Source organism: Bufo gargarizans, chromosome 1, assembly GCF_014858855.1.
Source record: "Bufo gargarizans isolate SCDJY-AF-19 chromosome 1, ASM1485885v1, whole genome shotgun sequence".
NCBI classification, from domain to species: Eukaryota; Metazoa; Chordata; class Amphibia; order Anura; family Bufonidae; genus Bufo; species Bufo gargarizans.
In genome coordinates this window covers 741,556,157-741,700,335 of record NC_058080.1, presented here as the reverse complement: position 1 = coordinate 741,700,335, position 144,179 = coordinate 741,556,157, and the positions used below count along the sequence as shown (strand labels likewise).

At 46.0% G+C, this 144,179-nt stretch overlaps 1 protein-coding gene and 1 pseudogene across 1 annotated transcript; one reads left to right on the top strand and one right to left on the bottom strand.

Moving 5' to 3' along the window:
* Positions 1 to 32,517: 32,517 nt before the first annotated feature.
* On the bottom strand, positions 32,518 to 43,485 carry LOC122924981 (gastrula zinc finger protein XlCGF8.2DB-like). The gene is made up of 2 exons (XM_044276528.1): positions 43,433 to 43,485; positions 32,518 to 33,624 (listed from the first exon to the last, which is right to left on the bottom strand). The coding sequence occupies exon 2, from the start codon at positions 33,590 to 33,592 to the stop codon at positions 32,543 to 32,545; it is 1,050 nt and encodes a 349-aa protein (XP_044132463.1). The 5' UTR covers positions 33,593 to 33,624; positions 43,433 to 43,485; the 3' UTR covers positions 32,518 to 32,542.
* Positions 43,486 to 62,549: 19,064 nt separating this feature from the next.
* Positions 62,550 to 130,097, top strand: LOC122924998 (annotated as a pseudogene).
* The last annotated feature ends 14,082 nt before the right edge of the window (positions 130,098 to 144,179 follow it).

Here is a 144,179-nt window from a genome sequence, read left to right as displayed (position 1 = left end):
AATGCTGCTCTACGAATGGTGAGGCCTGAACAAGTACAGGTGATAGTAGATTGGTGTCACGGAAGGTGTACAAGAAACAAGACAATGCAAAATGAATTAATGACTCACTGGATCCAAAACTAAGGAACAAAAGGGAGACCCCTGCATGAGACCTGGCTCTCTCCCTTACTGCTCAGCCTATGCGATAATCCCAATGGTGGACGATCACATATCCTCGTACCTCGACTATATAACACCTGAACACCCTACAATAGTGAAGGGACACGACCACCGGCTCCCTACACTAGACACGGAGGGAGTCAGGGTCACCTGGGATCCAGCAAACAGAAAATCACAAATTAATGTACAACACTTATCTTGTAGAAGAGTGGGAAATAGGATCAGCATGCACACACACTCCAGGAAGCTGTATAAACCGCACACTAATGCATTATGGGGAGAAATTTAAAGGGATGCAATCAGTCCAACTACATGACAGCTGAGAGAGGCTAACGAGATGAGGAGATGAGGAACTGAAAACCAAAACCAAGAAAACTCAAGGAGGAGGTTCTGAAAGGCTTCTGTCAGAGCTTCTCAGCTGTCTGGTTGTGACAATTGGGTTGCTGACAGTAGATCCAGTTCCTTCACATTGTCTCCCACCTAGTCTCCTGCTGAAAGACCACAGTTGGCACCTGCAGCCGATGTCCATCAGTCTTTCACCGCACCCCCTTGCAAATCAGCCAAGCAGTCTGAGCCCCAAGTCATGCAGCAGTCTCTTCTGCTTTTTGATGACTCTGTTAGCAGGGTTCCAGGGACATCCACCTAGCCCTGCCCCAGAAGTGGAAGAGATTGAGTGCACCGACGCCCAACCACTTATCTTTCAAGATGAGTACATGGGAGGACCATCGCAGCATGTCTCGGATGATGATGAAACACAGGTGCCAACTGCTGGGGCTTTCAAAAGTGTGCAGACCGACAAGAAAGGCAGGGGTGAAGACTGGGTGGAAGATGATGTGGAGGACGATGAGGTCCTTGACCCCACAATGAATCAAGGTCATGCGAGTGACCTATGTAGTTCGGAGGAAGAGGCGGTGGTCGCACAGAGCCACCAGCACAGCAGAAGAGTGAGCAGGGTGCAAAAGCAGAGAGGCCGTCTTCTAGACAGTACGCCTCCTACTGCCCACCGCAGCAAGGGACCGAGAACACCAAAGCCAGCTCCAAGGAGTTCCCTGGCGTGGCAGTTCTTCAGACAATGTGCTGACGACAAGACACGAGTAGTTTGCATGCTGTGCATTCAGAGCCTGATGCGAGGCATAAACCTTCTCAACCTGAGCACAACCTGCATGACCAGGCATTTAAGTGCAAAGCACATGCTGCAGTGGAGTAGACACCGCTTTAAGCGTTCTCACCCTGCTGCAGCTCGCCTGTCAGCGCTGCAGCGTAACTTCGGCCTTCCCGCTCACTGCCTCATATGCGACGTGCCCACAAGGTGGAACTCCACCTTGCACATGCTGGCCAGACTGTGCGAGCAGCAGAAGATTTCTTTTATTTATTATTATTATTGTGAAGCAAACAACAAATAGGACTAGATAACAGAAAAAGTCACTGTGCATAACTTTTCAACCCCCTAAAGCCAATACTTGTTGATGTTTGCGCTTGTGAAAAGCAATCTTTACGTCTGTCCACAGATTTTCTATTGGATTGAGATCTGGACTATGACTCGGCCATTCCAACACATTTACATGTTTCCCCTTAAACCACTTGAGTGTTGCTTTAGCCGTGTGTATAGGGTCATTGTCCTGCTGGAAGGTGAACCTCCGTCCTAGCCTCAAATCACGCACTGCGCAACGCCATCTGTGGCAAGGTGCACCTGACTACGCATATGTGGACCAGTAAGCACGGTCAGGGCCGTTATATCTCCATAACAGCACGCTGGGTAAATGCAGTGGCGGCTGGGCCTGAGGCGGATAGCAGTTTGGTGCATTTGTGCTTCTACCACCGAGGATTGCAGGGCGCTTCAGTTTGCCTCCTGTTGCTTCCTCCTCCTACTCTGCTTCCTCATCCTCTACCAGCTCCTCATCCGGTCAGCGTAACACCTTCACCACCAACTTCAGCACAGCCAGGGGTAAACGACAGCAGGCAGTTTTAAAACTTATCTGCTTGGGGGACAAACCACACACCGCGCAGGAGCTGTGGACGGGCCTTGAACAACAGACCGATGAGTGGTTTGTGCCAGCCTCAAGCCCGGCGTGGTGGTGTGCGATAATGGGCGAAATCTCGTAGCAGCTTTGGGACTAGTCGGTTTGACGCACATCCCTTGCCTGGCGCATGTGCTGAATTTGGTGGTGCAGAAATTCCTTAAAAATTACCCCGACTTGTCAGAGCTGCTGCATAAAGTGCGGGCCGTCTGTGCGCGCTTTAGGCGTTCTCACCCTGCTGCTGCTCGCCTGTCAGCGCTGCAGCGTAACTTCGGCCTTCCCGCTCACTGCCTCATATGCAACGTGCCCACAAGGTGGAACTCCACCTTGCACATGCTGGCCAGACTGTGCGAGCAGCAGAAGGCGATAGTGGAGTTTCAGCTGCAGCACGCACGGGTACACAATTGTCCAGCCAGGGCACAGTTCTGGAGGATAAGGAGGTGGAGGATGAGGAGATGGAGGAGGAGGAACCATGTTCACAGCAGGGTGGCATCCAGACCAGCTTATGGCCATCACTGGTGCGTTGATGGGGGGATACAGAGGACACAGACGATACACCTCCCACAGAGGACAACTTTTCGTTGCTTTTGGTCAGCCTGGCACACATGAGCGATTACATGCTGCAGTGTCTCCACAACGACCGCCAAGTTGCCCACATTCTAACTTGTGCTGATTACTGGGTGGCCACAATGCTGGATCCCCGTTACAAGGACAACGTACCGTCCTTAATTCCCTCACTGGAGCGTGATCGTAAGATGCGCGAGTACAAGCGCACGCTGGTAGACACGCTGCTGGTGGCATTCCCACCTGACAGCGGGGGCACAGTGGAAGCACAAGGCGCAGGCAGAGGACGAGGAAGAGGTCGCCAACGCAGTTGAGACACCGCCAGCACCTCAGAAGGCAGGGTTAGCATGGCCGACATGTGGAAAAGCTTTGTCAGCAAGCCACAACAACCAGCACCACCAGCTGATATGGAACGTCTTAGCAGGAGGCAGCATTTCAACAACATGGTGGAGCAGTATGTGTGGACACGCCTACACGTACTGAATGACAGGTCTGCCCCCTTCAACTTCTGGGTCTCCAAATTGGGCACATGGCCTGAGCTTCCCCTTTACGCCTTGGAGGTGCTGGCCTGCCCTGCAGCCGGTGTATTGTCTGAACTTGTGTGTAGCACGACTGGAGGGTTCTATTTTCTAATGTTTTGGGGTGTAACCTAATTTAAAAAAATAAATAAAAATTTAAAACCAAAAAGCAGTGTAGGCTACCTCCTCCTCCTTCACCACCACTTCCACCTACACCGCCACATCTACCGCCTCCTCAACCTCCTTCTCCATATGGACCTGGTACTCTTAGATCAAGATTTTTATTTTTACGTATTTTATGTTATTCTAAGTCATTTCCCTATCCACATTTGTTTGCAGAGCACTTGCCATGCTCTTAACGACATTTTGCAGCCATTTGCAGCCCTTTAGCCCTTTCCATTAAATTTTTACAGCCATTTTAGTGCTCAAAAGTTTGGGTCCCCATTAACTTCAATGGGGTTCAGGTTCGGGGGCAAGTTTGGGATCCCGAACTCAAACTTTTTTCCGAAGTTCGGCCGAATCCGTCAAACCCGAACATCCAGGTGTCTGCTCAACTCTAATAAAAAGTAAACAAGTTAGTGTTTTCCTTGATAAAAAAAAATATAAAGTTTCAAGTAAAAAAACTAAACGCACCTTTCCCAAAATAAAACACATTAAATTGTAATTAAAAAAAATAAATAAATAGAAAAACAGACATATTTGATATCGCCGCGTCCGTAACTACCGGCTCTATAAAAATATCACATGACCTAACCCTTCAGGTGAACACCGTAAAAAAAAAAAATGTAAAAAAACTAATTTTTTGTCACCTTACATTACAAAAAATTTAATACTAAGTGATCAAAAAGTCATACGCACCCTAAAATAGTACCAATCAAACCGTCATCTCATCCTGAAAAAAAATGAGCCCCATAAGAAAGTCGCCCAAAAAAAACCCTAAAACCATGGCTTTCAGAATAAGTAGACACTAAAAAATCTTTTTTTTTCAAAAATGCTTTATTATGTAAAACTGAAACAAACAACCAAAAAAAGTAATCATATTTGGTATTGTCGCCTCCATAACAATCTGCTCTATAAAAATACCACATGATCTAACCTGGCAGATGAACATTGTAAATAACAAAAATAAAAACCGTGCTAAAACAGCTATTTTTTGTTACCTTGCCTCACAAAAAGTGTAAAATAGAGCAACCAAAAATCATATGTACCTTAAAATAGTAATAACAAGGGTGTTAAACTCTCGGCGGAATTACCCGCCCTTTTTAAGTAAAATTTTGCCCCACTTTTGCGAAGTTTCCAGAAAGACTTGGACACTTGGCACCGTCGAGACTTTTCTTGGTTCGGCAGGGTCAGTATTTTGAAAATGAATCTACTACCTAAACTGCTCTGCCTCCTGCAAACCATACCCATTCGTCTACCGCTCACTTTTTGGCCGCAAATCAGACGCTGTTTCACGTGCTTTGTATGGGCCCTGGGCAGCCGCGGATAAAATGGGAGGTTCTGACTCGGTCTAAAGAGCTTGGGGGTGTTAGTTTGCCGGATTGTAAGTTATATTATTATTCTGCGGTATACGCCAGGCTTCTGGATATGTTGCGATCGGATTCTAGCAAATTGTGGGTCCATATAGCACGCAGCTCCTCTTCACACGCGCTCGTGGTCCTTCCTTGGCTATCCGGCAAGCCAGGCTTTAAAGCTTCCCCACTGTCCTTCACGGCCAATCATACGCTCACGACGATTGCGTCCATTAATCGCCGTACACTCCTCATTGACACTACTGGCCCTCTAACGCTGATCACCGATAACCCAGATTTCCGCCCAGGACACTCCTCGAAACCCTTCCTTACTGGAACCAAACTGCGCCCCCTTCGGTTCTGTGATGTCCTCACGACCTCAGGACTGAAGCACTTGAACCAATTGATGGAGCCTTCTCATATACACCTCAGGCATAACTTTGAATATCTACAACTCCAACATTTTTACTCCTCTATACGTTCCACCCACACCTTGCGCAGGAGCCTTACAGTGTTTGAAAAGATGTGTCTAGCCCCCTCTGCAGTCCTCCGGGACATTTCTACCATTTATAACTTGCTTACTCTCCAGACTTCTGACCAACTCCCCTACTTTTGCCACGCCTGGAATCGTGATCTAGGGAATGGCCTCACTTCTTCTCAATGGAAGCGGGCTTTCCTTCTCGCTCATAAAGCAGTAATTTCCACTAAGGCGCAGGAGATGAATTATAAAGTTCTCTCCAGGTGGTACAGAGTGCCGTCTTTGCTTCACAAATGGTTTCCATCTGTTTCAGACCGCTGCTGGAGGTGTCATACCGATGAAGCCACCTTGTTACACATTTGGTGGCACTGTACCGTCCTGCGACCTTACTGGAACTTTGTACATCGTATTGTGCGGGAAGTGACGGGAATACCCAACCCCAACACTCCTGAAGCACTTTTGTTGTTTATCTTTGATTTGACTATTCCTGCTTTTAAGGTCTCGCTCCTTAAGTATATGTTACAGGCTGCAAAAATGGTCATCCCTCGCCACTGGAAATCACCTACGCCTCCCTCCCCGGAGGAATGGTTTGAAGAAATTGCTCTACATCAGCGGATGGAGGATCTCATCTGCGTCTCCCCTCAGGACGCCTCTCGATTTGCTCATACCAGGGGGCCCTTGGGAAACTTTCCGGGGGTCAGATGAGTTTCGTAGTGCCCGTCTTTAATCCCGCACTTCCCCCTTCCCCTGGTCCTTCCTTTCCTGTCCTTGGTCTATCGTTAAGTGTTCCCCCTTCCTGTTGTGTGTATGTCTTACTAGGGTTAGACCCCTATAGCCTTCTCTGTCCCACATAATCAATATACTCCTTTTACTCATATATTGGCACATGTTTTTAGTGCCCTTCCGTATGGGAAATTACACCTTACTGCCTCCTACTTCTGGAGACTGCTCTATGCTGTACATGGCATTGTAAGACATTGTAATATGTTGTCCTTTATGTACTACATCTACTTATTTGAAAATCTCAATAAAAACCTTGAATGAACCAAAATGGGGTAACTTTTTGGGAGTTTCTACTCTAGGGGTGCATCAGGGGGTCATCAAATGTGACATGGCAACTTAAAATGATTCCAGTGAAATCTGCCCTCCAAAAACGACATGGCGTTCCTTTCCTTCTGCACCCTGCCGTGTGTCCATACAGCAGTTTACGATCACAGTTAAATTCTGAAATTTCATCTCAATTTTCCTTTAATTCTTGTAGAACACCTAAAGGGTTACCAAAGTTTGTAAAAAAAAAAAGTTTTGAATACCTTGATGGGTGTAGTTTCTAAAAAGGGGCCATTTATGGGTGGTTTCTATTATGTAAGCCTCACAAAGTGACTTCAGACCTGAACTGGTGTGGTTTCTGAAAAATTTCAAGATTTGCTTTGCTAAATTTCTAAGCCTTCTAACGTCCCCAAAAAATATAATGGCATTCACAAAATGATCCAAACATTAAGTAGACATATGGGAAATGTTAAGTATTAACTATTATATGAGGTATCACTATCTGTTTAAAAAGCAGAGAAATGGAAATTTGGAAAGTTGCAAATTCTTATTTTTTTGTAAACTAGGTATTTTATTTAAATAAAAATGAAAAATATTGAGTGAAATTTACCACTATCATGAAGTACAATGTGTCACGAGAAAACAGTATCAGAATGGCTTGGATAAGTAAATGCATTCCAGAGTTATTACCACATAAAGTGACAAAAGTCAGATTTGCAAAAAATGGCAGGGTCCTAAAGAGGTTAAGGAAGATAAGAAGAGCCTCGTTTACTCTCAGAGCAGTGAAGATGAACTGTCCCCATGAACCTTGCTTCTTATCCCTGTATTCATACCTCCACCCACACTGCGGGAGAGTCTAGAATGAGGCCTCATTCACACATATGTTTCCATTACATCAGTGACATCAGACAGTCAGTGGTTTATCTGTGAAGATGTCCATGAAGGATCAGTGCGTCCATTTTTTGCCTTCTGTGTTTCATCTGTATTCTACCAGAACTATCATCTAGCAATGATCCATGAAACAGGGATGAAATACAGATGCCATCTGTGTTGTGTCCGTGTCCTTTCATGGACCCATAGACTATAATGGGCATGATCCATCCGTAAACACTAAGAAATGGGCGTGCTTCCGTTATGTAACAATTGATCTCTGGACCATGGTAAATCACGGATGTGTGAATACACATAATAAATACAATGGCTATGGGAAGAACATGACAGCACACTTCCAGGATTCACTGATGTCTGAATAAAGCCTGACATTTGGATAACTCCATGTAATTGATTTATAACATATGTAGGTATATTAAAGGGGTTGGCCGCTTTCTGGAAACCATTGATGAATGCGTATACAAGATGACTATATGGTATATAGTTTATAGAAGAACTGCAGCACGCGCCTTGGATCAATATCTCAACGTCTATCATTGAACAAACTTCATAAAATTAAATGCAGAACCAACCTCAGCTGCAGCGGGACGGGAGGGAGGGGGACTTTCTCCCTGCAGCTCACGCTCAGACAGCACAGATCCGTGGCTAATGGTTACCATGGCAACCGCATGCCTTACACAGGCATCCAGGCTTGCCATGGTATCTAACCCTGACAGACCCTGAGAGACGGATCAGGCTTTGTGTCAGTGTAAAACTGACAGTACACAGCATTGCAATGCACTGTATAGCCATCAGACCCACTGATACAAATACAGATATGTAAATATAAAAAAATAATGAAATAAAAATGTACACTTGTGGGTAGAGTTAAAGAAAAAGCTGTTATTCGTACCCAAGTGAGTTGCCCAGTATGCACCAACATTGGGAACGTGTAGAAGAGACCTGGGAACAGGTTTCGGTCGAGACATGCTTGAATCTGATCGAGAACATGTCCAGAAGGATTCAGGCAGTGTTTAAAGCCAAAGGTGGATTTACAAAATAATAAAAATTTAGAATTTTAGGAGCAAAACAGTAACAATGCAGTTACATGACAGGAATCTGCAGAACTAATCATATGCTAAATAGCTGCAAGTCCAATGTACAGTGCCTTGCAAAAGTATTTACCCCCCTTGACTTTTTTGTATTTTGGTGCCTCACAGCCTGGAATTAACATGGATTGTTTGAGGATTTGCATCATTTTAATTTACAGAACATGCCCACAAGGTTGAAGATGTTTTTTTTATTTTTTTATTATTATTGTGAAGCAAACAACAAATAGGACAAAATAACAGAAAAAGTCAATGTGCATAACTATTCACCCCCCTAAAGCCAATACTTTGTAGAGCCACCTTTTGCGGCAATCACAGCTCCAAGTTGCTTTGGATAAGTCTCTATGAGCTTGCCATATATTACCACTGGGATTTTTGCCCATTCCTCCTTGCAGAACGGCTCCGGCTCCTTCAGTTCGGATGTTTGCTCTTGTGAACAGCAATCTTTAGGTCTGACCACAGATTTTCTATTGGATTGAGATCTGGGCTGTGACTCGGCCATTCCAACACATTTACATGTTTCCCCTTAAACCACTCGAGTTTTGCTTTAGCCGTGTGTTTGGGGTCATTGTCCTGCTGGAAGGTGAACCTCCGTCCTAGCCTCAAATCACGCACAGAGTGGTTCAGGTTTTGCTCAAGAATATCCCTTTATTTAGCACCATCTCTCTTTCCCTCAACTCTGACCAGTTTCCCAGTCCTATCCCATATAGCATGATGCCAGGGCCGGACTGGGACAAAAAATAGGCCCGGGCATTTTTGACTGAACAGCCAAATCACATGACCCCCAACAGGCCCCACCCCCTTGCAGTCTAGGGGTGGGGCCAAAACCGGAAGCACAATTGAGGGGCAGGGCCAGCCACCAGTAAGATAGGAAGGCTTCAGCCAACACACAAGCTTTGCAACAACCAACATACAGACCTTGCAACAATATAGGAAGCTACAGAAAAGTCTTATAATATCCTCAGTGGATCTCAACCTCCCCATCCTCCACACCCTAGGTCAGTGCCCCCGAAATAGCACTCACAGTTCTCCAGCAACTCTGGCAAATACCACCTATTCCTTACACCGGCGAACCACAACACCACCTCACTGACAGCTTTTTCCTGGTCTGTCAAAGACAATACTCTACAGGTCCTTCTAAAAAAATTAGCATATTGTGATAAAGTTCATTATTTTCTGTAATGTACTGATAAACATTAGACTTTCATATATTTTTGATTCATTACACACAACTGAAGTAGTTCAAGCCTTTTATTGTTTTAATATTGATGATTTTGGCATACAGCTCATGAAAACCCCAAATTCCTATCTAAAAAAATTTGCATATTTCATCCGACCAATAAAAGAAAAGTGTTTTTAATACAAAAAAAGTCAACCTTCAAATAATGATGTTCAGTTATGCACTCAATACTTGGTCGGGAATCCTTTTGCAGAAATGACTGCTTCAATGCGGCGTGGCATGGAGGCAATCAGCCTGAGGCACTGCTGAGGTGTTATGGAGGCCCAGGATGCTTCGATAGCGGCCTTAAGCTCATCCAGAGTGTCGGGTCTTGCGTCTCTCAACTTTCTCTTCCCAATATCCCACAGATTCTCTATGGGGTTCAGGTCAGGAGAGTTGGCAGGCCAATTGAGCACAGTAATACCATGGTCAGTAAACCATTTACCAGTGGTTTTGGCACTGTGAGCAGGTGCCGGGTCGTGCTGAAAAATGAAATCTTCATCTCCATAAAGCTTTTCAGCAGATGGAAGCATGAAGTGCTCCAAAATCTCCTGATAGCTAGCTGCATTGACCCTCCCCCTGATAAAACACAGTGGACTGTCACAGACGGTGTACAGGAAACAAGACAAAGCAACATGCATATATGACTCACTGGATCCAAAGCTAAGGAACCAAAAGGGAGACCCCTGCACAAGACCTGAGACTTTCCCTGGCTGCTCAGCCTATGCAAAGATCCCAGAGGTGGATGGTTGCATATCCACGTACCTCGACTATATAACCCCTGAACACCCTACAATAGTGAGGGGACACGACCACCGGCTCCCTACACCAGACACGGAGGGAGTCAGGGTCACCTGGGATCCAGCAAACAGAAAATAACAGATAAATGTTCAGCACTTAACTTTGTAGCAGACTGGAAAACAAGATCAGCATGCACACACACTCCAGGAAGTAGTATAAGCCACCCAGTAATGCATTATGGGGAGGAATTTAAAGGGAAGCAATCAGTCCAAACTACATGACAGCTGAGAGAGGCTAACGAGATGAGGAACTGAACATCACAACAAAGAAACTCAAGGAGGAGGTTCTGAAAGGCTTCTGTCAGAGCTTCTCAGCTGTTTGGTTGTGACAGTACCCCTCCCTCTACGAGTAGACTCCGGACACTCAGAGCCCACCTTCTCAGGATGGGACCTATGGAAAGCCCTGATGAGACGAGAGGCCTTAATGTCCGTCACTGGGACCCACATCCTCTCCTCAGGACCATAACCCTCCCAATGAACAAGGTACTGAAGAGAACCGCGGACAAGACGAGAATCCACAATCCTAGAGACCTGAAATTCAAGATTCCCATCAACCATAATCGGAGGAGGAGGCAAAGGCGAGGGTACAATGGGTTGAACATAAGGTTTCAATAAGGACTTATGAAAAACATTATGGATCTTCCAAGTCTGAGGAAGATCAAGACGGTAGGCAACAAGATTGATGACAGACAGGATTTTGTAAGGCCCAATAAACCTAGGACCCAACTTCCAGGAGGGAACCTTCAATTTGATATTCTTGGTAGACAACCACACCAGATCACCAACATTCAGGTCCAGACCAAGCACACGTCTCTTATCTGCCACACGCTTATATCTCTCACTCATGCTCTTTAGATTATCCTGAATCTTTTGCCAAATAGATGACAAAGACGAGGAGAATCTGTCCTTATCAGGTAAACCAGAAGACCCCTCTCCTGAGAAAGTCCCAAACTGCGGATGAAACCCATATGCACCAAAAAATTGTGACTTATCAGGGGACTCCTGACGACGGTTATTTAAAGCAAACTCAGCAAGGGACAAAAAAGAACACCAATCCTCTTGATTCTCCGCCACAAAACAGCGCAGATATGTCTCCAGATTCTGATTGACGCGCTCTGTCTGGCCATTCGACTGCGGGTGGAAAGCAGAAGAGAATGACAACCGAACCCCCAAGCGAGAACAGAAAGCCTTCCAGAATCTGGAAACAAACTGCGTGCCCCTATCAGAGACTATGTCTGAAGGAATACCGTGCAATTTGACAATGTGATCAATAAATGCCTACGCCAGAGTCTTAGCATTGGGCAAACCAGGAAAAGGGATGAAATGCACCATTTTGCTAAAACGGTCCACCACCACCAGAATCACAGTCTTCCCCGAGGAACGAGGCAGGTCCGTTATAAAGTCCATGGACAGATGTGTCCAAGGACGGGAAGGAATGGGTAAGGGAAGGAGAGGACCTGATGGCCGTGAATGAGGGACTTTGGCACGAGCGCAAGTCTCGCAGGCTGCCACAAAACCCTTAACCGACTTACGAAGCGCAGGCCACCAGAATCTCCGAGCGATGAGATCCAGTGTGGCTCTTGCCCCCGGGTGCCCAGCAAGGACCGTATCGTGGTGTTCCTTAAAGATCTTGTGTCTTAAAGCGAGAGGCACAAACAACCTCCCAGGAGGACAAAGATCAGGAGCCTCTGACTGGGCTACCTGCACCTCTGCCTCCAATTCAGAAAAAAGAGCAGAGACCACCACACCTTCAGCCAAAATGGGACCCGGGTCTTCAAAATTCCCGCCTCCCGGAAAACAACGTGACAGGGCATCTGCCTTCACATTCTTAACTCCAGTGCGGAACGTGACAACCAAATTAAACCTAGAAAAGAACAAAGACCATCTGGCCTGTCTCGGGTTCAGACGCTTGGCTGACTCTAAGTAGGCCAGATTTTTATGGTCAGTAAATACGGTAATAGGGTGTCTGGCTCCCTCTAGCCAATGGCGCCATTCCTCAAAAGCCAACTTGATGGCCAACAATTCCTTATCTCCCACATCGTAATTTCTCTCTGCGGAGGAGAGTTTTTTTTGAGAAAAAGGCACACGGTCGCCATTTGGCAGGAGAGGAACCCTGAGACAAGACCGCTCCCACACCCACCTCAGAAGCATCAACCTCAACTATGAAGGGTAAAGAAATATCAGGTTGCACCAAGATGGGAGCGGAAGCAAAACTCTCCTTGATATTAGAAAAAGCCTTACGCGCCTCTACTGACCAAGAAGAAAAATCTACCCCCTTTCTGGTCATATCAGTGAGAGGTTTAACAATAGAGAAATAATTCAAAATAAACTTCCTGTAATAATTGGCAAAGCCCAAAAAACGCATCAGCGCCTTCTGATTCTCAGGAAGCTCCCACTCAAACACAGCGCGGACCTTCTCGGGGTCCATGCGAAAACCAGAAGCGGAGAGAAGAAACCCCAGAAATTGAATTTCTGGAACCGCAAACACACATTTTTCCAGTTTTGCATATAATTTATTCTCCCGCAGGATGAGCAAGACCTGACGTAAATGTTCCTTATGAGTTTTGAAATCAGGAGAAAAAATCAAAATGTCATCCAAATACACTAATACAAATTTTCCCATCAAATGATAAAAAATGCTGTTCACGAAATGCTGAAAAACGGCTGGGGCATTCATCAAACCAAAAGGCATAACCAAATTCTCAAAATGGCCCTCAGGGGTATTGAAGGCCGTCTTGCATTCGTCTCCTTCTCTGACCCTGACCAGGTTGTATACCCCTCTTAGATCTAATTTGGAAAATACTTTAGCCCCAACAACCTGGTTAAACAGGTCCGGGATCAGAGGAAGCGGATAAGGGTCACGAATAGTGATACTGTTCAGCTCCCTGAAATCCAGACAAGGTCTTAAAGAACCATCTTTTTTCTTAACAAAGAAAAAACCAGCGGCAACAGGTGACTTCGAGGGTCGTATGTGTCCTTTTCTCAGACTCTCAGAGATATAAGCACGCATAGCGACCCTTTCAGGTTGGGAAAGATTGTATAAACGAGATTTAGGCAGTTTGGCGCCTGGGATGAGATTAATAGGGCAATCGTACTCCCTGTGCGGGGGCAAATCCTGAACTCCACTCTCAGAGAAGACATCCGAAAATTCTGAGAGAAAAGATGGTACAGTCTTAGTAGCAACCTCAGAAACAGATGTCGTGAGGCAATTTTCTCAGCAAAAGTCACTCCAACCATTTATTTGCCTTGCTTGCCAATCAATGGTGGGGTTATGTTTAGTGAGCCAGGGTAGCCCCAACACTAGAGGGGTAGGCAAACCGCTAAGGACGAAACATGACACATCCTCAATATGAGCATCACTCACAATTAAACGGATATTGTGAACTATGCCCTTTAATGATTTCTGAGAAAGTGGAGCGGAATCAATAGCAAAAACAGGAATATCCTTTCCCAAAGTGCGCACCTGGAAACCATGAGTTATTGCAAATTGATTATCAATGAGATTGACAGCTGCTCCACTATCCACAAAAATCTCACAAAAAAAAATTCTTGCTCTCTAGCGCCACCCTAGCCGGCAGGACAAAACGGGAACTGCAAGCAAACGGAAAACCTTCAATTTCCGCCTCAACCCTGCCAATAGTAACAGACGGAACATTTTTAAAAGATTTTTTCCTGTTTGTTTCTTTATTACTCCCAGAAAACTGCCTGAATCTCCTAGAGGGACAAACGTTTGCCAAATGATTTATACCTCCACAACAAAAACAAACCCTCCCATGCGAGCTGAATCTTCTATTGTCAGAAGCAATCAACCCCAGCTGCATGGGCTCCTGCTCAGCAGGGGCTGACAGCGACCGAGACCTCTGCGCACAGAATGAGACCGCTGCACTGTCCTGGGACTGAGTATGACAGGAAGGGGACATCTCTCCTCTCTCTCTAAGACGCCTGTCAATACGAACGGCCTGAGACATAACAGAGTCCAAAGAAATAGGCCTCTCATGAAAGGCAAATGCATCTTTCAACCCCTCTGAAAGACCATGGCAAAATTGACTTCGGAGTGCAGCATCATTCCAACCAGTATCAGCTGCCCATCTCCGAAATTCTGAGCAGTATATTTCTGCGGATTGTTTACCCTGGCATAATAGACGTAGTCTAGACTCAGCCAGAGCAATACGATCCGGATCATCATATATCTGACCCAGGGCTAAAAAGAATTCATCCACTGAACGGAGAGGCCGTGCCCCCTCTGGCAGCGAAAAGGCCCAAGACTGAGCGTTACCCCTGAGCAGCGATAAAATGATCCCCACCCTCCGTTCCTCATCACCAGAGGAATGGGGAAGAAGGTGAAAATGGAGTTTGCAAGCCTCTCTAAAACGCACAAAATTCTCACTACCCCCGGAGAACATATCCGGGAGCGAGATCTTAGGCTCAGAACAAACTCCATGAACGCAAGCTGAACCGGTCACTTGAAGCTGAGAAAAAGTCTTACGGAGATCAGCTACCTCCAATGAAAGACCCTGGAAGCGTTTAGCCAAAAGTGAAACCGGATCCATGCTTGAGACTGTTTTGGCGGCTTATAATGTCACGGACGGTGTACAGGAAACAAGACAAAGCAACATGCATATGTGACTCACTGGATCCAAAGCTAAGGAACCAAAAGGGAGACCCCTGCACAAGACCTGAGACTTTCCCTGGCTGCTCAGCCTATGCAAAGATCCCAGAGGTGGATGGTTGCATATCCACGTACCTCGACTATATAACCCCTGAACACCCTACAATAGTGAGGGGACACGACCACCGGCTCCCTACACCAGACACGGAGGGAGTCAGGGTCACCTGGGATCCAGCAAACAGAAAATAACAGATAAATGTTCAGCACTTAACTTTGTAGCAGACTGGAAAACAAGATCAATATGCACACACACTCCAGGAAGTAGTATAAGCCGCCCAGTAATGCATTATGGGGAGGAATTTAAAGGGAAGCAATCAGTCCAAACTACATGACAGCTGAGAGAGGCTAACGAGATGAGGAACTGAACATCACAACAAAGAAACTCAAGGAGGAGGTTCTGAAAGGCTTCTGTCAGAGCTTCTCAGCTGTCTGGTTGTGACATGGACCAACACCAGCAGCTGACATGGCACCCCAGACCATCACTGACTGTGAGTACTTGACACTGGACTTCAGGCATTTTGGCATTTCCCTCTCCCCAGTCTTCCTCCAGCCTCTGGCACCTTGATTTCCGAATGACATGCAAAATTTGCTTTCATCCGAAAAAAGTACTTTGGACCACTGAGCAACAGTCCAGTGCTGCTTCTCTGTAGCCCAGGTCAGGCGCTTCTGCCGCTGTTTCTGGTTCAAAAGTGGCTTGACCTGGGGAATGCGGCACCTGTAGCCCATTTCCTGCACACGCCTGTACACGGTGGCTCTGGATGTTTCTACTCCAGACTCAGTCCACTGCTTCCGCAGGTCCCCCAAGGTCTGGAATCGGTCCTTCTCCACAATCTTCCTCAGGGTCCGGTCACCTCTTCTCGTTGTGCAGCGTTTTCTGCCACACTTTTTCCTTCCCACAGACTTCCCACTGAGGAGCCTTGATACAGCACTCTGGGAACAGCCTATTCGTTCAGAAATGTCTTTCTGTGTCTTACCCTCTTGCTTGAGGGTGTCAATGATGGCCTTCTGGACAGCAGTCAGGTCGGCAGTCTTACCCATGATTGCGGTTTTGAGTAATGAACCAGGCTGGGAGTTTTTAAAAGCCTCAGGAATCTTTTGCAGGTGTTTAGAGTTAATTAGTTGATTCAGATGATTAGGTTAATAGCTCGTTTAGAGAACCTTTTCATGATATGCAAATTTTTTTAGATAGGAATTTGGGGTTTTCATGAGCTGTAGCCAAAATCATCAATATTAAAACAATAAAAGGCTTGAACTACTTCAGTTGTGTGTAATGAATCTAAAATATATGCAAGTCTAATGTTTATCAGCAGATTACAGAAATTAATGAACTTTATCACAATATGCTAATTTTTTTAAAAGGGCCTGTATTGGCTGGGAAGTCTGCTGTGATACGCAATTTCTGCTCCAAATTGAAAGCTTTGTTGGTAGCAGAGAATGCTGACACTCAGGTGAATGCTTGCAGAATGTGGAGCTAGCATACAGGTAATAAAATGTGGGCTGCCAGGAGAATATATATATATATATATATATACCTTTATTAGATTCTATGGGTGGCATATACAGTACAGGCTCTATAGGAGACAGGCAAATATGGGTTAATGGTGTACAAATGAGTATTTAGTAAACAGCAAACTTTGGAAAAAAAACAACAACATTATTATAATATTATAACCTATGTATATTTATATTACCCGTGTTCTAAAATGGTGTTACTGAGTATTTGTTAACATGTTGATACACAGAACAAAAAAAAAACTCCACTGGGGATTCAGCAACTTTTGTAGGAGTTCACTGGTTTCTGCAACTCTGTCAATTATATCTTCAGAATCGAGGTTCATTAGTGTATCCTTTTCTGTTGCCATCAGCATGAAAGCGTTCAAATGTTCCTTGGAAATTGAATTTCTCAGACGGTTCTTAATAAACTTCAATGTAGAGAAACTTCTTTCACAGGCAACTTGAGTGAAAGACAGTGTAAGCAAAAATGTGCAGGCTAAACCAGAGACATTGTAGGCATGGGTTAACAAATTATAGCGCTGTAGAACTTTATAGCAGCAAATAGCACAGTTCTTACATGTTGAGCAAGACTTGTTTACCAGTTCTGCCTCTGTTAATTTGCTTTCCTCATTTTCCACATCTGCTATAATCGTGTACTCTTCAAGGGGTGATGTTTTCAGCCTGTCCCAATGCAATGCAAAATTTGCCAGCTGGGAATGCAAATTTTTAGATGTTGCTTCCTCGTCAAATTTAATTAACTGTTGGCTAAGTTCTTCCATTGCTGGTGCTGTAAGTCCACATCTTCTTATGTCAGAAAAGCAGCTTGGCTCCAAGCAAGCTAAATCAGCAAAGAGAGCTCCACGGGACAGAAATCGGCGATTCATGCTCTCTGTGACCATATCGAGGATTACATTGTGAACATGTATTTTAAAGGCTGAAATAGCATCACAAACTGTTACATCTTCAACAGTCTCATCTGCCATTCGTTTTTTTTTTTCTTATTCTTTTTTGAGGTAGAGTGGTCTGTATTTCAAGGTGGAACGTTTCTTCTTCTTGAAACTTGTCATTTGCCCACTCAACAAAATTAGCAGCAGATCGCTGTACGGATTCAAAATCCCTTGCAACTGTCCGAAGTTTCTCATATGTTCCCTGTACCGTTTGAAAAGCTTTTGAGATGTCTATTTGACTTGTCTGTAGATATTTGGACAATGGTGTTGTCAATTCAAATATTCTCAGAAATATTTGAGCTGTGAGTATGGTTTCATATTTCAGCAGGGATTCTGCATACGATTTTGCTCTTACTCGGACCTCAGGTCTTGATGACACATTGTCTTCTATTCTGTTCAATGTGCAAATTAAGCTAAAAAACAAAGCAGAATCAGGATTTGAAAATTCCCAAAACACTTTTCTCAAAGCTGCATCTTTTGACCACCAGCGAGTTTCACCAATCACTGAAATTCTTCGATGGTGAGGGTCTTGACTGACTTGTTCCCAGGTATTCATACGCAGGTAAGAATCACGAATAAACACTGCAATGTCATTCAACAAACTGAATAACGATGCACTTACAACCACTGTTTTGTAAATTCAGTATGTGTGCATAGCACCAAATGTGAATTTGGCCTGGTGATTTAGTTGACAGCCAAGAAGAGAAACCATTGTATTGGCCCTGCATATTTGCTGCTCTATCCGTTGAACTGGCAATGCATTTCGTAATATCAAGTTTGCATGAATTTATGACGTTCATTACCAACTTAAAAAGATTTTGTCCTGTTGAAGATTCACATTCAACCACTGCAAGAAGCTTCTCATTGATGCAATTGGTCACATAACGAACAATTATGGAGCACTGATCCTCGGAGGTTATATCTTGAGTTGTATCAACTTGAATTGAAAACATCCCAGCTTCCTGTACTTTGTTGGATATATTTTCCTGGATGAGCAGCCGAATAGTTTCTACTACTTTGTTAACAGTTGTTTTTGAGAGCAATGTTATCAAAGATCCTCTTCCTTTTCCTCCAGAGGACTGCAAATTTTTTGCGGTGTTCAATACATTTGTTTACATGCTCTTTCAGACAAATATCATACTTGCTGAGAAGGAGAATGAGCTCTAAAAAATTTCCATGCTCTTTTGTTATGTCCTCTAGACTGTATGCAGCCTCATCTTCATTTCCCCTATAACTCAACCCTTTTCCTATGACTTTTACAACATCTACTACTCGTTGCAGTCCAAAGAAGCCTCCAACAGGTGCAGTCTGATATAGACTCTGGCATATCCCGTGATGACATCCCGGCGGAGTTTAAGTCCATTCTACTTGCCGTGGAATTTCTGTGTGACTCCAGGCCCACAGCAGTTAAAATTAGCCTCTAAAGCTATGGCCCTCTCTTCAGTGGGTAGGAGGCCACTATGGCTAAAACCTTGGGTGGCAGATAATGCCTCCAAGTATAATTTATGCAGCCTCCCTTACGAGCCAGGAAGGCTTTTTGGAGCTGAACTGGACCGCATTATGGAGGGTCTTGCCGATAAAAAAGGTAAATGCCTCCCTCAAACCCCTAGGGGTAGGGGTAGGCAGGGTAGAGGGTCCAGACCCTTTCAGGGCCAATCCAGGCCTCAGCGAGGCCGTGGGTACAGGAGGGGAGGATCATATCGTTCCGGTGGGAACAAAATCAATAAAGCCGACCAGTGACGGCCCTCCCCTTCCGTCAGATCCAGTCATAAATTTGACTTCTATTCTTTCGGACCTCCCAGTCGGAGGCCGTTTAACTTTTTTTCTAAATACCTGGACAGAGTTTGTTCCAGATCCCTGGGTCCTGAATATAATAAGGACAGGGTACATGTCACCACCAGACATCTGAGAAGCTCTGACAGATGCCTTTCAGAACCTCCTCCTTGAGCTTCCTTTGTTTTTCTTTCAGTTCCTCATCTCGTTAGCCTCTCTCAGCTGTCATGTAGTTGTACTGATTGCATCCCTTTAAATTCCTCCCCATAGTGCATCAGTTTGCAGTTTATATTACTTCCTGGAGTGTGTGTGCATGCTGATCCTACTTCCCAGTCTTCTACAAAATAAGTGTTGTGCATTCATTTGTGTTTTTCTGTTTGCTGGATCCCAGGTGACCCTGACTCCCTCCGTATCTAGTGTAGGGAGCCGGTGGTCGTGTCCCCTCACTATTATAGGGTGTTCAGGTGTTATACAGTCGAGGTACGAGGATATGCGATCATCTACCATTGGGATTTTCGCATAGGCTGAGCAGTCAGGGAGAGTGCCAGGTCTGATACAGGGGTCTCCCTTTTTGTTCCTTAGTTTTGGATCCAGTGAGTCGTATATTCATTTTGTGTTGTCTTGTTTCCTGTACACCTTCCGTGACATTATAAACCGCCAAAACCGTCTCAAGCATGGATCCGGTTTCACTTTTGACTGAACACTTGCAGGGTCTTTCATTGGAGGTAGCAGATCTCCGTAAGACTCTTTCTCAGTTTCAAGTGACCGGTTCAGCTTGCATTCATGGAGTTTGTTCTGAGCCTAAGATCTCGCTCCCGGATACGTTCTCCGGGGGTAGTGAGAATTTTGTGCGTTTTAGAGAGGCTTGCAAACTCCATTTTCGCCTTCTTCCCCATTCCTCTGGTGATGAGGAACGGAGGGTGGGGATCATTATATCGCTGCTCAGGGGTAATGCTCAGTCCTGGGCCTTTTCGCTGCCGGTGGGGGCATGGCCCCTCCGTTCAGTGGATGAATTCTTTTTAGCCCTGGGTCAGATATATGATGATCCGGATCGTATTGCTTTGGCTGAGTCTAGACTATGTCTGTTATGCCAGGGTAAACAATCTGAAGAGATATACTGCTCAGAATTTCGGAGATGGGCAGCTGATACTGGTTGGAATGATGCTGCACTCCGAAGTCAATTTTGCCATGGTCTTTCAGAGGGATTGAAAGATGCATTTGCCTTTCATGAGAGGCCTACCTCCTTGGACTCTGCCATGTCTCGGGCCGTTCGTATTGACAGGCGTCTTAGAGAGAGAGGAGAGATCACTCCTTCCTGTCATACTCAATCCCAGGACAGTGCAGCGGTCTCATTCAGTGCGCAGGGGTCTCAGTCGCTGTCAACCCCTTCTGAGCAGGAGCCCATGCAGCTGGGGTTGATTGCCTCTGACAATAGAAGATTCAGCCCGCATGGGAAGGTTTGTTTTTGTTGTGGAGGTATAAATCATTTGGCAAATGTTTGTCCCTCTAGGAGATTCAGGCAGTTTTTTGGGAGTAATAAAGAATCAAAAAGGAAAAAATCCTTTAAAAATGTTCCATCTGTTAACATTGGCAGGGTTGGGGCGGAACTTGAAGGTTTTCCGTTTGCTTGTAGTTCCCGTTTTGTCCTGCCTGCCAGGGTGGCGCTAGAGAGCAAGAACATTTTTTGTGAGATTTTTGTAGATAGTGGAGCAGCTGTCAATCTCATTGATAATCAATTTGCGATAACTCATGGTTTCCAGGTATGCACTTTGGGAAAGGATATTCCTGTTTTTGCTATTGATTCCGCTCCACTTTCTCAGAAATCATTAAAGGGCATAGTTCACAATATCCGTTTAATTGTGAGTGATGCTCATGTTGAGGATGTGTCATGTTTCGTCCTTAGCGGATTACCTACTCCTCTTGTGTTGGGGCTACCCTGGCTCACTAAACATAACCCCACCATTGATTGGCAAGCGAGGCAAATAAATGGTTGGAGTGACTTTTGCAGAGAGAATTGCCTCACTAAATCTGTTTCTGAGGTTTCTACTAAGACTGTACCATCTTTTCTCTCTGAATTTTCGGATGTCTTCTCTGAGAGTGGAGTTCAGGATTTGCCCCCGCACAGGGAGTACGATTGCCCTATTAATCTCATCCCAGGCGCCAAGCTGCCTAAATCTAGTTTATACAATCTCTCCCAACCTGAAAGGGTCGCTATGCGTGCTCATATCTCTGAGAGTCTGAGAAAAGGACACATACGACCCTCGAAGTCACCTGTTGCCGCTGGTTTTTTCTTTGTTAAGAAAAAAGATGGTTCTTTAAGACCATGTCTGGATTTCAGGGAGCTGAATAGTATCACTATTCGTGACCCTTATCCGCTTCCTCTGATCCCGGACCTGTTTAACCAGATTGTTGGGGCTAAAGTTTTTTCCAAATTAGATCTAAGAGGGGCATACAACCTGGTCAGGGTCAGAGAAGGAGACGAATGGAAGACGGCCTTCAATACCCCTGAGGGCCATTTTGAGAATTTGGTTATGCCTTTTGGTTTGATGAATGCTCCAGCCGTTTTTCAGCATTTTGTGAACAGCATTTTTTATCATCTAATGGGGAAATTTGTATTAGTGTATTTGGATAACATTTTGATTTTTTCTCCTGATTTCAAAACTCATAAGGAACACTTACGTCAGGTCTTGCTCATCCTGCGGGAGAATAAATTGTATGCGAAACTGGAAAAATGTGTGTTTGCGGTTCCAGAAATTCAATTTCTGGGGTTTCTTCTCTCCGCTTCTGGTTTTCGCATGGACCCCGAGAAGGTCCGCGCTGTGTTTGAGTGGGAGCTTCCTGAGAATCAGAAGGCGCTGATGCGTTTTTTGGGCTTTGCCAAATATTACAGGAAGTTTATTTTGAATTATTCCTCTGTTGTTAAACCACTCACTGATATGACTAGAAAGGGGGTAGATTTTTTCTCCTGGTCGGTAGAGGCGCGTAAGGCCTTTTCTAATATCAAGGAGAGTTTTGCTCCCGCTCCCATCTTGGTACAACCTGATATTTCTCTACCCTTCATAGTTGAGGTTGATGCTTCTGAGGTGGTTGTGGGTGCGGTTTTGTCTCAAGGTTCCTCTCCTGCCAAATGGCGACCGTGTGCCTTTTTCTCGAAGAAACTCTCCTCCGCAGAGAGAAATTACGATGTGGGAGATAGGGAGTTGTTGGCCATCAAGTTGGCTTTTGAGGAATGGTGCCATTGGCTAGAGGGAGCCAGACACCCTATTACCGTGTTTACCCGACCATAAAAATCTGGCCTACTTGGAGTCAGCCAAGCGTCTGAACCCGAGACAGGCCAGATGGTCTTTGTTCTTTTCAAGGTTTAATTTTGTTGTCACGTTCCGCCCTGGGGTTAAGAATGTGAAGGCAGATGCCCTGTCACGTTGTTTTTCGGGTGGGAATTTTAAATTTTAAAGATCCGGATCCCATTTTGGCTGAAGGTGTGGTGGTCTCTGCTCTTTTTCCTGAATTGGAGGCAGAGGTGCAGGTAGCCCAGTCAGAGGCTCCTGATCTTTGTCCTCCTGGGAGGTTGTTTGTGCCTCTCGCTTTAAGACAAAAGATTTTTAAGGAACACCACGATACGGTCCTTGCTGGGCACCCGGGGGCAAGAGCCACAGTGGATCTCATCGCTCGGAGATTCTGGTGGCCGGCACTTCGTAAGTCGGTTGAGGGTTGTGGCAGCCTGCGAGACCTGCGCTCGTGTCAAAGTCCCTCAATCACGGCCATCAGGTCCTCTCCTTCCCTTACCTATTCCTTCCCGTCCTTGGACTTCTGTCCATGGACTTCATTACGGACCTGCCTAGTTCCTCGGGGAAGACTGTGATTCTGGTGGTGGTGGACCGTTTTAGCAAAATGGTGCATTTCATCCCTTTTCCTGGCTTGCCCAATGCTAAGACGCTGGCGCAGGCATTTATTGATCACATTGTCAAATTGCATGGTATTCCTTCAGACATAGTCTATGATAGGGGCACGCAGTTTGTTTCCAGATTCTGGAAGGCTTTCTGTTCTCGCTTGGGGGTTCGGTTGTCATTCTCTTCTGCTTTCCACCCGCAGTCGAATGGCCAGACAGATTGCGTCAATCAGAATCTGGAGACATATCTGCACTGTTTTGTGGCGGAGAATCAGGAGGATTGGTGTTCTTTTTTGTCCCTTGCTGAGTTTGCTTTAAATAACCGTCACCAGGAGTCCTCTGATAAGTCACCATTTTTTGGTGCATATGGGTTTCATCCGCAGTTTGGGACATTCTCAGGAGAGGGGTCTTCTGGTTTACCTGATGAGGACAGATTCTCCTCGTCTTTGTCATCTATTTGGCAAAAGATTCAGGATAATCTAAAGAGCATGAGTGAGAGATATAAGCGTGTGGCTGATAAGAGACGTGTGCTTGGTCCGGACCTGAATGTTGGTGATCTGGTGTGGTTGTCTACTAAGAATATCAAATTGAAGGTTCCCTCCTGGAAGTTGGGTCCTAAGTTTATTGGGCCTTACAAAATCTTGTCTGTCATCAATCCTGTTGCCTACCGTCTTGATCTTCCTCAGACTTGGAAGATCCATAATGTTTTTCATAAGTCCTTATTAAAACCTTATGTCCAACCCATTGTACCCTCGTCTTTGCCTCCTCCTCCGATTATGGTTGATGGTAATCTTGAATTTCAGGTCTCTGGGATTGTGGATTCTCGTGTTGTCCGCGGTTCTCTCCAGTACCTCGTTCATTGGGAGGGTTATGGTCCTGAGGAGAGGATGTGGGTCCCAGTGACGGACATTAAGGCCACTCGTCTCATCAGGGCTTTCCATAGGTCCCATCCTGAGAAGGTGGGCTCTGAGTGTCCGGAGTCCACTCGTAGATCCTGAGCCCAGGGGACCTGATGGTTACACTGGATCTAAAGGATGCCTATCTTCACATCCCTGTGTGCCAGGCCCACAGGAAGTATCTACGAGTGGCAGTGAGTCTCAGGGGGACGGTGAAACATTTTCAGTTTGCTACGCTTCCCTTCGGCATCACAACTGCGCCTTACATCTTCACCAAAGTGGTAATAGCTGTAGTAGCTCCCCTCAGATTGAGAGGCCTGTAGATCATTCCATATCTCAAAGATTGGCTTCTAAAAGCTCACTCGGTAGAGACCCTTCATCTTCATCTTCTGCAGGCACAGTCCTTCCTCCAGCGCTTGGGCTGGATTATCAATTGGCAGAAGTCAGAGATTTCTCCCTCCACTACCAGGAGGTTTCTAGGGTTCATAATAGATTCTGCCAACATGACGCTCTACCTTTCTCCGGAAAGGAAGTTACGCATTTCCAAGACTGCAGATCAACTCATGGTTCCCCGCCGGGTAACTATCAGAGTATTGATGAGGATGTTAGGCCTAATGTCAGCAGCCGTGGATGCGGTTCCTTGGGCCTTGTGGCATATTCGCCCTCTTCAAGCGGAAGTTCTGAGTCGCTCGCCGCTCACTGAAGTGGTGGAAACAGGTCAAAGATGGGAGGTCCTTGATCCAACCTTGTTGGATCCTGTTGATGACAGATGCATCCCTTCTAGGATAGGGTGCCCATCTAGAGGAACTTCAAGTTCAAGGATCCTGGAGCCCTCAAGAGCGTTTGATGTCATCCAATCTGAGAGAACTCAGAGCAATCCGGATGGCTCTCTTTCATTTTTTCCCCCTTATCAGAAACAAGGCTGTAAGGGTTCGCTCTGACAATTCTACTGCGGTATCTTACATCAACAAACAGGGAGGCACCAGGTCTCAGAGTCTACTCTCAGAAGTAGGTCTAATTCTGTCTTGGGCAGAGCAGAATCTTTCCCACCTTTCAGCAGTCCACATTCAGGGGTCCCTGAATGTGGTTGCGGACCAGCTCAGCAGAGGAGTCCCAGCTCTGGGAGAAATGTCTCTGAATCAGGAGATCTTTCATCAGATCACTCTCCGGTGGGGTCGCCCAGACATAGATCTCATGGCGACAAGATTCAATGCCAAAGTGGAAACGTTCTGTTTCCTGTATCGGGAGGACAATCCCTTGGCAGTAGATGCTCTGTCAATTCCATGGGAGTTCAGGCTGGCCTACATCTTTCCTCCCATCGCCATGATACCCAGGGTATTGATGATTCGGCAGGACCAAGCCTCAGTAATAGCCATGATTCCATTCTGGCCAAGGAGGTCTTGGTTTACCCTGCTCATGCAGATGAGCCGAGGGCAATATTGGAAGCTTCCCCAATGCAGAACCTGGTGTCCCGGGGCACTCAGCTCTGCCTGGATCCATTGAGACTCAATCTGACAGCCTGGAGATTGATGAGTCCCTTCTAGAGCCTGAAGGGCTATCAGCAGCGGTCTTAAGAACGATGTCTCATTCATAGTAGTAACATAGTACATAAGGCCGAAAAAAGACATTTGTCCATCCAGTTCGGCCTGTTATCCTGCAAGTTAATCCAGAGAAAGGCAAAAAAAACCTATGAGGTAGAAGCCAATTTTCCTCACTTTAGGGGAATAAAAAATTCCTTCCCGACTCCAATCAGGCAATCAGAATAACTCCCTGGATCAACGATCTCTCTCTAGAAGCTATAGCCTGTAATATTATTACACTCCAGAAATACATCCAGGCCCCTCTTGAATTCCTTTATTGTACTCACCATCACCACCTCCTCAGGCAGAGAGTTCCATAGTCTCACTGCTCTTACCGTAAAGAATCCTCTTCTATGTTTGTGTACAAACCTTCTTTCCTCCAGATGCAGAGGATGTCCCCTCGTCATAGTCACAGTCCTGGGAATGAATAGATGATGGGATAGATCTCTGTACTGTCGCCTGATATATTTATACATGGTAATTAGATCTCCTCTCAGTCGTCTTTTTTCTAAAGTGAATAACCCTAATTTTGATAATCTTTCAGGGTACTGTAGTTGCCCCATTCCAGTTATTACTTTAGTTCCCCTCCTCTGGACCCTCTCCAGCTCTGCTATGTCTGCTTTGTTCACTGGAGCCCAGAACTGTACACAGTACTCCATGTGTGGTCTGACTAATGATTTGTAAAGTGGTAGGACTATGTTCTCATCACGGGCATTTATGCCCCTTTTGATGCAACCCATTATCTTATTGGCCTTGGCAGCAGCTGCCTGACACTGGTTTTTGCAGCTTAGTTTGCTGTTTATTAAAATTCCTAGATCCTTTTCCATGTCAGTGTTACCGAGTGTTTTACCATTTAATAAGTACGGGTGACTTGCATTATTCCTTCCCATGTGCATAACTTTACATTTGTCAGTGTTAAACCTTATCTGCCACTTATCTGCCCAAGCCTCTAATCTATCCAGATCGCTCTGTAGTAGTATACTGTCCTCTGTAGTATACAGGTCCTTGTAAAAAAATTAGCATATTGTGATAAAGTTCATTATTTTCTGTAATGTACTGATAAACATTAGACTTTAATATATTTTAGATTCATTACACACCAACTGAAGTAGTTCAAGCCTTTTATTGTTTTAATATTGATGATTTTGGCATACAGCTCATGAAAACCCAAAATTCCTATCTCAAAAAATTAGCATATCATGAAAAGGTTCTCTAAACAAACTATTAACCTAATCATCTGAATCAACTAATTAACTGCAAAAGATTCCTGAGGCTTTTAAAAACTCCCAGCCTGGTTCATTACTCAAAACCGCAATCATGGGTAAGACTGCCGACCTGACTGCTGTCCAGAAGGCCATCATTGACACCCTCAAGCAAGAGGGTAAGACACAGAAAGAAATTTCTGAACGAATAGGCTGTTCCCAGAGCGCTGTATCAAGGCACCTCAGTGGGAAGTCTGTGGGAAGGAAAAAGTGTGGCAGAAAACGCTGCACAACGAGAAGAGGTGACCGGACCCTGAGGAAGATTGTGGAGAAGGACCGATTCCAGACCTTGGGGGACCTGCGGAAGCAGTGGACTGAGTCTGGAGTAGAAACATCCAGAGCCACCGTGTACAGGCGTGTGCAGGAAATGGGCTACAGGTGCCGCATTCCCCAGGTCAAGCCACTTTTGAACCAGAAACAGCGGCAGAAGCGCCTGACCTGGGCTACAGAGAAGCAGCACTGGACTGTTGCATGTCATTCGGAAATCAAGGTGCCAGAGTCTGGAGGAAGACTGGGGAGAGGGAAATGCCAAAATGCCTGAAGTCCAGTGTCAAGTCCCCACAGTCAGTGATAGTCTGGGGTGCCATGTCAGCTGCTGGTGTTGGTCCACTGTGTTTTATCAAGGGCAGGGTCAATGCAGCTAGCTATCAGGAGATTTTGGAGCACTTCATGCTTCCATCTGCTGAAAAGCTTTATGGAGATGAAGATTTCATTTTTCAGCACGACCTGGCACCTGCTCACAGTGCCAAAACCACTGGTAAATGGTTTACTGGCCATGGTATTACTGTGCTCAATTGGCCTGCCAACTCTCCTGACCTGAACCCCATAGAGAATCTGTGGGATATTGGGAAGAGAAAGTTGAGAGACGCAAGACCCAACACTCTGGATGAGCTTAAGGCCGCTATCGAAGCATCCTGGGCCTCCATAACACCTCAGCAGTGCCACAGGCTGATTGCCTCCATGCCAACGCCGCATTGAAGCAGTGATTTCTGCAAAAGGATTCCCGACCAAGTATTGAGTGCATAACTGAACATAATTATTTGAAGGTTGACTTTTTTGTATTAAAAACACTTTTCTTTTATTGGTCGGATGAAATATGCTAATTTTTTGAGATAGGAAATTTGGGTTTTCATGAGCTGTATGCCAAAATCATCCATATTAAAACAATAAAAGGCTTGAACTACTTCAGTTGTGTGTAATGAATCTAAAATATATGAAAGTCTAATGTTTATCAGTACATTACAGAAAATAATGAACTTTATCACAATATGCTAATTTTTTTAGAAGGACCTGTATATACAGTATACTTTCCTCTGTAGTATATATACAGAATACTGTCCTCTGTAGTATATATACAGTATACTGTCCTCTGTAGTATATATACAGTATACAGTCCTCTGTAGTATATATACAGTATACTGTCCTCTTCAGTGTTAATTACTTTACACAGTTTAGTGTCATCTGCGAAAATTGATATTTTACTGTGCAAGCCTTCTACAGGATCATTAATAAATATATTGAAGAGAATAGGGCCCAATACTGACCCCTGAGGTACCCCACTAGTGACAGTGACCCAATCTGAGTGTGTACCGTTAATAACCACCCTCTGTTTTCTATCATTGAGCCAGTTACTTACCCACATACAGACGTTTTCTCCCAGTCCGAGCATTCTCATTTTATATACTAACCTTTTATGTGGTACAGTGTCAAATGCTTTGGAGAAGTCCAGATATACGACATCCATTGATTCGCCGCTGTCAAGTCTAGAACTTACCTCCTCATAGAAACCGATTAAATTAGTTTGACATGACCGATCCCTCACGAAGCCATGTTGATATGGCGTTATTTGCTTATTTCCGTTAAGATGCTCTAACATAGCATCTCTCAGAAAACCTTCAAACTGTTTACCCACAACAGATGTTAAACTTACCGGCCTATAGTTTCCAGGCTCTGTTTTTGGACCCTTTTTGAATATTGGCACCACATTTGACATGCGCCAATCCTGTGGGACAATTCCCTGTCCATATAGAATCTGCAAATATCAGAAATAAGGGTCTGGCTATGACATTACTTAATTCCCTTAGGATACGGAGGTGTATGCCATCCGGTCCTGGCGATTTGTCTATTTTAATTTTTTCAAGTCGCTGTTGTACATCTTCCTGGGTCAGACAGGACACTTTTAATGGGGAATTTATTTCAACATTCAGCATTCCATCTGACAGTTTATTTTCCTCAGTGAATACATTGGAGAAAAAAATATTTAACAGCTTTGCTTTCTCCTCTTCGCTCTCTGCGACTCCCCCCTCATTACTCTTTAAGGGCCGACACCTTCAGAAAAGGTAGGAACTAGTGTTAGGGACCACTCATTAAGACGACCTTGACGTGGTGAGTGGCTTATTACGCTTTGGCCAAAATGTACACCAATGCCTTTTTCAACATCCAGCATAAAGGCAGGGTAGAGTGCTGGTTGCAGTGTGCGATTGCATTTTGTGTTTTTGCGTTTGTATCTGTATTTCGCCATAGCAATCTGCACCTGCTAGGGGTTGTGCGGGCTGAATCCCCCATATTTTATCTTTGTAGTACGTATTGGAGGCGTGGCGATCTCCAAGCAGTCATGCACACCTGGCCAGTTAGTATGCCCTGGAGGCTGGTTTTAAAGTCAGTATAAAACTGAGTCTGCTTACATAGCACCTACCAGTAGCCATTAGGCTCCAGGAGAAGTATAAAGTGGGCTCAGCATGCATGTTGGTACTTGCATCCCTGGATCCGATGAAAGCTGTAATGGCACCGGACGGGGTTAAAAGAAGATTGTGCTTGGCGTGCATGCTGTACCTGCGCTCCCTGGACTTTGTGTCGCTGTCATGGCCCATAAAAGGTAGGAACTAGTGTTAGGGACCACTCATTAAGGCGACCTTGACGTGGTGAGTGGCTTATTACGCTTTGGCCAAAATGTACACCAATGCCTTATTCAACATCCAGCATAAAGGCAGGGCAGAGTGCTGGTTGCAGTGTGCGATTGCATTTGTGTTTTTGCGTTTGTATCTGTATTTCGCCATAGCAATCTGCACCTGCTAGGGGTTGTGCGGGCTAAATCCCCCATATTTTACCTTCAGATTTATACTTTTTAACATTTATATAATTGAAGAATATTTTAGGGTTAGTTTTACTCTCTTTGGCAATTAATCTCTCGGTCTCTAGTTTGGCCGCTTTTTTTTGTTTTTTACATGTTCTATTTTTTTTCTTATAGTTTTTCAGTGATTCCGTGCCACCTTCCTGTTCTAGTGTTTTATATGCTTTCTTTTTGTCATTTATTGCTTTCTTTACAGTTCTGTTTATCCACATTGGTTTCCTTTTGTTCCTTAACCTTTTATTCCCATACGGTATGTACCTCTCACAATGAGATTTTAAGATGCTTTTAAAGATATCCCATTTTGTGGCTGTATTTTTATTTGTGAGGACTTTATTCCATTTAGTTAGGCCTATGGCCTCTCTTAGTTGGCTAAATGTAGCTTTTTTGAAGTTTGGTATTTTTGTTCCTCCCTATAGAAACGCTCTTTTGAATGATAATTGGAAGGTTATTACTTTGTGGTCACTATTTCCCAGGTGTCCCCCAACCTGCACATCTGTTGTTCTGTCAGGCCTATTGGTTAATACTAAGTCCAGTATGGCCGTCCCTCTAGTCGGGTCCTGAACCAGTTTGGAGAGATAATTGTCTTTTGTGATTGCCAAGAACCTGTTTCAACTGTTTCAGTTTCCCAGTCTATATCTGGGTAGTTGAAGTCCCCCATAATAACCACCTCATTATGATTTGCTGCCTTGTCTATCTCGTTCAGTAGTAGATTTTCTGTGGACTCTGGTATATTAGGTGGTTTATAGTAAACTCCTATTAGTAATTTATTATTGTTTTTAGCGCCATGTATCTCTACCCACAGTGACTCCACATGTTCATGTCCCTCACTTATATCTTCACGGAGTGTGGGCTTTAGACCTGACTTTACATAAAGGCAAGAGCTCCTGCGACTGTCAAGGCCTACGCCAGGGTAAAGCGCATTGTTCTTCTATGGTGTGCATCTCCTCAAGTACCATCTCAGGATCCTCCAGTATCAGCTATTCTCCAGTTCATGCAGGATGGACTAGATAAGGGCCTCAGCCCTTCTACACTCAAGGTACAGATCTCTGCTCTGTCAGCTGCCTTTGGCAGACCTTTACATCAAGACGCTCTGATTAAGAGGATCCTTAAAGGAGCCGTACGTCTTAAGCCTAGCATTTAAAGACCTATACCGCAGTGGGATCTCTCAGTGGTGCTTAAAGGGTTGAGTGGTCCTCCCTTTGAACCCTTGGAAGAAGTGGACTTTAAGTTTTTATCCTGGAAGGTAACCTTTTTGTTGGCCATAACTTCGGTCAAACGCATTTCAGAGCTTCAGGCTTTTTCGGCGTATGAGCCACACACTTTATTTTTACCAGAGAGTCCTTTTACATTTTTTACCCACCTTTTTGCCTAAGGTGCCCTCTGTACACAACATTAAGCAAGTTGTGTCTTTGCCTGTGTTATGTTCCTCTTCTTCCTCTGCAGAAGAAACTTCCCTCCATACTCTGGATGTGGCCAGATGTTTGAGAATCTACATTGAGAGATCCCGGGAGTTCAGAAGGTCAGAGAATCTTCTTATCCTGTTCTTTGGCAGGAATAAAGGGAAGAAGGCCTCTAAGCCTACTCTAAGTAGATGGATCACAGAGGCCATCAGAGAATCTTTCGCTTCCCAGAATAGACCTCCTCCTGCCTTTGTCACTGCTCACTCCACCCGAGCAGTCTCTACTAGTTGGGCCGAAAGGTCTCTTATTCCTCTGGAACAGATCTGTTCCGCGGCCTCCTGGAGCTCACATTCTACCTTTGTGAGCCATTATAGACTCAACCTCAGGGGTTCAGAAGACACTGCCTTTGGGCGGTCTGTTTTGAATTCCATTCAGCATTGAAGTCCCTACCCTTTAGGCTAACTTCTTGCTAAGTCCCGACATGTGCTGCTGGTTAGGACGTAAGGGAAGCGTTAATTTCTTAACGATAATTTGTTTTCCCTTAGTCCTAACAGCAGCACACAAGTATCCCTCCCTTAGTTTTTTTTGAGAGTTTCTTGTTATGATACACTGATGTATGGGGGGTTTGGCCTCTTATAGTGAGGTAATGGGGGCGTGGATTTATTTGATTACTTTACTTCATTAAATATTCCGTCTGTCCTACCAGTTTCACTGGGGCGGATAAACCCCACATGTGCTGCTGTTAGGACCAAGGGAAAACAAATTATCGTTAAGAAATTAACGCTTATACTTACATGGTCCTCGTCATTGGGTTCTGGCTCCCTCTCCTGCCCAGTCGACTCCACGGGTCTCGGGTCTCCCAGACCCTGGGAACATGAACATAGCAGCCAATGAATGCCGGCAGCGGTGACATATCACCTGTGTGGCATATCACAGGGTCACATGCCACATGGGTAATACTTTGCTGCCATTCATTGGCTACAGCAGTTACATGCCCAGATATGAACACAGATTAGCCAGAACCCAGCAGCGGGGACCAGGTAAGTATGATCACTACCACGGGTCTGGCCACTATGTGGGGTCTGATATAACATGTTAAAGGTGGACAACCCCTTTAAAGACAATGAATTGCCTAATATGTAAAATATATATGAAAATGGTCCGTGTGTGATATGTATAACAAGATTTTATTTATCTGAAAAGCGCTTCTTACCTTTTGAGCATGAAAACAGCTTCTCTCCTTTGTGACTTATCTGATGTGTGAATTCTCTCATGTATAACAAGATTTGATTTCTGTGTAAAACATTTCCCACATTCTGAACATGAAAACGACTTTGCCCCGGTGTGAATTTTCTCATGTTTAAGTAGATCTGATTTTTGTCTAAAAGATTTCCCACATACTGAACATGAATATGCTTTCTCTCTCGTGTGAATTCTTTCATGTGCAACAAGATTTGATTTCTGTGTAAAACATTTCCCACATTCTAAACATGAAAACGGCTTTGCCCCGGTGTGAATTTTCTCATGTTTAAGTAGATCTGATTTCTGTGTACAAGATTTCCCACATTCTGAACATGAATATGACTTCTCTCCTGTGTGACTTTTCTCATGTCTAACAAGATCTGATTTCTGTGTAAAACATTTTCCACATTCTGAACATGGAAACGGCTTCTCTCCTGTGTGACTTTTCTCATGTCTAACAAGAGCTGATTTTTGTGTAAAACATTTCCCACATTCTGGGCATGAATATGGCTTCTCTCCTGTGTGACTTCTCTCATGTTTGACTAGTTGTGAATTATATGTAAAACATTTCCCACATTCTGAACATGAATATGGCTTCTCCCTTGTGTGAATTCTCTCATGTTTAACAAGATGCCATTTCTGTGTAAAGCATTTCCAACATTTTGAACATGAATATGGCTTCTCTTCTGTGTGGCGTCTCTCATGTATAACAAAATGTGTTTTCAGTTTAAAACATTTCCCACATTCTGAGCAGGAGTATGGCTTCTCTCCTGTGAGAATTCCTCTGTGTGTAGAAAGACCTGAGCTTTTTGTGGACTCTTTATCACAATGAAACCTTTCACCTCCTTTCTGAGCTGTACTTGTGGTTACAATCAGTGATTGATCAGAAGATGGTCCTTTATAATTAGGGGGATTATATGAAAGATTTGTACTGTGACGTCCTGGATAAACATTAGGGGTAATGAGGTTTTGTTCTGTAAAGTTCTCCATGATATCTTCATCTTCTAGAGATAACATGAAGTTTTCCTCAGAATTGCTACTGGGGATTTCTGTTAAGATAAGAATTGAAAATGTATTTTATTTTTACAAACTACAGAGAAGACAAACTTATAACATTACCATTAGGCTGAAGGTTGATCGAGCAGGAAGAAGAACTATAGGCCATTTAGTTTGAATCCACTTGGCTTTGGCTAACAAAAATAAAAATTACACTTGTTATTTCAATCTTACAAAGTTTCTATAACTTCCTGACAAAGTCCAGGATTCTGTTTTACACCAGGTCATGACTTTTATTACATACAGTAAATTATGACATGCTAAAACTCAAAAATGTGAAATGCCCGACCATGTCTGGCACCCAGTCCTGCTCTCTGCCACAGTACTTTTTGCTCCCCAACACCAACTGGGCTTTTATACAAGTTCACAAGTGTGACGATACCACACCTCGCAGCCCCGCCTGACTGTACATTGGCATCATGCGGGCGTGGGCACAGGTAGGCACGGGGAGTGAGAGAGGGTTGTCCATGCTACCTTCAGGCATAACACAACACTCGCTCAAAACCCTGACAGCAAACCCTGCCCCAGTGCAAAAGAGCTCTGCCTTCCCGGTAGACTGCCACCAGTTTCTCATAATATATATGCCCGGTCCATTAATGGGATTATATCTGGTTAGAAACCAATCCACAGGTAGCATATAATAGTCAGATGTGCAAATACAGATGGTGGTATAATCAGCTAGCAAATGAATACTATAGTTCCTTAGCTCAGGGCTCGACAAATCCCAGGCGCCAGGGTATTTGCCCCTGCTTGAAAATAAGCCCAGCACACCAGCAGCCGGGCACAGCCACTGGAGGGTTAGGACCGCGAGCAAAACAAAACTTTTTTTTTTATCACGTGCGCCCAGGCTCGGACTGCCACCCTGCCCGGACCCCTCAGCTTTCAGCTTCATCGTGGAGCCTTTACCGGAGCCCGGCCGGTACTTATGTGATAACTGTCCGGCAGACATTGGAGCCCGTGTCCCGGTGAGAGAGGCTCGGCGGGGAAGATTAGTTAGTGCAGGGGAGGCAGAGCAGGAGCACAGGTAGCGGCGCTGCACTCGCTGACAAGTGGAGGGAAGACAATCAGCCCATCATCATTCCTCCTGCTGTATACAGCAGGGGACATGATCGGGCAGCGCAACATCCCAGGGCACCAAGTGCTGCCAGGTCCATGCGCGGCCGGCTCTGCGGCGGTAAATTATGCACTCTGCACTTATCCGCCAGGCTCAAAGTTTGTAATGTCTGCCTGCTATGGCCATGAACGCAGCGGGGAGCTGCATACCTGCTGCCGTCATTAGGCCGGAGCTCCTGCTAGCCACAACTGGTGGCCATTCCTGCACCGTGCTCTATCCCTGCAGTTACCATGCATTCATTTCTTAGTTCTATCCCTTTCTAGGAAAGCTGGGTGACAGCCTGTATACCACACAGAAAGCCGGGTGGCATCTCCTAGGAGAGCTGTGTGGCATACAGGCTGTCTGTCACCCAGCTTTCCTGGTCTCCTGAAGAGAATATATCTCAGTATAGGAACATTTAGATACGTTATCATATGATTTACCCATTCAGGAGTCTTGGAAAGCCGGGTTGCAGCTCCTATGAGAACTAAGACTACTCAATGGCCAAATCATCTAATGACTTCTCTATATATTCCCATACTGAGATATGTTCTCCTCAGGAAAGCTGGGTGACAGGCTGTATACCACACAGTTCTCCTAGGAGCTGCCATAAGACTCCTGAATGGCTAAATCCTCTGATAACTTCTCTATATGTTCCCGTACTAGGAGACCAGGAAAGCTTAGTGACCATCCATAAGAGAGCTGGAAGACCCCCTCAGTCTTCCTAGGGTAATTCCAATGGAAATATTTTCCACAGAGGATTACCTGTTGTGGATTTTTAGCAAACTCTACATGTAGTGTGTGGAATTCAGCCACGATCAGTTACACATGGTGAAATCCTATATTACTACGATGCGGATTTGAATCCACTCCTGTGCCACCAGAGCCTGAAGCGAGGCATTAACGTTCTGAACCTTAGCACAACCTGCATGACCAGGCACCTGCATGCAAAGCATGAACTGCAGTGGAATAAACACCTTAAAAACAAGGAACTCACTCAGGCTCCCCCTGCTACCTCTTCTGCTGCTGCCTCGGCCTCTTCCTCCGCCTTTTCTTTCCTGGAGGAACGTTGGCACCTGCCGCCCAGCAAACAGAGGATGTACCACCAACACCACCACCTCCGTCACCAAGCATCTCCACCATGTCACACGGAAGCGTTCAGCTCTCCATCTCACAAACATTTGAGAGAAAGCGTAAATTCCCACCTAGCCACCCTCGATCCCTGGCCCTGAATGCCAGCATTTCTAAACTACTGGCCTATGAAATGCTGTCATTCAGGCTGGTGGAGACGGACAGCTTCAAACAGCTCATGTAAGCACGGCCAGGGATGCTATATCTCCCTAACTGCACACTGGGTAAATGTAGTGGCAGCTGGGCCCCAGGCGGAGAGCTGTTTGGCGCACGTCCTTCCGCCGCCAAGGATCGCAGGGCAACATTCTTTGCCTCCTGTTGCCTCCTCCTCCTACTCAGCTTCCTCCTCCTCTTCTTCCACCTGCTCATCCAGTCAGCCACACACCTTCACAACCAACTTCAGCACAGCCCGGGGTAAACGTCAGCAGGCCATTCTGAAACTCATATGCTTGGGGGACAGGCCCCACACCGCACAGGAGTTGTGGCGGGGTATAGAACAACAGACCGACGAGTGGTTGCTGCCGGTGAGCCTCAAGCCCGGCCTGGTGGTGTGCGATAATGGGCGAAATCTCGTCGCAGCTCTGGGACTAGCCGGTTTGACGCACATCCCTTGCCTGGCGCATGTGCTGAATTTAGTGGTGCAGAAGTTCATTCACAACTACCCCGACATGTCAGAGCTGCTGCATAAAGTGCGGGCCGTCTGTTCGCGCTTCCGGCGTTCACATCCTGCCGCTGCTCGCCTGTCTGCGCTACAGCGTAACTTCGGCCTTCCCGCTCACCGCCTCGTATGCGACGTGCCCACCAGGTGGAACTCCACCTTGCACATGCTGGACAGACTGTGCGAGCAGCAGCAGGCCATAGTGGAGTTTCAGCTGCAGCACGCACGCGTCAGTCGCACTGCAGAACAGCACCACTTCACCACCAATGACTGGGCCTCCATGCGAGACCTGTGTGCCCGGTTGCGCTGTTTCGAGTACTCCACCAACATGGCCAGTGGCGATGACGCCGTTATCAGCGTTACAATACCACTTCTATGTCTCCTTGAGAAAACACTTAGGGCGATGATGGAAGAGGAGGTGGCCCAGGAGGAGGAGGAGGAGGAGGAAGAGGGGTCATTTTTAGCACTTTCAGGCCAGTCTCTTAGAAGTGACTTAGAGGGAGGTTTTTTGCAACAGCAGAGGCCAGGTACAAATGTGGCCAGCCAGGGCCCACTACTGGAGGACGAGGAGGACGAGGAGGAGGTGGAGGAGGATGAGGATGAAGCATGGTCACAGCGGGGTGGCACCCAACGCAGCTCGGGCCCATCACTGGTGCGTGGCTGGGGGGAAAGGCAGGACGATGACGATACGCCTCCCACAGAGGACAGCTTGTCCTTACCCCTGGGCAGCCTGGCACACATGAGCGACTACATGCTGCAGTGCCTGCGTAACGACAGCCGAGTTGCCCACATTTTAACGTGTGCGGACTACTGGGTTGCCACCCTGCTGGATCCCCGGTACAAAGACAATGTGCCCACCTTACTTCCTGCACTGGAGCGTGATAGGAAGATGCGCGAGTACAAGCGCACGTTGGTAGACGCGCTACTGAGAGCATTCCCAAATGTCACAGGGGATGAAGGCGAAGGCAGAGGAGGAGCAAGAGGTCGCCAAGGCAGCTGTGTCACGGCCAGCTCCTCTGAGGGCAGGGTTAGCATGGCAGAGATGTGGAAAAGTTTTGTCAACACGCCACAGCTAACTGCACCACCACCTGATACGCAGCGTGTTAGCAGGAGGCAACATTTCACTAACATGGTGGAACAGTACGTGTGCACACCCCTCCACGTACTGACTGATGGTTCGGCCCCATTCAACTTCTGGGTCTCCAAATTGTCCACGTGGCCAAAGCTAGCCTTTTATGCCTTGGAGGTGCTGGCCTGCCCGGCAGCCAGCGTTTTGTCTGAACGTGTATTCAGCACGGCAGGGGGCGTCATTACAGACAAACGCAGCCGCCTGTCTACAGCCAATGTGGACAAGCTGACGTTCATAAAAATGAACCAGGCATGGATCCCACAGGACCTGTCCATCCCTTGTGCAGATTAGACATTTATAACTATCTCCCCTTAACCATATATTATTGTACTCCAGGGCACTTCCTCATTCAATCCTCTTTTTTTAATTTTACCATTATATTGCGGGGCAACCCAAAGTTGAATGAACCTCCCCTCTGTCTGGGTGCCGGGGCCTAAAAATATCTGACAATGGCCTGTTCTAGTGTTGGGTGACATGAAGCCTGATTCTCTGCTATGACATGAAGCCTGATTCTCTGCTATGGGACCTCTCTCCTCTGTCTGGGTGCCAGGGCCTAAATATCTGACAGTGGCCTGTTCCAGTGTTAGGTGACATGAAGCATGATTCTCTGCTATGGGACCTCTCTCCTCTGTCTGGGTGTCGGGGCCTAAATATCTGACAATGACCTGAAGCCTGATTCTCTGCTATGACATGAAACCTGATTCTCTGCTATGACATGAAGCCTGATTCTCTGCTATGGAACCTCTCTCCTCTGTCTGGGTGTCGAGGCCTAAAAATATCTGACAGTGGCCTGTTCCAGTGTTGGGTTACATGAAACATGATTCTCTGCTATGACATGAAGCCCGATTCTCTGCTATGGAACCTCTCTCCTCTGTCTGGGTGCCGGGGCCTAAATATCTGACAGTGGACTGTTCCAGTGGTGGGCGACATGAAGCCCAATTCTCTGCTATGGGACCTCTCTCCAATTAATATTGGTAAATTTTTATTTTTTTAATTCATTTCCCTATCCACATTTGTTTGCAGGGGATTTACCTACATTTTGCAGCCCTCTAGCCCTTTCCTGGGCTGTTTTACAGCCTTTTTAGTGCCGAAAAGTTCGGGACCCATTGACTTCAATGGGGTTCGGGGCGAAGTTCGGGTCGAGTTCGGATCCCGAACCCGAACATTTTCGTGAAGTTCGGCTGAACTTCCCGAACATCCAGGTGTTCGCTCAACTCTACTCATTTTTACATATAATGATTTTGCAGTACAATTAATCTATTGACAAATTTTTATTTTTTTGGGGTGGGGAAAGGCAAACGGTGGCAAATATGTCTTTTTTTTGCGCAATGCGTAGTTGAGTATGAATAAGTTCTATTTATTCTATGGGTTGCTAGGATTGCACTGGAACCAAATATGTAGATTTTCCTATGGTTAACAATTTTAACGAAAAACTATTTCGTCTCCATGACAGCACATCTGAGACTGCCTTCTCCTGATAGGACAGGAAAAAACTAAGGTTTAACCCCCCCCCCCCCTCCAGTGTTCTTTCCTGTCCTGTCAAAGGCAGGCAGATCAGTGAGGTGCGGGGAGCTCCTCTGGGGTTCCAAGCTGAAGACATTTTACTCTGCCTAGGCCGAGGTCAGATCCGGGCAGCGGCATTCCCTCCTCATGTTGCGGCCTGGTCCCCATCTCTGCAGGCACTGTAGCCCTAATGAAATTCCCTCCAGTGGTGGCCCAGGGGGCTTGATGCAGAGAGGCAGCATGGGACCGAAGCAAGGCCTTGGTGATCACATCAGACTCAGGGGTCAGAACGTGCCTTTTCCAGCCTTCACAGCCTTAAAGCACATGATCTTTTGTAATGGCGCCGGGACTATCACCTACAATCCAGCCTCTCAGTATCAGAGCCCTCTACAGCTCAGACTGTTGTGACTAGTCTGACATCAGTACAATTTGTGCCCACATGTGATAGGGATGATACTTCTCTCCATTGTAAAGCAAAAACCCAGAAATGTGGAATTTCCCACATTCCTTTGATTCCCTGAGACTTTCAGAAGTTCATGAAGGAGAACTGCTCTCTAATTCTCATCATGCCATACTGACCCAGGAGGAGATGGTTCGGACTAATGAACACTCAGCCTAGAAAAACAATCACACTCCCCTTATCTACAAGGTTGTTGACCCAGGGTCCAGTCCGCCACCAAACACTTACAAATTCTGCAGTTTTCAGCCTGGAGTTTGAGAAATCCATCCTGTTACAAAATGTCATATCTAAGAGTGGTGCAGAACATACTATGTAGTAGAAAGTCTACCACCTCCAAAATTACCTTAAATATGGAAAAATAATTGCTTCATGGTGTGGACAACAAACGAATGAGGATTCTCCAAATATCCCCTCGGGATTCGATTTTTTTTATTTTATAGGATGTCCATAGATCTGAGCCTCCGTAGACCCATATAGGAGACCCCCAGAAGACATCAGCCTGTCACCGCTCAGAGAGGGGGCATAAGGGGGGAAAGGTTCCCTCCATAGACCCTTATAGGAGACCCCCAGAAGACATGTTCCCGGAGAGCTGTATAGTGGGCACTAGATTATAGACATCAGCCTGTCACCGCTCAGAGAGGGGGCATAAGGGGGGAAAGGTTCCCTCCATAGACCCTTATAAGAGACCCCCAGAAGACATGTCCCCGGAGAGCTGTATAGTGGGCACTAGATTATAGACATCAGCCGGTCACCGCTCAGAGAGGGGGCATAAGGGGGGAAGGTTCCCTCATAGACCCTTATAGGAGACCCCCAGAAGACATGTTCCCGGAGAGCTGTATAGTGGGCACTAGATTATAGACATCAGCCTGTCACCGCTCAGAGAGGGGGCATAAGAGGGGGGGAAGGTTCCCTCCATAGACCCTTATAGGAGACCCCCAGAAGACATGTCCCCGGAGAGCTGTATAGTGGGCACTAGATTATAGACATCAGCCGGTCACCGCTCAGAGAGGGGGCATAAGGGGGGAAAGGTTCCCTCCATAGACCCTTATAGGAGACCCCCAGAAGACATGTTCCCGGAGAGCTGTATAGTGGGCACTAGATTATAGACATCAGCCGGTCACCGCTCAGAGAGGGGGGATAAGGGGGGAAAGGTTCCCTCCATAGACCCTTATAGGAGACCCCCAGAAGACATGTTCCCGGAGAGCTGTATAGTGGGCACTAGATTATAGACATCAGCCGGTAACCGCTCAGAGAGGGGGCATAAGGGGGGAAAGGTTCCCTCCATAGACCCTTATAAGAGACCCCCAGAAGACATGTCCCCGGAGAGCTGTATAGTGGGCACTAGATTATAGACATCAGCCGGTCACCGCTCAGAGAGGGGGCATAAGGGGGGAAAGGTTCCCTCCATAGACCCTTATAAGAGACCCCCAGAAGACATGTCCCCGGAGAGCTGTATAGTGGGCACTAGATTATAGACATCAGCCGGTCACCGCTCAGAGAGGGGGCATAAGGGGGGAAAGGTTCCCTCCATAGACCCTTATAGGAGACCCCAGAAGACATGTTCCCGGAGAGCTGTATAGTGGGCACTAGATTATAGACATCAGCCGCTCACCGCTCAGAGAGGGGGCATAAGGAGGAAAGGTTCCCTCATAGACCCTTATAGGAGACCCCCAGAAGACATGTTCCCGGAGAGCTGTATAGTGGGCACTAGATTATAGACATCAGCCGGTCACCGCTCAGAGAGGGGGCATAAGGGGGGAAAGGTTCCCTCCATAGACCCTTATAGGAGACCCCCAGAAGACATGTTCCCGGAGAGCTGTATAGTGGGCACTAGATTATAGACATCAGCCGGTCACCGCTCAGAGAGGGGGCATAAGGGGGGAAAGGTTCCCTCCATAGACCCTTATAGGAGACCCCCAGAAGACATGTTCCCGGAGAGCTGTATAGTGGGCACTAGATTACAGACATCAGCCGGTCACCGCTCAGAGAGGGGGCATAAGGGGGGGAAGGTTCCCTCCATAGACCCTTATAGGAGACCCCCAGAAGACATGTTCCCGGAGAGCTGTATAGTGGGCACTAGATTATAGACATCAGCCTGTCACCGCTCAGAGAGGGGGCATAAGGGGGGAAAGGTTCCCTCCATAGACCCTTATAGGAGACCCCCAGAAGACATGTTCCCGGAGAGCTGTATAGTGGGCACTAGATTATAGACATCAGCCGGTCACCGCTCAGAGAGGGGGCATAAGGGGGGAAAGGTTCCCTCATAGACCCTTATAGGAGACCCCCAGAAGACATGTTCCCGGAGAGCTGTATAGTGGGCACTAGATTATAGACATCAGCCGGTCACCGCTCAGAGAGGGGGCATAAGGGGGGGGGAAGGTTCCCTCCATAGACCCTTATATGAGACCCCCAGAAGACATGTTCCCGGAGAGCTGTATAGTGGACACTAGATTATAGACATCAGCCGGTCACCGCTCAGAGAGGGGGCATAAGGGGGGGAAAGGTTCCCTCATAGACCCTTATAGGAGACCCCCCAGAAGACATGTTCCCGGAGAGCTGTATAGTGGGCACTAGATTATAGACATCAGCCGGTCACCGCTCAGAGAGGGGGCATAAGGGGGGGGAAGGTTCCCTCATAGACCCTTATAGGAGACCCCCAGAAGACATGTTCCCGGAGAGCTGTATAGTGGGCACTAGATTATAGACATCAGCCGGTCACCGCTCAGAGAGGGGGCATAAGGGGGGGAAAGGTTCCCTCCATAGACCCTTATAGGAGACCCCCAGAAGACATGTTCTCGGAGAGCTGTATAGTGGGCACTAGATTATAGACATCAGCCTGTCACCGCTCAGAGAGGGGGCATAAGGGGGGAAAGGTTCCCTCTATAGACCCTTATAGGAGACCCCCAGAAGACATGTTCCCGGAGAGCTGTATAGTGGGCACTAGATTATAGACATCAGCCGGTCACCGCTCAGAGAGGGGGCATAAGGGGGGGAAAGGTTCCCTCCATAGACCCTTATAGGAGACCCCCAGAAGACATGTTCTCGGAGAGCTGTATAGTGGGCACTAGATTATAGACATCAGCCTGTCACCGCTCAGAGAGGGGGCATAAGGGGGGAAAGGTTCCCTCTATAGACCCTTATAGGAGACCCCCAGAAGACATGTTCCCGGAGAGCTGTATAGTGGGCACTAGATTATAGACATTGACTGCTGATATCACAGCCTAAGGTTGTTCTATAGGAATATCCTGAAGACAACATGTCCCCCTGTGACTTGTGTGCAGAGTTGTCAGGAGACCTTGTGTGTTGTCAGATGTCTCCTCAGTTCTTGCCCCCAGCCTCATATATGAAATATAGAAGTAAGATGAGGAGCTTTCTTCTCCGCTGTTATTATTGGGGGATTTCTTCACTAATTTATTTGATTTAAAGGAAATCAGCAAAATGTCAGGATTTATTGTAATATCTGCTGACGAGCCCAAAATGATGATTAACCCTTTTCTGCACAGAGGTACATGTAGGTCACTGATGTCATGTAATTCCTGCACAATGCCGTACATGTAGTTCATCATGGAGGTGCAGACACAAAAGCTGTGCCCTCATAGTCCCCAGTGGGTGTGTGGCTTATCACTGACCGTCATGTCCTGCAGGAACAGCCGGGATCAGAGAAGAATCTGATCAGAGATCACCGTCAGCTGGATAAGGGGAACACTCCATGATGTGATGGGGACATCTCCAATCAGAGAGCAGCAGCCGGTGATCAGATTCTCCTCCTGCCCTGAAGGCACCAAGGACAGAACCTGAAGTCACTTTCTCCATTCATGATTCCATACCTGTGGTGACATCTCCTGGAATGTCCTCCTCCACCTCACTCTTACACGGGGGATCGCCCATCATCCTCTCTTCTTCATCCTCCACTTTAATATCAGTCAGATCTTCCCCCTGATTTGTCATCTGTAACAATTCAGTACAATACAGCAGACAGGTGGGAAATCTAACAGATCCACAGAAGAGACCCCCACAATCTATGACCCCTCTATGACTGCAGGACCCCCCTATATAGATGTGTACAGGGCTCAGCTTCATCTACCTGAGGGTTCTCTGGGACCTTGTCCTCTGGACAGTCCTGGGAATACAGAGGACGGGGACATCTCTCTGGTGGATCTCTTCTCCTGGATCCATCTGTGGAGACACAAGCACACAGTGACTGAATACATGGCCTCCTGTAGATCTGTCTATAGATCAGGCAAAACAACTACTCCCAGTCTCCTCTCCACCAGGCTCCGAGGTTTCGGAGAAAGCTCTACATCTATATCCTCCTCCGAGTTTCTTTCTCCTAAGGAGCTTTCATGGTGAATGGGGAAAAAGAAAAGCATCAGATGAGAGAGACTGCCGCCCTGCTGGACAGGAACAGGGACCTCTGAGATCACTGAAACCCCCATCCTCCTCTGTAAGAGGATTCATTAGAAGGACAGTTACGCCCTTCTCGGGTTGATCCCTCTGACAGATCCAGTTTTATTGATGTATTTCATTAAATGTACACATTTGGTGGATACGAAATAAAACCCTTTAGGAGGAAATGGAGCTACAGCCCCAGAAGAAGCAGAAAACGAGGAGAAACTCGGGTTGGAAGTTTTTACGGACTCCATGCGACTTCCACACTGTAGATGTTCTGTAAAATTGCTTAACCCTTTCCTGCACAATGAGGTACATGTAGGTCACTGGCGGCATGTAATTCCTGCACATGTAGTACATCATGATAGCACATAATCCCCGGTGGGTGTGTGGATGTGACTGACCGTCATGTCCTGCAGGAACAGCCGGGATCAGAGAAGAATCTGATCAGAGATCACCGTCAGCTGGATAAGGGGAACACTCCATGATGTGATGGGGACATCTCCAATCAGAGAGCAGCGCTCTAGACCTGAAATGTGACGTCTAATTTCACTTCCAGCACAGAATGGATCACTAGGTGACAGTCTTGTAGTCACACAATCCGTCTGGGCAGAGGTTGTCCTCTCGGCACCTCTTGCTGCCATTCCAGTTCATCATTGTTCTCCCAACCACTGGGACACACAATGTTGAGCAATGCTGAGATCTCGGCCTAGGCGTTCAGTGATCTGTCAGAGTGATGAACCAAGTTCTCTCAGTTCCAGAATTTTGTCTAAGTTTGCAACAAGTGGTGATACCTTGGACGTTGATGAACAGGAGGCGTCGCACAATCATCCCACACAACTTCATCCAATTTCTAAGGCTGGATAAAAAAACTTTGCTTTTAATCTGACAGAAGCTCCGACAGGGGCGGACATTGCCCAGAAGCTCCATGTATAATCTACAATGTATACGCTGCGGAACACGGATTTCACAGGACGCCTCTGACAGAGCAGTGTAGTCTACTATACCGGCCCGACGGAGGCCAGAAGGACACGCTCCCATCATGTGACTGGAGCCCTATGGATATGACTGACATATAAAGCACACGTAGCCTCTAATGTAATGTGAGAAGAAACTGTGGAGATCCTCCATTACATGTCACTGCACACACGTGTATACACTGCACATGACGGCTCTTACCTTGTGATATAAGAGGCTGGTGCTCCTCCATTACATGTCACTGCACACACGTGTATACACTGCACATGACGGCTCTTACCTTGTGATATAAGAGGCTGGTGCTCCTCCATTACATGTCACTGCACACACGTGTATACACTGCACATGACGGCTCTTACCCTGTGATATAAGAGGCTGGTGCTCCTCCATTACATGTCACTGCACACACGTGTACACACTGCACATGACGGCTCTTACCTTGTGATATAAGAGGCTGGTGCTCCTCCATTACATGTCACTGCACACACGTGTATACACTGCACATGACGGCTCTTACCCTGTGATATAAGAGGCTGGTGCTCCTCCATTACATGTCACTGCACACACGTGTATACACTGCACATGACGGCTCTTACCCTGTGATATAAGAGGCTGGTGCTCCTCCATCATGGCCTCCTTGTACAGGTCCTTGTGTCCTTCTATATACTCCCACTCCTCCATGGAGAAATAGACAGTGACGTCCTGACACCTTATAGGAACCTGACAACACAATGACACCGTCATCACCCAGACCCCTCCAGTGCTGTTACTGGAGAATTTCCCAGCATTCCCAGCAGTGTCACCTCTCCAGTCAGCAGCTCCATCATCTTGTGGGTGAGTTCTAGGATCTTCTGCTCATGTATCAGGGGGTGAGGGGGAGGCTCTGTGATGGGGTGAGGGGTCCTGCTCCACCCTCCTGACTCCTGGAGATGGATGATGGGAGTCACACAGTCCCCCGATGTCTTCTTCACTATTGTGTACTCCTGTGGATGGAGAGAGACACTTAGGGAATAAACCCTTCAGGGGCCATGTGCTCTCCTCCGGCCCTCTCCTCCTGGTACAACGTGCCTACTTACCTTCTCATGGCTCCTACAACATGACTATCGGTAACTGGTCACATGATACATCACTCACCATACTGGGGGATGATCTCCAGGTTCTCCATCACTTGGAAGGTCTGGAGGCCGTTCTCCAGGACCCTGGACTCTTCCTATCACTTCCTATGATGGATTCTCCTTCCCGATGTCTGACTTGTTACAGAATACAATAAAGAGGAGAGAAATCTAGAAAAGTTTACCTCTCCGCTCAGCAGGGAGATGATCTCCAAGGTGAGGTCTAATATTCTTCTGCTGATCTCCTTCCTGTCCATCCTTGGTGGTCATTCAGGAGAAGAGGAGAGAACTGGAGGAGCTGGAGGCTTCTAGTACTGCAGGCGCCTTTATGAGAAGAGGAGAGGAAATCATCCAGGGAACAAGACCAGATGTCACCTCCAGAACCGCACTTCCTGAGCCTGGAGGGGCCCCGCTTCTCAGAGCCCCCACCACATGGATTCCAGGGGCCCCAACATGGAGATCTCTGGTGGCTCCACAGGAGATAAATGTCTGATAGATGCAGGTCCCACCTCTGGGCTGTGCTCAGCTGTGTCCAGAACTCCTAGAGAAGAGACTGGAGAGAGCTGAGCTCAGGCCGGGCCCTGCTCCATTCATTCTGCTCCTGGATGCAGGGGCCCCTCACCAGGACAGTTAGGGGCCAGCGAATGATGACAACCCTCACTATCCCCACTACTCCCCCCATCATACTAAGCTGAGGAGCGGAGAAGGATTCCTTGTGTGTAATGGAGGAGAATCTCCAGAGGTGACATGTCTGAGCTCTCCACCACACTGTCTCCTCACAGCTCATCTTACCTGCAGGCTGGAGGAATGGCTGATACCAGAGAGAACAAGAGCCCTGACTACCGACCAGGACCTGCCCAGTATCTGCTGCACTGCCAGAGCTGAAGGACCTGTGGTGACGTCACCGTCATGTGATCAGTGAAGGGGCGGGGCTCAGCAGTGGAATAGAAAAGGGGTGCTGAAGGACCTCGGTGACGTCACTGTCATGTGATCAGTGCTGGGGGCGGGGCTCAGCAGTCAAGAGGTATAGAGGTGGTGAAGGACCTGTGATGATGTCACTGTCATGTGATCAGCGTATGATGGGGGCGGGGCTCAGCAATGGAGAGGATGAGGTTGAAAAGAACCTTTGATGATGTCTGGTGGTGATCAGTGCAGTGAGAGGGGTTTTGAATGGATGAGAAGAAGGTGGAAAACTTACGAATTCATAATTCACTCATTCTTCTTTTTTTACAGAGCCAAAGAAATCCTGGCAGTTATAGGTTTTTTTTAAACTCTACAATAACATCCTGGACATGCTGAGAGTAGTTATTTCTGATATTGTATGATAACATTCTAGACATGATGGGAGTTGTAGTTCTCTAATATTCTATAATACTTGCTTAGAGATTATGTGAGTTGTAGTTTTCTATTTTTAAAATAGTATAATAACAGCCTGCACATGCTGGGAGCTGTAGTTCTCTCCCCTGATATCATTGAATAACGGCCTGGACATGCTAAAAGTTGTAGATTTCTCCTATAATACCCTATAATAACAGCTTGGGCATGCAGGGCGTTATAGTTCTCTCCTCTTGTATCCTATAATAACAGGCTTGGCATGCTGGGACTTGTGGTGGATTCAATAGTCCATAGGTCCAGAATCTTGGGGACAACTTGTGCCTCTAGTAGAGAACAGCTCCTTGTCTGTGTTATCAGTGTAACATCATCTATTATAGCTTTGATACCAGAGAAGGAAGAAAAGTGTCAGAGTACAAAGGCCCCATCAGGAGAAAAGACCCCAATGTGGAGGAGAGAAAACATGTCAGAATAAGGACAGCAGAAGTGTGGGAAACATGGAAGAGAGAGGAGACACAAGACATGTCAGAATAAGGACAGCAGAGGTGTGGGGAACATGGAAGAGAGGAGGCACAAGACATGTCAGAATAAGGACAGCAGAAGTGTGGGGAACATGGAAGAGAAGAGACACAAGACATGCCAGAATAAGGACACCAGAAGTGTGGGGAACATGGAAGAGAGGAGACACAAGACATGTCAGAATAAGAGCACCAGAAGTGTGGGGAACATGGAAGAGAGGAGACACAAGACATGCCAGAATAAGGACACCAGAAGTGTGGGCAACATGGAAGGGAGGAGACACAAGACATGTCAGAATAAGGACACCAGAAGTGTGGGGAACATGGAAGAGAGGAGACACAAGACATGTCAGAATAAGGACAGCAGAAGTGTGGGGAACATGGAAGAGAGGAGAGACAAGACATGTCAGAATAAGGACACCAGAAGTGTGGGGGACATGGAAGAGAGGAGACGCAAGACATGTCAGAATAAGGACACCAGAAGTGTGGGGGACATGGAAGAGAGGAGACGCAAGACATGTCAGAATAAGGACACCAGAAGTGTGGGGAACATGGAAGAGAGGAGACGCAAGACATGTCAGAATAAGGACAGCAGAAGTGTGGGGAACATGGAAGAGAGGAGACACAAGACATGTCAGAATAAGGACAGCAGAAGTGTGGGGAACATGGAAGAGAGGAGGCACAAGACATGTCAGAATAAGGACACCAGAAGTGTGGGCAACATGGAAGGGAGGAGACACAAGACATGTCAGAATAAGGACACCAGAAGTGTGGGGAACATGGAAGAGAGGAGACACAAGACATGTCAGAATAAGGACAGCAGAAGTGTGGGGAACATGGAAGAGAGGAGGCACAAGACATGTCAGAATAAGGACAGCAGAAGTGTGGGGAACATGGAAGAGAGGAGGCACAAGACATGTCAGAGTAAGGACAGCAGAAGTGTCGGGAACATGGAAGAGAGGAGACACAAGACATGTCAGAATAAGGACACCAGAAGTGTGGGGGACATGGAAGAGAGGAGACACAAGACATGTCAGAATAAGGACACCAGAAGTGTGGGGGACATGGAAGAGAGGAGACACAAGACATATCAGAATAAGGACAGCAGAAGTGTGGGCAACATGGAAGAGAGGAGACACAAGACATGTCAGAATAAGGACAGCAGAAGTGTGGGGAACATGGAAGAGAGGAGGCACAAGACATGTCAGAATAAGGAGAGCAGAAGTGTGGGGAACATGGAAGAGAGGAGGCACAAGACATGTCAGAATAAGGACAGCAGAAGTGTCGGGAACATGGAAGAGAGGAGACACAATACATGTCAGAATAAGGACACCAGAAGTGTGGGGGACATGGAAGAGAGGAGACACAAGACATGTCAGAATAAGGACAGCAGAAGTGTGGGGAACATGGAAGAGAGGAGGCACAAGACATGTCAGAATAAGGACACCAGAAGTGTGGGGAACATGGAAGAGAGGAGACACAAGACATGTCAGAATAAGGACAGCAGAAGTGTGGGCAACATGGAAGAGAGGAGACACAAGACATGTCAGAATAAGGACAGCAGAAGTGTGGGGAACATGGAAGAGAGGAGACACAAGACATGTCAGAATAAGAACTGCAGAAGTGTGGGAAACATGGAAGAGAGGAGACATACAACATGTCAGAATAAGGACAGCAGAAGTGTGGAGAACATGGAAGAGAGGAGACACAAGACATGTCAGAATAAGGACACCAGAAGTGTGGGGAACATGGAAGAGAGGAGACACAAGACATGTCAGAATAAGGACAGCAGAAGTGTGGGGAACATGGAAGAGAGGAGGCACAAGACATGTCACAATAAGGACAGCAGAAGTGTGGGGAACATGGAAGAGAGGAGGCACAAGACATGTCAGAATAAGGACAGCAGAAGTGTGGGGAACATGGAAGAGAGGAGACATACAACATGTCAGAATAAGGACAGCAGAAGTGTGGGGGACATGGAAGAGAGGAGACACAAGACATATCAGAATAAGGACAGCAGAAGTGTGGGCAACATGGAAGAGAGGAGACACAAGACATGTCAGAATAAGGACAGCAGAAGTGTGGAGAACATGGAAGAGAGGAGGCACAAGACATGTCAGAATAAGGACACCGGAAGTGTGGGGGACATGGAAGAGAGGAGACACAAGACATGTCAGAATAAGGACACCAGAAATGTGGGGAACATGGAAGAAAGGAGACACAAGACATTACGGTGTCCACTAATATGCCTACAAACAAAACAAAACTCATGCATCAGAGACAGCCAAACGAACCTCCTGACAAACGACAATCTGTGGGGAACTAGACCTGCCTTTCATGATGATGTCCACGACTGCCGCGTTGTCAGTCAGGAACAGCATCGTCCGGTTCTTCCACTGCTCGCCCCATACAACTGCTGCCCCTACAATAGGATACACCTCGAACAAAGAGGAACATGAGGAGAATCCCAGGATTGATGCAACCTCTATTGGCCATGCACTAGCAATCCAATGATCGCTGTGCAGTGCGGCGAAGCTGACTGATGACGAGGCATCAGTGTGGACTACAGGAGACTGGTCCGAGATCACCAGAACAAAGAGTGACACTCCGTTCCACTGAGGTAAAAACCTATCCCACATTAAGACATCTGCCATGGCCTCCGGACCGAGAGTCACCATGTCATCCTGCGCGCGGGCCTGGGAGAGCAATGCTAGGAGTCTCAAAATGAAGGACCTACCCTGGGGGATGATGATTTCCCAAGAATGTGATTGCGGTATCAGAGCCTTCTACCTTGTGAGAAGCTAAAGGCACGCACAGATCGGAAAACACCGTGCGCAAGCGCTGTAGGTCCTGGGGCTGCTGTGCCGGTGGTTAAATAAGAAGGAAGTCGTCCAGGTAATGTGTGACATGACTGACCCGAAAGACATCTGACAATACCCAATGCAAGGCGGTCGCTAACTGGTCAAAGAGCCACGGGCTCGATTTGGACCCGAAGGTCAGCTTATTGGCAAAGTAATACCATTCCTGCCACTTGATGCCATGCCACTGCCACAGGTCTGGCTGGATGGGGAGAAGTTTGAAGGCGTCTGTGATATCCGCCTTAGACAACCAGGCGCCTCTGCCAAACTTAAGTATTACCTCAATACCCTCATTGATGGAGGCGTACCTCATTGAAAACTTATCTGAGGGGATCAATTAATTTAAACTGAGAACGGGTAAGGAATGCGGGGCTGACAAGTCGTAAATCAACCTCTTTTTATTCAAAAATTTGCCAGTCACCACCCCGACCGGGTTAACCCTCCAACAATCGAACGGGGGCTGTGCCACTTGGCCGACCAAATATCCTTTGTCTAGCTCCAGCCGTGTCAGCTGTGTGACTGTTTCCGGATCTCTGATTGCCGACAACAAGTTCCTGCACTCATGCGGGGCTTGAGGAAGGGCAAGCAAACCTGTGTGAAAGCTATAACATAGGCCGTTGAGTACGAACTGTACCCAAACTGAGTTTGGATGACCGGCTAGAAAACAGGCGAGGAGATCCACGTTGACCATGCTTAGTCATGCATGACTACCACCCTTCTGCGTGCAAGCAGCGCGGGGGTGGGCCCTGAAACACAGCGTACATAAATGAAGCAACCTACATTGATTGTAGTGGCACACTGCGAAATTGAAATTATTACATAATGGCGATTTGCCGAGATACTTCACGGGGCGACCCAACTTGTCGCAGAACGAGAGAACCCTACTAGCCGGCTGGGCCGGGGGAGTGCCAGCTACAGAAGGCCCCGATGAGCTACCACTCTCTGAACACCAGCCGGCCGTATGGGCGTAGGATCCGCAACCTGAGCAGGTCGGAGCCTTAAGCCCCGCAAAGTGACGGCAAAACAGCTCTGTACCAACCTGTGACCAATCCAGGGCGAGAGTGGCTGCCGCCTTGGCCGAAAAGGAACGGTGGTAGTCGTAAAACGCGGTGCCACCGTATTTGTACCCTAAATCGACCACCTTAAATAAATAGAAAGAAAGTATCTGTGGATCACTCCAGCTGGACAATGTGGAACAGGTGCTGGAAGGGGCCACATCCCCGAAACGCGTATGGGCTATACCTTGCACCGGCATGCTGGCAGAGAGTCTCCCCTGGATTTGATCTAAGTTCCTGGAACGAAAAACCTGGCGACACTTGATTTCACCGAGCGCAGAATTTGATGACGATACTGGACACAGAGTCAGCTGACATCCACTTCATCACAGATCACCGAGTCGGCATTCAGACAAAGGAAACGAGCAAGAGTAAGGTAACACTGAATGAGCAATTACAAATAGGTGAGACGCCACCTTGCTTATCGCATTGTACCCTCTAGTCTCTCCCGTTATATTGCAAAGACTGGTGACTTACATGTATGCGCGAATAGAGTTAGCCAGGAGTAGAACTGTGAAAAATATAAGACATTCTGACCCGGAACATGGGAAATTTATTTTGAGGAAAGACTTTGGCAGTTTTCCATAGTTGGCTTCTAACTAGTGCCACATTCTCTGCTTTAGATAATTGATTGTATTTTATTTAATAAATATCTCGCTTGTTGGCTACATATATAGAGTGCCTGGTCTACTTTTACATTGTTTTTATCACCATAAATAAATATAAATCTAATTCCTCCCTTCTGAGAGGGTTAACGGTGCACACCACGTCCCGATAGAGGCACAAATTCAGCGACACTCAGCTTCCTATTCCGCCTGACGTCCCTTGACTTAAGCACAACAGAGACCTCTCCACATGAAATGGACTTTTTGTCCGGGGCTTCGTGTGCAGCCACGAGAAGGGACGCCAGATTGATGTCCTTGCCTTCCAAAATATCCTGTCAGATATTAGCGGGTACGAAATGGGACGGTGCTACCGTGAGAGAAATACCGGACCCACCAGGAGCACCGGACTGGCCTCGATAGTCTCCAGCCTAGCCTGCATGTCTGACATGGACGAACCCATCGTGTTGACAGCCGCATGTAGCTGATTGAGCGATGTGAGGATGGTGCTAAGGGACACTTCATCCTGGCTAGGAGCCACCGGGTGTGTTAACAGAAGGCGGTAGAGTTCTGCCTTCCTCGCAGAAGCTGGGAATGGAATTCCCCTAATAGACAACTCAGCCGTCAGTTTAGGGACAGTCCACAACCTCATTGGTAACTCCGCCATCCGCTCGGACTGCTGTTCCCCACTGTCCCGAGAGGACAAAGAACCTTTGGGAAGAAACACCTGAGACATCTCCCTACTAAAAGAAAATACAGACTCAAGTGACCATACCAACACCTACAAATCAACCACAGGCCACGTCAGCCTCAGACGTGCACCACGAAGGAGCTACTGCACCCGTGCCTAAGAGCAAGGGCGCCCACGGTCATATCCACAAGGCTGCCAGGTCTGTCGGCCTGGCCGGTTACCGACTCAGGAAGTAGACAACGTTAAGGAGGACTTAATCCCGCTGAGCCTATGGCCATGCCAGCGTGAAGCTCCGAGTCTGATGATGTGGTAGAGTTCAGACGCCGCGGCTATCAGCGTTGACGAGGGTGGCACTGAGATTTGTACCTGCTGGGAGACTGTGGGCGTGACAGGACATGCCTAATGCCATGACTGATTAAACTAAAGAACTTGTGGCCGACTAGCGTGTGTGAACGTGACAAGACTAGCCAAATCTATGGACGTGACGGACGGGTGCCTGGAGTCGTGACCGGAGGCCAATCGAGTCTGTAGACGTGACAGAGTAATGCCTGCAGTCGTGGCAGGGCTTCGTAACGGGTCTGTAGTCGTGACAGACTGATGCCTGCAGTCGTGGCAGGACTTTATAACGAGTCTGTAGTCGTGACAGACTGATGCCTGCAGTCGTGGTGGGGCTTTATAACGGGTCTGTAGTCGTGACAGACTAATGGCTGCAGTCGTGGCAGGACTTTATAACGAGTCTGTAGTCGTGACAGACTGATGCCTGCAGTCGTGGCAGGGCTTTATAACGAGTCTGTAGTCGTGACAGACTGATGCCTGCAGTCGTGGCAGGGCTTTATAACGAGTCTGTAGTCGTGACAGACTGATGCCTGCAGTCGTGGCAGGGCTTTATAACGAGTCTGTAGTCGTGACAGACTGATGCCTGCAGTCGTGGTGGGGCTTTATAACTAGTCTGTAGTCGTGACAGACTGATGCCTGCAGTCGTGGCAGGACTTTATAACGAGTTTGTAGTCGTGACAGACTAATGGCTGCAGTCGTGGTGGGGCTTTATAACTAGTCTGTAGTCGTGACAGACTAATGGCTGCAGTCGTGGTGGGGCTTTATAACTAGTCTGTAGTCGTGACAGACTAATGGCTGCAGTCGTGGCAGGGCTTCGTAACGGGTCTGTAGTCGTGACAGACTGATGCCTGCAGTCGTGGCAGGACTTTATAACGAGTTTGTAGTCGTGACAGACTAATGGCTGCAGTCGTGGTGGGGCTTTATAACGAGTCTGTAGTCGTGACAGACTGATGCCTGCAGTCGTGGCAGGGCTTTATAACGAGTCTGTAGTCGTGACAGACTGATGCCTGCAGTCGTGGCAGGGCTTTATAACGAGTCTGTAGTCGTGACAGACTGATGCCTGCAGTCGTGGCAGGACTTTATAACGAGTTTGTAGTCGTGACAGACTAATGGCTGCAGTCGTGGTGGGGCTTTATAACTAGTCTGTAGTCGTGACAGACTAATGGCTGCAGTCGTAGCAGGACTTTATAACGAGTCTGTAGTCGTGACAGACTAAGGCCTCTTTCAGACGGGCGTTCATTGTGGGGGTTCATTGCGGGAACACGCGTGATTTTTCCGCGGGAGTGCAAAACCTTGAAATGCGTTTTGCACTCGCGTGAGAAAAATCGTGCATGTTTGGTGTTGGGATCGGTGTTCTGTAGATTGTATTATTTTCCCTTATAGCATGGTTATAAGGGAAAATAATAGCATTCTGAATACAGAATTCATAGTAAAGTAGTGCTGGAGGGGTTAAAAAAATAATAATAATAATTTAACTCACCTTAATCCAATTGATCGCGCAGCCCGGCTTCTCCTTCTGTCTTCATCTTAGCTGTGGAGGAACAGGACCTGTGGTGACGTCACTCCGGTCATCACATGATCTTTTGCCATGGTGATGGATCATGTGATGGACCATGTGATTACCGGAGTGACGTCACCACAGGTCCTGTTACTGCACGCAGCTAAGATGAAGACAGAAGAGATGCAGACTGCGCGAGCAAGTAGACTAAGGTGAGTTAATTATTATTATTTTTTTTTAACCCCTCCAGCACTATTATACTATGCATTCTGTATTCAGAATGCTATTATTTTCCCTTATAACCATGTTATAAGGGGAAATAATAATGATCGGGTCTCCATCCCGATCGTCTCCTAGCAACCGTGCGTGAAAATCGCACCGCATCCGCACTTGCTTGCGGATGCTTGCGATTTTCACGCAACCCCATTCATTTCTATGGGGCCTGCGTTGCGTGAAAAAAGCACAAAATAGAGCATGCTGTGATTTACACGCAACGCACAAGTGATGTGTGAAAATCACCGCTCGTGTGAACAGTCCCATAGAAATGAATGGGTCCGGATTCCGTGCGGGTGCAATGCGTTCACCTCACGCATCGCAGAATAGTCACCCGTGTGAAAGGGGCCTAATGCCTGCAGTCGTGGCAGGGCTTTATAACGAGTCTGTAGTCGTGACAGACCTGGCAGTACCTGCCTAGAAATATTTTTTTCTTTTTTTCTTTTTTTAAATAAAAAAAATAATGTATTTATTTATTTATTACATTTTTTTTTTTTCAGTAGGCGCCACCACAGGGAACTAGCAAAAGTGGGGCTGCATGCCCGTATGCCCAGGACGGTGGCCTCAACCACCCCTGCCAACCCCAAGAAGCACAAAAGGGAGCCCATACGTGAGAATTGCGCCTAACTCTCCTGGTGGCCATGTCAGCAACCTACCCCGGCAGTGTCACAGCAGAGTAGCTGGCCGAACTGAAAACCTAAACAAGTAATAACAAATAGGTGACCAAACGATCCCCTACCCTAACCTAATAGCGCTCCTCACAACCCCTGCCGACGCTGCATGACGAAAGTAACCCACTGAACCACGCGTGTGTAAGCACAGACTGACGCCAACGCTAAGTGGCTCGTCTCAACCCCCGATACTACTTAAGTACACGGAGGCTGCACTCACCAACAGAAGCCTGCTACCCAAGTATAAGTATGGCTTTTTTTTTTTTTTTAACATATGTCAGTTCATTTATTTTTCCTGCTGGACAACTATCTCCCCCAAACACCCTACCACCCCAGCAACCCTAAACTGGATTATCAGATCCTACTGAATCAACATGAGGCACCACTAGACAGATGCAATACCAACAGTGGCTGGTAGGTGGCGATCATCATATGTGTGCCACCAACCAGCGCTAAGTGAGAGTAGACAAGACGTTCAAGGAGTTTAGAGATGAAGGGAGGTTAGAAACAGGTCAGTAGCAGCACAGGTCAGGTCAAGAGATGGTTTCTTTAGTAGTGGGGTTATAACAGAGTGATTGAAAGAGGAGGGAAAGATACCAGAGGAGAGAGAGAGGTTAAAAATTGTAGTTAGGTGAGTGATGACAGCCGGGGAGAGGGACTGGAGGAGGTGTGATGGAATAGGATCACTGCTACAGGTTGTGGGTCGAGAAGAAGAGAGAAGCCTGGAGACTTCTTACTCTGTTATAGGGTCAAAAGAGGAGAGAGAGCATGTGGAGGAATGGGAGGGAGGAGGATTGAAATTATTTGGGGACTGGGAGATTATTTCCTGCCGGATACTGCCGATCTTGTCTCTGAAGTAGGTGGCCATGCCATCAGTGCAGAGGTCAGTGACAGGTTCTGGAACTTTAGGGCTTAGAAGGGAATGAAAAGTGTCAAAGAGTCGTTTTGGGTTATTTGAGAGTGAGGAGATGAGAGAGGTGAAGTACTTTTGTTCGGCAATGTTGGGAGCTGAATTGTATGTTTTGAGCATAAATTTATAATGGAGGAAGTCTGCTGATATTCGCTGATATTCGCGATTTTCTCCTCAAGCGTTCTGCACATCTGGAGCAGCGCTGGAGAAAACGTGTTTCAGGTGTGTGCCAGGGTTGTCGTCTTCTGTGTCGGGAGGGTCGGATCGATATTGGAGCAACTTCATCTAGGGTGGATTTGAGGGCCTGGTTGTAATGATTGGCAGCCAAGTCTGGACAAGAGAGGGAAGTGATTGGGGTAAAAGCTAATTGTAGGGTATAAGTTGCTGGGGGTTAATGGTGTGTAGGTTTCTGTAAGCGAGAAAAGTAGGATTGTCATGAGAAGAGTGAGAGGTCGGAGGAAATGAAAGAAGATTGTGGTCAGAAAGTGGGAAGGATAAGTTACTAAAGTCTGAGACTAAGCAGTGACGGAAGAAGACTAGATCGAGTGTATTGTCCTGTTCATGCGTGGCAGAGGAAGTCAGTGATAGTCCAAGAGAGGAGGTTACAGAAAGAAAGTGATCGGCTGATGGGGGGATGGGATCATCAATGGGGATATTAAAATCACCCATAATAAGAGTTGGTGATTCAGAAGATAGGAAGCCAAGCTGCAAAGTGATAGAGCAGTGTAGTCTCCTATACCGGGCCGATGTAATGTGAGAAGAAACTGTGGAGCTCCTCCATTACATGTCACTGCACACACGTGTATACACTGCACATGACGGCTCTTACCTTGTGATATAAGAGGCCGGTGCTCCTCCATTACATGTCACTGCACACACGTGTACACACTGCACATGACGGCTCTTACCTTGTGATATAAGAGGCTGGTGCTCCTCCATTACATGTCACTGCACACAACGTGTATACACTGCACATGACGGCTCTTACCTTGTGATATAAGAGGCTGGTACTCCTCCATTACATGTCACTGCACACAACGTGTATACACTGCACATGACGGCTCTTACCCTGTGATATAAGAGGCTGGTGCTCCTCCATTACATGTCACTGCACACAACGTGTATACACTGCACATGACGGCTCTTACCTTGTGATATAAGAGGCTGGTGCTCCTCCATTACATGTCACTGCACACAACGTGTATACACTGCACATGACGGCTCTTACCTTGTGATATAAGAGGCTGGTGCTCCTCCATTACATGTCACTGCACACACGTGTATACACTGCACATGACGGCTCTTACCTTGTGATATAAGAGGCTGGTGCTCCTCCATTACATGTCACTGCACACAACGTGTATACACTGCACATGACGGCTCTTACCTTGTGATATAAGAGGCTGGTGCTCCTCCATTACATGTCACTGCACACACGTGTATACACTGCACATGACGGCTCTTACCTTGTGATATAAGAGGCTGGTGCTCCTCCATTACATGTCACTGCACATACGTGTATACACTGCACATGACGGCTCTTACCTTGTGATATAAGAGGCTGGTGCTCCTCCATTACATGTCACTGCACACACGTGTATACACTGCACATGACGGCTCTTACCCTGTGATATAAGAGGCTGGTGCTCCTCCATTACATGTCACTGCACACACGTGTATACACTGCACATGACGGCTCTTACCTTGTGATATAAGAGGCTGGTGCTCCTCCATTACATGTCACTGCACACACGTGTATACACTGTACATGACGGCTCTTACCCTGTGATATAAGAGGCTGGTGCTCCTCCATTACAGGTCACTGCACACACGTGTATACACTGCACATGACGGCTCTTACCCTGTGATATAAGAGGCTGGTGCTCCTCCCTTACATGTCACTGCACACACGTGTATACACGGCACATGACGGCTCTTACCTTGTGATATAAGAGGCTGGTGCTCCTCCATTACATGTCACTGCACACACGTGTATACACTGCACATGACGGCTCTTACCCTGTGATATAAGAGGCTGGTGCTCCTCCATTACATGTCACTGCACACACGTGTATACACTGCACATGACGGCTCTTACCTTGTGATATAAGAGGCTGGTGCTCCTCCATTACATGTCACTGCACACACACGTGTAGACACTGCACATGACGGCTCTTACCTTGTGATATAAGAGGCTGGTGCTCCTCCATTACATGTCACTGCACACATGTGTATACACTGCACATGACGGCTCTTACACTGTGATATAAGAGGCTGGTGCTCCTCCATTACATGTCACTGCACACAGGTGTATACACTGCACATGACGGCTCTTACCTTGTGATATAAGAGGCTGGTGCTCCTCCATTACATGTCACTGCACACACGTGTATACACGGCACATGACGGCTCTTACCTTGTGATATAAGAGGCTGGTGCTCCTCCATTACATGTCACTGCACACACGTGTATACACTGCACATGACGGCTCTTACCCTGTGATATAAGAGGCTGGTGCTCCTCCATTACATGTCACTGCACACACGTGTATACACTGCACATGACGGGTCTTACCTTGTGATATAAGAGGCTGGTGCTCCTCCATTACATGTCACTGCACACACGTGTATACACTGCACATGACGGCTCTTACCTTGTGATATAAGAGGCTGGTGCTCCTCCATTACATGTCACTGCACACACGTGTATACACTGCACATGACGGGTCTTACCCTGTGATATAAGAGGCTGGTGCTCCTCCATTACATGTCACTGCACACATGTGTATACACTGCACATGACGGCTCTTACACTGTGATATAAGAGGCTGGTGCTCCTCCATTACATGTCACTGCACACACACGTGTATACACTGCACATGACAGCTCTTACCTTGTGATATAAGAGGCTGGTGCTCCTCCATCATGGCCTCCTTGTACAGGTCCTTGTGTCCTTCTATATACTCCCACTCCTCCATGGAGAAATAGACAGTGACGTCCTGACACCTTATAGGAACCTGACAACACAATGACACCGTCATCACCCAGACCCCTCCAGTGCTGTTACTGGAGAATTTCCCAGCAGTGTCACCTCTCCAGTCAGCAGCTCCATCATCTTGTGGGCGAGTTCTAGGATCTTCTGCTCATGTATCAGGGGGTGAGTGGGGGGCTCTGTGATGGGGGAAGGGTTTCTGCTCCGCCCTCCTGACTCCTGGAGATGGATGATGGGAGTCACACAGTCCCCCGATGTCTTCTTTACTATTGTGTACTCCTGTGGATGGAGAGAGACACTTAGGGAATAAACCCTTCAGGGGCCATGTGCTCTCCTCCGGCCTTCTCCTCCTGGGTACAACGTGCCTACTTACCTTCTCATGGCTCCTACAACATGACTATTGGTCACTGGTCACATGACACATCACTCACCATACTGGGGGCTGATCTTCAGGTTCTCCATTACTTGGAAGGTCTGGAGGCCGTTCTCTAGGACCCTGGACTCTTCCTATCACTTCCTATGATGGATTCTCCTTTCCGATGTCTGACTTGTTACAGATTAAAAAATACAATGCAACAGCACTCTGCAAACCACATAAAGTACAACATAGTAAAGTATTCTAATGCTATGCCTATATCGTCTGCCACACGACAAGGCGATCTCTGTAAGACAGGAACCTAACACTAAATTAAACCTGTTATGTGCCATGACGGCTACCATAAAATTCAGGGAGTGTAGGTTCCACATGCATGCTGGACCCCCTTTGATTTTTGGTGCCAAGATGGCTTCCACTGAATCCAGGGAATGCAGGTACCAACATGCATGCCGAGCCCACTCCACACCTGCCCCGGTGCCAGATGGCTACCAACAAATGCAATGAGAGTCCACCCTATACCTTTAGTGTTAGGTTCCCGTCTTACAAAGATCGCCTTGACGTGCGGCAGACGGGCTCAAAAAACTTTGTACAAAATGTATTTGCCAAGTATCTCTAATTTACAAAATAGGCATAGCATTAGAATACTTTTTTGTACTTTATGTGGTTAGCAGAGTGCTGTTGCATTGTATTTTTTACTTTGTGTTTTCAGCTATAGCAAAGTGCACCTGCACATTGGGATGTGCTGACAGACTGCCCTTTTTTTTCTTTGCTGATTTGTTCCAGAATACAAGTCAGGGAGATGATCTCCAGGGTGAGGTCTAATATTCTTCTGCTGATCTCCTTCCTGTCCATCCTTGGTGGTCATTCAGGAGAAGAGGAGAGAACTGGAGGAGCTGGAGGCTTCAGGTATTTCTAGGACCTGTGGTGATGTCATCATCATGTGATCTTTGTTAAAGTTCAGCCCCGCCCCCTGCACTGATCACATGACAGTGACGTCACCCCAGGTCCTTCAGCTCTGGTAGTGCAGCAGATACTGGGCAGGTCCTGGTCGGTAGTCAGGGCTCTTGTTCTCTCTGGTATCAGCCATTCCTCCAGCCTGCAGGTAAGATGAGCTGTGAGGAGACAGTGTGGTGGAGAGCTCAGACATGTCACCTCTGGAGATTCTCCTCCATTACACACAGGAATCCTTCTCCGCTCCTCAGCTTAGTATGATGGGGGAGGAGTAGTGGGGATAGTGGGGGTTGTCATCATTCGCTGGCCACTGACTGTCCTGGTGAGGGGCCCCTGCATCCAGGAGGAGAATGAATGGAGCGGGGGCCCGGCCTGAGCTGAGCTCTCTCCAGTCTCTTCTCTAGGAGTTCTGGACACAGCTGAGCACAGCCCAGAGGTGGGACCTGCATCTACCAGACATTTATCTCCTGTGGAGCCACCAGAGATCTCCATGTTGGAGCCCCTGGAATCCATGTGGTGGGGGCTCTGAGAAGCGGGGCCCCTCCAGGCTCAGGAAGTGCGGTTCTGGAGGTGACATCTGGTCTTGTCCCCTGGATGATTTCCTCTCCTCTTCTTATAAAGGCGCCTGCAGTACTAGAAGCCTCCAGCTCCTCCAGTTCTCTCCTCTTCTCCTGAATGACCACCAAGGATGGACAGCAAGGAGATCAGCAGAAGAATATTAGACCTCACCTTGGAGATCATCTCCCTGCTGAGCGGAGAGGTAAACTTTTCTAGATTTCTCTCCTCTTTATTGTATTCTGTAACAAGTCAGACATCGGGAAGGAGAATCCATCATAGGAAGTGATAGGAAGAGTCCAGGGTCCTGGAGAACGGCCTCCAGACCTTCCAAGTGATGGAGAACCTGAAGATCAGCCCCTAATATGGTGAGTGATGTATCATGTGACCAGTGACCAATAGTCATGTTGTAGGAGCCATGAGAAGGTAAGTAGGCATGTTGTACCAGGAGGAGAGGGCCGGAGGAGAGCACATGGCCCCTGAAGGGTTTATTCCCTAAGTGTCTCTCTCCATCCACAGGAGTACACAATAGTGAAGAAGACATCGGGGGACGGTGTGACTCCCATCATCCATCTCCAGGAGTCAGGAGGGTGGAGCAGGACCCCTCACCCCATCACAGAGCCTCCCCCTAACCCCCTGATACATGAGCAGAAGATCCTAGAGCTCACCCACAAGATGATGGAGCTGCTGACTGGAGAGGTGACACTGCTGGGAATGCTGGGAAATTCTCCAGTAACGGCACTGGAGGGGTCTGGGTGATGACGGTGTCATTGTGTTGTCAGGTTCCTATAAGGTGTCAGGATGTCACTGTCTATTTCTCCATGGAGGAGTGGGAGTATATAGAAGGACACAAGGATCTGTACAAGGAGGCCATGATGGAGGAGCACCAGCCTCTTATATTACAGGGTAAGAGCCGTCATGTGCAGTGTATACACGTGTGTGCAGTGACATGTAATGGAGGAGCACCAGCCTCTTATATCACAAGGTAAGAGCCGTCATGGGCAGTGTATACACGTGTGTGCAGTGACATGTAATGGAGGAGCACCAGCCTCTTATATCACAGGGTAAGAGCTGTCATGTGCAGTGTATACACGTGTGTGCAGTGACATGTAATGGAGGAGCACCAGCCTCTTATATCACAGGGTAAGAGCCGTCATGTGCAGTGTATACACGTGTGTGCAGTGACATGTAATGGAGGAGCACCAGCCTCTTATATCACAAGGTAAGAGCCGTCATGTGCAGTGTATACATTGTAGATTATACATGGAGCTTCTGGGCAATGTCCGCCCCTGTGTGACTGTATAGAGCCTGATGTCGCAGCTTCTGTCAGAGGGAGATATCAGGAAACCCTCCAGTGTTATCTCCTCCGATCACTAAACCTACAAGTGAAGGAGCTGAGAGAAGAGTCTGATCTATAGACAGATCTACAGGAGGCCATGTATTCAGTCACTGTGTGCTTGTGTCTCCACAGATGGATCCAGGAGGAGAAATCCACCAGAGAGATGTCCTTGTCCTCTGTATTTCCAGGACTGTCCAAAGGAGAAGGTCCCAGAGAACCCTCAGGTAGATGGAGCTGAGCCCTATACACATCTATATAGGGGGGTCCTGCAGTCATAGAGGGGTCATAGATTGTGGGGGTCTCTTCTGTGGATCTGTTAGATTTCTAACCTGTCTGCTGTATTGTACTGAATTGTTACAGATGATAAATCAGGGGGAAGATCTGACTGATATTAAAGTGGAGGATGAAGAAGAGAGGATGATGGGTGATCCCCCGTGTAGTAGTGAGGTGGAGGAGGACATTCCAGGAGATGTCACCACAGGTATGGAATCATGAATGGGGAAAGTGACTTCAGATTATGTCCTTGGTGCCTTCAGGGCAGGAGGAGAATCTGATCACCGGCTGCTGTGCTAGGGTTAAGCATCATTTTGGGCTCATCAGTAGATACAGTCCACTTGAAAAATGGCAAAAAATCCTATTTAGCATGGCTGGATCTTAACAAGGTTCCAAGTAGAGCTTCAACATGCAACAAGAAGAAATGGGAGTGAGACAAAACATTTTTTGAGCATTCAATTTAATGAAAACAACGAATAAACTGAAACAGGCCGTTTTTCAGATGATCAAAAGTTTAGGATCACACCTCCAAAAAAACCTAAACCCCCCCAAAACAGAAATCCAACTTCCAAACATGAACTCAGTAATGAGTAGCTCCGCCGTTATTGTTGATCACTTTCAAAATCCGTTTTGGCATGCTTGATGCAAGCGTTTCCATGAGGTGAGTGGGAACGTTTCTCAAAGTGGTGAAGACGGCCGCATGAAGGCCATCTACTGTCTGGAACTGTTGTCCATTTTTGTAAACTTCCCTTGCCATCCATCCCCAAAGGTTCTCAATTGGATTTAGATCAGGGGAACACGCAGGATGGGCCAAAAGAGTGATGTTGTTCTCCTGGAAGAAGTCCCTTGTCCTGCGGGCATTGTGTACTGTAGCGTTGTCCTGTTGAAAAACCCAGTCGTTACCACACAGACGAGGGCCCTCAGTCATGAGGAATGCTCTCTGCAACATCTGGACATAGACAGCGGCCGTTTGACGCCCCTGTACTTCCTGAAGCTCCATTGTTCCACTGAAGGAAAAAGCACCCCAGACCATTATGGCGCCCCCTCCACTGTGGCGCGTAGAAAACATCTCAGGTGGGATCTGCTTGTCATGCCAGTAACGTTGGAAACCATCAGGACCATCAAGGTAAAATCTTTTCTCATCAGAGAATAAAACTTTTTTCCACCTTTGAATGTCCCATGTTTGGTGCTCTCTTGCAGAGTCCAAATGAGCAGTTCTGTGGCGTTCAAGGAGACGAGGTCTTTGAAGACGTTTTTTGTTTTTGAAGCCCTTCAGTCTCAGATGCCGTCTGATGGTTATGGGGCTGCAGTCAGCACCAGTATGGGCCTTAATTTGGGTCGAGGATCGTCCAGTGTCTTGACGGACAGCCAATTGGATCCTCCGGCTCAGTGCTGATGACATTCCAAATGACTGTCTTACTGCGTCCCACCTCAGCAGCGATGATGCGCTGTGAGAGACCCTGCTTATGCAGTTCAACAACCCGACCACGTTCAAAAAGGGAAAGTTTTTTTGCCTTTGCCACCACAACATGTGACTACCTGACAGAAAATGACAATGAATCCCATCTTTGCACAGATTTTGCCTTTTAAAGGCATGTGGTCCTAAACTTTTTATCAGCTGAAAAACAGCCTGTTCCAGTTTATTTGTTATTTTCAATTAATTGAATGCTCAAAAAATGTTTTGTCTCACTCCCATTTCTTCTTGTTGCATGTTGAAGCTCTACTTGGAACCTTGTTAAGATCCAACAATGTAAAATATGATTTTTTGCCATTTTTCAAGTGGTCTTAAACTTTTGATCAGGACTGTATTACAATAAAATCCAGATATTTGGGTGATTTTCTTTAAATCAAATAAATTTGTGAAGAAATCCCCCAATAATAACAGCGGAGAAGAAATCTCCTCATCTTACTTCTATATTTCATATATGAGGCTGGGGGCAAGAACTGAGGAGACATCTGACAACACACGAGATCTCCTGACAACTCTGCACACAAGTCACAGGGGGACATGTTGTCTTCAGGATTTTCCTCTAGAACAACCTTAGGCTGTGATATCAGCAGTCAGATGTCTATAATCTAGTGCCCACTATACAGCTCTCCGGGAACATGTCTTCTGGGGGTCTCCTATAAGGGTCTATGGAGGGAACCTTCCCCCCCTTATGCCCCCTCTCTGAGCGGTGACCGGCTGATGTCTATAATCTAGTGCCCACTATACAGTTCTCCGGGAACATGTCTTCTGGGGGTCTCCTATAAGGGTCTATGAGGGAACCTTTCCCCCCTTATGCCCCCTCTCTGAGCGGTGACAGGCTGATGTCTATAATCTAGTGCCCACTATACAGCTCTCCGGGAACATGTCTTCTGGGGGTCTCCTATAAGGGTCTATGGAGGGAACCTTTCCCCGGTTATGCCCCCTCTCTGAGCGGTGACCGTCTGATGTCTATAATCTAGTGCCCACTATACAGCTCTCCGGGAACATGTCTTCTGGGGGTCTCCTATAAGGGTCTATGGAGGGAACCTTTCCCCGGTTATGCCCCCTCTCTGAGCGGTGACCGGCTGATGTCTATAATCTAGTGCCCACTATACAGCTCTCCGGGAACATGTCTTCTGGGGGTCTCCTATAAGGGTCTATGGAGGGAACCTTTCCCCCCTTATGCCCCCTCTCTGAGCGGTGACCGGCTGATGGCTCTGGTCTATCACATATGTGTGACTCTGCAGTAGTTCTGGAGAAGTCACTGATGGTGGCAGTGCAGTGTGAGTGCTAGGAGTCCGGAGATGAGGCTCTTACTGCCCACCTGCCGCTGATTGACAGCTTTCTCCCTATTACTGTCAGTCAGTAGTATGAGGGGGGGGGGGGGAGCCCATATCTGATGAATACACTGGACTCATAATGGAAATGTTCATCATATCTGTAGCAACATCTAAGTGGTTGACAAGAGGCTGGGTCTCCATCTGTCTGTCCATAGGCACCCCAATATGTAATTGTGGGGTTACAATCAGGTACAATGGCGCCCAGAGGCCTCACAAAGACCCCAGACCTGCTGTGTAATAGGAGACCCCAGCGATACAGCCTAATAGATCGCCGGTCAGTGTACTACCGCCAGTAATGCTATGGAAAACTATGAACTGCAAAGCATTATACAAGTGATAAAAGGATCACAGCTTCAAGTGCCCTAGGAAGAAAGACATGTAGGATTCTTCCCCTTTCCGTGCAAAAAAACCCCAAAAACATTTATACAATGAAAAATAACGTCCTCAAAATTGTTCTATATATTTGGTTCAGACACATTTATAACGACCCCTAGAATAAAAAGAACATATTCATATAGAACAGAACAGAGCAGTGTGTAAAAAAAAAACTAAAAGTTGGATTCACAATTTTTTCCATTTTTCACCCCACCAAAATGTAACCATTAAAAATGACAACTCAGTAAAACAATAAGAGCCTCGTACCGGCCCATCGACGGGAACAGGAAATAGTTGTGTCTTGTAAGGAAAAACCCAACAAAAAAGCACTTTTTTGGTTCATAAAATATATTTGTATTGAGTAAAACATCATAAATAATCTCCATCTCTGGTGTCGCTTCATTCGTGCCGTCCCATTGAGTAACGGTCACACGTAGTTTTTACTGCGCAATAAACGGCAAAATAAGCCACAAGGAACTTTGGAGGAATAGCGGGGCTTTATGTGTTACCTCAAATAAAATGAATAAAACCTAAACCGATTACATGTGCCCCCAAATGGTGCCATCAAGAAATACAAGTCATGAGATAAAAAACTCAAAAGATGTCTATGAAGCTGAGATCTGATGACTGTGCGACCATTAGACCAAAATTCCGTGCAGATTGAAATCTCGAAAGAAGAAGAGAAGAAAGGCGAGCTGTTTTTTTTTGTGAACGACATTCTACTAAAGACTTTGAATGTGAAGAAGGGAAGCATTCTTGCCCTCAACGATTCAAGGAAAGTTGTGTACATTCTCACATTTGATAATCTTTCGGACTGTCACAACTTGTACGAGCAGCTGAAAATCCATCACGCTGATCCTATTCTACATGGACTTAATTTTGTTTTACTCTACTCGACGGGGGAAATTCCACTAATCGTACACATGTACAATCTCTTTGTTTCCTTATGTGATATAGAATTTTTTATTTCGAGATATTGCTTAAAGGGGTTGTCCGGGACTGAGGACTTTGTTCCATTAGTACAAGACAGACATAGATATAACATACATCCATGTCCTACCTTTTCCACATGTTTCTGAAGCCCCGTTTTCTTATAGGAAATTCTTCGCCGGTAGTGAAGTTTTATTAGACTGGGTGACGTACCGGGTCCCTTGCAGGAGTGCTGAAGCCTCTTCTTCCGGCTGCTCAGAGAGCCCGGTGACTTCAACGCCACTCTAGCCAGAAAAACGGCTAGGGCAGGGCTAAAGCACGCCCATCAGAGCCGGTGACCTCACTGAACACACTGCCGGGCGGATGCGATTAAGCACAGCGCAAAGGAGAGTATAGGGGGCTGCCTGGGTGACAATAGTGGTTTGTCCGGGTTCAGCTCTGAACCCAGACAACCCCTTTAACTTTGAAATCTGTCCGGAAGCTTATGAATAAAGCAGACTTATGGACCGGAAAGTATACATTTTTTGTCACCTTCAGGGAGGACCCTGGAGGAATTAGAGGATTAAATCTCCCCCATTAAGCTTCACAATTGGAAGAGACAGAGGGTACATTTATTATCCAGGGATGCCGGAATTTTGTTGAAAGTGTCAATTTGGCCACGTACAAGCCAACTGTAAAGAGGAGGGAAGTGCCAACAAGCAGGGCATAAAAGCACCGACTGTCAGAATGTGATTATATGTAACCTATGCAGGATGGAAGGTCATGCCTTTAAAGACTGTCCAAAGCGGGGTAGAGCTCGGTCCTATGCTGATGTTGCCGTAGGCAAGGGACCTACAAAAGAACCGGAGGCCACCAAAAAGGCTGGAGCTGCACCCGCTATGAAAGAACCAGAGAAACCTGAGACTACAAGCGTACCTGGAACATCCAAAGTGCTGATGAAGGAGAAAATGGTGGATTCTGTGAAGAGTGCTCTTGGAAAATCTGCTCCTGCAAAAGTGGCAGGGGAACCTGCTACTGACGCAGGAGTGAAGGGGACGATCGCAGGAGACAAAGCCATGGACCTACAGACAAAAGAAACAAAAAGAAACATGAAGAATAGGTTCTCAGTGTCAAAAGATCATCCCGTCAAAGTGCAGATAAGAGCGACAGCGGCTTAAGACCAAGCGTGACCTTATCTGATCCTATGCACATTCTTCAGTTTGAGAGCTTAGCCTCACCAGAGCCATTAGTTCCATTTATGTCAAGTAGTTCATCTGATGAAATGACCTGATGCGCAATGCTTTCCTACAAATTCATCTCACAGAAAGTGAGAAATTTTGAGAGAGCTCAACAAAGAGAGATGCTTTTGTATGCAAAGATACTCTCTGTTATTTGAAGTTTTTTCTTAATGGACAATGTCTGATACGCTATAAATCTCCTCCCTTAACGTAAGGAGTATTAAGGGAGCCTCTAAGAGAGCTGCTGTTTTGGCTTATCTGGAGACAGTCTACTGCGACATCATCTTTTTACAAGAATGTGGAATAGAATACTCCCCAAACTACGCAGACCTAAGGGAAAGTTGGACACAGGGCCCTTCATTTTGGTCTGGAGACAACAATAACAGAGCTGATGGAGTTGGAATACTATTCAAAGGAAATAGTTGCTAAATCATTTCATACATACAATTGATGCCAGGAAGAGCTTTATTAGTAAGTATCAACTTTAATGGCAGAGAAATCACATTACTAAATGTATATGCTTCACCTGAACTTCATGAAAGAGCTGAGATGCTAGAAGACATACAACCTTTCTTAGCTGGTCAATCACCAGTGATTATGGCCGGAGACTTTAACTGTGCCCTGAAAGAGGAAGAAAGAACTGGTGAGCAAGTAAGAAGAAGGGACAAAACAGTCCATCAACTTAAAAATATGATTTTGGACTTTCATTTAATTGACATTTGGAGTAATGTAAAGGACAATGACCCAGAATACACATGGAGTAACTCTTTAGTTCACTCAAGACTGGATTATTTCTTCATTTCAAAAGCCTTGAAGCCTGTGACGATGTCCCTGGAGGGTAATATCTTCTCTGATCATAAGTTGCTTCTAGCGCAAATTCAAGTAACTGAAGGTGCAAAAGGCAAAGGCGTATGGAGGCTAAATGTGGATCTATTGAATAATAAAGATGTAAAGAAGATATTTGTTCAAAACTACAAGAAATGGACTTGGTATAAAGAAAAGTTTACTTCAATATTGCTATGGTGGGAATATGTAAAAGCCAAAACTAAATAATTTTTCCTCAAAATTGGAATTAAAAATGCGAAGAAAAAACTGTGGTTCAAAAATCTTAATACCAAACTACAGACTTACCTGAAGCTGAGAAATGGAGGCATCGATGTCTCAGACCTGATAGAGAAAACAAAAGGAGAAATTAAAAAGGCAATTTACCAGAAAGGCAAAGAAATAATATTTATTACCAAAGTGAAGCAGCTTGAAGCTGATGAAAAATGTACAAGATTCTTCTTCAAAAAAACTACTGGGCAAAAAACAGTAATATCAAATATCGGTGGTGAAAGAAAGAAGAAATGCTTAAAGTCAAACAATTTTATCAAGAGCTGTTTAAGGGTACTTTCACACTTGCATTAAAGGATTTCGGTAGGCAGTTCTATCACCGAAACTGCCTGCCGGATCCATCAATACGTATGCAAATCGATGGCGTTTGGCCGGAACACTTGGGGCAGTATCCGGCATTAATGCATTTCAATGGAAAATAATGCCGGATCCAGCATTCCTGCAAGTGTTCTGGAATTTAGGACAGAGAAAATACCGCAGCATGATGCAATATTATCTCCATCCTGAAAAGGTAAAATGACTGAACTGAAGACATCCTGATGCATACTGAACGGATTACTCTCCATTCAGAATGCATAAGGATAAAACTGATGAGTTTTTTTCCGGTATTGAGCCCCTAAGACAGAACTCAATGCCAGAAAAGAATAAAGTGTGAAAGTACCCTTAAACTCTTTAAAAAACAAGCTGGAGAAAGGGAAGCAATAAATGCTCTGCAAGGACATCTCGCTAGAAGAATTGCACGCTGTCTTTAAAGGTTTCGCAAAAAACAAAGCTCCAAGGTCTGATGGATTTGCAGTAGAATTTTACTTAACATTCTGGAATGTATTGAAAGGAGACCTGATGGCTATCTTCAAGGAAGATTTAGGTACAGAAGTGTTGCCAGAATCTTGGCGGAAAGGTATTGTGACATTACTATAGAAAAAAGGCAATAAATCGCAATTAGAAAATTGGAGACCAATCACACTCCTAAATACGGATGACAAAGGTATGGCCAAGTTGCTTGTGAACCAGATAAAAAAAGTAATTGGCAAAGTAATACATAAAGACCCAAGTATGTGCAGTCCCAGGTAGAGGAGTATGGGAAAATCTCAACATAATAGGAGACTGTATCTGGTATCAGAATGAGAGAAAACAAGATCTAGCCTTACTATCCTTGGACTTTCTCAAAGCAGAGTTTCTGTGGTTGGTGCTGAAGCAAATTAACTTTCCAGATGTTGCAATAAAACAGATATCATTACTCTACAGAGAATCCTTCAGCCAAATTCTTATTAATGGTTTTCTGTCTGGAAAAGTCACTTTGTTTTCTGGAGTAAAGCAAGGTTGCCCCTTGTCATCCATTCTGTTTATTTGTGTTTTGGAGCCACTACTCTCGCTACTCCGAAAAGGTAATCAAGGGTGTCTCTATACCGGGTGGTAATGGACTTACTGTTAAAACAGGGGCCTACATGGATGATGTCACAATCTTATGTACAACAATAGCTACATTGAGAAGAGCCGTACAAATTACAGAATTCTTTTTCCGAGCTTCTGCCTTTCATCTTAATAGAACGAAGTGTGATTGATTTGCCATAGGAGATTAGAGAGAAGCAAATATCCCGGATCTAAAAATACAAAAAGAGCAAATAAAAATAAATTTTTGATGACATTAGCAACAGTCAAAAGAGTAGGGAGGAAGTCAAAGCAAAAGTCCCAAAGAAAGTGGAGGTTTGCAAACTGCACAAATTAACAATACAAGGGAAAAATTTGATCATTAAAGCCCTAATAATCCCAATTCTACTGTACTTGAATGTAGTCTTCCCTCCAAATGATCTGAAATATCTTCAGAGAGTAATCTTTCAGTTTATTTGGAGCTCGAAAATGGAGAAAGTCTACACGGAGACAATGTATAAACAAAAAAAGTTAGGAGGCAAAGGGATACCTAATATTAAGAAACTTCTGTACCTGCATTTCTTTTCCCTGTGCTTCAGGATGATTAATAGAACCGAGAATACCTGGACTTTTTCCCTAAAGTATGCAGCAGGACATTTGTTCCAGAAACGCCAATGGATACAATTTCCTTTAACAAGACTAGTGTTGCTTGTCCCACCAAGGCAATCTGTATTAATTGAGAAGATCATTCGACAGTACTCCCTAGAGAAATGTGAGAGACTGTTTGGAAAATGCTAAAAAAAATACATCTGAAAAATAAGGAACAAGTCTGTCCAGTCTCAAATTATACAGAAGCCAAGTCTTTGGAATGTTGGAAGCTGTGTAATTGCGCTTACCTCTCGAACTGTCTAAAAGAGTTAGCCTGGATGGTAATGCAGGATTGTCTACTGACGTAATGTGGAATTGTAAGTATGCACAGAACTTATGGATGAGGATGGGTGTGTTGCTGAAGCATACTTGTGATATGGGCTTCTTAAATCACGAACTAGTAATGTATGGACTTTGTACTGTGCCGCAGACAGGTAAGAAGCAGGTATTATGGACTATGGTGAACTGCTTGAAAAATGCATTATGGAAAGTTCGTAATATTTTGTTGTTCAGGAGAGACTTGATTGATGAAAAGGAATGCATCAAACTTGCTTTACGTGAGATTTATGTTTTCTATTTGCGTGACAGAAAACATTTAGGTGTTAGAGCTGCTACATCGTGGAATATTAACATGTGAAATGTGCTTCTTGAGTAACTTTAGATAAGATTGTTTCATTGTAAGCTTTTTAGTTTTATAATAAAAATATAAAACTGGTTTTGTATGTTTCATAGTGCACAAGGCTGCCATTGTAAGGTATGCTGCCATTACCGGTCTCATGGATAGTTGGCTTGCACATACCCAGCTTTTGGCTTATAGCTTTTGTGTGACTGTTTTATGTTATAGATAATGAAATTGCGTGCGGAATACATACATATTACATTGCCGATTTTTGCAATCACGAATTTGCGAATCTACTGCGAATATTCAGCTAACAATTTGCGAAATATCGCGAATTGGAATATTGCCTATGTCTTTCATCACTACTGAGAAATGCGCTTCACCTCATGATCTTAATAAATATAGGATTGTGTGGTCAGGACCAGATTGTCCATAATATTATAGAGGATCTCCGTGGAGCAAATTACTTCAGACTAAACAGATATGAAGTATTTAAAACATTGTGGGACCTATGGAGAAAGCACACCCCAAAAACCGCTCCAACATAGCTAGACGGGATGATGAAGATAGAAGAGCAGTCTTAGTTTGGGGAAATCTCAGATACTCCCTCTGACTCTCAATCTCGGACTGTTGTCGGAATTAGGTGAGACATAAGACTCTCCCTACAGACTCGGACCAGATCTGATACTTGAAAGGTTTATTACTTTCATTTTGTTTCTTTTCTTATATGTTTCTATGATGCAGTTTACATATGTAATATAAAAATAATCAGGTGATAATGGAAGATTTTATATCTTTATTACTTATTACTGCTGTAGCAAATGTGAAGCTGCTACATATTTGTTGGATGTAAAACTTTAATTAAAAAAGTAATGTTAAAAAAATAATAATATAAAAGACTCTCTCACTAAATTTCTCAATACAGGCGACATGTAGTATTAAGGAGATTTCTTAGACATGATAAGGCTGGTGTACTTACTTACTTTGAAATTCTTTGTCAGAATGGCTGATCTTAAATTAATTTTTGTCTTAACAGAAAATCCCAGCAAAAATTCTGAGGAAAAATGTTTGTTATCACTAAAGGATAAAGATATCCCGCAGCGGTCTTCAGGAGAAAACATCATTAACCTTAATGTAAATCCAGGACTTCACAGTGCAGATATATCCTATAATCCTCCTAATTATGAGGGACCTTCTCCTGACCAATCAAAGATTGTTACCACAAGTACAGGTCAGAAAAGGGGTGAAAGGTCTCACTATGGTAAAGAGTTCACGGAAGGCTCAGGTCTTTTGACACACAGAGGAATTCATACAGATGAGAGGCCATATTCATGTTCAGAATGTGGGAAGTGTTTTCCGAATAAATCAAAACTTGTTACACATGTGAGAATTCACACAGGAGAGAAGCCGTATTCATGTTCAGAATGTAGTAAATGTTTTACAGTGAAATCAAATCTTGTTACACATCAGAAAATTCATACAGGAGATAAGCCATATTCATGTTCAGAATGTGGGGAATGTTTTAAATATAAATCATATCTTTCTACACACAAGAGAATTCATATAGGAGAGAAACCATATTCATGTTCAGAATGTGGGAAGTGTTTTCCAAATAAATCAAAACTTGTAACACATGTGAGAATTCACACAGGAGAAAAGCCATATTCATGTTCAGAATGTGATAAATGTTTTACAGGGAAATCAAATCTTGTTACACATCAGAAAATTCACACAGGAGAGAAGCCATATTCATGTTCAGAATGTGGTAAATGTTTTACAGGACAATCAAATCTTGTGACACATTACAAAATTCACACAGGAGAGAAGCCATATTCATGTTCAGAATGTGGGAAATGTTTTACACTAAAATTACATCTTGTTAGACATAAGAGAACTCACACAGGGGAGAAGCCATATTCATGTTTAGAATGTGGTAAATGTTTTGCAGGGAAATCAAATCTTGTTACACATCAGAAAATTCACACAGGGGAGAAGCCATATTCATGTTCAGAATGTGGGAAATGTTTTACACTAAAATTACATCTTGTTAAACATAAGAGAATTCACACAGGGGAGAAGCCTTATTCATGTTCAGAATGTGGGAAATGTTTTACAGAGAAATCAAATCTTGTTACACATCAGAAAATTCACACAGGAGAGAAGCCATATTCATGTTCAGAATGTGGGAAATGTTTTATACAAAAAACTGATCTTGTTAATCATGAGCGAATTCACACAGGGGAGAAGCCATTTTCATGTCCAGAATGTGGTGAATGTTTCAAATATAAATCAAAACTTGTTACACATGTGAGAATTCACACAGGAGAGTAACCGTATTCATGTTCAGAATGTGGAAAATGTTTTAAATATAACTCTTATGTTGTTATTCATGAAAGATAACACACAGGAGAGAAGCCATATTAATGTTTAGAATGTGGGAAATGTTTTACACTAAAATTAAATCTTGTTAAACATAAGAGAATTCACACAGGCAGAAGCCATATTCATGTTCAGAATGTGGGGAATGTTTTAAAGATAAATCAAATCTTGTTACACATGTAAGAATTCACATAGAAGAGAAACATTTTCATATAATTGAACATATTAGGTAATTTGTGGACCTTAAAAAGCAAATAAGAAGGTTTATTTTTTTTGGGTGGTATTATCCTGAATCTTTCACATGACCTAATGATATTTCTCTGAGGTCAGCGGACTGGAATCCATGGAGGAAAAGTATTGTGGATTTAAGGAAGAGGAGAAGAGCTTTTGCAATACCCCAGAGTGGCATTACCACTTCTGCACCCTGCTACTGTCTTTATTGGTTAACACCATGTCATCTTATGTATTTATTTCAGGTCCAAACACTGTGCATTTCCTATTTTAAACTGTTATGTTAATATGTAATGTGCCTGGTTCAACTGTAGGTGGCAGCAAGCATGGCAGAGCTACAGTTACAGAGAATGGAACCCTTCTTTCCATTCTAACTCTCCCTCTAAGGAGGGGAGGGGGGTAGTTAGTTAGGTCAGTCTAGTGCACACCCAGCTAGGTAAAGGGTGTTCAGTAGGTGCACGTCCCTGCTGGACATGTCCCAGCCAAGCAAAGCAAGCCAGCCAGAGCACCTTCAGCTCTGCTGGATCTGGAGGCCACAGCCTGAAGCCTCAGAAGCCAGGAAGTATAGTTCCCTGGTATAACCAAACCTAGAGACAATCAATAGAAGTTGCAGCATCCAGAGGAAGCAAAGTTATACAGCTACCCTGTCAGTACAGCAGAGCCAGAGAGCAACAGATGTAGTAGAGAGGAGTTTGCCTGCCACAGAGTTTTAATGCTAAAGCCTGCTGGGAACCAAGACAAAGTCTGTAAACTGGAGAAACATTTACCAAAGTAAAGCTGTTTTCAACTTCATCACAAGGTCTGGACTGGAATTTATTCTTTATCCCATACTACTTCTACCCCCTTTTGCTGCTTTGGACAATAAGCCTGGGGTTCAGTGTATCCAGGTAGGAGCACCGTGACATAACACAAACATTAAGGGACATTGTAGGCCAACCTATACCACTCGGCCATTCCTACACTTGGATACCACCAACGCCATTTCTATAAAGGGACCCCTTGCCGCTGTTGGACGTTACAACTGGCTTCACGAACAGGATTTACTTGTGTGTCTCACACTTACAAAGCCTATAAAATTGACAGAAAACCTTTTTGACTTTATTACATTTACTTCAGAGCGACAGGCGGAGGAAAGTGCAAGCCGCCGTCCAAAGGGTTAATCAGCCATCTTTAACTGTGATGGCATATCTTCTTCAACCAGCCCAAGAGTGGGAAAAACAGGGAACTGGTGCTCTTCTATTACATGTCACTGCACATGACGGCTCTTACCTTGTGATATAAGAGGCTGGTGCTCCTCCATTACATGTCACTGCACACACGTGTATACACTGCACATGACGGGTCTTACCTTGTGATATAAGAGGCTGGTGCTCCTCCATTATATGTCACTGCACACACGTGTATACACTGCACATGACGAGTCTTACCTTGTGATATAAGAGGCTGTTGCTCCTCCATCATGGCCTCCTTGTACAGATCCTTGTGTCCTTCTATATACTCCCACTCCTCCATGGAGAAATAGACAGTGACGTCCTGACACCTTATAGGAACCTGACAACACAATGACACCGTCATCACCCAGACCCCTCCAGTGCTGTTACTGGAGAATTTCCCAGCATTCCCAGCAGTGTCACCTCTCCAGTCAGCAGCTCCATCATCTTGTGGGTGAGCTCTAGGATCTTCTGCTCATGTATCAGGTGGTGAGGGGGAGGCTCTGTGATGGGGTGAGGGGTCCTGCTCCGCCCTCCGAACTCCTGGAGATGGATGATGGGAGTCACACAGTCCCCCGATGTCTTCTTCACTATTGTGTACTCCTGTGGATGAAGAGAGACACTTAGGGAATAAACCCTTCAGGGGCCATGTGCTCTCCTCCGGCCCTCTCCTCCTGGTACAACGTGCCTACTTACCTTCTCATGGCTCCTTCAACATGACTATTGGTCCCTGGTCACATTATACATCACTCACCATATTGGGGGCTGATCTTCAGGTTCTCCATCACTTGGAAGGTCTGGAGGCCGTTCTCCAGGACCCTGGACTCTTCCTATCACCTCCTTTGATGGATTGGTAATGGTTATTTACTATACTTCGTAAGGACCTCCTGACGTTACAATATCACGTGACATCCCTAGGTCACGTGGGTCGGCAGCCGGCGCGCTCTTCTATCACAAGCACTGGCCGACTGTTTGAAGAGAAGGAAGGTCAGGAATGGCGGCTCAGCAGTATCTGTAGCACTGAGAGGGGAGAGAGTCTGACATTGCTGGAGAGATGTGTGAGATTATATACTGGGGGGCTGCTGTGTGAGATTATATACTGGGGGGCTGCTGTGTGAGATTATATACTGGGGGCTGCTGTGTGAGATTATATACTGGGGGCTGCTATGTGAGATTATATACTGGGGGCTGCTGTGTGAGATTATATACTGAGGGGCTGCTGTGTGGGATTATATACTGGGGGGCTGCTGTGTGAGATTATATACTGGGGGGCTGCTGTGTGAGAATATATACTGGGGGGCTGCTGTGTGAGATTATATACTGGGGGGCTGCTGTGTGAGATTATATACTGGGGGGCTGCTGTGTGAGATTATATACTGGGGGTGCTGCTGTGTGAGAATATATACTGGGGGGGCTGCTGTGTGGGATTATATACTGGGGGGCTGCTGTGTGGGATTATATACTGGGGGTCTGCTGTGTGAGATTATATACTGGGGGGCTGCTGTGTGGGATTGTATGGAGAGGGGCTGCTGTGTGAGATTATATACTGGGGGGGCTGCTGTGTGAGATTATATACTGGAGGGGCTGCTGTGTGAGATTATATACTGAGGGGCTGCTGTGTGGTATTATATACTGGGGGGCTGCTGTGTGGGATTATATACTGGGGGGCTGCTGTGTGAGATTATATACTGGGGGGCTGCTGTGTGAGATTATATACTGGGGGGCTGCTGTGTGAGATTATATACTGGGGGGCTGCTGTGTGAGATTATATACTGGGGGGCTGCTGTGTGAGATTATATACTGGGGGGCTGCTGTGTGAGATTATATACTGGGGGGCTGCTGTGTGGGATTATATACTGGGGGGCTGCTGTGTGGGATTATATACTGGGGGCTGCTGTGTGGGATTATATACTGGGGGGGCTGCTGTGTGAGATTATATACTGGGGGTGCTGCTGTGTGAGAATATATACTGGGGGGGCTGCTGTGTGGGATTATATACTGGGGGGCTGCTGTGTGGGATTATATACTGGGGGTCTGCTGTGTGAGATTATATACTGGGGGGCTGCTGTGTGGGATTGTATGGAGAGGGGCTGCTGTGTGAGATTATATACTGGGGGGGCTGCTGTGTGAGATTATATACTGGGTGGGCTGCTGTGTGAGATTATATACTGAGGGTGGTGCTTCTGTGTGGGATTATATACTGGGGGACTGCTGTGTGGGATTATATACTGGGGGCTGCTGTGTGAGATTATATACTGGGGGGCTGCTGTGTGAGATTATATACTGGGGGGCTGCTGTGTGAGATTATATACTGGGGGGCTGCTGTGTGAGATTATATACTGGGGGGCTGCTGTGTGAGATTATATACTGGGGGGCTGCTGTGTGGGATTATATACTGGGGGGCTTCTGTGTGGGATTATATACTGGGGGGCTGCTGTGTGGGATTATATACTGGGGGGCTGCTGTGTGAGATTATATACTGGGGGGGCTGCTGTGTGAGATTACATACTGGGGGGGCTGCTGTGTGAGATTATATACTGGGGGGCTGCTGTGTGAGATTATATACTGGGGGGGCTGCTGTGTGAGATTATATACTGGGGGGGCTGCTGTGTGAGATTATATACTGGGGGGCTGCTGTGTGAGATTATATACTGGGGGGGCTGCTGTGTGAGATTATATACTGGGGGCTGCTGTGTGAGATTATATACTGGGGGGCTGCTGTGTGAGATTATATACTGGGGGCTGCTGTGTGAGATTATATACTGGGGGGGCTGCTGTGTGAGATGATATACTGTTGGCCTGCTGTGTGAGATTATATACTGGGGGGGCTGCTGTGTGAGATTATATACTGGGGGCTGCTGTGTGAGATTATATACTGGGGGGGGGGCTGCTGTGGGAGATTGTATGGAGGGGGGCTGCTGTGTGGGATTGTATGGCGGGGGGCTGCTGTGTGAGATTATATGGGTGGGGCTGCTGTGTGAGATTGTATGGGGGGGCTGCTCTGTGGGATTGTATGGAGGGGGGCTGCTGTGTGAGATTGTATGGAGGGGGGGGCTGCTGTGTGAGATTGTATGGAGGGGGGCTGTTGTGTGAGATTGTATGGAGGGGGGCTGCTGTGTGAGATTGTATGGGGGGGGGCTGCTGTGTGAGATTGTATGGAGGGGGGATGCTGCTGTGTGAGATTGTATGGAGGGGGGGCTGCTGTGTGAGATTGCATGGAGGGGGGGGCTGCTGTGTGAGATTGTATGGAGGGGGGGCTGCTGTGTGACATTATATGGAGGGGGGGCTGCTGTGTGAGATTGTATGGAGGGGGGACTGCTGTGTGAGATTGTATGGAGGGGGGCTGCTGTGTGAGATTGTATGGAGGGGGGGCTGCTGTGTGAGATTGTATGGAGGGGGGGCTGCTGTGTGAGATTGGATAGAGGGGGGCTGCTCTGTGAGATTGTATGGAGGGGGCTGCTGTGTGAGATTGTATGGAAGGGGGGCTGCTCTGTGAGATTGTATGGAGGGGGGGCTGCTGTGTGAGATTGTATGGAGGGGGGCTGCTCTGTGAGATTGTATGGAGGGGGGGCTGCTGTGTGAGATTGTATGGGGGGGCTGCTGTGTGAGATTGTATGGAGGGGGGCTGCTCTGTGAGATTGTATGGAGGGGGGACTGCTTTGTGAGATTGTATGGAGGGGGGGCTGCTGTGTGAGATTGTATGGAGGGGGCTGCTGTGTGAGATTGTATGGAGGGGGGCTGCTGTGTGAGATTGTATGGAGGGGGGGCTGCTGTGTGAGATTGTATGGAGGGGGGCTGCTGTGTGAGATTGTATAGAGGGGGGGGCTGCTGTGTGAGATTGCATGGAGGGGGGCTGCTGTGTGGGATTGTATGGAGGGGGGCTGCTGTGTAAGATTGTATGGAGGGGGCTGCTGTGTGGGATTGTATGGAGGGGGGCTGCTGTGTGAGATTGTATGGAGGGGGGACTGCTGTGTGAGATTGTATGGAGGGGGGCTGCTGTGTGAGATTGTATGGAGGGGGGGGCTGCTGTGTGAGATTGTATGGAGGGGGGGCTGCTGTGTGAGATTGTATGGAGGGGGGGCTGCTGTGTGAGATTGTATGGGGGGGCTGCTGTGTGTGATTGTATGGAGGGGGGCTGCTGTGTGAGATTGTATGGAGGGGGGGCTGCTGTGTGAGATTGTATGGAGGGGGGCTGCTGTGTGAGATTGTATGGAGGGGGGCTGCTGTGTGAGATTGTATACAATCTCCATACAATCTCACACAGCAGCCCCCCTCCATACAATCTCACAGAGCAGCCCCCCTCTATCCAATCTCACACAGCAGCCCCCCCTCCATACAATCTCACACAGCAGCCCCCCTCCATACAATCTCACACAGCAGCCCCCCTCCATACAATCTCACACAGCAGTCCCCCCTCCATACAATCTCACACAGCAGCCCCCCCTCCATATAATCTCACACAGCAGCCCCCCCTCCATACAATCTCACACAGCAGCCCCCCCTCCATACAATCTCACACAGCAGCCCCCCCTCCATACAATCTCACACAGCAGCATCCCCCCTCCATACAATCTCACACAACAGCCCCCCCTCCATACAATCCCACACAGCAGCCCCCTCCATACAATCTCACACAGCAGCCCCCCCTCCATACAATCTCACACAGCAGCCCCCCCTCCATACAATCCCACACAGCAGCCGCCCCTCCATACAATCTCACACAGCAGCCCCCCCCCCCTCCATACAATCTCACACAGCAGCCCCCCTCCATACAATCTCACACAACAGCCCCCCTCCATACAATCTCACACAGCAGCCCCCCCTCCATACAATCTCACACAGCAGCCCCCCCCTCCATACAATCCCAGTTCTCATGTCTCCCCCTACTTTCCCGTCTCTCCGCTGGCGTTCTCCTGTCTGCTCGGAGCTGTGGATAGAGGTCGGCACAGACCTCCACACTGACCCCACAGACCTCCACACTGACCCCACAGACCTCCACACTGACCCCACAGACCTCCACACTGACCTCACAGACCTCCACACTGACCCCACAGACCTCCACACTGACCCCACAGACCTCCACACTGACCCCACAGACCTCCACACTGACCCCACAGACCTCCACACTGACCCCACAGACCTCCACACTGACCCCACAGACCTCCACACTGACCCCACAGACCTCCACACTGAGCCGCCTGCTGAGCAGCATCTACTGCTACAAGGGGCCTCCCTGCAGTGTACAGTGCTTTAACCCCTTCCCAGCCGCCCAACTTAAGTATACGCTGGCAGTTTGGTATTCAGAGATGGCGCCCGCTAGTGAACACCATATCTCCGGGTGCCTAGTGCACCCAGGACTAATGTATGTAATTGGTAATAACATCGATTAAACACATTTAACCCCTCAGATTCTGTGGTTAAATGTGACCATGGCATCTAGGAGCTGAAAAACCATGAAAACGTGCTCCCTGCCATGAGCATTGTCCCCCCTAGCGAGGATCAGGGGAACGGATTGTGTGTGCAGCAGCCTCAGTCCTCCCCAATGATCCACAGCTATGTTCCTATGAAGACCCTGCCTGTGCATTGGAGTCTACGAGAGGCGCAGTCTAATGATTGGTATCGACACCTGTGAAACAGCCTGTACTAAACCATATGCGGCGAATGGCATAATGGGGAAAAAAAACTGCAAAATCGCTGATTTGTCACTATTTTGCCATTTCACAATTTTTTATAAAAAGCAATAAAAAAAATAACATGGTATCAGTAAAAACGGCTCCGTACATATAAAAATAAAAAAATTATGGGGCGTCAAAATATGGTGATGTACATTTATTTTTATTTTTTTCAGATAAAAAAATCAAGCAAAACTATATAAATCACTGTAATTGTACCGACCCCGAGAATGAAGAGAACAGGTCATTTTTCTCTCATAGGGAACGCTGTAAAAACCCATAAAACTGGTGGAATTGACTTTTTTTTTCCAATTCCACCCCATTTGGAACTTATTTTTCAGCTTCCCTCTACATCATATGCAAAATAAAATTACTAGAAAGTACAACATGGCTATGTGGAAATAAAAAATAAATAAAAAAGTTAAGGCTGGCAGTAAAAAACTAAAATGGCCCTGTCCTGAATGGGTTAAAGGGGTTGTCCAAGACAAAAACAGACGTCCTAGATCTGGCATACCCACACTGGCGATTATACTCACCTGGTCCCCGCTGCTGAATTCGGCCTGTGTGGCTCCCGGATCGGCACTTCTGCATCGGCATCAACATGTGCCATCACCAATCACAGGCTTCGGTGGTGACCTCTTCCCCTTATGTCATGTGTGACGTCATGCAGAACAAATACCGCAGCGGGGACCAGGTGAGAATCACCACCAGTGCCGGACTGTATTGTTCTCGGATAACCCCTTTAATCATGTTTGGTTGCAGCATTGAATGCGTTTCCTGGTGGGATCAGCGATACCCAGAAATGTGCCATTTTGTGGGGAAGAAAAAAGAGACTAGACAGCATCATATATGTGCTAATCTGCCAGCAAAGTATTAAAAAAAAGAATAAAAACCACACACAACTAACAAAAAGTTAGGGATATTTGGCTTTCGGGTGAAATTTATGGAAAATGTAAATGCGCCGGCTCCAGTGATATTATATCATGAAAGTCGGGCATTTAAGTAGAAGCAGCAATGGCGATTTCCTCATCTCAAACTATTTATTGAAACAAAAGCCAACACCAGTGGTGGGTATACTGCCACAATGTCAGTGTCTCCAGAACTTGTCACGTGGCCTTAAGCGTCAATTCCAGCTTGACAACGATGTCTCCTGCTGTTCACAAGTCGACTTATTGTCTGCTGAGGCATGGCATCCCACTCTTCTTGAAGTGTGCCCCGCAGGACATTGAGGTTCTGGAGTAAGAGCCTCTTCATGGTCCCCCAGTCTCCAGCAGTCGTTCCCTAATGATGGACCTTGATGAGCTGGCGCATTGTCCTCCATGAAGATGACATTAGGTCTTTGTTGTTCCTGCAGAGGCACAATGACTGGATTAATGATCTTCAAGTAGTATGGGCCAGTCACAAAGTGTAGGGAGGTTCTGTATTGACTAGACATCTGCCCACACTGTATCACCACCACCAAAGGCTCGTCTGGTGACAAAAGTGGCCGATGCATAGCGCTCTCCTTGACATCTCAAACATCGTTGGCGGCCATCATTTCTGCTCAGCGTGAATCAACTTTCATCAGTGAACAGCGCTGAGGCCCACTGGTCCCTCCTCCAGCGTAGATGCTCCCTGGCCCATGCAAGACGATGACGCCTGTGCCTGGTGGTGTGGTCAGGTACCCTTGCAGGTTGTCTAGCACGCAGACCGTGCTGATGCAAATGGTTTCCAATGGTCTGATGTGACACTTGGCTGCCTCTCACCTCCCTTGTGCCTGGAGTTGTATGACATTCATCATCTGGTTCCGCAGGGCATTGCTCACAATAAAGTGGTCATCAGTATGGGATATGGCCAAAGGATTTCCACTTCTCTGCCTTTCTGTGACTCTTCCAGTCTCTCTGTATCTCTGATACAACCTGCTGATGACACTTTGTGACACTCTAAGCTCATTGGCCACTTCCATCTGAGAACATCCTGCTTGAAGCCTCGCAATTGCGAAGTACTGCTGATGAATTGTTAGGTGTCGCCTTGGTCTCATGATGGTAAAATGTGAACAGCATGATGAGGAGGTGTCACGGCTGAGAATGGGGAAAACCCTCAGCCGTGCGATGCCAGAAGATGTTAAGCGCTGCTTGGCCAGGACGACAGAATTAGGGAGCAGGTCACCTCCTATCGCATCCCTAACCTGACCCTGACTCCTAACCATATGAGCCAACCCTGAAGGTGGGAGGGCTCATACACCGTATGCCTTGGGGTCCCTACTAGCCCTAAGGATTGCCCTGGAACAAGGAGCAGGGTAAGACGTCCTGTTCTTCCTAGGCACGGAGGAACAGGAGTCTCACTAGCCAAGCTGCAAAGGGAAAAGAACATAAACAGCCTATGGATATGGCAGGAGGATGAAAAGCACTTCCACACCTACCTGCCACAGACACACAGACTGGATCCTGTGCAATACAAGCTAGTGTCCACACCCAAACACCAATGGACACAGCACACACACAAACACACAGGAACCCAGATCCATAGGTGCATAACATAACAAGGAAAACATCAAGTGGACATCAACATAAACCAAAGAGTCACAATTTGTTTATGACCACAAGGGTGGCCCCCACTGGCAGATGGAATACCAGGAGGGTGTCTCCAGCAAAGCATGGCTGAAGAACCCCTCAGCTACTGAACTCCAAAGAGGTTTTATAGCCCAAAGTGGCCACACAGACACACACAGGAGAGGGGATTAACCCTTCTAACACAAAGCAGGGAAGTGAAACCACTTAAAGGGGAAGTGTCCAAATGCACATCACACTGCGGCTGTTACCGCAGGCAACGACATGGGTGGCAACCATGTCCAGGGAGTCAGCCAGAAGGCCGAGACACTGCCACCACATGTACATCCTACCAAACGTTGCCACGGGCAGCCACAGTGAAGGGAAGTGTCACAGTGCACACCTAACATAAAACACAGTGCACACCAGACATACATAAGTGCATAACATAACACACACACACCTAACAGAGAGGTTGCTAGGTGTAACCGCATGCCATTGCAGCAAGCTGCCTAGCACCAGCTCAGGCTGCTATACTGCAACAATACAACACTTGTTGCCCGCGGCAACCACAAGTGAGGCAGCAAACTAGCGGCCCTCACCTGTGGTTAAACAACCAAACCAAAACCGCAGGCAACCGCATGCGGATCAGGAGTCACGACTATGACCATGGCCGTGACAGGAGGACTGTTTAATACTAATTCTTATTGAACCAGGACATTTATTAGGCGATTCATGGATCTAACACCTGTTGTGTATTTTGCCATTAAGCTCCTTGTTAGAGAACAGCAAGTTGTGCAAAAAGTCCTGAAAACACTGAACAGTTGGACATGTGCATTCAAAGGTTTAGAGAAGGTCACATTAAGTTCACCAGTAAAGGTTAGAGGGCATTTTAGGTTCTTCCTGATATTTCACCCACAAGCCAAGTGAGTGGTGTCCATAGTGTGAGCAATGTAGTGTGTGAACACAAGCGAATCGTTATTTAAATAATAGCTGGATAGATTTAGGGATAGTGAGAATATAGAGAGTTCAGGGAGGGAGTCATTCACACTGTGACACAGACAACCTATCTGTGCAAGAGAAACGTGAGCATTGAGTGACGGCACATTCTGTATTTAGTGCAGTGTCAGCTAAAACTGGATTTTTCTTTTTTATTGACCAAAACCTGCATTTTGTACAGCAGACAATCACCCCACGGCATTTTGGTGCGTATTTGAGAAAACTTACATTTCAATATTGCATTTTCTAAGACAATTCAATTTCTTGCATCACTCTGTACAACCACCATTTATGTGTGTATTCAAATAAAAACGTCCACTGGAATATTGCATGTAGGACGGGAAAAGAATCTCTTGCATCACAGACGGCGGTTTGGTGAGTAGCTGAAAACAGAGTCATATTTGATGAGGATATGTTTGGCAACAGGAAATGAAGGAGGACGGATAATGGAGGAAAAACCACATCACCCACCAGTAATGTCAGTGGCGGTGGCGGCACTGTCAGACTCCGCACCAGCCTCCCAGTCAGTATTAACCAGTGACTCCACTAACTGTTGGGCGACTGTTATTATGGATAAAGATAAGAATGTGGAAAGGACGACTGAGCCATCAACTACATCATCTGACAACAGGATGATGTCACCTCTGACTGTGACGTCACCCTCATTTCTGCCTCTTCCTACTATTCAGACTTCACTGACATCTCATCTCACTGCCCCCGTCCACTAGTAACGTGTCAGCTCCGTCCAGGATCTGCCCCTCCTAAAGGGATGCATTTTGAAAGACCATTAAAAAAAAAGCCGCTTCTTCATTTCTGAACCACGATCACGATCACTGTATTTTTATAAAGTTTGTGTAACAACTTCCTTGTTAATAGATGGAAAAGGTCCTTTTGGGGGTAAGGAACATAGTCACTTCTATGTAAGAAAGCTAAATCCCTGAAAAGGACCTCAGCAGGAAAAGGACCTAGTACATAATGGATGGAATCGGTCCTTTTGGGGTATAGGGGAAATAGTCACTTCAGTGTGAGTCGGCTAAATCTATCCCTGAAAAGGACCTCAGCAGTATGAATTCTTCCTAGTACATAATATATAGAAAAGGTCCTTTTGAGGTACAGGAAATAGTCACTTTAATGTGAGTCAGCTAAATCTATCCCTGAAAAGGACCTCAGCAGTATGAATCCTTCCTAGTACATAATAGAGAGAAAAGGTCCTTTAGGGGTACGGGAAATAGTCACTTCAGTGTGAGTCGGCTAAATCCTATCCTTGAAAAGGACCTCAGCAGAATGAATCCTTCCTAGTATATAATATATAGAAAAGGTCCTTTTGAAAATATAGGAAATTTCAAAAAAAATTTTTAATGAATAATGTTAAAGAGTTTATCTGATATGGAAAGTATTCCCGCCAATGCCCGGGCCCCTTGTATGGATTACAGTTCTGTTCAAAATAATAGCAGTGTGTTTAAAAAAGTGAATAAAGATCAAAATCCTTCTAATAGCTTTTATTTCCATCCACACAGATGCATTGGGAACACTACACATTCTATTCCAAATCAAAACATGAAGAAAAATATATAAAATTTGTGATGTTCCTAAAAAAAATTGAAAAGTGAATATTAGACTGTTCAAAAAATAGCAGTGTTTGTCTTCTTCTTTACAAACTCAAACACTCACTATATAAACTGGAAAATGTTTGAAGACTTTCTTTCCTCTGGATCACTTCACTAATATTCAGTTGTATAACCGCTGTCTCTGAGAACTGCTGGACGTCTGTGCTGCTCGGAGTCACCACCTTCTGGCCCTGTGACCAGGTTCTCCAGCCCAGGAGGATTGGACTACATTCCACAGTTCTTCTCTATTTCTTGGTTTTGCCTCAGAAACTGCATTTTTGATGTCACCCACAAGTTTTCTATTGGATTAAGATCCGGGGATCGGGCCGGCCGCTCCATAACGTCAATCTTGTTGGTCTGGAACCAAGATGTTGCCCGTTTACTGGTGTGTTTGGGGTCGTTGTCTTGTTGGAACACCCATTTCAAGGGCATTTCCTCTTCAGCATAAGGCAGCAGGACCTCTTCCAGTATTCTGGTGGATTCAGACTGATCCATGATCCCTGGTCTGGGATAAATAGGCCCAACACCGTAGTATGAGACACATCCCCATATCATGATGCTTGTCCACCATGCTTCACTGTCTTCAACAACCTTACTTTCATCAGTCCACAGAATGTCTCTTTAGACCGGTCACTGTGCTCTTTGGCAGATTGTAACCTCTTCAGCACATGTCTTTTTTCCAACAGTGGGACATTGCGGGGGCTTCTTGCAGATAGTTTGGCTTCACATAGGCGTCTTCTCATTGTAACAGGACTCACAGGTAACTTCAGACCGTCTTTCATCTTCCTGGAGCTGATTGTTGCCATTTTGGCGATTCTTCTATCCATTTGAATGATAGTTTTTTGCTTTCTTCGACATCTTTCAGGTTTTGGTTGCCATTTTAAAGCATTTGCGATCGTTTTAGCTGAGCAGCCTATCATTTTCTGCACTTCTTTATATGGTTCCCTCTCCAATCAACTTTTTAATCAAGGTACGCTGTTCTTCTGAACAATGTCTGGAACGACCCAGTTTCCTCAGAATTTCAGAGAGAAATGCCCTGTAACCGGCATGTACAACATTTGCTGCCTTCCTTTCTTAAATAAGGGCAATAATTGCCACCTGTTTTTCAAAGAATGACCTCACTCATTGAACTCCACACTGCTAGTATTTTGAACATGCCCCTTTCAATTAGTGATTCAATTACACAGAATCAGCAGCATGAATGTCATGACTGTTGGGTCTGTTGGGTTTCTATTACTCTACTACACCGGCTAGTAAATCATTTGCCATGTAGAAATATAATTTCTACCAAAAACAGTGATTGATCAGGTTAGTGATGTCTGACTCCAGTGCCGCTCCAGATCTGTCATGGCCACCGCTGCATCTCCCCGTCACTCGGATCAAAATATCAGGCGACAGGGAGAGCAGGCAATAGCAGGCCGGGACTGGGACGAGCCCCCTTGGGTCTGGTCACCGTTGCGGCCTGCGATTGGCTGCTCCCTGTCACCAAATCCCCCGTCACTGGATGTTTTTCATCTGAACCACAGGGAGATGCAGCAGCGGTCATGCAGGGATCCGCAGCGATGCGGGTGCCACTGAGCAGGTAAGTATAATCCATACAAGGTGCCCGGGGATTGGAAGGGATACTTTCAATATCGGAACCCCTTTAACTTCTATGAAAGTACAGAGATCACATGACCAGATGTTTCTGCAAAGCGCTTTACCATGAATATGACAGGACCGGACAATTCTGCAGATACAAGTGCTCAGAAGTCACATGATAGTTTTTTTTTTCATTGTTTATTGTAAAGGTTTTTCAGAAATAAAAATAAACATAAAAGAGGCTTATTCTACGATAGTCACCTATAGAACGTTACTGTATACTGTAACACTGCGTCCATGTAGAAGATGTTACTATAGTTACTGAGCAGGCCCTGATAGACAGGGGGATGTAGCCGAGTCATTGAGAAGCAACTAAATCCCAACACAGGTCAGTAACGAGGCAGAAGAAGAGGTCCCTACAGATGATGGGAAACAGACAGCTCCTGTAGAGTCGGCCATCTCCTATCACTGCTGAGGAGCAGGTCCTTATGGAGGAAAGGATTTAGTCACAACCGTAATGGATTCTCCTCCCCGATGTCTGACTTGATACAGAATACAATAAAGAGGAGAGAAATCTAGAAAAGTTTACCTCTCCGCTCAGCAGGGAGATGATCTCCAAGGTGAGGTCTAATATTCTTCTGCTGATCTCCTTCCTGTCCATCCTTGGTGGTTCATTCAGGAGAAGAGAAGAGAAATGGAGGAGATGGTGGTCAGAATTGAAAAAGAGAATAGTCGGTGAAGGAGCTGTGATAATGTCAGCATCATGTGATCAGTGTATAAATGGCTGAGCCCCGCCCCCTGCACTGATCACATGACAAAGATGTCACCCCCAGGTCCTTCACCACCTCTTCTCCTCTCCACTGCTGAGCCCCGCCCCCTGCACTGATCACATGACAGTGACGTCACCCCAGGTCCTTTACCTCTGGCAGTGCAGCAGATACTGGGCAGGTCCTGGTCGGTAGTCAGGGCTCTTGTTCTCTCTGGTATCAGCCATTCCTCCAGCCTGCAGGTAAGATGAGCTGTGAGGAGACAGTGTGGTGGAGAGCTCAGACATGTCACCTCTGGAGATTCTCCTCCATTACACACAAGGAATCCTTCTCCGCTCCTCAGCTTAGTATGATGGGGGAGGAGTAGTGGGGAGAGTGGGGGTTGTCATCATTCACTGGCCCCTGACTGTCTTGGTGAGGGGCCCCTGCCTCCAGGAGGAGAATGAATGGATCAGGGCCCGGTCTGAGCTCAGCTCTCTCCAGTCTCTTCTCTAGGAGTTCTGGACACAGCTGAGCACAGCCCAGAGGTGGGACCTGCATCTATCAGACATTTATCTCCTGTGGAGCCACCAGAGATCTCCATGTTGGGGCCCCTGGAATCCATGTGGTGGGAGCTCTGAGAAGCGGGGCCCCTCCAGGCTCAGGAAGTGCGGTTCTGGAGGTGACATCTGGTCTTGTCCCCTGGATGATTTCCTCTCCTTTTCTCATAAAGGCGCCTGCAGTACTAGAAGCCTCCAGCTCCTCCAGTTCTCTCCTCTTCTCCTGAATGACCACCAAGGATGGACAGGAAGGAGACCAGCAGAAGAATATTAGACCTCACCTTGGAGATCATCTCCCTGCTGAGCGGAGAGGTAAACTTTTCTAGATTTCTCTCCTCTTTATTGTATTCTGTAACAAGTCAGACATCGGGAAGGAGAATTCATCATAGGAAGTGATAGGAAGAGTCCAGGGTCCTGGAGAACGGCCTTCAGACCTTCCAAGTGATGGAGAACCTAAAGATCAGCCCCCAGTATGGTGAGTGATGTATCATGTGACCAGTGACCGATAGTCATGTTGTAGGAGCCATGAGGAGGTAAGTAGGCACGTTGTACCAGGAGGAAAGGGCCGGAGGAGAGCACATGGTCCCTGAAGGGTTTATTCCCTGAGTGTCTCTTTCCATCTACAGGAGTACACAATAGTGAAGAAGACATCGGGGGACTGTGTGACTCCCATCATCCATCTCCAGGAGTCAGGAGGGCGGAGCAGGACCCCTCAGCCCATCACAGAGCCTCTCCCTCACCCCCTGATACATGAGCAGAAGATCCTAGAACTCACCCACAAGATGATGGAGCTGCTGACTGGAGAGGTGACACTGCTGGGAATGCTGGGAACTTCTCCAGTAACAGCACTGGAGGGGTCTGGGTGATGACGGTGTCATTGTGTTGTCAGGTTCCTATAAGGTGTCAGGATGTCACTGTCTATTTCTCCATGGAGGAGTGGGAGTATATAGAAGGACACAAGGACCTGTACAAGGAGGCCATGATGGAGGAGCACCAGCCTCTTATATCACAGGGTAAGAGCCGTCATGTGCAGTGTATACACGTGTGTGCAGTGACATGTAATGGAGGAGCACCAGCCTCTTATATCACAGGGTAAGAGCCGTCATGTGCAGTGTATACATGTGTGTGCAGTGACATGTAATGGAGGAGCACCGGCCTCTTATATCACAAGGTAAGAGCCGTCATGTGCAGTGTATACACGTGTGTGCAGTGACATGTAATGGAGGAACACCAGCCTCTTATATCACAAGGTAAGACCCATCAGGTGCAGTGTATACACGTGTGTGCAGTGACATGTAATGGAGGAGCACCAGCCTCTTATATCACAAGGTAAGAGCCGTCATGTGCAGTGTATACACGTGTGTGCAGTGACATGTAATGGATGAGCACCAGCCTCTTATATCACAGGGTAAGAGCTGTCATGTGCAGTGTGTACACGTGTGTGCAGTGACATGTAATGGAGGAGCACCAGCCTCTTATATCACAGGGTAAGAGCCGTCATGTGCAGTGTATACACGTGTGTGCAGTGACATGTAATGGAGGAGCATCAGCCTCTTATATCACAAGGTAAGAGCCGTCATGTGCAGTGTATACACGTGTGTGCAGTTACATGTAATGGAGGAGCACCAGCCTCTTATATCACAAGGTAAGAGCTGTCATGTGCAGTGTGTACACGTGTGTGCAGTGACATGTAATGGAGGAGCACCAGCCTCTTATATCACAAGGTAAGACTTGTCATGTGCAGTGTATACACGTGTGTGCAGTGACTTGTAATGGAGGAGCACCAGCCTCTAATATCACAGGGTAAGAGCCGTCATGTGCAGTGTATACACGTGTGTGCAGTGACATGTAATGGAGGAGCATCAGCCTCTTATATCACAGGGTAAGAGCCGTCATGTGCAGTGTATACACGTGTGTGCAGTGACATGTAATGGAGGAGCACCAGCCTCTTATATCACAAGGTAAGAGCCGTCATGTGCAGTGTGTACACGTGTGTGCAGTGACATGTAATGGAGGATCTCCACAGTTTCTTCTCACATTACATTAGAGGCTACATGTTCTTTATATGTCAGTCATATCCATAGGGCTCCAGTCACATGATGGGAGCGTGTCCTTCTGGCCTCCATCAGGCCGGTATAGTAGACTACACTGCTCTATCAGAGGCGTCCTGTGAGATCCGTGTTCCGCAGCGTATACAGTGTAGATTATACATGAAGCTTCTGGGCAATGTCCGCCCCTGTGTGACTGTATGGAGCTGTGCACCCCGTTATTGCGGCCCCCGTACTACTGCACAGAGACACTGCTGACCGTCTGCCTCTGCTATCAGTTTGTCTCTGTAAAAAATCTGTCCCGTATTTCCTCTGTGCCATAGTGATATTGATGACCTTTCCTCATGATAGGTCATCAATATCAGAAAGGCGGGGGTCCGGAACCCGGCACCCCACCTTTCCGCTGTATAAAGAAGTTGCGGTGTTCCTAGGAGGGACGCGAGCTCTGCCGGTTCATCTACACGCCATCTAGCTTGTAGTGGCGGTGCAGTGTATTTACAGTGTATTGCTCGTCCCATAATGATTATATGTACTTACACCGCACCGCCTCTACAAGGATAGGGGACAATGATTAGATCGTTGGGGGTCCTACTGCTGGGACCCCCACTGAGTACAAGAATGGGGGCCACATACTCAGTGGAGCCCCCCCTAAAATGGACACAGCGTCTGGTCAGAATGCATGCAGCCACTCCATTTATTTGTATGGGGGACCCAGGGATAGCACAGCTCATCAGGTGCAGTGGCAGACTGCCATATGTATTATGGTGAATGTGACAAGGGATCAAAAGCACCCCAAAAAGTAATGTAAAAAAACATAAAAATATTAAAAGTTCAAATTACCCGACTTTCCCAATTTTACATATAAAAATAACCAATTAAATAAACATGGACAGGTATCGCTGCGTCCGAAAATGGCTGAACTATTAAAATATACACCGTAATGGAAAAAATTAATAAAAGCAAGATTTGCCATTTTTGGTCACCTTATCTCCCCCCAAAAAACTGAATAATAGTGATCAAAAAACTGTATCGATGCAAACTACAGTTTTTCCTGCAAAAAACAAGCCCTCATTACAGCTCTGTAGACGGAAATATAAAAAAGTTCTGGCTGTCATAAAATGGCGATTTAAAGAAAATGTTTATTTTTTAAAAGTAATAAAACAAAAATAACTATCCAAATTTGGTATTGATGTATTCAGATCGAGCCGCAGAATTAATGATGTCACAGTGGACAATTTTGAGCAATTTAAGGGAGAATTGGACAAACCAAAGATCTTATCTTTACAGCGCAGCCTGACTGTACAGCAGACCATGTTCACCAAGATGAAATGGCTATGGAAGTTAGTTCTGAGATATCAGAATTGATTGCAAAGTCTTCTAGACCAGGCATGCTCAACCTGCGGCCCTCCAGCTGTTGTAAAACTACAACTCCCACAAGGCCCTGCTGTAGGCCGTTCGGGCATGCTGGGAGGGTAGTTTTGCAACAGCTGGAGGGCCGCATGTCTGTTCTAGACCCTTCACAGATGGTGTGTCGGGATTCGAACCCGTGACCAGCCATATCCCAGGCAGTAGCCCTGCTTACTAGGCTACCATCCTCTCTGGACATTCCTCCCTGAAACCTATTAGTTAACCTCAGTCTTGCCAAGCCTTGCTCATCACCCTTGATTCCCCACACCTGGTACTTCCCTATATAAGTCCAGCCCCTTGCACTCTAGCTTGCTGATTATTGAGCTCCTGAACCTTGATCAAGCTTCTCCTCATCTGTTGCTCTTGCTACTGCTGGAAGTCCACTGCTGACCAGGAATTGCCTACCGACTACTCTTCTGCCTTATCCCTACCTACTGAACTGCTACCACCGTTGCCATCCGGATTGTCTGACCACGCTTACTACCTGCCTGCGGTCCTTGCCATTGGGCTCCACTCCTACCTCCAGCCAGCGGTCCTCTGACACAGGTGAGCCTGTAGGACTGTTACAGAATAATCAGCCACACTATGGAGTCCGCAATGGCCACTCTGCGTAAGCAGGTCTCTGAACTTCAAGAATTTGGTACTACATATCAGGAGAAATTTGCCCAGCTCCAAGTCGTAGTCCAAAGCCAACAGAGCGAGATTATTGAACTACAGAGGCAACTCCTGGACGTCCGCGGCACGGCTGCAGACACCCGCATGCCACTCCCATCAAGATTCGGCGGTGATAGACGTCAGTATCGGGGGTTTCTAAACCAATGCCGCATCTATTTTCAGATGTACCCGGCCCCCTTCACCACCGAGAAGAAGAAGGTGCTATTCATGGTCAATCTCCTGACGGATGAAGCATTAGCATGGGCATCACCATACATGGAGACTAACAGTCAGCTCCTGAACAACCTAAACAACTTCATCACCGCAATGAGCCAAGTCTTCGACGACCCCAACCGCTGTGCGACAGCCGAGGCGCGACTACATAGTCTGCGGCAAGGGAGACGCTCCGTCGCCGAATACACCGCTGAGTTTCGCCGTTGGGTCACGGACACCACCTGGAACCCAGCGGCACAGAGGAGCCAATTCCGGCGAGGCCTGTCCGAATTAATAAAGGACGAACTCGCCAGAGTTGAGGCCCCGGACGATCTGGATGACTTCATTCAGTTATGCATCCGGATAGATCAAAGACTCTCCGAGAGGAAGAAAGAAAGACTCTGGTCCTTGGACCACAGACCCACTTATTCCTTCTCTTCCACCGCCCAGCGCGACCCCCGGTCAGCAACTGAACCTATGCAGGTCGACGCTCTACGTAGGTCTCTATCCACAGCTGAGAAGGAGAGACGGCTGGCCGAAAACCTCTGCCTCTACTGTGGGGAGCCGGGTCATTTTGCCATCAAATGTCCTCATAAGATCCGAAAGACTATTGCCGTCACGGAACTAAAGGAGCAACCACAGACTCCAACCCCACCAGCAGCCCCTGAAAATAACAACACGGCGGCTCATGGATCCCACTTCATCGTCCCCATCCTCATCGAGATTGAGGGGCGACAACTCCCCTGTTCAGCGATGTTAGACTCCGGGGCGGGAGGCAACTTCATGGACCTAACCTTCGCCCGCGAAAAGAATATTCCACTGACAATCAAGGCAGCCCCCGTTGACCTGGAAACCGTCGACGGATCCCCACTCTCCTCGGGGCCGGCCACTCACGAGACCACCGAACTACAACTCCTCATAGAACCAGATCACCGTGAAAAGATCCACTTCTCTCTGATCGCCTCCCCGAAGTTCCCAGTGATCTTGGGCATCCCATGGTTGGCCACCCACAACCCCTCGGTGGACTGGGAAACCCGCTGCATACGATTCCCGTCCGAGTTCTGCACGCTAAATTGCTCCCACAAACCCGTCCTTCCACCCGAAGACACCACCATCTCAAAACTATCTGTCAAGGATCTGCTACCCCCTCAATACAGTGAGTTCCAGGATGTCTGCGACAAGAAAAACGCAGACAAGCTGCCACCACACCGACCCTACGACTGCCCTATAGAACTGTTGCCCGGGGCCGAAATACCCTTTGGCAGTATCTACTCCCTCTCAGAGCCTGAACTCAAGGCTCTGAAAGAGTACCTGGACGAGGACCTGAGGAAGGGGTTCATCCGGCCCTCCACCTCTCCCGCGGGAGCCCCCTTTTTCTTCGTAGAGAAAAAAGACTCCTCCCTGCGTCCCTGCATAGACTACAGAAAGCTTAATGACATAACCGTAAAAAACCGGTACCCGCTCCCACTGATTTCCAAACTCCTTGAGAGACTCCGGGAAGCGAAGATCTTCACCAAACTCGACCTTCGAGGGGCCTACAACCTCGTCCGAATCCGCCCTGGGGACGAATGGAAGACCGCCTTCCGGACACGTTATGGTCATTTCGAGTACCTGGTCATGCCTTTCGGACTCTGCAATGCTCCCGCCACCTTCCAGCACTTCATTAACGACGTCCTCAGGGACATGCTGGATCTGTTTGTAGTCGTTTACCTGGACGACATCTTGATCTTCTCTGAAGACCTCGAGCAGCACCGCGAACACGTCCGCAGGGTACTGCAGAGGCTCAGACAGAACTCTCTCTATATCAAGCTAGAGAAATGCGAGTTTAAGCGAACCACCACTCAGTTCCTCGGATACATCATCTCCCCAGAGGGCCTAAGTATGGACCCGGGGAAGGTCCAAGCTGTGATGAACTGGCCCGTTCCGAAAAACGAGAAGGAGATACAAAGATTCATTGGCTTCGCCAACTTCTATCGGAAGTTTATCCAGAACTTCTCCAAGGTCATAGCACCAATCACCCAACTCACCAAGAAGGCAGTCCCCTTCTCCTGGACACCCGAGGCCCAGGAGGCCTTCACCAAGTTGAAACTCCTCTTCACTTCTGCCCCAATCCTAATCCACCCGAACCCTGAGCTCCCATTTACAGTCGAAGTGGATGCATCAGACTCTGCGGTGGGGGCAGTTTTGTCACAACGGACAGGGGAGAGGATGCTATTACACCCGTGCGCATATTTCTCCCGCCAGATGTCCCCCTCTGAGAAGAACTATGACATCGGGAACAAAGAACTACTGGCGATCAAGGATGCCTTCTCCGAGTGGAGACACCTGCTGGAGGGAGCCACCAACCCCATAATCGTACTAACTGACCACAAGAACCTCGAGTTCATCCGCAGCGCTAAGAGACTCTCAGCCAGACAGGCCAGATGGAGCCTATTCTTTTCCCGCTTCAACTATCTCATCACCTATCGCCCTGGATCAAAAAACAGCAAGGCTGACGCCCTCTCCAGAATGTTTTCCGAGCCCTCACAGAGTAACAAGGGCCAAAATAACATCTTGCCCGAGAGAAGGGTCGTAGGGGCCACCTACTCTAAAGAACTCCTGGGCACAATCAAAGAAGGATATGAAAATGACCCCTTCCTCTCCCACCCCACAGGCAATGTCAGCCTTACGTTTAAGAACGGTCACTGGTTTCATCAGGACCTACAACTATATGTACCAGAAATCGCACGGCTCGAAGTGCTCAAACTCAACCATGACTCCAAGGTGGCCGGCTTTTTGGCACAAGAAAGACCCAGGAGCTTCTCTCCCGCTCCTTCTGGTGGCCAACATACAGGGAGGACATCAAGAGGTACATCTCCTCGTGCACGGTCTGTGCCCGCAATAAGACTCCTCGTTCCTCTCCCGTGGGTCTGTTACAACCTCTCCCGATTCCCTCCCGCCCCTGGGGCTCGATCTCCATGGACTTTGTGGTAGACCTTCCTCCTTCAAAAGGGATGAACACCATCCTGGTCGTGGTCGACCGTCTCACCAAGATGGCCCATTTCATCCCCTACAAAGGCCTACCCACAGCCAAACAGACGGCCGATCTTATTCTCAGAGAGGTCTTCAGGCTGCATGGGATCCCGGACGACGTGGTCTCTGACCGAGGTGTACAATTTGCCTCAAAGTTCTGGAAGAACTTCTGCCTGGCACTCGGGGTTAAAGTGAACCTGTCCTCTGCTTTCCACCCTCAGTCAAACGGGCAGACGGAGAGAACTAATCAGACCCTAGAGCAATACCTACGCTGTTTCAGCTCCCACCTGCAGGATGACTGGCTTGATCATCTCCCCACGGCCGAGTTCGCCTACAACAATGCTGAGCACAGCTCAACCAAGCACAGCCCCTTCTTTGCTAACACAGGCTCACACCCGGTGTTCATTCCCCACCTACCCGTTGCCTCCACCCTCCCAGCAGTGGCCGAACGCCTAACAACCCTACAGGAGGCACAAGAGAACATTATAGACAACCTCCAGCTTGCCCAGAGGCACTTTAAACAGGGAGCAGACAGACGTCGCAAACCCACCCCGGGCTTCCATGTGGGAGACAAGGTATGGCTGTCCACCAGGAACCTCAGATTGAAGGTCCCCTCCAAAAAATTTGCCCAAAGATACATGGGTCCGTTCCGGATCACCGCACAAATCAACGAGGTCACGTTCCGGCTCGACCTTCCGGACTCCATTAGGGTGCACCCTGTCTTCCATTGCTCTCTCCTCAAGCCATACGTGGAGAACACCTTCACAGGCCACTGCTGACCAGGAATTGCCTACCGACTACTCTTCTGCCTTATCCCTACCTACTGAACTGCTACCACCGTTGCCATCCGGATTGTCTGACCACGCTTACTGCCGCCTGCCCTGACCCACCGCCTGCCTACCGACTACTCTTCTGCCTTATCCCTACCTACTGAACTGCTACCACCGTTGCCATCCGGATTGTCTGACCACGCTTACTACCTGCCTGCGGTCCTTGCCACTGGGCTCCTCTCCTACCTCCAGCCAGCGGTCCTCTGACACAGGTGAGCCTGTAGGACTGTTACATGGTGACTTCTTCAGAGAAACTATGCCCAGAGTCTGTCGTACGAGGATTGCTGATTGGCTGCAGACATTTCAGGACAGACAGAAGAAAAGGCAAAAAAAACACAGATTTTCACATTTTTGAGGGATTACTTGGAATGATCTAATTTCAAGGGCAAACAAAGGGAAGTGATTTATTAAGTGGTATATTGGAATTATGTGCCAAGATGGATCTAGATTTAAGTAAGCTAGTTGGAATTGTTACTGATGGAGCTCTAGCCATGATAGGTCCCAGAAGTGGCAACACCTTGGAGAGCACAAGCACCAGCTGATTCAGTTTCATTACATTATCCACCGACTGTCCCTGTTTGGAAAAGAGCTTGGATTTGAAAATGTTATGAAAGTTGTTGTCAGCATTGTCAACTTCATAAAATCGCAAGGACTTAACCATCAGCAATTTAAATCTTTTCTAGAAGAGATTAATGTTAAATATTAGGACCTGTTTTTTTTATACAGAAGTAAGGTGGATGAGCCGGGGGAAAACCTTGCAAAATTTATTTTTGAAAATAAAATTATTTCTTGTTCAGAAGGATAAAATAGTTGAAGAACTACAAGATGACAAGTGGCTGGGTGACCTTGCTTTCTTGGTAGACATCACACAACATCTGAATGCACTGAATTAAAAAATCTGCTTGTTCGTAATCTTCGTAACTATATCTTTGCTTTACAATCCAAATTAAGATTGCCATTTTCAAGCCGAGATTGAAACAATCTTGTCCATTTCCCAGCATGTAGACAAAGATTTTGCAGTGACGCAAACGTGTCGGAGTATGTAGAAAAACTTGCACATCTCCAGTCCATATTTGAGCACTGCTTCACAGATTTTAAAAATAAGAAAAAGGGTTTTGAAATGTTTGCAGACCACTTTCCAGTTGTTCCTGATGAGGCACTCCCAGAATTTCAACTGGAACTCACTGATCTTCAGTCATGTGACAGTCTACGAAACAAGTTTAAGGAAGGGGATTTACTTAACTTCTATAAAAGTGTGCCAGGAGATGAATGTCCAAAATTGTGTGAAAGAGCAGCTATTTATGCCTGCCTATTTGGGTCAACATATTCTTGCAAACAGAAATTTTCTATTATGAACATTAGCAAGTCAAAGTTTAGGAGAAGACTTACTAGTCTAGAAGCTTCAGTCAATTCTGCAACTAGGCACAACTGAGGGGAGACCTAACATCCAAAAACTTGTGAAAAATATGCAACCCCAGAAATCCTCTTTCACACGTAAGTGGATCATACACATGTGCTGTCTGTGTTCTCCATGGACAGCACACTTACCCATTGACTTTAATGTGCTTAGGTACACATGAGTAGTTTTCCCACTGGTCCATGGACCCACAGAGACACCACCCCCATTTAAGTCTATGGGTCTATGAAAACCACTGACCATGAATGGCATCCATGTTTTGTCAGTGGTCTTCACAGACCACTAGTAGGAGATGTTATGGAATCAAATTTTTGGCCTGGTGGTGCACGTTGTTAGGGCAAATACCCCAATGCCGGATGAGCAGTGGACTCCAAATAAGAAAAAGAATGGATATCCATAGAGAAAACACAACACAGGCATAGAGCTGTGTTTCAAGAGTTTCTAAACTTTATTGAAAGAAAGCAGAGTTATAAAGCTAATTTCTGGATCATTTCCAACTGAAGATGTAGTTAAACATTTGCATCATTAACTCATTAAAACCACAATCTGAAATGAGCATCTTCTTGGCTATACGTCTAGAACGTCTCCTTAATCTTAACTGTGGGTGCTAGCCACATACTAATACTCCTAGTGTTTGTTAAGATTCCTTTCTAACAAGCGGTGGGGGCAAGAAGTGACCTTGAAGTTACAGTAACTTTCCACAAGAAGCTCACAGTTCATTACACAAAAAATGGCAGTATGAAATACAAACATGGAGTTTTAACCCTCACAACGTGGAAGGGATGCATTTCCAGTCTTTTGAGAGCAGATAATCCTGGCACTCGCTTTCTTCAATACTTTTGTATCACAACATCAGTTGTTACATACGACGCATTTTGGATGATGCAGAGCCTTTGTCAACTATTTTATTATTATTATAATTTATTATTAAAGCGCCATTCATTCCATAGCGCTGTACATAAGATAAGGGGTGCGCATACATAATACAGACAATTGCACTAATCATAAACAAAATGAGTTACAAACTGGTACAGAAGGAGAGAGGGCCCTGCCCGTGAGGGCTTACAATCTACATGGTATGGGAGAAGGACACAGTAGGTGCAGGTTAAGTTGCTCATGGTGGTATAGAGGCAGCAGGGTCACTGGTTGTAGGCTTGTCTGAAGAGATGGGTTTTCAGGTTTCTTTTGAAGGATTCCACTGTAGGTGAGAGTCTGATATGTTGGGGTAGCGAGTTCCAGAGTGTAGGGGATACACGGGAGAAATCCTGGAGTCGATTGTGGGAAGAGGCAATAAGAGGAGAGGAGAGAAGGAGGTCTTGTGAGGATCGGAGAGTGCGTGTGGGGGTGTATCGGGAAAGTAGCTCAGAGATGTAGCGAGGGGACAGGTTATGGACGGCCTTGTATGTATTTGTAAGTACTTTGAAGTGAATTCGTTGGGCAATGGGGAGCCAGTGAAGGGATTGGCAAAAGGGGAGAGGCAGAGGAATAATAGGGTGAGAGGTGGATTAGTCGGGCAGCAGAGTTGAGGATAGATTGGAGGGGTGCGAGAGTGCTAGATGGAAGGCCACCGAGGAGAATGTTGCATTAGTCTAGGCGGGAGATAATGAGGGCATGTGCAAGCATTTTCGCTGATTCAAAGTTAAGGAAAGCACAGATGCGGGAGATGTTTTTGAGTTGGAGGCGGCAGGTGGTGGAAAGGGCTTGGATGTGCGGTCGGAAGGAAAGGGCAGAATCCAAGGTCACTCCAAGGCAGCGGGCTTTGTTGACTGGGGAGAGTGTGCAGCCATTGATCATGATAGATAGGTCTGTTGGGGGGGTTGAACAAGATGGGGGAAAGATTATGAATTCTGTCTTATCCATGTTAAGTTTAAGAAAGCGAGAGGCGAAGAAGGATGATATATAAGATAGATATTGTGGTATTCTTTATAGTAAGGTGGTGATGTCTGGACCAGAGAGGTAGATTTGTGTGTCGTCAGCGTAGGAGTGATACTGAAAGCCATGGGACTCTATGAGCTGTCCCAGGCCAAAAGTGTAGATAGAGACAGAGCCTTGCGGGACACCAACAGAGAGGGAATGAGACGAGGAGGTGGTGCGGGAGTGGGAGACACTAAAAGTCCGGTCTGTGAGGTATGATGTGATCCAGAAGAGGGCCAGGTCAGTGATGCCAAGAGATGAGAGAGTTTGCAACAGAAGGGAGTGGTGAACAGTGTGGAAGGCAGAGGACAGGTCAAGGAGAAGGAGGACAGAGTATTGTTTCTTGGTTTTGGCTGTCAGTAGATCATTGGTGACTTTGGTAAGGGCAGTCTCGGTCGAGTGGTGGGGTCGGAAGCCAGATTGTAGGCGGTCAAAGAGGGAGCAGGAGGAGAGGTGGGAGGACAGTTCTGAATGGACATGTTGTTCAAGTAGCTTTGAGGCATACGGAAGAAGTGATATGGGGCGATAACTGGACAAGGAAGATGGGTCAAGTGAAGACTTTTTGAGGATGGGTGTAATGGTAGCATGCTTAAAAGCGGAGGGGAAGACACCAGAGTTTAGTGATAGGTTGAAGAGATGAGTTAGGGCTGGGATAAACACTGCGGTGAGGTTAGGGATGAGGTGGGATGGGATTGGGTCAAGTGCACAGGTGGTCAGATGAGATTTGGAGAGCAGAGTGGAGAGTTTTTCTTCTGTAATGGTGGAGAAGCGGGTTTTGGGGGGAGAGGACCGAGCAGTTGTGTAGAGGGTCTGTGGGGACTGTGCAGTAAAGCTTTCTCTGATGTGGACTATCTTTTGTTTGAAATATTTGGCAAAGTCCTCAGCTGAGAAGAGAGGAGAGGGTAGGGGCGCTGGGGGATGGAGAAGGGAGTTAAAAGTGCTAAAAAGTTGTTTAGGGCTGTGTGACAGGGAAGATATGAGAGATGAGAAGTAGGCCTGTTTTGCATCAGCGAGTGAAGATTTGAATATGAGAAGGGATTGCTTGTATGCAGTGAAATGATCTTTAGAATGGGATTTTTTCCATCGCCGCTCAGCAGCCCTGGAAGCTTGTCTGAGTTTTTTGGTCAGGTTGGTGTGCCAGGGTTGTCTGTTGATTTTCTGGATTTTGTTGTGTGTGAGGGGGGCAACAGTGTTGAGAGCTGTACTTATTGTGGTGTTATATAGGGTGGTAGCAGCTTCTGGGTCTTGGAGGCAACAGATGGTAGAGAGTGGGAGAAGAGAGTCAGAAAACAAGCGAAGGTCAAGATGTTTGAGGTTCCTGCGGGGGTGTGCTAGTGTGTGGACCAGGGGAGCTGCAGAAGAGACTAATGAAGAGAAGGTGAGTAGGTTGTGGTCGGATAGGGGGAGAGGCGAATTAGAATGATTAGATAGGGAGCAGAGGCGGGAAAAGATCAGATCCAGAGTGTGACCATCTCTGTGGGTGGGAGCTGAAGACCACTGTGATAAGCTGAAGGAGGAAGAGAGTGACAGGAGTTTAGAGGCGGCTGAGTGGCATGTGTCAATAGGGATGTTGAAGTCACCCATGATGATAGTGGGGATGTCGGCAGAAAGAAAATGTAGTAGCCAGGTGTTAAAGTGGTAAAGAAAGATGGTGGCTGGGCCTGGAGGGTGGTAAATGACTGCTACTTGAAGGTTGGAGGGAGAGTAGATGCGAACAGAGTGTACTTTAAATGAGGTGAGCGTAATGGAGGGTGGCAGTTGAGTTGGGCTGTAGGAGCAGGTGTCTGATAGGAGAAGACCAACTCCTCCACCATGTTTGCAGCCGGGGCGGGGGGTGTGAGTGAATTGAAATCCACTATAAGAGAGTGCAGCAGGGGAGGAGGTGTCAGAGGATGTCAGCCATGTTTCTGTGAGACCCAGAAAGGAAAGGTTTTGAGAGATGAACAGTTCATGAATGTACGACAGTTTGTTACAGACGAAGCGCGCGTTCCATAATGCTCCTGCAAGAGGAACCAAAGGAGCAGGGGTCAGAGGAATGGTAATTAGGTTTAAGGGGTTGCAGAAATTTGTAGAAGGAGATTTGTAGTAGGACATGGAGGTGATAGTGGGGATTTGCTGAGGGGGTCCTGGATTTGGAGAGATATCGCCATCAGTAAGGAGAAACAGAGAAAGTGTTAATAGATGAGAATAAGAGAGGGCAGGAGATGTCTGTGTGTGTTTGAGAAGGAAGTGTTTTATGTTTGCAAACAGGTTCGTGCAAGAGGTCAGATGAGAAGGTAAGATGGAGGAAGAGATGAATAGTTCCTTGCTGGGTGAATGGATGTGGGGGTATTTCAGGAGGTTGTGGTCCAATTCTGGTATAATTCAGTCTGTGCACTTAAGAGTTGCACTTGAGAGATGTTGCATGTGGAAAGACCAAGTTGTCCTTGATGACAACTATAGTTGTCATCAAGGACATGGAAGTGTGAAATCCGCATCTCTCATATGTCACATTGATTTGAGGCTGGCTTCACACCGTTTTTTGTGGCATTTTTGTATTTTTTATTTTTTTTGCATTGCTGTGTTTTTGCAGAAAAAATACCAGCTGCATAAGCTGGCTGAGTCTTTTGAAATTTTTGAATAAAGGGCACACATGAATTTTATTTCAACTGGGGTATGTTTTTCAAACACAGCATTTTGTAGAAGTTCTCTGCAGGAAAAATACCTCAAAAATGTATCTCAGACATTTTTGTTTAACATTTAAATTTAATGTTCAATTAGATTTTATTCAGAGCTTCTTAAATAAAAAGTTGCTGAAATCAACACCCAGTTGCTTTTATATTTGCAGTCCTAAAGTTGATTTGACTAATTACTAACCTCTAATTAACATCTCTGTAGTCCTGTATTGTGCAGTATATGCTATTTAACTGTTACTGGTATGTAACCCTTGTTCTGTTTATTGAGCAGGGTACAGAAATAAGCTGCACAACAGCATAGGTTTGTACGCTCAATCCTGTCATGAGGAATTTTCTCCTATTTTTCATGACTGTTACTTTCTTTTTAGTAGGCCTCTGTGCCATTCAAATCATGCAGTGTTGCATGGAAATTTTAGTATGAATTAATTGGCAATCCAATGGCGGGTTTACACAGCCTGATTGTAGGTTATCCGGTACGAATGTTACTACGAATGCTTGTTCCTGATAATCGGCCTATGTAAGTGCGCTGCCGACTGGGTGAAATGATCTGTCATGCAGCACATTAAATCTGTGAACAACGCTCTGCTGTCCAGAAACAATGAATCTGTAGGAAGATGCGTGATGGTCGTAGCAATGTAAATGAAGCTCTTCTCCTCAGGAAGGAACCGTTCATAATCAGCTGCTCTATCTGTGTGCTTTTACAGAATCGGGCCTCCTGTGTGGTATTCCTATAGGAATGCATCAACGTATAAACTAAATATTAATGATGAAAAACAAGTTAAAGTTTTCCTGCAGTAAACTTTTACAGTTTAAGTAGCAAAATTTTTTGGGTGTCCCCAGGAGGCAGAACAATGTGACAATGCAGACCTCAGACCAAAATAGGTTGTGCACCCCTGGTATAGAGCTTGACGTCGGAGCTTCTGTCAGAGGGAGATATCAGGAAACCCTCCAGTGTTATTTCCTCCGATCACTAAACCTAGAAGTGAAGGAGCTGAGAGAAGAGTCTGATCTATAGACAGATCTACAGGAGGCCATGTGTTCAGTCACTGTGTGCTTGTGTCTCCACAGATGGATCCAAGAGGAGAAATCCCCAAGAGAGATGTCCCCGTCTGTATTCCCAAGACTGTCCAGAGGAGAAGGTCCCAGAGAACCCTCAGGTAGATGGAGCTGATCCCTGTACACATCTATATAGGGGGGTCCTGCAGTCATAGAGGGGTCATAGATTGTGGGGGTCTCTTCAGTGGATCGGTTAGATTTCCCACCTGTCTGCTGTATTGTACTGAATTGTTACAGATGACAAATCGGGGGGAAGATCTGACTGATATTAAAGTGGAGGATGAAGAAGAAAGGATGATGGGTGATCCCCCATGTAAGAGTGAGGTGGAGGAGGACATTCCAGGAGATGTCACCACAGGTATGGAATCATGAATGGGGAAAGTGACTTCAGATTCTGTCCTTGGTGCCTTCAGGGCAGGAGGAGAATCTGATCACCGGCTGCTGCTCTAGCGTTAAGCATCACTTTGGGCTCGTCAGCAGATATTACAATATAATCCTGATATTTTGGTGATTTCCTTTAAATCAAATAAATTAGTGAAGAAATCCCCCAATAATAACAGCGGAGAAGAAAGCTCCTTATCTTACTTCTATATTTCATATATGAGGCTGGGGGCAAGAACTGAGGAGACATCTGACAACACACAAGGTCTCCTGACAACTCTGCCCACTAGTCACAGAGGGACATGTTGGTCTCAGGATATTTCTATAGAACTATAGAACTAGACCTTAGGCTGTGATATCAGCAGTCAGATGTCTATAATCTAGTGCCCACTATACAGCTCTCCGGGAACATGTCTTCTGGGGGTCTCCTATAAGGGTCTATGGAGGGAACCTTTCCGCCCTTATGCCCCCTCTCTGAGCGGTGACCGGCAGATGTCTATAATCTAGTGCCCACTATACAGCTCTCCGGGAACATGTCTTCTGGGGGTCTCCTATAAGGGTCTATGGAGGGAACCTTTCCCCCCTTATGCCCCCTCTCTGAGCGGTGACAGGCTGATGTCTATAATCTAGTGCCCACTATACAGCTCTCCGAGAACATGTCTTTTGGGGGTCTCCTATAAGGGTCTATGAAGGAACCTTTCCCCCCTTATGCCCCCTCTCTGAGCGGTGACCGGCTGATGTCTATAATCTAGTGCCCACTATACAGCTCTCCGGGAACATGTCTTCTGGGGGTCTCCTATAAGGGTCTGTGAAGGAACCTTTCCCCCCTTATGCCCCCTCTCTGAGCGGTGACCGGCTGATGTCTATAATCTAGTGCCCACTATACAGCTCTCCGGGAACATGTCTTCTGGGGGTCTCCTATAAGGGTCTATGAAGGAACCTTTCCCCCCTTATGCCCCCTCTCTGAGCGGTGACAGGCTGATGTCTCTGGTCTATGTGTGACTCTGCAGCAGTTCTGGATAAGTCCCTGATGGTGGCAGTGCAGTGTGAGTGCTAGGAGTCCGGAGATGAGGCTCTTACTGCCCACCTGCCGCTGATTGACAGCTTTTTCCCTATTACTGTCAGTCAGTAGTATGAGGGGGGGGGGAGCCCATATCTGATGAATACACTGGACTCCTAATGGAAATGTCCATCATATGTGTAGCAACATCTAAGTGGTTGACAAGAGGGTCGGTCTCCAGCTTTATGGCCACAGGCACCCAAAAAAGTAATTGTGGGGTTTCAATCAGGTCAATGGCGCCCAGAGGCCTCACAAAGACCCCAGACCTGCTGTCAGTATCTGTGTAATAGGAGATGCCACATTTACACAATAAAAAAATAATGGGGGCCATTAATTAAGACTGGCATTTTACACCTCATTGTCATGTCCATAAATTCATCCTGAGACGTGCGCTTTGCTTCATGGCACATTATCTTGTTAAAGAAAAATAAGCCAATATCAAATGGCGCCATGCAATTATCACAGATCACCAAGTATTCAGTAAACTAACGGAAGTAATCCAATTCTATGAATTAAATATAACCTATAATATTATCATTAAAGTAATCAGCCCTTAGATAATACGTGATTATAAAGATGCACACTCAAAATACATAATCAGAAGAATGCTAAATATCACTTCCCGTCAAGCGATACACAAAGTGCAGGAAGTTCAGCAGTAGTAACAATTAGAGTGCACGGCGGCACTTAAAGATAGCCATTGTACTACCATTTCATTGGTTCAAAAGTGCGGACGTTGTCCTTGAGAAGGGAAAATTCTCGCTGATGTAGTCCAAAGAGCTGCAACAAATAGGTTTATGACGGAGTTGGGCAGAAGATGATCCCTATTGCGGCCCTATGGTATAACTGATAGGCTGGCCCTGATAGCTAGAAAATAGAGCAACCTCACCACGGGGCACTCATCCTAAAAAGAGCGACCCCGTCTGGAACCTTGTCCTCAAAAACTGGCCTTAAAAAAAACCCTATCCTATTCCCAACATGCATGTTTCGCCTTTCAAGACTCATCGGGGGAAATATCAGGACAGTAGAGCAAAGAAACTTGCTTATAGGTGAACCATAAATGCTAAACAGGAGGCACCATTAAGTTCACTAGAAGAGGTTTCAAATGTGGATCACCTGTCGCACATCAGGAGTGATTTATAAAATTACCTGTGAATGCCATAAAGAGTATATTGGAGAGACCAGGCGAGAATTTTAAACTTGTTAAATGAAAGTGTTGTCCAGTTGGTGTTGAAGGGTAAAATGTGTCGGAAGAGTGCAGGGCTGGTTGTCAGAGATGGTCGGACGTTTATATATAAGTCATGACCGGGTGTAGAGCAGAATCCTGGATTCTGTCAGGAACTTATAGAAAGCTTTATAAGGCTGGGATCACACGTGGAGTTTGGTCTGGGCAATCAATAGAAATAGAATAGAAACCAAAATGCAGACTCAGTAACTGACCTGATCGTGTCCTCGCCCTCACCGGCTCTGCTGCACTGTAAGGAGTCCCGTCATAGGGATGGGGATTTCCTCAGGGAAGGGCCCTTCAGCAGAGCTGTAAGGAGTCCTGTGGAAGGGATGGAGGTGCTGAGGGGAGTATTGCTGGGTCTCAAATCCAGGATCTGCTTTATGGGAAGCAAAACTTTATTAGTTGAGCCATTGAAAGTGGCTCAGGATGGTGGTGGTGGTAGTCCTGTAATGTCCTGCTGAAAATGCTTCATTTCTTATATAAGATACTAGCAGAAGGACCCGGCTTTGCTCGGGTATATTTCATCTACTTCATTTAATGTTTGTGTGTGACGTTAAAAGATATCGACAGTATCCCCCAGAATAGTGACCTCTACAGCACCCTACCTCTTTAACAGTGAACTCCACAGTCCCCCACCCCTTAACACTGACCCCCACACAGTGCCCCGCCACTTCAAAATGGGAACTCCACAGCAGCCCATTCCCTTAACTTTGACTTTCACAGCAGCCCGCCCCTTTAACAGTGAATTTTACAGCACCCCACTCCCTTGACAGTGACCTCCTCAGGGGCCCACCCCCTTAACAGTGACCTCCACAGTACCCTGCTGCCTTAACAGTGACCTCCACAGCAGTTGCCCCTTTAATAGTAGCCCCTGCCCCCTTAACAGTGACCTCCAGAGTGTCCACCCCTTTAACGGTGACCTTCACAGCGCCCTGCCCCTTTAATGCCAGGGCTACATGATGACATGTGTCGCGCAAGATTTTGTATCAACAATTTTTATAACGATAGGCTATGGTGTCGCACTGTGATGTGCTGCAACTGCAACACGACAGTTGCAAAAAATTCATCCAAGATGGATTTTTCTGCCACTGTTGCGTCGCAGTCACAGTGCAACACCAGAGACAGCCATTATAAAGATTATCGCGCGACACATGGCAGTTGTAATATGAAGAGAAAGACTTGCAGGCTTGTATTGGTTAATGCAGGTCATTTTTTGGGAATATCCCGGGAACGGTACGTCCTAGAGAGCTGAGACCCAGTCTAAAACCTTCCAGGACAACTGATGTACCTGTGTGCCAAATTTGGTGAAGATCAGCCCAGTCTTTTGGTTGCGCATAAAGAACAGACAGAGAAACTCATTGTGTACCGGTATGTTACCTCCACAGTATTCTTTCCCAGATAGTAAGTGATTTGTGTACCAAGTTTAGTAGAAATTGGTCGATGAGTTTTTGAGTTACAGAGCAATATGTGTGTAGCAAAAACTGTTGGAGCATACACACTCCATGCAGCTGCTGTGTAGGAGCGAATGACCCCCACAAGATTTCTTTCCAGGTAGCAAGGCATGTGTATAACAAGTTTCATTAAAATCAATGGTTGCGTTTTTGAGTGATCGTGGAACATACATGCACACATATACTGTATTCATCCTTTATATATATATATATATATATATATATATATATATAGATTGTACACAGCTGAGTGTATTGCTGTCACGGACATTCCGGTGGCAGGTACCAGGAGATCGGAGAGACTGGCAACTCGTGGGTTAAATTGACAAGGGTTGTGTAGGAGGTAACCTGTTTCTTCCCTAGTTTCCAGGACCAGTTACTGCCTTCCTTCCCTCCTGTGTTTATTGTGAAGTTTTTCCCCCACTCTGATCGTCACAATTGCCCTGCATAGAAGGGTGGTACTCCCAGATGCAATTGGAATAGCCTTGTCCTCCAAGGACAGGTTGTATCTCCTATTAAAATCAGCTCAGGATGATGATGGTGGTGGTGGTAGTAATCTAATATCCAGCTGTAAGCATTCCATCTCCTGTACAGTTCACTATACAAAGCTGAGGACATGGCCCTGTACAGAAGGTACCCCCGCCTCCTTTACACTGTGTTGTCTCCTCCAAGAACAGGTGGTAATCCCATTTAAAGGAAGCTAAAGCTGGTGGAGGTACTCCTACCACATCCAGCTGCTGTTTCCTGATGGATACAACATATATGTACCCTGCCACTGACAAATGCTACATCCACTGCTCTTTGATTGAATCATGTACAGATGGTACTCCCATTAAAAGGAGCAGTGCCAGTGATGTTTGCTATCTAGTGCACCTCCATATATCCCAGAGAAACCACTGCCTGCAGCGATGGAAACAGCAGAGAGGGGTGGCCGCAGTCTGCCCACACATTGCCAACAAAATATTGGTCCATTAATTGTAACTGTGGAAAATTTTCTGTTATTAGTTGTTTCAGTCTTATGTGGACTTTTTGGTGTTTTTTTCCCCCCACAAATCCAGGCGTAAAGAAAATGGCTTATGTTTCTCCTTCCTGTTGGATCCACTTACAGCCTAATAGGAATGTTATAAGTTTCTCTAGTTAAAAAAAAACCACACAATTTCTAAATTTTTTCTTAACAGAAAATCCCAGTAAGAATTCTGAGAGAAACTTTATATCACAAAAGGATGAAGATATCACGCAGCGTTTAGGGGAAAACCTCATAATCCTTAATGTACATCCAGGACTTCACAGTACAGATCTATCGTATAATCTTTCCAATCATGAGGAACCTTCTCCTGACCAATCACAGATTGTTACCACAAGTACAGGTCAGAAAGAGGGGGAAAGGTGTGGTAAAGAGTTTACAAAAAGCTCAGGTCTTACCACATACACAGGAATTCACACAGGAGAGAAGCCACACTCCTGCTCAGAATGTGGGAAATGTTTTACACATAAATCTAATTTTTTTACACATCAGAGAATTCACACTGGAAAGAAACCATATTCATGTTCAGAATGTGGGAAATGTTTTACACTGAAACCATATCTTGTTAAACATGAGAGAATTCACACAGGAGAGAAGCCATATTCATGTTTAGAATGTGGGAAATGTTTCATACAAAAATCAGATCTTTCCACACATGAGAGAAGTCACACAGGAGAGAAACCATATTGGTGTTCAGAATGTGGGAAATGTTTTGCTCGGAGATCATATCTCGTTACACATCAGAGAATTCACACAGGAGAGAAGCCGTATTCATGTTCAAAATGTGGGAAATGTTTTAAAGATAAATCGTGCCTTGTTACACATGAGAGAACTCACACAGGAGAAAAGCCGTATTCATGTTCAAAATGTGGGAAATGTTTCACACAAAAGTCATCTCTTGTTATACATGAGAGAATTCACACAGGAGAGAAACCATATTCATGTTCAGAATGTGGAAAATGTTTTAAAGATAAATCAAACCTTGTTACACATGAGAGAACTCACACAGGAGAGAAACCATATTCATGTTCAGAATGTGGGAAATGTTTTACAGATAAATCATATTTTGTTAAACATGAGAGAATTCACACAGGAGAGAAGCCGTATTCATGTTCAGAATGTGGAAAAGGTTTTACCCAAAAATCATATCTTGCTGTACATGAGAGAATTCATACAGAAGAGAAACCATTTTCCCATATGTAATGAATGTTATTCATGGACCTTAAACAGCCAATAAGAGAATATATTTTTTGGGTGGAATTATGTTTGATCTCCTACACGACCAAATTATATTTCTATGAGAATAACTGTGACCGAGATCCATGGAGGAAAAGTATTGTGGATGTAAGGAAAAGAAGAGCCTTGTTTACTCCCAGAGCAGTGAAGATGAATTGTCCCCTTGAACCTTGCTTGTTATGACTGTATTCACACCTCCACCCACACTTCGGGAGAGTCCAGAGTGACATGGGGAGAAGTAACGATGCTCCATATAATAATTTTATAATGTATGTGGACATATTAGGCTAGTTTCACACTAGCGGCAAGGAACTCCAGCAGGCTGTTCTGGTGGATGAACAGCCTGTCGGATCCGTGCTGCCGCTAGTGCATGCGTGCCCCCGGACTACCGCTCCGACCCTATTGACTATAAACATGCCGAGAGGCAGCCGGAATAAAACTACGACATGTCGCAGTTTTATTCCGGCCGCCTCTTGGCATGTTTGCCGTGCTGCCGCCGGAACTCCGGCCCGCCCTAATTCTAGTCAATTGGGCCGGATCGGTAGTCCAGGGGCACGCGTGCACTAGCGGCAGCACAGATCCGACAGGTTGTTCACCCGCCATAGCAACCTGCTGGAGTTCCTTGCCGCTAGTGTGAAAGTACCCTTAATATTTCATCTTCATCAAAACAGTATTTATAGATAAAATAAACTCTTCTATTTGCTCCACGACAGCGTCACCATTGTCACTGACAGACATTGTATTCTTGGCTCACATTATACTTTCTCCTAGCGCTGTGACCTTCATTGCTCCTACAGACTAACCATCCTGTGCAGAGACAGTGATATTGGTGGCATGATGACTATATCATTGATTTATCTGACCGGGTGATCTGTGATAATTAACCCCATATGTACATTCCTGCGGTTTAATGGTAAAGTAACCTAGATACTGGAACTAAGTAAAGATGAGCGAACCAGTTGGTATTGAACCGGGTTTGGCCTGAACTTTGCTATTTTTTGGATGGCAGATGAACCCAAACCTTTTCAAGTTAGTTTCATACGAATCCAGTAAAACATTGTGTAGCACCATTTTGGTGCACATGTCAGCGGGAAAAAAGTACTAAAGAGGAAGAAGAAGTGTGCTCACATGGATAAGGCAATCAGTGCTGTAGCCTGCAGGGAAGTGTCCTAGCAGAACGTCACTCTGTGCTGGGCTGTGAATGAGGAGGGTTGGGTCTTACAGTGTCTGACAGAAAAAAAAGATAGGGAGTCAGGGACTGTCAGAAATAAATCATGTTTGTATTCTACTGCCAGGAACAGTGAAGGGAAAGGATAGAATTGCAAAGAAGAAGAATTGTGTGTGTAGAATAAGGACAAGAAGAAAAAGCTGTCAGTCAGGGAGTGAAAAGTGAGCAACTGAGACTGGCTGTGCCTCTTAGCACAACTGTAGCTGCTGCAAGCCTCAAAATCAGCTTCCTGCAAAGATATCCTTTCATTTTATCCCCCATTTGGGGTGGGGTGGGGGGGGGGGGGGGGGGTTGGTGGAATAAGCGAAAACTGTATAACACATGTTTTACCATCAATCTAGCATGGCATATAGAATACTAGTGAGAACTAGTGTGTCAGGTGATGTTACATATTTAGTCTAACTTTTAGTTTTTAGGTTTAAAAACCATATAAATCAGTGATTGATAATGTAATATTAGGGCTAAATCCAGCATATAGGTGATCAGTTCACCAATACACAGGGTAGTGCACCACATTAGCTGTGAGTGATAACGTCAGGCATGGCCCTTAATCATCCATTTTCGTTATTCTATCTAGATTTCACACAGTTATGATTTAATTCAATTTATTTAAACCAACCTATAGGTGATCAGTACACTAATACACAGGGTAGTGCCACAGTTTACCTGGTAGTAATAATGGGAAATCAAGCATCAGGCCTCCAATCATCCAGGTTTTTTTTTTTTCTATCTCCACATTGTTGGAATTTAATTTTTTGGGGGACTTTTTCAATTTAATTGAACCAGCATATAGGTGACTAGTACATCAATACAATAGGGTAGTGCAACAATTTACCTGTGAGTGATAGCATGACATTAAGGGTCAGGCGCCTAGCCCTCAATCATTTGTTTTTGTTTATTATATCACCAGTTTTTTGGGGACTTCAATTTAATTACTTAATACACACCACTACACCAATACACAGGGTAGTGCACCAAATTATCTATGAGTGATGACCACTTTAGACCTAAGTCCATTTCCTTCATTTCTATATCCTCATGGTATCAATTTTCATAGATTTTTTTTGGAGGGGGGGGGGGGGGGTGTTAAATACACTGCTCAAAAAATAAAGGGAACACTAAAATACAGTTCTGTTCAAAATAACAGCAGTGTGTTTAAAAAAGTGAATAAAGCTCAAAATCCTTCTAATAGCTTTTATTTCCATATAAACCTAATGCATTGGGAACACTACGAATTCTATTCCAAATCAAAACATGAAGAAAAATATATCAAATCTGTGTTGTTTCTCAAAAAAAAATTGAAAAGTGAATATTAGACTGTTCAAAAAATAGCAGTGTTTGCATTCTTCTTTACAAACTCAAACATTCACTATATAAACTGAAAAATGTTTGAAGACTTTCTTTCCTCTGGATCACTTCACTAATATCTAGTTGTATAACCGCTGTCTCTGAGAACTGCTGGACGTCTGTGTTGCTCGGAGTCACCACCTTCTGCCCCTGTGACCAGGTTCTCCAGCCCAGGATGAGTGGACTACATTCCACAGTTCTTCTCTATTTCTTGGTTTTGCCTCAGAAACTGCATTTTTGATGTCGCCCCACAAGTTTTCTATTGGATTAAGATCCGGGGATTTGGCCGGCCGCTCCATAACGTCAGTCTTGCTGGTCTGGAACCAAGATGTTGCCCGTTTACTGGTGTGTTTGGGGTCGTTGTCTTGTTGGAACACCCATTTCAAGGGCATTTCCTCTTCAGCATAAGGCAGCATGACCTCTTCCAGTATTCTGATGGATTCAAACTGATCCATGATCCCTGGTCTGCGGTAAATAGGCCCAACACCTTAGTATGAGACACATCCCCATATCATGATGCTTGTCCACCATGCTTCAATGTCTTCACAATGTACTGTGGCTTGAATTCAGTGTTTGGGGGTCGTCTGACAAACAGTCTCCGGCCACTAGACCCAAACAGAACAATCTTACTTTCATCAGTCCACAGAATGTCTCTTTAGGCCGGGTCTTACCTTGTGATATAAGAGGCTGGTGCTCCTCCATTACATGTCACTGCACACACGTGTATACACTGCACATGACGGCTCTTACCCTGTGATATAAGAGGCTGGTGCTCCTCCATTACATGTCACTGCACACACGTGTATACACTGCACATGACGGCTCTTACCTTGTGATATAAGAGGCTGGTGCTCCTCCATTACATGTCACTGCACACACGTGTATACACTGCACATGACGGCTCTTACCTTGTGATATAAGAGGCTGGAGCTCCTCCATTACATGTCACTGCACACACGTGTATACACTGCACATGATGGGTCTTACCTTGTGATATAAGAGGCTGGTGCTCCTCCATTACATGTCACTGCACACACATGTATACACTGCACATGACGGGTCTAACCTTGTGATATAAGAGGCTGGTTCTCCTCCATTACATGTCACTGCACACACGTGTATACACTGCACATTACGGATATTATCCTGTGATATAAGAGGCTGGTGCTCCTCCATTACATGTCACTGCACACACGTGTATACACTGCACATTACGGGTCTTACCTTGTGATATAAGAGGCTGGAGCTCCTCCATTACATGTCACTGCACACACGTGTATACACTGCACATGACGGCTCTAACCTTGTGATATAAGAGGCTGGTGCTCCTCCATTACATGTCACTGCACACACGTGTATACACTGCACATGATGGGTCTTACCTTGTGATATAAGAGGCTGGTGCTCCTCCATTACATGTCACTGCACACACGTGTATACACTGCACATGACGGCTCTAACCTTGTGATATAAGAGGCTGGTGCTCCTCCATTACATGTCACTGCACACACATGTATACACTGCACATGACGGGTCTTACCTTGTGATATAAGAGGCTGGTGCTCCTTCATTACATGTCACTGCACACACATGTATACACTGCACATGATGGGTCTTACCTTGTGATATAAGAGGCTGGTGCTCCTCCATTACATGTCACTGCACACACGTGTATACACTGCACATGATGGGTCTTACCTTGTGATATAAGAGGCTGGTGCTCCTCCATTACATGTCACTGCACACACGTGTATACACTGCACATTACGGATATTTTCCTGTGATATAAGAGGCTGGTGCTCCTCCATTACATGTCACTGCACACACGTGTATACACTGCACATGACGGGTCTTACCTTGTGACATAAGAGGCTAGTGCTCCTCCATTACATGTCACTGCACACACGTGTATACACTGCACATGACGGCTCTTACCTTGTGATATAAGAGGCTGGTTCTCCTCCATCACATGTCACTGCACACACGTGTATACACTGCACATGACGGGTCTTACCTTGTGACATAAGAAGCTGGTGCTCCTCCATTACATGTCACTGCACACACGTGTATACACTGCACATGACGGCTCTTACCCTGTGATATAAGAGGCTGGTGCTCCTCCATTACATGTCACTGCACACACGTGTATACACTGCACATGACGGGTCTTACCTTGTGATATAAGAGGCTGGTGCTCCTCCATTACATGTCACTGCACACACGTGTATACACTGCACATGACGGCTCTTACCTTGTTATATAAGAGGCTGGTGCTCCTCCATTACATGTCACTGCACACACGTGTATACACTGCACATGACGGCTCTTACCTTGTGATATAAGAGGCTGGAGCTCCTCCATTACATGTCACTGCACACACGTGTATACACTGCACATGATGGGTCTTACCTTGTGATATAAGAGGCTGGTGCTCCTCCATTACATGTCACTGCACACACATGTATACACTGCACATGACGGGTCTTACCTTGTGATATAAGAGGCTGGTTCTCCTCCATTACATGTCACTGCACACACGTGTATACACTGCACATTACGGATATTATCCTGTGATATAAGAGGCTGGTGCTCCTCCATTACATGTCACTGCACACACGTTTATACACTGCACATGACGGGTCTTACCTTGTGATATAAGAGGCTGGAGCTCCTCCATTACATGTCACTGCACACACGTGTATACACTGCACATGATGGGTCTTACCTTGTGATATAAGAGGCTGGTGCTCCTCCATTACATGTCACTGCACACACGTGTATACACTGCACATGACGGCTCTAACCTTGTGATATAAGAGGCTGGTGCTCCTCCATTACATGTCACTGCACACACATGTATACACTGCACATGACGGGTCTTACCTTGTGATATAAGAGGCTGGTGCTCCTTCATTACATGTCACTGCACACACGTGTATACACTGCACATGATGGGTCTTACCTTGTGATATAAGAGGCTGGTGCTCCTCCATTACATGTCACTGCACACACGTGTATACACTGCACATGATGGGTCTTACCTTGTGATATAAGAGGCTGGTGCTCCTCCATTACATGTCACTGCACACACATGTATACACTGCACATGACGGCTCTAACCTTGTGATATAAGAGGCTCGTGCTCCTCCATTACATGTCACTGCACACACATGTATACACTGCACATGACGGGTCTTACCTTGTGATATAAGAGGCTGGTGCTCCTTCATTACATGTCACTGCACACACGTGTATACACTGCACATGATGGGTCTTACCTTGTGATATAAGAGGCTGGTGCTCCTCCATTACATGTCACTGCACACACGTGTATACACTGCACATGATGGGTCTTACCTTGTGATATAAGAGGCTGGTGCTCCTCCATTACATGTCACTGCACACACGTGTATACACTGCACATTACGGATATTATCCTGTGATATAAGAGGCTGGTGCTCCTCCATTACATGTCACTGCACACACGTGTATACACTGCACATGACGGGTCTTACCTTGTGACATAAGAGGCTAGTGCTCCTCCATTACATGTCACTGCACACACGTGTATACACTGCACATGACAGCTCTTACCTTGTGATATAAGAGGCTGGTGCTCCTCCATTACATGTCACTGCACACACGTGTATACACTGCACATGACGGGTCTTACCTTGTGACATAAGAGGCTAGTGCTCCTCCATTACATGTCACTGCACACACGTGTATACACTGCACATGACGGTTCTTACCTTGTGATATAAGAGGCTGGTGCTCCTCCATTACATGTCACTGCACACACGTGTATACACTGCACATGACGGCTCTTACCTTGTGATATAAGAGGCTGGTGCTCCTCCATCATGGCCTCCTTGTACAGATCCTTGTGTCCTTCTATATACTCCCACTCCTCCATGGAGAAATAGACAGTGACGTCCTGACACCTTACAGGAACCTGACAACACATTGACACCCTTTATAGAAAATCCAGCTCACCTCTCATCCACAGCCCTGTGCACGGAACGTGCCAAGTAAGTCAACCTTGTGGGAAATAGAAGAAAATAGTTCCAGCACTTGAAGTAAAACTCAGTTGCTGTTTATTTCTTCTTGTAGCGTATAACTGTCTAATATTCTAGTTTTACATTTCCTCCGTACATCAGACACAGTCACCACGTGGTATAACATGGACTACACCGACACCGTATTACAGTGGATGTTACCTTTAACTGAGAACTCCAAGGTGTCTGTGTTGAATCATGAAAGCTTTGGGCAGTCGCAGTTTATTTACATGGACGACGTCCACATCCTGAAAAACCTGTATATTTTAACCAAGTGTTAGTGGTGGTTTTGGTCACATAAGAAAAAAATGAAGGGGTAAGAGTATTCGCCAATGTTCGTGAACGCCTTGAAACTTCTCTACGGCCATTTTTTTTATACTTCATATAAAATGTCATCTTCGTACGAAGACAGCCATTCTAGGAAATGTGAAAGTAGAATATTAGAGCATATTACTGATATAACTAATCCTGCACATCGACTGCAGCCAAACATTTTATCTTTACATGACCTCAGTTTGAAGAGCTTCCAAACATTTGCAGAGGTGATTCTAGAGAGAGAGGCATTCTGGATTTTCAGGTTGAACACCAGATCTCCAATGGGATTAAACAGGAGAAAAAAGTTTATGATTTCATGTTTTCCTTGTACACGAAAAGCAAATCCCATTATATATTGTCAAAAAATTACTAATATTTATTATTTATTATTATCCTAATTTTGACAGTGTAAATTAAGAAAATTAATTATATATTTTTTCATTTTAATTTTGTTCACATGTCATGTGATCAGTGTAGGGGGAGGAGAGGCGGGAAGGACCTATGAAGATGTCACCATCATGTGATCAGGACAGTGGGCGGAGTTCAGCTGAAAAGAGGACTGATCATATGACAGTGACATCATCACAGGTCCTTCACCACCTCCTCTCCACTGCTGAGCCCCGCCCCCTGCACTGATCACATGACAGTGACATCACCGCAGGTCCTTCAGCTCTGGCAGTGCAGCAGATACTGGGCAGGTCCTGGTCGTAGTCAGGTCTCTTGTTCTCTTTGGTATCAGCCATTCCTCCAGCCTGCAGGTAAGATGAGCTGTGAGGAGACAGTGTGGTGGAGAGCTCAGACATGTCACCTCTGGAGATTCTCCTCCATCACACACAAGGAATCCTTCTCCGCTCCTCAGCTTAGTATGATGGGGGAGGAGTAGTGGTGATAGTGGGGGTTGTCATCATTCGCTGCTGAACAAAAGAATCTGCTCCGTGTGAATGAGGGTTTTCACTGCCAGGATCTTAGATATACACGGAGCTCAGAGTCTCCTGCCTCCACACACTGCACTGCAAGGAATCCTTCTCCGCTCCTTAGCTTAGTATGATGAGGGAGGAGTAGTGGGGATAGTGGGGGTTGTCATCATTCGCTGGTCCCTGACTGTCCTAGTGAGGGGCCCCTGCCTCCAGGAGGAGAATGAGTAGAGCGGGGGCCCGTCCTGAGCTCAGCTCGCTCCAGTCTCTTCTCTAGGAGTTGTGGACACAGCTGAGCACAGCCCAGAGGTGGGACCTGCATCTATCAGACATTTATCTCCTGTGGAGCTACCAGAGATCTCCATGTTGGGGCCCCTGGAATCCATGTGGTGGGGGCTCTGAGAAGCGAGGCCCCTCCAGGCTCAGGAAGTGGGGTTCTGGAGGTGACATCTGGTCTTGTCCCCTGGATGATTTCCTCTCCTCTTCTCATAAAGGCGCCTGCAGTACTAGAAGCCTCCAACTCCTCCAGTTCTCTCCTCTTCTCCTGAATGACCACCAAGGATGGACAGGAAGGAGATCAGCAGAAGAATATTAGACCTCACCTTGGAGATCATCTCCCTGCTGAGCGGAGAGGTAAACTTTTCTAGATTTCTCTCCTCTTTTTTGTATTCTGTAACAAGTCAGACATCGGGGAGGAGAATCCATCATAGGAAGTGATAGGAAGAGTCCAGGGTCCTGGAGAACGGCCTCCAGACCTTCCAAGTAATGGAGAACCTGAAGATCAGCTCCCAGTATGGTGAGTGATGTATAATGTGACCAGTGACCAATAGTCATGTTGTAGGAGCCATGAGGAGGTAAGTAGGCACGTTGTACCAGGAGGAGAGGGCCGGAAGAGAGCACATGGCCCCTGAAGGGTTTATTCCCTAAGTGTCTCTCTCCATCCACAGGAGTACACAATAGTGAAGAAGACATCGGGGGACTGTGTGACTCCCATCATCCATCTCCAGGAGTCAGGAGGGCGGAGCAGGACCCCTCCCCCCATCACAGAACCTCCCCCTCACCCCCTGATACATGAGCAGAAGATCCTAGAACTCACCCACAAGATGATGGAGCTGCTGACTGGAGAGGTGACACTACTGGGAATGCTGGGAAATTCTCCAGTAACAGCACTGGAGGGGTCTGGGTGATGACGGTGTCATTGTGTTGTCAGGTTCCTATAAGGTGTCAGGACGTCACTGTCTATTTCTCTATAGAGGAGTGGGAGTATATAGAAGGACACAAGGATCTGTACAAGGAGGCCATGATGGAGGAGCACCAGCCTCTTATATCACAAGGTAAGAGCCGTCATGTGCAGTGTAGACACGTGTGTGCAGTGACATGTAATGGAGGAGCACCAGCCTCTCATATCACAAGGTAAGAGCCGTCATGTGCAGTGTATACACGTGTGTGCAGTGACATGTAATGGAAAAGTCTCAAAATTTTTTCTCTTAAATGACATCCTATCCTATTTACAACAAAGCACATGAGGGCACCTGCCTATGGTGTCATGAAGGGGGGGGGGGGAAAGCAGTTTACAGCGAAAATAGATTTATGGGAATTCTTTTTGGGAGTTTGTAGACGAATCATCACACTTTTTCATGTTCCTCATTCCTGAACAGGGAAAGAAGACCTGGAGGGGGATATAGATGTAGAGCTTTCTCCGACACCTCTGAGCTTTGTGGAGAGTAGACCTGGAGTAGTTTTGCCTGATCTATAGACAGATCTACAGGAGGCCATGTATTCAGTCACTGTGTGCTTGTGTCTCCACAGATGGATCCAGGAGGAGAAATCCACCAGAGAGATGTCCCCATCCTCTGTATTCCCAGGACTGTCCAGAGGAGAAGGTCTCAGAGAACCCTCAGGTAGATGGAGCTGAGCCCTATACACATCTATATAGGGGGGTCCTGCAGTCATAGAGGTGTCATAGATTGTGGGGGTCTCTTCTGTGGATCTGTTAGATTTCCCACCTGTCTGCTGTTTTGTACTGAATTGTTACAGATGACAAATCAGGGGGAAGATCTGACTGATATTAAAGTGGAGGATGAAGAAGAGAGGATGATGGGCGATCCCCCGTGTAAGAGTGAGGTGGAGGAGGACATTCCAGGAGATGTCACCAAAGGTATGGAATCATGAATGGAGAAAGTGACTGCCATGTGTGAACGTGCTCTTAGATAACCAGTGACTAATCTGTGCTGCTTTTGTAGTCTGCCCTAAATTGGGATTGTAAGTTTCGCCATTGTGTCACAAAAGTTGAAATAGCTAGTTGAAGAAATAGCTAAAATGACAATGAAAGGAGAAGTTATCATTATGGGAGATTTCAATCTTCCAGATATAAACTGGAAAACCAAAATAGCAAGTTCTACCAGAAGTACAGATATTCTAAATTCCCTACTGGGGTTATCCCTACAACAAATGGTTGAGGAGCCAACTCGGAGGGAGGCCATTTTGGATTTGATATTCACAAATGGGGATTCGGTATATGATGTCATTGTAGGCGAAACCTTGGGATCTAGTGATCACCAGTCAGTGTGGTTTAATATAAGAACTGTGAAAGAGTCCCACCACACAAAAACAAAAGTTTTAGATTTTAGAAAAACAGACTTTTCAAAAATGAAATTAGTCATAAATTAGTCCTTATCAGACTGGAACGGATTACATGGAGTCCAGGAGAAATGGGACTACTTAAAAGGTGCATTATTGAAGGCAACAGAAAATTGCATTAGACTTGTCAGTAAAAGCAAAAAAAGGAAGAGACCGCTGTGGTACTCAGCAGAAGTGGCCCAAATCATAAAAAATAAAAAGCTAGCATTTTGTAATTATAAAAAAAACCCAGAGCAATGAAGATAAGGAAATCTACAAGATTAGGCAGAAAGAGGCCAAGCAAGTTATAAGAACTTCTAAAGCGCAGGCAGAAGAAAAACTAGCTCAGTCTATGAAAAAAGGGGATAAGACATTCTTCAGATATATAAATGAAAAAAGGAAATTAAAACAAGAAATAACTAAATTAAAAATAAAGGACGGAAGGTATGTAGAAGAGAATAAAGGGCTAGCCGACTGCCTTAATGAATACTTCTGTTCAGTTTTTACAAAAGAAAAAGAAGGAGAAGGACCTCCACTAGAAAGGATGACTATTAAATCGTTTGATGCATGTGTCTTTACAGAGGAAGATGTTCTAAGTTTGCTGTCTAAAGTGAAGACAAATAAGTCACAGGGGCCTGATGAGATACACCCAAAATTATTAAAAGAGCTTAGTGGTGAGCTGGCAAAACCGTTAACAGATTTATTTAACCAATCATTAGTAACAGGAGTCGTCCCGGAAGATTGGAAATTGGCAAATGTCGTGCCCATTCACAAGAAAGGTAGTAGGGAGGAATCGAGCAACTATAGACCAGTGAGTCTGACATCAATAGTAGGCAAATTAATGGAAACCCTATTAAAGGATAGGATTGTGGAACATCTAAAATCCCATGGATTGCAAGATGAAAAACAGCATGGGTTTACTTCAGGGAGATCATGTCAAACAAATCTTATAGATTTTTTTGACTGGGTGACTAAAATAATAGACGGTGGAGGTGCAGTAGACATCGCATATCTAGATTTTAGTAAGGCTTTTGACACTGTCCCACATAGAAGACTTATCAATAAACTGCAGTCATTGAGCATGGACTCCCATATTGTTGAGTGGATTAGGCAGTGGCTGAGTGACAGACAACAGAGGGTTGTAGTCAATGGAGAACATTCAAAACAAGGTCATGTTACCAGTGGGATTCCACAGGGATCTGTTCTGGGACCAATTTTGTTTAATATCTTCATAAGTGACATTGCAAAAGGCCTCGATGGTAAGGTTTGTCTTTTTGCTGATGACACAAAGATATGTAACAGGGTTGATGTTCCTGGAGGGAAACACCAAATGGAAAAGGACTTAGGAAAACTAGAAGAATGGTCAGAACTCTGGCAACTGAAATTTAATGTGGATAAGTGCAAGATAATGCACCTGGGGCGTAAAAACCCAAGGGCAGAATATAGAATATTCGACACAGTCCTGACCTCAGTATCTGAGGAAAGGGATTTAGGAGTAATTATTTCAGAAGACTTAAAGGTGGGAAGACAATGTAATAAAGCAGCACGAAATGCCAGCAGAATGCTTGGATGTATAGGGAGAGGTATAAGCAGTAGAAAGAGTGAAGTGCTTATGCCGCTGTACAGATCACTAGTGAGACCTCACTTGGAGTATTGTGCGCAGTACTGGAGGCCATATCTCCAGAAGCATATAGATACTCTAGAGAGAGTTCAGAGAAGAGCTACTAAACTAGTACATGGATTGCAGGATAAAACTTACCAGGAAAGGTTAAAAGACCTTAATATGTAGAGCTTGGAAGAAAGAAGAGACAGAGGGGATATGATAGAAACTTTTAAATACATAAAGGGAATCAACAAGGTAATAGAGGAGAGAATATTTAAAAGAAGAAAAACTACCACAAGAGGACACAGTTTTAAATTAGAGGGGCAAAGGTTTAAAAGTAATATAAGGAAGTATTACTTTACTGAGAGGGTAGTGGATGCATGGAATAGCCTTCCTGCAGAAGTGGTAGCTGCAAATACAGTGAAGGAGTTTAAGCATGCATGGGATAGGCATAAGGCCATCCTTCATATAAGATAGGGCCGGGGCTATTCATAGGATTCAGATATATTGGGCAGACTAGATGGGCCAAATGGTTCTTATCTGCCGACACATTCTATGTTTCTATGTTTCTAAGTCAGCCACTAGGTGATATAATATGTTTATTGCTGAGCTTTGCTTGTTCTAGAATACAAGGCGGTGGAGTAAATCCAATCTCACTCTAAGGGTCCATTCTCTAGGATATTGGCCGCGTGCGTTTTGTGTCAGATCGGAACGTCCTTTACTATGATAGAAATGTCTATTCTTGTCCATATAAATGGACAAGAATACAACATGTTCTATCTTTTTTGGGGGTCCACAGAACAAAAATGCGGATGCGGACAGCACACTGTGTGCTCTACACATCGTTCACACTCTATTTAAATAAATGGCCCCACATTAGTTCTGCAAAATTGAAAAATGGATGCGGACAGAAAAATACGGTCATGTGAATGGTCCCTTTCCCCAGAAAACTAACGACCATCTAAGGTAAAAAACATCCAAGTAGATGTTTTGAGTGTCAGTATTGGTCAGTATAGCAATGACCAGTCTGTCATGTGACTGTATGAGTGGGAGTGAAGTGTGATACGAGGGCCCAGAAGTGCACACCACCGTTACTGTCATACACTGTTAGGATTGATTATATGGTGCTGATTGACTACATCCGTGTTATACTATATGTGAACGTCTATAAAGCTGAGCTCTTGTGACTGTTCGGCCATTAGGCCATACAGACCACATTGTCGTGTCCATAAAATGGGTTACCTCATGGCACAATTTTTTGTTAAATATAGACTGTAAAAACAGAATACTACATCACTATATTCATGAATCTGAGATCAAAATCACTTGTCCTATCTAAAAGAGGTCACCTTGTCATGGTGGATAGGTCTCTTGTCACATCTAAAAGAGGTCACTTTGTCGTGGTGGATGGGTCACTTGTGTCATCTTAAAGAGGTCACCATGTCGTGGTGGATGGGTCACTTGTCTTGGTGGATGGGTCGCTTGTCGCATCTTAAAGAGGTCACCTTGTCATAGTGGATGGGTCAGTTGTCCCATCTTAAAGAGGTCACCTGGTCGTGGTGGATAGGTCACTTTTCCCATCTTAAAGAGGTCACTATGTCGTAGTGGTTGGGTCACTTTTCCCATCTTAAAGAGGTCACTATGTCGTAGTGGTTGGGTCACTTTTCCCATCTTAAAGAGGTCACCTGGTCATGTTGGGTGGGCACAAATGATTTTGTTTAAAACATATTATTTATTATTCATTTATATAGTAAATATTGCTACAGTTCAGCGATGTCCAACCTACATCCTTTAAGCTATTGCAAAACTACAGCTCCCAACATCCCCTGATAGCTGTAGGTTGTTCGTACTTGTTGGAAGTTGTAGTTTTGCAACAGCTAGAGGGCCGCAGGTCAGGCATGCCTGCTTTAGTTGATATATTTAATCTTTGCTGTTGCTATGTGTTTCAACTGTAGACCCTTGCCATAATCACTAGATTTCACAATACAAACTGCATGTCCCATTAAATAGATCTTTTAGACCTGAAGAGGCCGGTGTACTTACTGTAAAATTCAATTTCATAATGGTTGATATTAAAATGAGTATTTTATTGTGAGATAGCCCAGCAATCATGTGACCTGTACTCATGCGCTTTACCTGTTCTGTGTCTACTGATTGCTTAATTGACAAGATCCTTCCAGTGCACCTACTCCCCTGCTCACATATTCTCAGTACAAGCTGCAGTATAAAGCAGCAGGCAGAATTAGAAGCTGTAATTCTACAGTGAAACTGCTCCTGGAAGACGGGCGTTCTCTTACTAAAGAGCCAGGGAGACTGCAGCCTGTACTGAGCAGTCTGAGATTTCAGCAGCAGCAGGGGAGGAGGTGCACTAAAAAGAGCTTGTAAATGGAGGTGCACTAAAAAGAGCTTGTGAATTAAAGGGAAAGTGTCATCAGAAAATGACCTATTGTTTAAATCATGTTAGTATGTCATACATATTTTTTTTAAACTATGGGTAATATTATTTTTAATTTTCCATGTCAACATCTGCAGTTTACACACTAGACACTAAGCCTAATCATAGGGGCCACTTTACTACAGTTATCTGCTTATCATTACAGGTAGGATTGTGATGACATATCTCCCCTCTCTCTCTCTGTATATATATATATATAGGACACAGGATCTGCCATTCACAATAGGCGATTGTCAAAGCTTATCTATTCTTTCTTTGTACAATGAGCTCTGCACAGATCACAGAGCATGCCTAGAAAACACTTCCATAGAAGTCAATGTGTGAGCTCCAAGCCATTGGACCGTGGGGCTGCCATAAAGCATATATATATATATATATATATATATATATATAAATGCTGTTAAGAGTAGCTCAGACAAGACGGCTGCCCCCATAATCATGTTCAGAAAATAGAGTAAAAAATTGACAATTAGAAAATAAAAACATATTAGAAAAAAGCTGTATTTCTATTTCACCCTTCCCGCACCTGGGTGTAAATAAAGGTCCAGGTGAGCATTAACTTTGCGCCTACAGTTATGCCCGAACAGACTAACCAATCAGAGCGAACTTCAGCTGAAAATGCTGGTTTCAGGCTCTGATCTGTTCATGACAGTGGAGATCAGAACCTGCATAAAAGTAGTGCTCTGAGTCCCCCAGCAGCCTTCTGTTTGAGCCATGACTGCCCTTGAGCCATGCAAGCACACAGGTACGTTGACTGGAAAATAAAAAAAAGTTATGGCTTTGAGATATAGTGATGCAAAAAAACAAAAAAAAGTTTTTAATAAAAAGTGATTTTATGATACAAAAGTGGTAAAACATAAAAAACAATACAAATTTGGTATCTTCATAATTGTAACAACCCACAGAATAAAGTTATCATATCAAATATACCGTATGGAGAACCTCATAAAAATAAATTTAAAAAAACACTGACAGAATAGCAATTTTTGACCACCTCATCTCCTAAAAAATGTAACTACACTTTGTGCCACAAAAAATGAGCCTTCATACAGCTCAGTCAACAATAAAATAAAAAATTTATGGCCCTTACAATCAATTTCTACATATTCTATGTCATCTGCCCATACAGCAGTTTACAAGCACATATGGGCTTTTGCTGTATTCAGTAGAAAATGGGTAACAAACTGTGGGGTGCATTTTCCCTTGTTAATTAAACGTTTGGGGCTAAAGCTACATTTTCCTGTAAAAATTTATTTTTTATTTTTATGGCCAAGTGTTTCTAAATTCTGTTAAATGCCTGTGAGGTCAAAGTCCTCACTACACCCCTCAAAAAATTTCTTGGGGGGTGTTGTCTCCAAAATGGGGTCACTTTTTGTGGGTTTTATTTCTATGGGTAGCTCATGGTCCCTTCAAATCTGATATGGCTCCCGAAAACCATTCCAGCAAAATCTGCCCTCTAAAAACCATATGGCGCTCTTTCCTTCTGAGCGCTGCCATGTGCCCATATAGCAGTTTACAATTGCATATGAGGGGTTATGTTCATGGGTGGTTTCTAAGAGGAGGCCCTCAAAGTGACTACGAAACTGAAGTGGTTCTTAAAAAAGTCAGTTTGTAAAGTTTATAGAAAATTTGAAAAATTGCTTCTAAAATTCTAAGCCATATAACATCCTAAAAAATAAAATTACATTTACAAAATTATGCCGACATAAAGTAGACATGTGGTGAATGGTAATTAAAAAAAACTATTATATTGTCTTTAATTTGTAGAATTCAAATTTACAAAATTGCAATAATAATAATTTTTCAAATTGTAAATTTGGGATTTTTTACAAATTAAAGGTAAAACAAACCAGCTCAAATTTCCCATTAACCACCTAACTGTTTTGCCCCAGTCCAGCTCCAGCAGTGGGAAAAGTAGCTAACTGGAGGAGGGAGGGCTGCTTTAGATGCTACTATCTCCTGAGTGGTAGCAGCTAGAAAGATGCACTTGTCTTGTTTGAAAGCTGGCATTCTAAGCTTTCAGACAATACCAGAATGACAGCAATACGTTCAGTACAGGGGAAGATATCACTGATAGAAATCGGGATGCTGTGAATGCAGCTGAAAGTAAAGACAGGTTTTACCCGCAATTATTCCCGACTCGATTTCTAACAATGATTTCTCCTCTGTTGCTTGGACTTTAGCTGCCATTTTGGTCTCCATTCAGGAGATATCATCATCTAAAGCAGCCCTCCCTCCTTCAGTTAGCTACTTTTCCCACTGCCCGAGCTGGACTCGGGCAAAACAGGTGGTTAACCTGAAGTACAATGTGTGATGAGGAATATGGTGATGGATCCTTTTATGTGAACTTGTAATAAAGTAATTCCTAATTGATGTTGAATGACAAAATGTGTTGACGTAGTGTAGGACTGGTTGCTAGACATGGTCAAGATTTTCAATTTTTTTAAAATTTTAGTCATAATTTACTTTATGTAATATAAATCATAACCTGCACTGTCAGGAAATTATAAAAAAAAAAGCTGTATACGGCTGGAATCATATGTGCAAAGCCAGGAATGGACTCAGAATGAATGTCTGCTGAATGTCCACTTCTAGTCTAATAGGAATGTTGTGCGATTGTTTGCTGTGTAGTTTGGAAAAAAATAAATAACAAATTCCAATTTTTATCTTAACAGAAAATTCCAGTAAGAATTCTGAGGGAAACTTCAAGTTACCACTAGATTATAAAGTTAAAGATGAAGCTATCATGCATCACCCTTCAGGAGAAAACATTAATGTATGTCCTGGACTTCACAGTACAGATCTATCATATAATCCTCCAAATCGTGAGGAACCTTCTCCTGACCAATCGCAGATTGTTACCACAAGTATAAGTCAGAAAGGGGGTGAAAAGGTTCACTGTGGTAAAGAGTCCACAAAAAGATCAGGTCTCTCCACACACAGAGGAATTCACACAAGGGAAAAGCCATTCTCCTGTTCAGAATGTGGGAAGCGCTTTACAGTGAAGTCAAACCTTGTTGCACATAAGAGAGTTCACACAGGAGAGAAGCCACATTCATGTTCAGAATGTGGGAAACGTTTTACACAAAAATCGGATCTTGTTAAACATCAGAGAATTCACACAGGAGAGAATCTGTATCCATGTTCACAATGTGGGAAGTGCTTTACAGGAAAATCAAAACTTGTAATTCATGAGAGAAGTCACACAGGAGAGAAGCCATATTCATGTTCAGAATGTGGAAAATGTTTTACACAACAATCATATCTTGTTATACATGAGAGACTTCACACAGGAGAGAAGCCATATTCATGTTTAGAATGTGGGGAATGTTTTCCACGAAAATCATATCTCCTTACACATGAGAAACGTCACACAGGAGAAAAACCATATTCATGTTCAGAATGTGGGAAATGTTTTACAAGGAAATCAAATCTTGTTACACATGAGAGAAGTCACACAGTAGAGAAGCAGTATTCATGTTCAGAATGTGGGAAATGTTTTACGCAACAGTATTATCTTGGTATACATGAGAGAATTCACACAGGAGAGAAGCCGTATTCATGTTTACAATGTGGGAAATGTTTTACACAAAAATCATATCTTGCGGTACATGAGAGAATGCACACAGGAGAGAAACCTTATTCATGTTCACAATGTGGGAAAAGTTTTCAACGGAAATCAACTCTTCTTATACATGAGAGAAGTCACACAGGAGAGAAACCATATTCGTGTTCAGAATGTGGGAAATGTTTTACAGATAAATCATATCTTGTTACACATGAGAGAATTCACACAGGAGAGAAACCATATTCATGTTCAGAATGTGGGAAATGTTTTAAATGGAAATCACAACATGTTGTACATGAAAGAATTCACAAGCGAGAGAAGCCAATTCCACATATTTAAAGGGATCCTGTCAGATTGAACATGATGCTTGAGCTGCAGGCGACATGGTATAGAGCAGATTGATATATAGTTTTAAGGCAAAAAAAATCAATTTAAGGCCTCATGCACACGGATGGTGTCCGTGTGCGTTCCGCAATTTGCGGAATGGCACAGACAGCCATTGATATAACTGCCTATTGTTGTCCGCAAAACGGACAAGAATAGGACAGGTTATATTTTTTTATGGAGCAACGGATGCGGACAGCACAGTTGAAGTGAATGGGTCCGCATCCAAGCTGCAAAAACTGCGGCTCGGATGCGGACCATCCGAGGCCTAACTTTGTATATATGAGGCCTAACTTTGTATTTTCTCATTCTGAGTTTTGAAGTGTAGGAGGCGGTCCTATCAGTGATTGACAGGCTTCCCTCTATGACCGTGTATATAGAGATAGCTGATTGCACTGCATTTTCATGGTGTCGGGTTCCCTTTAACATATTATGTTATTCATGGGCCTTTAACAGCCAAAAGTTTTTGGGTGGAATCTGACAAATGACAAAATTATATTTCCCTTATGGATAGAAGGCAGAAGAGCCTTGTCTATTTCCAGAGCAGTGAAGATGAATTGTCTCCACGAATCTTGCTTCTTATCACTGTATTCACACCTCCACCCATAGGAAAAACTCAAACACTATTTAAAGAGTCACTGTACTTTCACATCATCTCATTTAATAAAGAATGGTGTAACTAGCAAATGTCTAAATCACTTCATTAAAATAATCTGCCTACATTCACCTGAAAAGCTGTGAAATTATGGCCACTAGGCCATTCTCCCTTTTAACTGGGAGCAGCAGTGCAGCGTGGGTGTGGAAAGGCTATGGATATAGTGGCACGTGGCCACAATAGCAGTGGCAGCATGTATGGAACATACATGGCAGTAGGTCAGCTGTCTATGGGTGGTAGTATTAGTGTTGGTATTGGCAGATGTTTTGCGTTAATAGCAATGGCAGCAGGGGATTAGCAGTGAGGAGCCGCAGCAGCTGAGGTGGCGTCAGAAGCAGCCATATAGTACATATTGGCAGGCAGCAGCAGCCGCCTTATTGGTAGGCTGCAGCAGTGGAATGGTGGAGGCAGGCAGCCAGCAACAGCGGCAAGATTGGGCACTGCCAGCAAGGCCGGATGTATTCTTTGTCCTCAGCCGGAGGAGTGTGAAAATCCTCCTGAATCCAAGCTTGTTCATTTTTACAAAAGGGATGTTTTAGACACTGGTCGTGGACAACTTGGTCCATTTGTTCATCACACCCACTGCGCCACTGAAAATTCTCTGAGATGACACTGAAGGCTGGACAAGAAAAAAAAATGAGAGAACATGCTGTGAGAAACCATGGGGTCGGGTAACCGAGTATGCACCAGAGACTGGACAGATTGTAGGTAGGCCTAAACCTGGGAGCTGTCGGCTTGCTGACTGGTCTCAGCCTGGCACAGCACATGGAAAAACTGCTCTATCATGTTGAGGAGACTCAAATGGCTGCTGCTATGGCTTCTTCTGCTTGTGGCAGCAGGAGGGGGTGGAGAGAGGCCTCCCTTTCATACACACTGGTGGCAGGCATCTGCTCACCATAAGCTGCAGCAAGCTGCATACACAGTGTTTCCTGGTAAAAATAGAATTTGTCCTCCTGTTCTGTGGGAGGAAAACATTCCCTCATTTTGCTTTGATAGCGAGGGTCTAAAAGCATGGCTATCCAGTAATTATCAGACTGCTTGATGTCAACGATCCGACTGTCACTGCATAAGCAAGCAAGCATTCAGGTCGCCATTCTGGCCAGCGTGCACGAGGAGCCAGATCTTTCCTGTTCTGCCTCCCACTGAAATAATTGGGTGTCCTGGCCCTTGCCATCCTCATCATCGTTCTCTTGCTCCTCTGACTCCTGCTCCTGTTGCAGTGGCAACTCCTCATTTATGGCAGGTTCCCTTTTTTGGGTCCTCAACAGCTGCAGGATGGAGAGCAAAATGCATTAGCTGTTCTTCTTCCTTCGTTGTCCACGAAGGGGATGACATTATTCATTATTCAAACTTTGTGGCCTTTTCAAAGGGCTTCAGCACCCTCTAGGCTGCCACTGATCTCAAAGCAACACATGCTCCCTGCTTCTAAGGCGAGGTGGTCTAGTGCATGACAAAATCATTCACAGATTTACGCTGGTCATACAGACGCTCGAGCATGTGCAACGTTTAATTCTATTGAGTTGGCATATCACTGATTGCTGCAAGTCCAGGAGAGCGGAATGCTTGGACAGTCTCCTGGACATTTTTGGGTTTTACAGATAAGGTTGAGCACTACCCTGTGACGTAGCGATCACCTATTTGCTAGTTTAATTTACCTGTCACTAAGCAAAACAAAAATACCCTTTAAAACGTCACTTTTCATAATTATAGATTAAAATAATCTCAAATCTAAAACAAAAAGCATTTAATGTGAATGACGTTGGGATGCGCTTCACTTATGAGATAGATGATGGTCCTATGGCATTTCTAGATCTTGACATTGCTTTACAGAATGGCACCATATAAACTCACTCTTATAGGAAACCGACAGCTACCAACAGTCTTTTAAGGTGGGAGAGCCATCAGCACCTCCTCAGTTTAGGTTGTGGTACACCAAAAGGACAGTATCTGCGTATACTCAGAAACTGTTCTAATACGGAGGACTTTCACCACCAGGCCAGGGATCTAAAGGCCAGATTCACCAGAAGGAGATATCCACAAAAGGTGCTAAAATTAAAAATTTGCCTTTAAATTTGCCTTGAATAAGGATAGGACGGAATTGTTGGACCCACAATTAACAAGAACACCACTATAGATAGAAAGCATGTCTTGCGCATCATAGGGACCTATGATGATCGAAGAAGAAAGGTGCGGAGCATGTTATCTAAATACTGGGATCTCCTCAAGATGGACCCAGATATAAGAGATGTAATATCGGATTATCCAGCTATTACCTTCAGAAGAGGGAGATCATTGAGAGATCGGTTTGTGCACAGTCACTACCAACCCCATAAAAAACAGGGCACTTGGCCTAAAAGTAGACCTTGTGGTATGTACAGATGTGGTGGATGTGTAGCGTGCCAATTTGTGCATGCCACAAAGACTTTCTCGAGCGTCACTACCCAGAAGACATATGAGATCCGTGATTTTGTCAACTGTAAAAGTATGGGGGTGGTGTACCTGTGCACAGGCTCTTGCCCTCTCCAGGACGTGGGTAAAACCATTAGAGACGAATAGGAGATCACCTAGGGTTTTTATTGGTAGCAGAGGTCATTTTAATTAGTTCACAGGTGTAATTAAGATGTTGTCTTTGTCCATTGGTCTCATTATGTCACATGGGGGGCCTATTGGGGTATTTATATTGTGGATCACCTTTTGTACCAGTATACTTAAAAAAGGCTACTGCATAGCCAAAACATCGTATTACTATGTGTGTGCACTCTTGGTTCCCAATAAAAGTCACACTGGAGATGCTGCTGTGAAATCTTCTATTATCTACTACTATACGTGGGACGGCGGTGGATTGGTGTTCCCATCACGGCTGATGCATTCCGGACAGGTCAGAAGGTCCATTTTGTGCTGCTCTACAACTATTTCTTATCACTATTATCAAGATAGGTAATCAATATCAGATTGTATGGGGTCCTAAACCCGGCACCCCCGCCGATCAGCTGTTTGAAGAGAAGGCGCGTGCCATGCCAGCACCACCTCCTCTTCACTGTTTACCTTCTTGCTGTTGCATCTGCAGCGTTGAGCAGGTGTAATTACACCTAACCGTCCCATTCATTTCAATGAGATGGATCGCTCCTATACACTTGTATAGGAGCGATCCGTAGCATTTAAATGAATGGGACGGCTTGGGTGTAATTACACCTGCTCAACGCTGCAGATGCAACGGCAAGAAGGTAAACAGTGAAGAGGAGGCTGATCGGCGGGGGTGCCAGGTGTCGGACCCCAGCCGATCTGATATTGATGACTTATCCTGATGATAGGTCATCAATAAATATAACTTGGACAACCCCTTTAAGGTCCAAAGAACCGTGAGTGACCACATGTGTGGCAATAACTTATGTACACCTCATCATACCCCTATACTGTGATAAATGTCTCTTTTTGCATTATCTGATATTTGAAATTATATTTTTTCATTTGTTTTTGATGTGAGATTATTTTAGTCTATAATTATTAAAAGTGTATGTCACACTTTGGTGTGGGAGGGAAACACCACACCGAACATAGGAGGGAAGGGGGGAACAGGGAATCGGGCCTGAGAACTAGGGAAGGAAGAGGAACACCTCCTAGTGAAAACCCTAACCAAACTCCTGACTGACAACCAGTATGAACAGACCCCAAAGGTAGGTGAGTCCATACGCAGGAATAGCTAGAGTCCTATCTAGCCCTAGGTCCCTGGTACTAATGGCAGGGACGAGACTACCTGTTCTTCCAAAAGGAAGGACGAACAAGAGTCTTCTTCGGGCTTAATACAAGCAATAGGGAAATGCAACACACAGAACCCAAACAAAATACAAAAGGGAAAGGAAAGACTTAACTTCAAAAGAGCAATGGAAACACAGGAACTCAGCCGAGATCCAACCACAATCTATCCAAAGGTCCAAACAGAAGCTATAAACCGCACAGCATTGGGAGAAGCAACTATAAATAGAGAAGTCGCAACAATGTAGAGAAAATAAATGAAGAACGTGCGGCACTCACCGAAGTAGCAATTAAATTTCTTCTTTATTATTCCTTCATAGGAAAAAGTTACATACGGGATCCTGGGGCGGACACTCTGTTGCAGGTGGTAGCGGCTACGGCCGCTTCGCACGTGCAATCGCGCTTCTTCTGGCCGCTGTAAACGTCATTGCACCTCCTTGCGCTTTATAGGGACGGCGCTCTGCAGCCGGGACCATCAGCAGCAGCTGCTCGCCGCAGGTAAATGACATTAAAACCATCGAAATCAGAAAAGGACAGACAGCATACAAATTAGTACCAAATGGGGAATTTGGGGTAAGCAGGAATAAGCCGACTAGCCATACCTCTAGGTAGGAAACCGGCTACTATGTACTTCCTCTACTAATGCACAAAGTCTAGAGGCGATCCCTGGAACGGAGTCCCCTTTCAACTTCTGATAAACTGTGCCATATTCTAATTGTCTACCTGCTTCCTCCATGTAATATTCCCTGGTCATCAGGACCACATTCCCTCCCTTGTCAGCTGGCTTAATCACGATATTATCCTGTTTTTTTAACCACAAGAGAGCCTGATACTCCTTCCCTGAAACATTAGGGGGTGCTGCTGGATAAATCAGCGCACGTATCTCCCTCAACACCCGCTTGTGGAACAGGTCTATTGCCGAGCCGGCCGGCATGGGAGGAAGGAAGGTGGACCTGACGCCCCCTACATATTTATCAACCTGGCCAGTATTACTGCCTGCCTACTCTGTCTCCATGCTGGCCAAAAACTGTATACATTCTATTTCCTCCTCATTGAAACGACCTTTCAAATGGAAGTCAGTTTCCGTAATTGTCGCTGGCACCTCTCCTTGCACGTTCGCGAACCTGTACCTGGTGGTATTTGAATACCTGGTGTATTCTCGGTGGGTAACCCCTTCCTGCGGTTTGTATATCTGTTTTTGCGCTATGTCGATGACATTTTTCTGGTCGGGCAGCGAGGAGTCCTGCCACGCATTCGTGGATTATCTTAATACGCGCAACCAGATGAACATGCGATTCACCGTAAATTTTGGGGGTGGGTCGCTTGATCTTCTGGATGTGCGCGTTATAGCGAGAGATGGTGTATTACACACCACGGGCTTTCGCAAGCCCACTGCGACTAACTCGCTCCTCCATCAGGCCAGTTTTCACCCGCCGTCGGTGAAAGGGGCCGTCCCATACGGACAATTCGTCGGTCTGCGGAGGATCAATGACACCGACGCCGGGTTCTTTAGACAAGCGAATGAACTCAGGGACCGGCTTTTGGATCGGGGTTACCCATCGAGGACTGTCTCAGCCGCCCTCCATAGGGCAGCCAAACTTGACCGTAATTCCTTGCTGATGGAAAGAGAAAGAGACAAGACACCATCTCGCTTCACCGTCAAGCGGGTTATTAATGATAACTGGGACTTATTGAGAGGAGACCCTTCGTTGAACAATTTTTCTGGTCAGCGACCTTTGGTCACATTCAGAAAATGCCCAACCCTCAAGGATAAGTTGGTTAATAGTGTATTCAGCAAACCCCAGGTGGAGACCTGGCTTAGTAGTAAAAAATACTGAGGAAATTACAAGTGTGGGCATTGTTCTTTTTGTGCACTAAATGTATGCAGTAAATGGCTGCAGATAGGAGGAGTGAAATATGTAGTATGCGATTTCATTAATTGTCGCACACCCTATGTCGTTTATGTTGTCCTCTGCCATTGCAAAAGATTCTATATTGGAAAAACAATCCGTCCCCTCTTTGAGCGAATCCGTGAACATGTCAACTCTGTACGTTCAGGGAAGGGATATCCCCGCTTGATTGAGCATATCCGTACTGCCCATGACGCCCGTCCGCGCTGTCTTTCCTTTGCAGGAGTGGAACATGTCCGACCCATCCCAAGGGGAGGGGATCGGCACCGCCTGCTCCTGCAGAGGGAAGCAAGGTGGATTTTACTTACTAAAGCCATGGTAGCAGCGGGGCTGAACGACAGAAATGACATGTCGGTTTTCCTCTAAGGGGGACAATGTGATATGTATTTGTGTCCCCATTAGGCAATCGATTATTTTTTTGATTCAGTAGAGAGTTTGCCCCCCTGGTGCCGAGTGATTTTCCATACATGCTGGATGATAGATCATTGTCATTATGTAGCATAATGTATTATGATAGCGATTTTTGTACGAATTTTCGGTACTAATTTGTATGCTGTCTGTCCTTTTCCGCATTTCGATGGTTTTAATGTCATTTACCTGCGGCGAGCAGCTGCTGCTGACGGTCCCGGCTGCAGAGCGCCGCCCCTATAAAGCGCAAGGAGGCGCGATGACGTTTACAGCGGCCAGAAGAAGCGCGATTGCATGCGCGAAACGGCCGTAGCCGCTACCACCTGCAACAGAGTGTCCGCCCCAGGATCCCGTATGTAACTTTTTCCTATGAAGGAATAATAAAGAAGAAATTGAATTGCTACTTTGGTGAGTGCCGCACGTTCTTCATTTATTTTCTCTACATTGTTGCGACTTGAATTCCTAGTGCTGAGCACCACATATGAAGTTTGATATACCGCAGTGCTGGCGATTGGCGGCAAGCAGTGGTGGGGTTGAAATTTGAATGTGAGCAGTGGCGCTATATTCATTCTTCATTCCACATTTATACATAGAAAAGGTTAAATGATTATAATAGCCACACCTGAGGAAAGAAGGTGCGGCAAGCACCAGAAACAACACAGATGTAATTTGATCCAAACAGAAAACATGTCAGATCAAACCATGTGTTGCCAGTCTCACCGATCTCCTGCCACCTATCGCGGGAACGTCCGTGACAGTGTCGTTTTAAGAGTATTTTTGTTTTGCTCAGTGACAGGTTTCTATATACCCAAGTCTTGATATATTTGTTTTTCAGTGCAATTGTGCTGATTTAATTAAATTGAACAACCCACCCAAAAAATTTGGATCCATGTGAAGATGGAAATAAATGGAAATGGGGGATTGAGGCCTGATGCTTAATATCATGTTATCACTCACAGATAATTTGGTGTGCTACCCTGTGTATTGATGTAGTGATCACCTATATGCTGGTTTAATTAAATTGAACAACCCCTCTAAAAAATACAATTCCAGCCATGTGGAGAAATAAATCGGAAATCTATGATTGAGGCCTGACGATTAATATTAGGGATGAGCGAACTCGAACTGTATAGTTCGGGTTCGTACCGAATTTTGGGGTGTCTGTGACACGGACCCGAACCCGGACATTTTCGTTAAAGTCTGGGTTCGGGTTCGGTGTTCGTCGCTTTCTTCGCGCTTTTGTGACGCTTTCTTGGCGCTTTTTGAAAGGCTGCAAAGCAGCCAATCAACAAGCGTCATACTACTTGCCCCAAGAGGCCATCACAGCCATGCCTACTATTGGCATGGCTGTGATTGGCCAGAGCACCATGTGACCCAGCCTCTATTTAAGCTGGAGTCACATAGCGCCGCCCGTCACTCTGCTCTGATTAGCGTAGGGAGAGGTTGCGGCTGCGACAGTAGGGCGAGATTAGGCAGATTAACTCCTCCAAAGGACTTGATTATTGATCGATCTGCAGCTGTGGGTCATTGAGCTGCTGATACTCAATTGCTCACTGTTTTTAGGCTGCCCAGACCGTTTGTCAGTCACATTTTTCTGGGGTGATCGGCGGCCATTTTGTGTCTTGTGGTGCGCCAGCACAAGCTGCGACCAAGTGCATTTAACCCTCAATGGTGTGGTTGTTTTTTGGCTAAAGCCTACATCAGGGTGAAGCTGTCACACCAAGTGCATTTAACCAGCAATAGTCTGTTTATTTTTTGGCCATATACTAAATCAGGGGCAAGCTGCGCCTGTCACCAAGTGCATTTAACCAGCAATAGTCTGTTCATTTTTTGGCCATATACTACATCAGGGGCAAGCTGCGCCCGTCACCAAGTGCATTTAACCAGCAATAGTGTGGTTATTTTTTGGCCATATCCCAGTCTAATTCTGTTAGTAAATCCATACCGGTCACCCAGCGCCTAAATACTAGGCCTCAAATTTATATCCCGCTGAATTTGAATACAATACATTGGGCCAAATAATATTTTTGTTGTTGTGGTGAACCATAACAATGAGGAAAACATCATAAGGGACGCGGACGTGGACATGGTCGTGGTGGTGTTAGTGGACCCTCTGGTGCTGGGAGAGGACGTGGCCGTTCTGCCACATCCACATGTCCTAGTGTACCAACTACCTCAGGTCCCAGTAGCCGCCAGAATTTACAGCGATATATGGTGGGGCCCAATGCCGTTCTAAGGATGGTAAGGCCTGAGCAGGTACAGGCATTAGTCAATTGGGTGGCCGACAGTGGATCCAGCACGTTCACATTATCTCCCACCCAGTCTTCTGCAGAAAGCGCACAGATGGCGCCTGAAAACCAACCCCATCAGTCTGTCACATCACCCCCATGCATACCAGGGAAACTGTCTCAGCCTCAAGTTATGCAGCAGTCTCTTATGCTGTTTGAAGACTCCGCTGGCAGGGTTTCCCAAGGGCATCCACCTAGCCCTTCCCCAGCGGTGAAAGACATAGAATGCACTGACGCACAACCACTTATGTTTCCTGATGATGAGGACATGGGAATACCACCTCAGCATGTCTCTGATGATGACGAAACACAGGTGCCAACTGCTGCGTCTTTCTGCAGTGTGCAGACTGAACAGGAGGTCAGGGATCAAGACTGGGTGGAAGACGATGCAGGGGACGATGAGGTCCTAGACCCCACATGGAATGAAGGTCGTGCCACTGACTTTCACAGTTCGGAGGAAGAGGCAGTGGTGAGACCGAGCCAACAGCGTAGCAAAAGAGGGAGCAGTGGGCAAAAGCAGAACACCCGCCGCCAAGAGACTCCGCCTGCTACTGACCGCCGCCATCTGGGACCGAGCACCCCAAAGGCAGCTTCAAGGAGTTCCCTGGCATGGCACTTCTTCAAACAATGTGCTGACGACAAGACCCGAGTGGTTTGCACGCTGTGCCATCAGAGCCTGAAGCGAGGCATTAACGTTCTGAACCTGAGCACAACCTGCATGACCAGGCACCTGCATGCAAAGCATGAACTGCAGTGGAGTAAACACCTTAAAACCAAGGAAGTCACTCAGGCTCCCCCTGCTACCTCTTCTGCTGCTGCCGCCTCGGCCTCTTCTGCTGCTGCCGCCTCGGCCTCTTCCTCCGCCTCTGGAGGAACGTTGGCACCTGCCGCCCAGCAAACAGGGGATGTACCACCAACACCACCACCACCACCTCCGTCACCAAGCGTCTCAACCATGTCACACGCCAGCGTTCAGCTCTCCATCTCACAAACATTTGAGAGAAAGCGTAAATTCCCACCTAGCCACCCTCGATCCCTGGCCCTGAATGCCAGCATTTCTAAACTACTGGCCTATGAAATGCTGTCATTCAGGCTGGTGGACACAGACAGCTTCAAACAGCTCATGTCGCTTGCTGTCCCACAGTATGTTGTTCCCAGCCGGCACTACTTCTCCAAGAGAGCCGTGCCTTCCCTGCACAACCAAGTATCCGATAAAATCAAGTGTGCACTGCGCAACGCCATCTGTAGCAAGGTCCACCTAACCACAGATACGTGGACCAGTAAGCACGGCCAGGGACGCTATATCTCCCTAACTGCACACTGGGTAAATGTAGTGGCAGCTGGGCCCCAGGCGGAGAGCTGTTTAGCGCACGTCCTTCCGCCGCCAAGGATCCAGGGCAACATTCTTTGCCTCCTGTTGCCACCTCCTCCTTCTCGGCTTCCTCCTCCTCTTCTTCCACCTGCTCATCTAGTCAGCCACACACCTTCACCACCAACTTCAGCACAGCCCGGGGTAAACGTCAGCAGGCCATTCTGAAACTCATATGTTTGGGGGACAGGCCCCACACCGCACAGGAGTTGTGGCGGGGTATAGAACAACAGACCGACGAGTGGTTGCTGCCGGTGAGCCTCAAGCCCGGCCTGGTGGTGTGTGATAATGGGCGAAATCTCGTTGCAGCTCTGGGACTAGCCAATTTGACGCACATCCCTTGCTTGGCGCATGTGCTGAATTTGGTGGTGCAGAAGTTCATACACAACTACCCCGACATGTCAGAGCTGCTGCATAAAGTGCGGGCCGTCTGTTCGCGCTTCCGGCGTTCACATCCTGCTGCTGCTCGCCTGTCTGCGCTACAGCGTAACTTCGGCCTTCCCGCTCACCGCCTCATATGCGACGTGCCCACCAGGTGGAACTCCACCTTGCACATGCTGGACAGACTGTGCGAGCAGCAGCAGGCCATAGTGGAGTTTCAGCTGCAGCACGCACGGGTCAGTCGCACTACAGAACAGCACCACTTCACCACCAATGACTGGGCCTCCATGCGAGACCTGTGTGCCCTGTTGCGCTGTTTCGAGTACTCCACCAACATGGCCAGTGGCGATGACACCGTTATCAGCGTTACAATACCACTTCTATGTCTCCTTGAGAAAACACTTAGGGCGATGATGCAAGAGGAGGTGGCCCAGGAGGAGGAGGAGGAGGAGGAGGAAGAGGGGTCATTTTTAGCACTGTCAGGCCAGTCTCTTCGAAGTGACTCAGAGGGAGGTTTTTGGCAACAGCAGAGGCCAGGTACAAATGTGGCCAGCCAGGGCCCACTACTGGAGGACGAGGAGGACGAGGATGAGGAGGAGGTGGAGGAGGATGAGGATGAAGCATGGTCACAGCGGGGTGGCACCCAACGCAGCTCGGGTCCATCACTGGTGCGTGGCTGGGGGGAAAGGCAGGACGATGACGATACGCCTCCCACAGAGGACAGCTTGTCCTTACCCCTGGGCAGCCTGGCACACATGAGCGACTACATGCTGCAGTGCCTGCGCAAGGACAGCAGAGTTGCCCACATTTTAACCTGTGCGGACTACTGGGTTGCCACCCTGCTGGATCCACGCTACAAAGACAATGTGCCCACCTTACTTCCTGCACTGGAGCGTGATAGGAAGATGCGCGAGTACAAGCGCACGTTGGTAGACGCGCTACTGAGAGCATTCCCAAATGTCACAGGGGAACAAGTGGAAGCCCAAGGCCAAGGCAGAGGAGGAGCAAGAGGTCGCCAAGGCAGCTGTGTCAATGCCAGCTCCTCTGAGGGCAGGGTTAGCATGGCAGAGATGTGGAAAACTTTTGTCAACACGCCACAGCTAACTGCACCACCACCTGATACGCAACGTGTTAGCAGGAGGCAACATTTCACTAACATGGTGGAACAGTACATGTGCACACCCCTCCACGTACTGACTGATGGTTCGGCCCCATTCAACTTCTGGGTCTCTAAATTGTCCACGTGGCCAGAGCTAGCCTTTTATGCCTTGGAGGTGCTGGCCTGCCCGGCGGCCAGCGTTTTGTCTGAACGTGTATTCAGCACGGCAGGGGGCGTCATTACAGACAAACGCAGCCGCCTGTCTACAGCCAATGTGGACAAGCTGACGTTCATAAAAATGAACCAGGCATGGATCCCACAGGACCTGTCCATCCCTTGTGCAGATTAGACATTAACTACCTCCCCTTAACCATATATTATTGGACTCCAGGGCACTTCCTCATTCAATCCTATTTTTATTTTCATTTTACCATTATATTGCGAGGCTACCCAAAGTTGAATGAACCTCTCCTCTGCCTGTGTGCTGGGCCTAAATATATGCCAATGGACTGTTCCAATGTTGGGTGACGTGAAGCCTGATTCTCTGCTATGACATGCAGACTGATTCTCTGCTGACATGAAGCCAGATCCTCTGTTACGGGACCTCTCTCCTCTGCCTGGGTGCTGGGCCTAAATTTATGAAAATGGACTCTTACAGTGGTGGGTGACGTGAAGCCTGATTCTCTGCTATGATATGAAGACTGATTCTCTGCTGACATGAAGCCAGATTGTCTGTTACGGGACCTCTCTCCTCTGCCTGGGTGCTGGGCCTAAATATATGCCAATGGACTGTTGCAGTGGTGGCTGACGTGAAGCCTGATTCTCTGCTATGACATGCAGACTAATTCTCTGCTGACATGAAGACAGATTCTCTGTTACGGGACCTCTCTCCTCTGCCTGGGTGCTGGGCCTAAATTTATGAAAATGGACTCTTACAGTGGTGGGTGTCGTAAAGCCTGATTCTCTGCTATGACATGAAGACTGATTATCTGCTGACATGAAGCCAGATCCTCTGTTACGGGACCTCTCTCCTCTGCCTGGGTGCTGGGCCTAAATATCTGAGAATGGACTGTTACAGTGGTGGGTGACGTGAAGCCAGATTCTCTGCTATGGGACCTCTCTCCAATTGATTTTGGTTAATTTTTATTTATTTAATTTTTATTTTAATTCATTTCCCTATCCACATTTGTTTGCAGGGGATTTACCTACATGTTGCTGCCTTTTGCAGCCCTCTAGCCCTTTCCTGGGCTGTTTTACAGCCTTTTTAGTGCCGAAAAGTTCGGGTCCCCATTGACTTCAATGGGGTTCGGGTTCGGGACGAAGTTCGGATCCCGAACCCGAACATTTTCGGGAAGTTCGGCCGAACTTCTCGAACCCGAACATCCAGGTGTTCGCTCAACTCTAATTAATATCAGTCACCTTATCACTTACAGGGAATTTGGTGCGCTACCCTGTGTATTGGTGTACTGAATATGCTGGTTTGAATAATTTCAATAACCCCCCCCCCCCCCCCCCCAACAAACAACAAACAACAAACATAATACTGCTTTATTCAGAATCACAATATGTGACACCAGTAATACGTGTTAGCTTATAAGCATAGAAAAAACATTCTTTTCTATGTGTTAACCCTATAGCTCAGTGCTAAGTGATCAGCCCTTGTATAGAGATCCGTAGTTCAAGTTCCAGGAGAGACTTGTTTAAATGTTTTTCTCTCTCATTTAGGGTCCATTTACACGTCCATAGTGTTTTGCGGATCCGCAATACACCCGGCCGGCACCCCCATAGAACTGATTATTCTTGTCCGCAATTGCGGACAAGAATAGAACATGTTCTATTTTTTTTTGCGGGAGCTGCGGACCGGAAGATCGGGGCCGTGCTCCGGAAATGCGGACAGCACACTGTGAGCTTTCCGCATCTCTTTTTGCCCCATAGAGAATGAATGGGTCCGGATTCGTTCCGCAACGTTGCAGAATGGATCCGGACCCATTCTACGGATGTGTGAATGGATCCTTAGCTTGTAAGAAAAGGCTACATCATAATAAATAATATCTAATCATAATTAAAGGCCTTTCACTGGCTTATTCACAGGCACAATATATATGATGATAAAGACACCAACAATATTTATTAGTTTTTTAAGCCTAAAAGTATTATTCTCAATATGATAAGGATTTAGAGGGAGATTTATTAAACTGGTATAAAGTAGAACTGGCTTAGTTGCCAATAGCAACCAATCAGATTCTAAAGGAGCTGTGAAAAATGAAAGCTAAAATCTGATTGGTTGCTATAGGCAACTAAGCCAGTTCTACTT

What these genes read in the sequence shown, in the direction of transcription:
- LOC122924981 (XM_044276528.1), bottom strand. Translation starts at nt 33,592, where the DNA reads ATGTTATCTCTAGAAGATGAAGATATCATGGAGAACTTTACAGAACAA.